Raw genomic sequence first — 142,509 nt, 5'->3', positions numbered from 1 at the left:
CACACCCGGTGAGTGCCGACGCTTCTCTGGCTGATGAACTCAACATCTTCTTTGCGCGCTTTGAGTCGGGAAGCCGACAGCCCGCTGCGCTCCCGGCCGGAGGGGCGGAGACACTCACTGTGACGGAGCGCGACGTGAGGAGGGCGTTTAGACGTGTAAACACCAGGAAAGCGGCTGGACCAGACGGTATTAGTGGACGTGTCCTTAAGACCTGCGCTGACCAGCTGGCACCTGTGTTTACACTGATATTCAACCTCTCACTGAAACTGTGTGTGATTCCCACCTGCTTTAAAAAGTCCATCATAGTCCCTGTCCCAAAGAAACCACACCCCAGCAGCCCCAATGACTTCAGGCCCATAGCGCTCACCTCTGTGGTGATGAAGTGTTTTGAGAGACTCATCAAGACATTCATCACCTCCTCACTGCCCACCACCCTCGACCCACTACAGTTTGCATACCGGCCAGACAGATCCACAGATGACGCCATATCCTTCCTCCTCCACAAGACCCTTTCACACATAGACACTGGTAAGGGGAACTATGTGAGAGTGCTGTTTGTAGATTACAGCTCAGCATTCAACACCATAGTTCCCTCCAGGCTGGTGCATTTTTTTTTTTTTTTTTTTTTTTTTAGCCTGTCATGTCTGGCATCTTTCACAATCGGAATGATGATCCGAATGCACTGATGTACCAAACATATTTGCTTTGACAAGAACAGCTCTATATGTTTCCTATAGGCTCTTCTTGTTAATGTTTGCAATTTTATTTTTATTTATTTATCTTTTTATTTAGTTATTCATGCCAAGTCTGACAGGCAACAAGGAAGGGGCAAGAACAAGAGGTGGGGGGGAGAAAAGGGGGGGGGGGGGGGGGAGAAAAGGAAGAAAGGAGATAGAAAAAAAATAAAAAAAAAATAAAAGGGGTTGATATACTCACACACACACACACACACACACACACACATCCATACACACACCCATATGCACCTACATATACACACACACACAAACACACACACACAAGTTTATTGTTTGTAGTAATGTGTGTGTATGCGCCTTTGTCATGCAATGTATTCGATAATGAGGGCGAGAAACTGCAACCATGCCCCCCGCGATCCAGAGGTAGATAGGGAAGGACCCAGGGGACCCAGGCCATCCACAGCACAGGAGCTCAGAAGACTTGGGGCCACACATCCCGATGGCAACCGCGTACACTCCCCAGAAGAGGAAGGAGGGAGGCTACAGACGGAACCCCCACACTCCAGGGGCTAGAGTCCAGAGAGCCAGAGACGACGGGCAGCCCACCCCCCCCGGCAGGCCGGCACCCCCAGCACGAGCCAGGCATGCGGCCCCCGAGGCCCCAAGCGCCCGAGAGCAGCCCGACACCCGGCAGAGCTCCCCCACGCGCCAAAGAGGCCCAAGCCACCCCCAGGTCACGGCCGCCAAGGGAGCAGGCCAAAAACCATGCCGAGACATCCGGCCACACATCCCGGGACCCACGGGCACCCACACCCCAGGGGCGGCAGTGACGACCAGTGGGGAGCAGCGTGGAGCGGTAGGGAGGGGTAACTCCCACCCTCCGTGTCCCACCGGTGCCAAGGCTTGGCAAGCCACCAACCCAGGCCCAGCTGTCCACACACACACACTCTCACAAGCACGCACGTACACACACACACACACGTACCAGTCATTCCCTCATGTACACAGGCTGGTCTCTAAGCTGCTGGACCTGGGCCTGGGCCCATCCCTGTGCAGGTGGGTTCACAGCTTCCTGACCAGCAGACCACAGGTGGTACGAGTGGGTCACCTCACCTCATCCTCCCTCACCCTCAACACTGGATCCCCCCAAGGCTGTGTGCTCAGCCCTCTGCTGTACTCACTGTACACCCATGACTGCGAGGCCACGTCAGAGTCCAACGTCATCATCAAGTTTGCTGACGACACTGCTGTTGTGGGACTAATCTCTCACAATGAGGAGACAGCCTACAGGAGAGAGGTCTCCCGCCTGGAGAACTGGTGCCAGGAGAACCACCTCCTGCTCAACGTCAGCAAAACAAAGGAACTGATCGTGGACTTCAGCAGGAAGCAGCAGAGGGACTACCATCCACTTGTCATCAGTGGTGCTGAGGTGGAAAGAGTGGACACTTTCAAATACCTGGGAGTGACCATCTCACAGGACCTGTCCTGGACTCATCACATAAACATCACTGTGAAGAAGGCCAGACAGCGTCTCTACCTCCTCAGGCGGCTGAGAGACTTCAAGCTCCCACTCAAGGTGCTCAGGAACTTTTACACCTGCACCATCGAGAGCATCGTGCGTGGGAGCATCACCACCTGGATGGGAAACTGCACCAAGCAGGACTTCATGGCCCTAAAAAGGGTGGTTCGTTCAGCTGAACGGACCATCAGAACCACCCTCCCCAACCTGCAGGACATTTACACCAAGCAGTGCAGGCTGAGGGCCATGAAGATCCTAAAACAGCCCAGCCACCCCGGACACTCTCTCTTCTCCCTGCTCCCATCAGGCCGGCGTTACCGCTGCCTGAGGGCTAAGACTGAAAGGTTGAAGAAGAGTTTTTACCCACAAGCCATCCGTCTGCTCAACTCTGAGCCCTAACTGGACCATTATTGCACAATGTAAATATTATAATTTAAAAAGTGTGTATAGTGTATAGTATATAGAGTATAGTGTATAGTGTGAATTACTTTTTTTATTTTTATTCTTCTTATTTATATGTGTGTGTATATATGGTTGCAGGTACAAAATACATTTCACTGTGCATTGTACTGTGTATAACTGTGCATGTGACAAATAAACACTATCTTATCTTATCTTATCTTAAAAATGAGTGAAAGTACTGATTCTGAGTGAGAGAAATGCAACATGGCAGCATGCACAGACAGGCAGTGGAAGACAGGAAGTCAGTGTAGCACAACAGGCGAGGCGGTAGAGTCAGTAAAAGAGTATAAAAAGCAAAGTTTTGCTAATAACAGGTGGCTAAATCAATCAAATTGAAGCAATGGCAGCTAACATACTGCGCCGTGATGAAAACTGAATTGAATTGAATTAAGACGCCGTCATCTCTTTGGAGTGAGTGTTGTGGAATTTTGGATTTTCACTGCTGTGCAGGAGGTTGGTCTTAACAGTCTCCAAGAATCATGTCCCTAAGACAAGACTGTGTCAGGATATTTCTGACTAATACCTACCTCAAGGGAAGTGACTTTATGTACTTCCCCTTACATTAACCTACATCACGGAACATCATGGGCCTAATCCAGGCCACACCTGTCACTGTCTCAATGTGGTTTCAGTATTTTATGCTCCACTGAAAATTGTCAGCATAATCTATGAGGCCCTGATGGCTGCAGACATGACAGTCTTCCTTCTCACTCTGGCAATGTGGCTGCAAAGAAAGAGGAAGGACGCAGTGGCTACACAAAATTGGTGCCATTGTTCTCTGGTGCCTGGATTGGGCTCAATCCAAGCCGGCATCTGGGGGTCCTGCTCAGTCCGAGCCTTGCCCAGAGTCTCGTCTGGAGCCCGAGGGGCTGGTTCAGTCCGAGCCTGGTCCTGAGGTGTGCCGTTGCATCCTTCCTCGGCCTCCTGTCAGGCCTCATCGCTGCCGCTGGCACTGCGGTCGATCCTCCGATCAGCCTCACTTCCATGAGGCTCCCCAGTCCTTAGGTCTGGCCCCTTGGCCTGGGGCGGCCCCCTGAACCTTTTAGACTGTTTCACCTCTGTTCTGCCCCCCTGTTTTGGACTGTTTTTCCGGCCTTGTGCCGTCACCTTTTGTCCTGGCCCTGTGTTTTTGTTTTGTTTTTTGTTCCGTTCCTTGGCCTTGGTCCTCCTGAACTGTTTGGCCCTTACCCTGCTTTGTCTCCAGTGTTTTGGGGTTATGGATTTTTGACCGGCCTTGTGCTGTTTTTGGACCCTGTTTGGACTCTGGTGCTTTGTTTTTGCTTCAGATTCAGATTTTTACTGCTCTTTGCTGCTGTGCAGGAGGTTGGTCTTAACAGTCTCTAAGAATCACGTCCCTACTACAAGACTGTGTCAGGATATTTCTGACTAATATCTACCAGAGAAGTGACTTTATGTAGTTCCCCCCATATTAATTTACATCACGGAACATCTAATCCCACAGCTATCATTGTGTGGATGATTCTCAATGTGGTTTCAGTATTTTGTGCTCCACTGAAAATTGTCAGCATAATCTATGAGGCCCTGATGGCTGCAGACGTGACAGTCTTCCTTCTCACTCTGGCTGTGTGGCTGCAAAGAAAGAGGAAGGCACCCGTGACACTCGCAGCCAGCGTGCGATCATCTTGACAGAGAATGAACAAAAGGCAGCCAACATCCAAAGAAGAGATTTGAATGACTTCAAGATGCCTGAAAAAATATCTCTGAAGACCACTTAAAGAAATTACAAGAGAGATAAAGTTGAAGAATAAATGTGGTCATGTCATATACAGACTTTCAAGCACTTTAGAATTGTAAAGACTTTTTTGCCTTATTTATTTGTATTCCCATTTGTTACCACTAACACATAAAAATATATCAGATTAATATCAGGTTGGCTGTGGTTCAGGTGGCAGTAGGTCACTTGCTAGTACAAAGATCAGTGTTTTGTGGCTCCTTGAGTTTGCATATTGAAATAAACTGTTTAAAGGCAAAGAGCAAAGCACTGTGTGTTACAAACGGCTATAAAAGGCATATCTCTGTATTCTGACTGCCTTGCTCCTGCATGGGAGTTGTATTCTACATGTATCGTAGATGTCTCTGTAGGAGAGATGGTGTTATAATATTTGGATGCTGTTAATTACTTCTGAGACTTTAGTTTTTGTCTGCACCTCCATTCAGTTAGCTTGTAAAATCCACTTAAAATGACTTTTAAAGGACACTTTGAATAACTCATAGAGACATTAAACCAGGCCTAACAAATACAGAGGCACAGACAATGAATGAATTCAAATGTATCTGTTCTTACCCGTTAATATATACATGTCAGATTGAGTCTTTAACAGTCCTTAAGCTAAACATTTGCTGAACTTGCTTCCCCAAAAATGTAACCAGAAGAGGTTTGTAACTCAAAAACACAAGAAAAGAAAAACACCAGTGAAGTGTGGTGTGTTAGACTCAATGCGCACTCTGTGAAACTACTACAGATAAATAAAGGGTAGCGCCTGCATTTAGCTTTGGAGATAGAAAACAGTCTCAACACAAAAACTGAAACTGAACTTTGAATTAATGGATTCTAAGCACATTATGTCTGCCAACAAACTCAGCTACCTCACCATATCTGTAACACTTGCTGTATTATCGCTTCCTCCCCCCTCTTCCTGCTTGCAGAAGCTCAGTGAGATAATGTGACACTGCAGCATTAGCTACAATTGAGTGGATAGATAAGCACGTCTACCCTCGAGTGAACAACAGATAGACTTAGGTGTAACAATTTGAATGTACCAACGAAGCACGAGGCGGCTCTTCTACTTTTAACAATATTGATATTTTAACTTTGTAAAAATGCTATTACAACCCTAAATACTCCATAGCCTATAAAAGTACTCACTGTGCAGTAAAATTGTCAGACTGTCAAACGTCTTGTATTAACATTACTGCTCCACAAGTGTGTACTTTGCTGCTGTAATGAAATTGAATTGAATGAAATATTATTTATATAGCACCAAATCACAACAAACTGTCGCCTCAAGGCACTTTATATTTTAAGGTAAAGACCCTACAGTAATACAGAGAAAACCCTACAATCAGATGACCTCCTGTGATCAAGTATTTGGTGACAGTGGGAAGGAAAAACTCCCTTTAACAGGAAGAAACCTCCAGCAGAACCAGGCTCAGGGAGGGGCAGTCATCCATCATCTGCCGCGAGCGGTTGGGGATGAGGGGAGGGAGACGGGACAAAAGACACACTGTATGGTAAATGTTTATGGCTAAGCTCACTTGAAGATACTATCCAGTAGTTTGATCTACTACAGTGTGTTTGTAGTATTGCTGTAATGGAGGTTTTGCAGCACAGGGAACTTCTCTTTAGGCCTAAAAGAGGTTTTTTTTTAACATGCACATTTTGATGCTATGGGGTGTAAAAATGCATATTTTGGCAGTACCGTTGCTCCAGATGTCCCAACTTTTCTCAGAGGTGAGGAAGAGAAAAGGTAAGCGCTCCTCACTATAAATAAATTCAGAGAATACTCCATTATTTTACCCTGAATAGATTTGCTGTGTAAGCCTATAAAGAGACTGAACTTATTTGAAACAAGAATGATCAATAGTCTTATTTAAAAATGCAATTTTTTTCAACAGTGTATTTTATTCAGGTTTTTGCATAACACCTGTCACCCATTCAGGTGTGCAGAGATTTTTAATTAGGCCCTTAAATGTCTAATTTGCTTTTTCTTGATGCATCAGAGCATTTGGAGTTTCACTGTTTCACTGGCAAGTACTAAACAACTAGGACAGTCAGAAAAAAGTAAACTACAGATACCTCAAATCTGCACGCCTATCTTGGTAGGCTACTTAACCAAAAGTACTTTGTTGCCTTAATTTCCAAACGCCTTCCCTTAGCCTGGCTTTGAAAAACATTTTTTCTTTGTGCAGAGTACCCTGCCAAATTTCAGTGCATGAGAAGTGACCGTGTGCACCTCCTTATCACTAAAGGAAAATCTCTTCTGAACTAGATATGAAAAATACTAATCAGAAAAACTTAAAGTGTCCTCAAGATATGAACAGTTCCCCGTAAACTGCTGCTAAAGCTCTGACAGCACCCATCATCTTCTGCTGCTGAATGAATGATAAATGAAAAAGGAAGCAAGAAGCTAACTCTCCTGACCACCACAGATGTGTGTAATGGCCATCACTATGCAACCAAGACACTGGAGCTCCACAGCAAGTAAACTACTGCAAGTCATTGATAATTTGATATCAAGTTGGCTGCTGTAACATAATTCTTATATTTAAAAGAAGAAAAGAAAAATACCACCTCTCTAATAAAACAGCTCACAGAGCAAAATGCACATTTCAAAGAGTGTGTAGCTCAAGAAATACTTTTAACCTTCCCGATGCTCTTGTGCAGTAAAGCTGGCATCACCACACCAGGAACATCACTCCAGTTTTAACACTTTGCACAGCCGTGCAGTGGAATGACTGGGTTTGGCCCACAGCTTTCCCTGTTTGAGGGGACTCAGTACTCTTTATGCTTAAAAACTATTCAGACTTAGCTGGTTGGTTTCTCGTATGCTTTAATAGCCTTTATATTTTTAAAAAGGAACAAACTATCACAGCTTCCTCAAACACAATCACAACATCATCAGTCTAATCAATCATCATGCCTCATGTTGTGCTTAAAGAAAGTGCTTACCAACACTTGAGTCAGCAGTACATGATGAGCTCTCCAGCAGCAGCAGCAGCAGCAGCAGGGTGATGGGCACCCGGATGAAGATGCTAAATGCTATAGAAAGTAATAATAATTATAGTGAGTTGATGTTTAATAAAAGAATATCAAGTTCAGAGAATTTTAGGGCTCACCTTTCATGCTGAGCTAAATTAGAGTTGTCTAAAATGTTCTGTCACAGTGTTATTCTGTTCCTATATATTTGAGGAAACAGGGGCAGGCTGCTCTTTTCATAACTTGCCATTGAGACCACTCTGATGAGGTCTCAATGGCTTTATACCATCAATTATCAGGAAGTGGGCGGTAACACGGCGTCCACCACTTCCTACATTTAGTCTTGAGGAGATTTTCACAGAAAACCCTACGACTGCCATGTGAATATTCTTACACGGACTTAGTTGTCAAATTGCTCTGATGATGAGGTTTAAATGCACTTTGTTTGTTTAGTTTTATAAGCAGAAATCCAATCTTCAAAAATTGAACATCACACAAATTATTGCAGTGAAACCAAACCAGGTTGAGACTGAAGGGAAATTTCAAAGTGCTTTATCCCCACCTGCTGGTAAATTAATGTAGCAACACTTGCTGTGAGCAGTTGGATAAATCCAGCATGCATTAATTATGCAAAATCAACACATACTGCATGTACAAACTTAATACCCCGTTAACTTTAATTGCAATGAAGCTTATGAGTCAGGTGGCTTGACTGCAGCTTACTGGTCTTTATTTAATCCGCATAAAACATAATTTGCATTTTTTATTTGTATGAAAGTGTAATTGCATGTATCAAAATATAAATAACCTGCAATAGTTTAATAGCAAAATAATTAATTTATTTATCTTATATAAATATAAACTTTGGTTCATAGTTGTTTTGGAAGCTGAAGCTTGAAGGGTGTTTAATGTAGGAGATATCATCAGGAAGCTGTTTTCTAACAGTGCAGTCACACCAGAGCGTAGTTTGTTCTGAAACTACAATCACACAACAGTCTTTGTGGCATAATGATATCTTAGTGGGCTAAATTTGTATTGTAAGTTTTTACATAAAAAAACAAAACAAAGTTTAATACATTTAATATATTTTTCAATTTTAATCCCAATAACTTAAATAAACTTTTGAAAACAAAGTAGTTTGTTCAAAAAAATATATATATATAATTTCCAAATAGGGGCAGCTGCTAAATTATTTATCAGTTATTTTATTTGTAGTTAGAGGACATGTTTCCTTTTATTTATTGTGATCACTACAGTCATCCAAGAGGTGAAATTATTATAAAGATCTACTGTAAGAGACAATTATTAATCTATTTGTCATTTCTATTGGATATATTTAAGATAAGATAAAACTTTAATGATCCCATGATGGGGAAATTTGTGCATTACAGCAGCTCAGTGCAGAGAAGAAGGATGAAAAAAATAGCATAGAAAACACTATATACATAAAATATATATCAAGTATTGTAAATACATTTTATAGATGTGGTGAGTACTCACATGAGTATAAGTAGTCTGCATATAATTAAGGCAAAGAGTCCGTGTAACCTGACTTTACGCAAGTCTATAAATGTTACTAATATTTTTGGTCATTTGATAATCAAAAATGTATTTTAAAGCTTGAGGAAAATTAAGTCACACACACAAAAAAACTTCACAAAATCGCAGTCCTGGTAATTTTTCTTTAGTGGATGGCCAAAAGCTCTTTGGTCAGTGCCAAAAATATTTTATATGCAGGAAAAAAAAACTTGTGATATTTGGACATAAATGCTGTGTTTACCTTGTAGAAGGCTGAGCTCACCAGTATTAAAATAAGATAGCGACACGACGCCGGTGCAGCCAGGTTTGGAGGGAAAGAAACAAACACAGCTGAGTTTCCATTTTCTGATCTCTGATACCTTCCAGTTGAGATGCTATTTGAGCCAAACCTTTGTGAGACTTTTACCCTTTGAAAGCGCTCCTGTGTAACTTCCTGCATACTGCAGCAATCCTAAAACCAGCCTGCCTGCAGTGTCCTTGTTCAGAGAAGTTCAATCTAGGCAAAAAAATTTAGCTAATCTCTTAAACTTTGCAAATGTCCACAACTGTCACGTCTCTAAAAGAAGTTAAACCAGGTCAGTGTTGTAAAATGATAGCAATGTAAGCAATTTGCTAGCTCGATAACTATGGGCTCTGTAATGCTATGTTATGCTACAGAAATTGTACTGGACATTTTATCCTTTTTCTCAAAAACCTCAGTGAAGTTAAAGAAATTCATTAAATCTTAACACTGAAACCTGTTTCTAATCGCTCTACTTGTAACTATTGCCTGAAAAAAGATGAAAATGTTTGTACAGCATGTTTAACGAGGTGCCGAGATAAAAAAGACAAAATAAATGTATATTTATTTTTAATATTTTATTTCTAGCTGTGGTCCAGGTTTGCTTTAAAAGCGTTACATTGCGATCGCATTAATCGAACTTACTGATTTCATTTGTTGAATCACTGTTCAATCCTGAAAGTCTACTTTAAAATTACCAGAAACAAAATCATTCTAGAAGAAATTCTCTGAAATGACTCTGAACATTGATTTAGACGGTTAATTTATTATTATTATTAAAATTAATTAATGGTCACTGGGGCAGCTGCATTTATAGAATCATCAACTGAATCTCGTGCTTACAAAGTTTGTTGACTTGATAAGGTGTTAAAAACAGGAAGCTAGACTTCTACCATCTTTGCTGGTGCTAAATTCTCCCACAGATTTTAATTTATGATTTTGTGAGTGCCATGTCGCTCTCTTATCATGCCTGATGCAATAAAGAAGTTGACTTCATGAACTGGGTGCAGACTGTGCTGTAAAGGGGGGTGTTGTTGTAATGCAGATGCTTTAATTATTCAAAATATGTCACACATGTTAGATTTCCAGAAATAGATGTTTATAGATTTCATTGCTTTAGATTTTTTTCCCATGTACATCACCACTGCTGTCTGTTCTGTAACCAGAAATAACGCATTGGGGTTTATATGTGAGATAATCAGGAAAACTTTAATCAGCTCCTTCTGCTGCTGTGATGTAGAATTTAAAGCAACTTATTGTTTAGAGGAAATCAGTTCACCTATTGTTTCCAGTTGGTTTTTCACTCGTTGCTGTAGAGTTTAGCAAAACTGAGGATCACTCTTCAGTGAGCGTTCAATGTACCAACCAACCAGCCACCCAGCGTCTGCAGCTTCAAACAGTATTTGGGTCCTATTCTGTTTCCTAGACATGATCGATATGAAGAAGAATGAGACGCATCAGGAACTAATTATCAAATCATTTTTGCCCGCCTTACAAGTGCCTGAAAAGGACCTATCTGCGCAGGTTGCCATGGAGACACTGGCACGGACTGCAGGCTGAGGCTCACCGCTTCCTATAGCATTCCTGGTAATTGAGATCAGATGCTCCTTTGAGTGGAACCTGGACTGGGAGTAACCTGGAAGCATTTATTTTATGGAGAAGATGTTTAGTTAAGCCATGCTCCCGCTCTAAATGAGCCTCAGCCCAGCTCTGGTGATGAATACGATTGGTGAAAGCACTGAAGGCTGGTTCCTGACTTCTTCCTTCCCCTGGTTCGGGTTACAGATTAGCAGACTTCCTGTCCAGTTGTGGAACAAGCCAATCCAGCTGATGGAGAGGCAATAGGCGCATGGGTGAGGGCATCATGCGTTATCGCAGATGGGTTTTCTGACAGTCACACAGCGTGGACCCTTAAAGTATCACCTTATTAGAAGGAGCAGCTGATTGCAAAGGAGGACCAGACCTCCTTTGTAGTCAGCTGGTGGTCCACATTCACACAGTGTCATTACTTAAGTCGTCCAACTGCACTTAAAGCAGCACTGATAATATTTTGTTTATGAACAACAGAGGCTTGAATCTCCTACTGGACCAAATGGGCTGACATTAGCTAGTTTATCTAAATCGTGCTAAACGGACAGGTACCATGATGCGTTACAAAAATTTCTAAAATATTGGTTGCCAGCATCCTGTGAGAGTTAAGTTGGAATAACTGCGTAGACACAAACACAGAAGGCCTGCATATCTGAGTTTGAGGCTCTAGAAGTCCAGAATGAAATAGACTGCCGTGGTTCCAAAATCTGACTGGGATGCCTCCTGGGCACCTTCTGGGTGAGGTGTTCAGGCATGTCCTACCAGGAGGAGGCCCTGGGGTAGACTCAGGACACACTGGAGAGATTACCTCTTGACTGGTCTGGGAACACCTCGGCATTCCTCTGGATGAACTGGAGGAGGTCACTGGGAAGAGGAAGGTCTGGGCTTCTCTGATAAGGATGGATGCACATTAGCATAATGAAACAATGTCCAACTGAAACTGATTTCATCATTTGTGCAGGCTATATTCAAGTGCTCCCTGGAGAAGCTGAAAATTCAGGGCACCACCAAAGTGATAATGATTCATCCCAAAAGAGACATGTTGAAAAGTTTGAATCTGGACTAAAATTACATAACAGGGCTTTTAGTAGGACCATCAGGAAAGGTAGGAAATTTTCTCAGGAGCCACTAGAGACCAAAATAGAGCACAAGAAGAGTAAAGATTAGGTTTACATGTCTATACAGGAATGATAATTTTGCTCTGTGTCTTCTTATAACATGTCATAATAAAGTGATGATGGGAGTGTTGTGTTTTACTCTACTGCTACCAAGTGGCTCAAAATATTTAATACTGCTTTCATGCATTTTTATGTAAAGCTGCTGTGAAATTATCTATTTATATTTCATATATTGTTTCTATATAAGGATTTTACATGCATACACAAAACATATCAACACCATTGCTACCTAATGGTACACAAGATACACATTAATAGCCTGCCTCCCTCTAAAAACACCGCTGTACTCTAGAGATTGTCTCTGGATCAGCATGTTGTCTGGTGAGTACTCTTTAGGCGGTCACACCACTTAGGCCTTTACACTACTTGCTACATATGATCTGAGATCTGTGGGAGGGGCCAGATTTGGAGTCATTCATCAGCTGTCGAGGAGCTGGCACAGTTCACCATAGAAAAACACAGAGTGCCCCCACAGTAATGCAGTCGCTCTGTACTTAGACCACATTTTAAGTGTTTACATTTAGAAGCACACAGTTGAGAAAATAAAGAGTTGGAGGTACACAAAAGGAAAACTGTATGTGTGCAGATTTGCTGCTCCACCAGAAACTATCGCGGTACTGGTAAACGTATTACGTTCCAACAGTGTTTTTGTGTAAACCATGTCATCCCTCGCACTCTCTGCTTTATCAAACTCTGCTGCTCCATATATTGAATTGCAAAGGCTCTGGGGGTTCTGCTTGTGCTCCAAGTTATAGATCCTTTCCAGTACAATTTGCTAACAGCCCCCTTCCTGGCCCACCTTGCACACTTCCCCCTGTTCATCTGAGTGTGAGCATGCCCACTGCCAGTCACCCCCAGTTGACATGGCTCAAATCTGCTGCCCCACACCCAGGGCTGCTGGGATCAGCGGAGCGGCAGGATATTGCAGTCGGCATCAAACCAAACACACAATGCGTCCTGCACAAGTGATCTCCACATTGAGTCTATTTGATGCGACAGCTTAAACACTTGAACTTGGAGCTCACCTTTTGGGGGTGGTGGTGTTGAAGGAGGCTGGGTGGGCTGTGGTGGGGAGTGCATGTGCTGACCTAAAGGGGTTTTCGTGATTAGGAGCTTCGTACACCTCTGATTGCTGCGGGTCACTGCAGGTGAGTACAAGTGGTCGGAAGGAAGTAATTTCCTTCTGGAGCTGGTTACCTGATTGGGTAAGTAGCTGATCTCTGACACTGACCCAAGTCCTCGAACATATCGAGAGCTGAGCTGGAGCCTGATCAGAGGTAAGATAGGAGGTAAATTAATATGTTGTGCTTGTGAAATTGAACCTTCTTTGTATAATTGTCATATTTTTCCTGTTATTTAGCAATCTATGGAATTATTGCGCCTAAAGCAACCTGACTGAACTACATTAAAATACTTTTCTCCTGGTCTTGCTCAATGGGCTGCTTTGTGTCATGAATAGTTGCCAGGGATGAGGGAAAAAACCCTCCAAACTTCCACCACACAGAAGCATGTACACATGTTTGTTATTGCCAGCACAGAAGACAACAAACAACAAAAAAAAATGAAAGCCTTCTGGGAGGTGAGAGGTCAAAGTCACTAAGTGGAGAAGTTGGATAGCGGTCAGAATCATCAAAAGATCAAAAATCCTCAGCATCATGTTAATGGTTAGTCCAGCTTTTTGAAATTTGAAGCCAAAACGTGTTGATATCAATATTGTTTTTGTTTTGTTTTCTTCACAAAATGTAAAAAGGTTCAGCGGAGTGAGAGATAAACAGAGGCTTGGTCTTGACATTTAAACCAAACTTTATCTGTACAATAAGCAGTGTGCCTCTTTACTTTACAAATTTGCTTTCTTTAAAGCAGAATAAATAAGCATTTGTAGCTTCTTGCAGTAGAGTCCACACTAAAGGAAAGTAGATAATTAGTTTTATATTAAGAAATAAATTTAAATCCACAAATAAGTAAAATTTGTTATTTGTAATGAAATCTGCAATAACAATTGTTCCTATTTTTCTCCAGTGCTTGTATATCCTTTTTGAGTTACTAAGATTGATACACATGAGATACTTTAATTACATATAATTACACTATAGTAAATATATAATAGTGTATATAGACACTTTATTAGGCACACCTTGCTAGGTTGGAGCTCCTTTTGCCTTCAGAACTTCATTCATTAAGGTGTTGGAAACTTTCCTCAGAGATTTTGCTCAGCATTGACACAATATCATCACACAGTTGCTGCAGAATTGTTAAATAATGATTTTTAAATAATACTCTGTTGGTTCCAGGAGGTCGAAAGTATCCCCACACCATTATACCACCACCAGCAGCCTGAATCATTGATACAGGGCTGATGGATACATGCTTTCATGCTGTTGACATCAGTTTCTGATCTTACCATCCGAATGTCACAGCAGAAATCGAGACTCATCAGACTAGGCAACAATTTTCCAATCATCTATTGATCAGTTTTGGTGGGCCTGCATCTCCTTTCCTGTTCTTAGTTGACACGAGTGGCACCTGGTGTGATCTGTGGCCTATATGTTTCAAGGTTCGACATGTTGTGCATTCAGAAATGCTCTTCTGCATACCTTTGTTGTAATGAGTGGTTATTTGAGTAACTGTTGATTTCTTATCATCTCAAAGCAGCAGCCATTTTCTCCTGACCTCTGGCATCAGCAAGGCATCCAGAGAACATCTGATCACTGGATATTTTCTCTTTTTTGGACCACTCAACAAACTCAAGAGATGATTGTATGGGAAAATCCCAGTAGCTCAGCAGCTTCTGAAATGGTCCGACCAGCCCGTCAGGCACTAACAACCATGCACAATTCACAGTTACTTAATTTGGCATTTTGATTCTTTGTTTGAACTGTTGAACAGGTCCTCTTGACCATGTCTACATGCCTAAACACAAGCAATTGAACAGGTTTGCCTAATGAAGTGGACAGTGAGTGTATATCATTAATACTATATAAATACACTATATTAAAAGTATGGAATCAATAACATAAATGGATATACAGTACATTAGGGCTGAAAAAGGAGAAACAATTTTCACTGCAGATTTTACTATAAAAAGCAACTTTCGCTTTTTTGTGAATCATGTCAGTTTTGTAGTTGATATTAACTTTTAAAACCCACTGTACACAACCTGCCCTGCACCAATACCCAAGCAAATATTGATACTGAAACTGAATTCACCCTAAAACAATCACAGAGCAAGAGGACCCATCATCATTCATCAGAAACAGACGGTGGTCACACGTGTGAAGGCAAAGCAAACGCATCCAACAAGAGCAGGAAAACAAAAAGCAAAATCATCCTCCAAAAAGTTATATACAAGGAAATAAGCACACAAGAACAGAATCACCACCTTGTTGTGGTGGAGGGGTTTGTGTGTCCCAGTGACCCTAGAGGTTATGTTGTCCCCTAGTAGGGTCTCCTAAAGCAAATTGATCCTGGGTGAAGGGCCAGACAAAGAGCAGTTCAGACTGACTTATGAGTGAAAGTCAAGGGAACAGTTTACCCCGCCTGAAATAGGGTTACTGGGGTCACACCCTGCAGCCAGGCCTAGGGAGGGTGCTCTAGGGAGGGTGTGCTTGAGGGAGAGTGCCTGTTGGGCGGGCCTTAGCTTGTGGGGCCCAACACGGCGCAGGTTGAAGAGGCGACATGGGCATTATTTTCTGTAGGCCTGGTGACTTCATCGTCCTACTGGGAGACCTCAGTGTTCACATAGGGAATGACTTTGGGACTTGGAGGTGTGTGACTGGGAGGCATGGCCTGCCTGATCTGAACCCAAGCAGTGTTCTGTTATTGTACTTCTGCGCGAACCACAGTTTGTCCATAACAAATACAATGTTTGAACATAAGGATGCATGTGGCACCAGGATACTGTAGGTCGCAGGTCAATGATCGATTTTGTAATCATATCATCAGATCTGTGGCCGTATGTTCTGAACACTCAGGTGAAGCGAGGAGCTGAGCTGTCAACTGATCACCACCTGGTGGTGAGCTGGATCAGGTGGCAGGGGACGACGCTGGACAGACCTGGTGATCCTAAACATATAAGTGAGGGTGCACTGGGAATGCCTGGTAGAGGCCCTAGTCCCACCTCCGGCAGAACTTCAACTTCAACAGCATTCTGAGGGAGGTGAAGAAGAGGGGGATGTGTCACCCATCACTGGGGGGCGAGGTCAATGATGTAGTTAAACAACTCCTTGGTGGGACATCCTCTGGGGTGGATGGGATTTGCCCTGAGTCCCTGAAGGCTCTGAATGTTGTAGGGCTAATGTTTTCTCTGCTGCGGGAGTATGGGGTGTCTGGCCTGTTGTTACTTGCCACTCAGTTCCTGCACAACTGCAGCAAGAGCGTAGGCCGCACTGCCGGCAATAAGTTGAACTCATTTCCAGCGGGTACTGGACTCAGCCAGGGCTGCCCCTTGTCACCAATTCTGTTCACAATTTTTCTAGACAGAATTTCTATGTGTAGCCAAGTGGCAGTAGACCTCTGCCTTGGTGGCCTCAGAGTCTCATCTCTGCTTTTCATGAGTGATGTTGTTGGCTTCATCAGGTGGTGGCCTCCAGCTCCCACTGGAGTGTTTCGCAGCTGAGTGTGAGGTATGAGAATTAATACCTCCAAGTCTGAGGCCATGGTCCCCAGCTGGAAGGAGTAACTACTTCAGGCCAGGGATGAGTTGCTGCCCCAAGTGGATGAGTTTAAGTATCTTGGGGTCTTGTTATAAAGTGAGAGGAGAGGAGAGAGAGAGATTGACAGGCAGATTGGGGCTTTGGCTGGGGAGAGGGAGGTCTGGGTCTCTCTGCTTAGGCAGCAGCCTAAGCAGAAGAAGATGGATGGATGGATGGATGGATGGATGGATGGATGGGTTGAAAAGAGACAAGAAAAACACAAGCAATACAAAGATGTGCCTGGATGACTTGATGACCTGGTAATTGAATGAGTACAGGGATATAGACAATGGACAGGGTGTTGGGCTAATTGAACACAGGTGTGAAGGACAGCACAGGTGTGACTAATTGGGATGACGTCTAGAATCACAGAGGAGGGAAAACTACCAGAAACAGGAAGTAAAACACAAAGGCCAATGATAACAAAGCAGGAAATAAATAAAACAGGAACCCAGCATACATTGAGAGGGCCCAACATAAAAAGAAATACCAACACCTGGAACCAATTAAAAATTAACCTCCAATAATTTGGGGGGTAGTTCCCCCTACACTCTATGTGGAGGTTATAACCTTCTTTATGGGATGTGAACAGGCACAGTAGAACATAATGTTTTATATATAATTTGACAATGACCGTATTGCTCCATCAATTCAAGTCAATTCAATTTTATTCATATAGCTTCAAATCACAACAAACAGTCACCTCAAGGTGCTTTATATTATAAGGTAAAGACCCTACAATAATACAGAGAAAACCCAACAGTCAAAACGACCCCCTGTGAGCAAACGTTTGGTGACAGTGGGAAGGAAAAACTCCCTTTTAACAGGAAGAAACCTCCAGCAGAACCAGGCTCAGGGAGGGGGGGGTCATCTGCTGAGAGGGGGCTGAGGGGAGAGAGACAGGACAAAAGACACACTGTGGAAGAGAGACAGAGATTAATAATAACTAATGATTAAATGCAGAGTGAAGTATAAACAGAGTAAATAAGGTGAATGAAAAGAAAGAGTGCATCATGGGAACATCACTGCTGTGTAAGTGGGAAGTCTTAGGCACAGTTTAATTGCCTCTTAATGATATTCACAGCTTGCTGCACAGCCTCCAAGAGGCCAAAAACAACAACAACAACCAAAAAAAGTGCAAGTTTAATTGCTTTTTCATGTGTTCTTTGTAAATGAAATTTTACCACAAACCAATATAAGTTTGGCATAAACTTGAGAAGTGTGTATCTCTGGCTTCTGCCTCTTTTGGTGTGGCAAACCAGTTGCTCAGTGGCTACTGGAGAGTTTGTACTTTTACCTAGCAGAGGAAAAGGCTTTGCTCTCTTTCCTCCCTCCTGTAGTGGAATTGATCAGCTGCTTCCTGTCTGCAAATAAAGCGGCATACTGTAATCCACTTGATAAATATCAAGGAGAATACGGCAATCAGCTGAAAGCAATTTGCATGTCTGTGCTCAAGCCAGCGGCTCGTGATTTTCTCTCCTGTCATCTATCATAGACCACACGCTTGAGCCAAAATACACAATACTCCCAAATTGCTGTCATATGGAGTGCAAGCCCTGAAAAAAGCCCTTCATTTTTCCTTGTCTGTACTTCAAATAAACTTGTATTTGTTAAATAACTGGAGAGGGTTTTTTTCCTCTCCAGTACAACTTTTCAGAGAGAGGGATGGTGTAATGTGCCATTTCCTTTGTTTGTTGAAAGCTTGGCTGCAGGACTGTAATCTAGATGGGTTTGATCTCAGAGTAGACACAGCCTGTTGAACAATGGACACTGCTGGACGTTGAGTCTTTAAACAAAAAGCTGATCTGCAACATTTACTGGCTGGATCTAGCATCGTCTTGGCATTATTTTATTCTTGTATCTTCACATTTTCAGCTGTTTCTCTTTTTGAAAAAAAAAAAATCTTGATGAAATCACAGCGATGGATTTAAACAAACACTTTTTAGCACTGGTCCCCAATTTTCCATTTGCGCTCATTTATCACATTCCAAACGCTGCTCGGCCTCACCAGGAAAGCTTTGCTTGTTTGGTGTGGCAAACCAGGTGCTCACTCGCTACTGGAGGCTTTATAAAGTAATTGGGGGGGGGGGGGGGGGGGGGGGGGGGGGCACTGTTTACATAGGTGACTTCTCGCAGCTGTGTGAAGTAACATTTTTGAGCCAAACCCACCACTGGACTACTGTTCTGACAGACTTGACTTCAGCATCCTTGTCTTTTGACCCAGATGTGGCAACATTTGGAGAAGAGGTTATCAACCACAAGTCATTATCCATTGAGCATTTATTGTATAATCCTCCTTAGAATGATGAAAACTGACAAAATTAACTTAATGCTTTAATAAATTTGACTCAAAATGAGTGACAGAGATCATATCCTTAGCAGGAAAGCATCCTGTTGACTTCTGCAGAACCCAAAGCCTTTTTGCAGTCACTGGTTTTTCTCCCTGTTGCTTCACTTTACATCTACTTGTAATCTTTTATACTGTCTATGGATGAGACCAGTAGCAACGCAGAGACCACGAAAGCTCAATGAAATTCAGCAACTTGTAGCAACACCAAGCAAAGTAACAAAGTAAAGTGGGCAGATCCTGAATTAAACTATCCTCAGCTCTGAGGTGAGTGACTGAAGTAACTACCAGTGATACCTCTGATTGACAATAGATTGTTACCCATGCAACCAAAGCCTGAAATACCTTCTAGTGACCAACTTGTGTGCTACAAAGCAATACCCTGTATGTGGATGAAGCTTTAGAGTGACTTTAAGTACTGCCAAGTGCTGAACAGCCAAAGGGCGAATCTGGCACAGTATAGACTTTAAATCACAAGGCAGGCATTCCCTAAAACATACCCTGCTTAATCAGCTACTGCTGCACTAAATGGGATGTTATGACTGCTGTCGTATTTATGTGTTATCCTAGTGTATGTAACCCCTATGTCTTCTTTCTTTCTTTCTTTTTTTCTTTTTACAAAGGTCAGCATTGTGTGTGTGACAGTGGATATGTGCAGGTGCCTGGCTGTGATTGGTGTGGCCAGGCTACAGCTTACAGATGATTTGCTCCATCCTAAGGTCCACCTTACATAAGGAGCCAAGATGACTGCCATAGAGGATCATTGAGTTCTCCGTCTCCCAAGTGGCCCCAGCAGTGATTGTTTATAACTTCTGTCAGTTCTGTTGTAGTAATGAGTAGAAGTGAAGTGCATTTTCTCTTGGAGCTGTTTTCTCTTGTGTTAGTTCAGGGAGGAACCCTATTGTGTTTTGGTTTGTTTCTTTTGGTTAGATCAGCTTTATTAGAACATCGAGGCAGCTTTATTTGTTATTTTGGCCTTGGCTCACCCAGACACTAATTCATAGTCCTCAGTTTGTAAGACTGTTGATTAATAAACACAACATTTGTTTCGTGTTGTGTCTCAGTCTCCCGAGACAGGATGTCATATGGAACCATAATTTGCTAAATATAAATTATACTGCACTGAAGAAGATTCAAGACTACTTATTGAGTTTGACTTCATAAATCAATTGAGTTATTGTCTCGTAGACATTTATTCATGCCGTTTTGCAGCCAGAGGAAAACCCGCCTGCTGGCCATTAGAAGCAGCATTTTTTTAAGCATATTGGCTTCAGTTTCCAGACAATTTCCACCTTATATAACGAGTCTGTGGTTTCATTGTAACATGGTGATAGTTCGAATGATTGATTTGTCCACTGTCAGGCAAATGAAGATATTCTTCACATTCAAATGGTGGCTCCGCCAGTTATGTCATGAACAATATTTCAGATTGTTTTTTAATCTGTTTTAACAGTGGGAGCAGCAATGGTTACTACTGTCTCCTCACAGCATGAAGGTCCTGGGTTTAAATCCAGTTCTTTGTGTCTCCATTTTTGAGTGGGTTATTTCTAGGTATTCCAGCTTCCGCCCAGAGTCCAAGCATTAGGTTAATTGGTGATTCAAAATTGGCCATAGGTGTGAATGATTGTCTTTCTGTGGTGACCTTTGAACCCTGACTCTCAACCTATGACAGTTGAGACAAGCTCCAGGTCCTGGATAAGCAGAGGTGGATGGATGGATTAATATTTTAACACATGATGTTAATATGTTAAAACTGTTGATGGCTGCTTGCATTTACTGTAATTTTAACAACCATGATTATTAAGCCATTTATAAAAAAAAATATTTTGTTTTTATCCTCAACAGCCATATGAGAATACATAAACTTCACTCCAAAACTTCTCTTTTCAGGTGAGAAATCTGGGGTTTTCTCAGACTTCTGGTGACCGCACTGTGTTGAACTGGTTAGTAAAGCAGATAAATCAGTTTCCAACAACATTTTAAAGACCTGCTCCCATTCAGACTTCGGTTATCTAACAATACTCTCACAGAGTGGCAGAGTTTCTACAGAAACAAGATAAGAACGTGGTGTTGCATTTGGACTCACTCCACCCTTCTCCAAACACTTTAAATTTGTCCGACATGCCAAACAGAGTATCAATCATCCCTGTAATGTGACTTTGTGCTTGTTCTTTGTAACATGCAGATAGCGAAAGAGTCATGAATCCTACTTGCTGCTTTTCGACTGCACCAAGAGTTGGACAAAATCATTAAAAATAGATAATCATCTTCTTCAGAAGACAGAGTACACACGTGTAACTGTGTGATCCAAAAATGTATGTCTTTGTTCTTTCAACAATGGCAAGAGAGATACAGAAGAAGCGATGCAGCAGGTCATGGTCAGTGTCTGTGTTTAGTCTTTAAATTGTGCTGCCAGCAAACTAATTGATCAAATGGATTTGAGACAAAAAGAGCACAACAACAGACTGTGATTTTTCTGGCAGCTGGGCCGTGAGAAAAATGTAGTTAGAAAAATGAAATTTTCCATTCCGTAAAAAATAAAATAAAAAAAGTTTTAATCCTGCTGGTAGGATTCAGACTACCAACTTTCCAACCAGCAGGTGACGTGCTGTGTCCCCGGAGATACAGTCAGGTGAAACAGCACCTGTTATCGCCCGCTGGTCTCCCATCCAGTGCTATCCAGGCCCAACAATGCTTAGCTTCTGAGCTCAGAGGAGATCGGGCGTGATGAGGCTGTAAACTGTTTTGACGGTTTACTAGTACTTGCAGATGTTACATACTCCATCCATCCACTTTCTTCCGCTTATCTGCCTGGGAATGTCTCAGTGTTCCCACAGATGTAGCTGGGGATAGGGAGGTCTGAGCTTCTCTGTTTAGGCTGCTGCCCCCACACCCGGCCGTGGATAAGTGGAAGTAAATAATACATTTTTTCTTAACGATTTTTCTGGTGAAAAGTTCCATGATGACATTACATATCTGTTATTTAATGTACAAATCCGTGTGAAATTACAGACATTTTTTTTGTTTGTCATTACAAACTCAGTGCATCAGATTTCAAATATTTATTTGTATCAATAAACCAGAATTAAACTGTTTCATCTTTAAAATAGACATGATATATTTGTGAGATTGTGTTACTCTTGTGACTGTATTACAGTCCTTTTGCGTGGAAAAATAATGGATTTCCAGTGAAAACAGGGAAAAATCATGTTTATTCACAGGTCATTTTGCATTAAACATCTTAATTCACAGTCTGTTTTGTGATTTTATTGATATTTCACATATTTCAAAATAACAGGAAAATTCTGTAAAATTTATAGAATAAATTCTGTTAAATTACAGTTTTGTTTTGGTTTTTTGTTTTTTGTTTTTTTACAGTGTACCATTTGGGTACTTGTACTCTTTATGAGCATTTATAGCAAAATGTGTAAGTGTGAGAGAGATCAGAGAAAAATCCTGCAGTTCAGTGTATTTCAGATTTTACTCTGCTAAATACATTATACAGGCATAAAATGGATTCATATTAGGTCATTAAACAATCATAACTAAAAGAAATCATAACAAATGAAAAAACTTTATTTCAAATGATCCCTTTAATGTTTTTGACTGTAAAGTGAACGTTTTGCAGAGAAACATATTCAATAAGTAGTTTAGTTTAATCAGATTTCATGGACAGCATAAGCAAACTATCACAAAGCTGCCATCTGATCCTCAGTGAGATGCTGCTGAATCCTGATTGGTGCAAATGAGCGTATGCCCTTTGCGGAAGTCAGACTCGCCCGCTTCAAACCAATGTAAAAAGACCACAGACAAAACTGCAAAAACAAATCTCTCTCATGTGAAATAACCACAGCTGTGTAAGTTTGACAGAAAATATTGTATCCATGTACTTTAGGACTCCAGCGCTCAGACTCTAACTGAGGAAGTAACAAAGAGCTTTGACTCATTCAAAAACCTGCAGTTTTTGAATTGTTGCACATTCAAACTGGAACAAGAAGAAAGACCAGCACTAAAAATGCTCTAAGGCTTGTTTTTTGGGATTGAAATGATCTTTTTACTGACTAATTTCAGATAAATACAAAAAAGTTAAATAGACTGTGTAGGACAATATAAAGAATATCATGTAAGTTGGAAACTGAGAGAAATTATAGCCTACACTGTCCTAAGAAAAAGCTAAGAGAGCATAAGTAAATACTGTGTGGAAAGTGTGGAAAAAAAGATTATTTATGTGCCAAGTGAATGAGAATTGAGTCTTACTTTACTGACTGCAGGCCAGTACGTTACACAAGCATTGTTATTCAGCTATGACAAAGGGACCCGCCTCAGTGGTGGGTGCTTCCCACTGTTCCTCACTTTAAATAAGACTTTGCCCTCATGTGAACCCTGCTGCACATCCACTACAAGTGGACAACAGACGTCATACATTGTTGCCATACCAGCTATGAAACAATCCTCTGGGCCTACTGAGTCTAATGGCTTTAGCATGTGCTGCAGTTTGTTTTTATTGTGGCGGTACGCTGATTTCTTATTGTTTGTACGGTAGCGGTGCTGCGACATCATCACATCCACAAAGCTGCACAGGATGCAACAGGTGACCCATCATCAGATGTTTGCATTGTCGAGAAGTTGACGTGCATTTCAGATCTTCAAGGAGGGAATTCTGTACAGTGAAGGGAAGGAAGAAGAAATGAGAAGTCACATATGTGAAATAAACTTATTGTTCTAACATTCGCTTCCTTTACGCTCTTCTAAGTTTACCTTTAAAAGCCTCTGGACTAATTTCTATGTAAAGGACCAGTGAAAGCTCTTCGGCAGAAATCTAAAGGATGTAACTTTATGGTCACTCCCATGGGCATCGCCGAAATGCCTCTATTCTGCTCCCCTGCAGTCCAACCAATTCGCAGCAGCACAGACCACTAATGTGGTTTCAGGTAGTATTTTTACTAACCATATGATCAAGGATGCAAGCCAAGGTTAGCCAGTGAGCTGCAACATTAGGTGGCAAGCAAATCATGAAATCCCATTATGAAGCCTCAAGATGAGATGAGGCGGGATTCATTTATGAAGCACAAGTCTTTGCCAGTGAGCATATCCTGGAAAATCCTCCTTTCCGACTCTAAAAGTGACCATAATTTACCAAATGGACTTAATATGTTCTACTCATTATGACCTGAAACTAGAGATGAAACTTAACTCATCAGAAACGTTTTTAGAGAGGTCACAGAACATTAGAGCTGAGGACCATTTTCACAAGTACTTCTACTGAGGTTTCTCGTGATGCCATATTGAACGTGATAACGCTACTGGTTGCTAAGGAAAAATCACCGACTAGTTGGCAGTGGCTCCTGGAGGTTTCTGGCTCTCGCTGGATGAAGGAGCTGCACCAAAAATCTCTTCGTGATTTTTTGGTTGCTAGCAGATTTCCACATTTGGCTGGAGTTTTTCATGTTTCTCTGCAAACACTCACTAAGTATTAGCTGAGCAGTAACGACACTTGAAAAAGTGCAATGCAAACTGGAAATGAAGAACCTAGTGACAAAAGCAGTCACAGGAAGATTTATGTCAACAGGATGGGGAATGCACATTTTTTTCTTGGGACAGGTGGATCACTAGTGGAAAAATGGGGGTCAGTGACCGTCTCTAGGCCCATGTGACTGGAATCATTTTCACAGCAACTGCCATCAAAGCAACCATTTGCAACCAGTCAGGAAATACTCGTTTTTCCCTCCCGACTGGTGGTTGCCAGCTGGTCGTGTACTGGTCTTTAAGCCTGTGTGACTGGGGCCTTATTCCCTTGATCCTACATTGACACTATGATTGTCAAATCCAAAATGGTCAGGAATGGTCATTATATTTTCCAGTCCATACCTTCTACACTCAGTGTGTAGTTACATAAAAACAAACAGGAAAAATCTAGGCGAGGCAAAAATTGTCTAATTGTTCTGTGTTCAAAACTTAATAGCTACATACTCATTACAGTTACAGCATTTTTTACTGCAAAAATGAAAAATATAGCTTGTCTTCTTAACAAAGAGACCAAGCTTTTGCATGTAATCCAAAGAGTTAAGGAACAGCAGCTGATTTAATTTAGGTATGCGTTTTCAGGCGTTTTTGTTGATTTTGGAGCAGCCATTTAAGGGGTTAATGTCACGTAGTTGGTGCTCATGATCCTGCAAAACTGCAATGTAACCAGAAGTCTTTCTGTAACCACAGGGGTCACCACCATCTTTTATACTGTGTATGGTTTTATCTAGTAAAGCCCATCTGGCCAAATCACAGGAGGAAACCGGAGCCAGTGTTGTTGGGGCATTCAAACTGGGGATGAAGCTGAGGCTCAAACTGGGGTTCAAACAACTCAGTGATGCTGTTCTTCTGGCTACACTAGCCAGACAAATGATTAGTGATCTAACGTAGAAAAAGACTATCCTGTGCAGATGAGGACAACTAAATAAATCAAACTCTTTTGGCCAAGAGCAATGCAATGCTGGTGTGGTAAGCCAGATAACCATAACTTAGTTTTGGTTTACAGCTGCTGAATAAATGATCATCACTGACGATGCTAGACGTTTCAGAAGAACCAAGCAATTCAACTTTTTTGCAGGATATATGGCTATAGAGAGTCAGGATTTCAATTTTATTCACATGTATGTATGTATAATTTGCTTAATTGTTATGAATTATTGCCTCCTTTGATGCTAGTTTTCAAAAATCCCTTAAGTTGGGTTTTTAAGGTGTAAATAATACTAAATGCAATTTTCTACTTCACAGTAAATGCTTCAGAACATAAAATTGCTTACTGCTTCTCATTTGTAGGATGAAAACTGTCCTTTTAGTTTCTTTTTACCCACCTTCAATCATCCTTCAAATGTCACTACCCTTGAAAAGACCTCGCAGTCATCAGTTGGTCAGAAACTGGTCAAAACCAGCCAAAAAACATGGTCACATCATCACTAAAGGGCCTCTTTCCTCCTACGTCTTGACCAGTCCACTTCCAGGGGACCCTGCTCCATCTGGTAATTACAGTTAGCACGCTGAGCTGCTGAAGTGCATCACACTGACAATACAAACTGAGACAATTGGGGATGCTTTTTAAGTGATCGATAAAAATTGAAAGAGTCACTGATTTCATGGAAACCTTTACGTTTGGTCTCTTTATTCCGTCTCTGAAGGCGTTTGGAGTAAAACCTTTGAGACACGGGAAAATATTCTTGAAGTTGTCACTGTGAAATCTCTAAAAACTGAAAAGGTTGACCACACAACCACATTACCACGAGAGCAGGAAGAAAGAGGAGAACATTTCAAATTTACATTTTCCTCTGAATGCACCCACATGTGAGTCAAACAGAAGCTTCTTTCAAAGATAATATAATTTTATACTGCCATGTATCATGATGACTACTCATAAATTAAATTTACTTATTAGCTCGGCTAATACAATATAAATGTTTTCATCATCATAGTCACAAAACAGGCAAGGCCTTGCTCATCCTCTTTGCAGTCAGGGGACATTAAAATGAACATTGCAGCCATAATTTGTTGCCATTTTTAGCAACATAAGACATGATAGAAATGACTGCTGTTAAACAATTAAGTCTCTTAAGTGTTCCCACAGGGATTCCGACAGAATAAAGTATGTATTCAGTGCTGACTGTCCATTTACCAAACTAAACTTCAGGAAGCTTAAAGGAGAGGTGGAAGAAACCATAAAATTTTGGATTCAGTTCACTTTTGCTAAAGTGAACTTGGTAGAGAATGTGCTTTGCACATTCCTTCATTGTTCAAACATGTGAATACAGTAAGCATAAGAACAGGTATCTGACCAACGGTGCGTTTCAGGCTTTTCCATGATGATTGCAGTGCTGCAGAGTAGCTTAAATTCAAGTATTTTTGTCTGTCATTAAGTTTGATTCAATTACCTCAGAGTTGCTGAGATTCAATCACGTTTTAGTATCTCACAATTTAGTATCTCACCTGCTACCAATAGGACCTGTAACGTTATATTTAATTTTCTATGGATAAAACCCTGATACTTATAAAGTGTGTATCAGAAAAGAAACGTGAGATATTTTAGGGGCTAAAAATGTCAATGCGGGAGACAAACATGGCTGCAAATCAACAGAAACCATCAGTCAGTGATAATAAAAGTCAAGAAAGAGCTGCCTCTCTAGTTTACTAAATAGCACTGTGATGCTGGGAAACATGTCATCAGTACTAAGCTTAAGTGTTGGAAGTCAAACTGTTATTGTAAGGAATGAGGGGCTTTCTCAGCACCAAATTGCAAGGCACTCTAAAGTACTGTGCGGATACTGGATCATTTTCTAAAGCACGATCAGTATCCGTCAGAAGATCCAAACATGACGCGTGTCCACTGAGAGGTAGAAAGGCAGCTTTATCAAAAAAGGATGTTCAAGAAGGAGCCGGAGAATTGCTGCTCTGCAGGGTATTAGTGAAACGTGGTGGGAATAATCAAGTTTGGGCTCTTTTGTTACTCACGGCTTGGACATCTTCACAAAGTCGGCTTCATCACAATCAAGAGGTCTTTTCTACAGCGATATTTTCCACCTTCTGGTTTGCATCACCGCAGAAAAGGATACTAGTGCAAGATAATGTACCCCAAAAGTACAGGACCTCAGAGTTTTATAACAACTACTTGACGAGTAGGAAGCCAGGACAGGAAGTCATTATCACATCATGTTTGTTAGAATATCCCAGAAGAGTTTGGTGTCGACTGATTCTGTCATTCAGGACGAAGAATTTGGGTGCATTTTACTAAAACTGTTTGATGCCCCCTGTTGTATATTTTTATAAAAAGCTTTTAACTTATTCACTTTAGCACTGAACACGCAGTCTCAAGTTTAGACATTTGAAAAGTATGAATAGAAATCTTCTAATTATATGTCTGTTTCCACTCTAAATAGACCTAAACTTTCTTACCTATAATGTGACATTTCCTACAGACTACAGGACCACAAAGAGAAAAAAAATCATACTGAAAAGGCTTGAAACTCATCAACAGTGCAGTGAATGCACTGTTAGTATAAAATTGAAAGTGTTTAAGAGGAGTAAAGAGAAGTTCTATATGCTTGATAATTATCGTTGAACTCTTCACTCTGCAATCAGCTCTGATAATCAGCTCTGATACATGGAAGTGGTCTTAATAAAGTGGCCTCAGATCTGCGACCTTCACAGCCAGATAAAGGAACTCAGTTAATTAGTGGGTGTTTACTTTTTTCATGAATTCGTTCTCTAAATGTGTATTTTCCTGTGAGAAAATAGGGTAAACCTGGGTCTGCTGGTCCAGCGCGCAGCATCACATCCTGTCTGACTGAACTGGGTGTAAACTCTGAGTCGAGGCGGGGAGGAAGAGCAGAACTGGGAGTCTGTTTGGGAGGGTCACTGATTTGTCCTGCAGAGTGAATGAAGTTGGATTATTTTTGCGTTGAAGGCAGAAAAACAGAAGGAAGCGTTGTGAAGAAAAACAATGCTGCACGGAATTATTCGGATAATTTTCCTGTGATGCTTTGGAGAAACTTTCATCGGACGATGTTTTCTCTGCTTTGGGGAGGTTTTCTATGTATGAAGTATATGTTTTTATATCCCCATAGGCCCTCTCGCCTCACTTTAGTGCCTCCAATATTTATACCGTAGCTGGTAATTAACATAATCTTGCATTCGTGTTAATTTCGAGGAATGAAGGACAACACGGAGTCCGGATTGCCACCCAAACGCAGATTTTTTGGCAGTTTATGAATGCAGCCGTAATCACGCAGGGGAGCCTCAAGTACTTAAATGGGTCCATCACGAGAAAGAGACAATCAAGCTCCTTTATGTCTCAAGATCAGCTGCAGTTTCTGCACATTGTCTGTTATGAATAGACCGATCTCAAATTGAGCCTCTTCACTTTGGAGATTTTTCGATTTTCGATTATACAGCTATTGAAATTAGGATGTGCCGCTTTTTTTTCTCTCTCTCTTAGCTTGGTGGCTTGGTTGCCTTTTTTTGATTGACAGATGAAATTGACACTCGGGTTGCCTCTTATCAAGCGAAGCATTTCAATCCAGCGCTAATTGCAGATATAGTGCCATCCTTTCTTTTCACTGCGTTTGATTGCATGGGAATACAGCCTCCTATCGCGCACAAGAGGAATGATCGATCATATATCGTTTTTTTTCTTCTTCTTCTTCTAATTGCATCAAAATTTCTTTTGTTGCCAGGGTTTAAATGCGGGAGAAACTGTAATTCCTTGTTTTGGACCGGATATAGTGTGGGTTGGGGCAGAGATGCGTAATGCGCAGAGCAAGCTCCATCGCTTATCCAAATAGGCAGCCTTCAAGATCCGAAAATGGTGAGTCACAAACATCTGGACGAGTTTGGTTTGCAACCTTTTCATTTCTTTGTCTTTCATTCTCTCTCCCTAAAGTTTTTTTTTTTTTTTTTTTTTTTTTTTTTTTTTGCATAGCGGGATAGTGTTAATTTGGCGGAAGCGCAGGTTTAATTGGAAGGAGACGGAGCTGAGATGGAGCGTAAAGACACCAAAACTCAGTTTAACCACTTTTCTGTGGCGGTTGGAGTTCGGTTATTGCAACAGTTCTGGGCTGAGATTAAAATCTGTGCAATTTTATGTAACTTACAATAGGAAAATACCACAGCGCATGCACAGGTAAATTAACAGTAAATACACAAAGAACTCGATAGCAGTCACTGGAAACCAAATCAGGTTGTTTTGTTTTTTGTTTTTTTTTCATATCGATGTTTTTTCCGGGACTGAATCTTCATGTTGGCACCACGTCTCTGGTTAGGAAATACATATTTTATTGACTTTTTATTCTCAGTAACTCTGCTCTTTAAAATCAGTTTTTAAAAAAAGTCTACAGTGGGTGATCAAACTGTTTTTGAGATAAAAGCGTTTTCTTTTCTTCTCTTTCGTTTCTTTTCGTTTTATTTTGTTTTCTATGCGCAGTCTAAATCGGAGGTGAAGAAGGAGTCCGGGGAGTCCAGCCCGTCGGAGGCCGCGTGTCTCTGCCCTCCTCCGGCGGCCAAGAACCAGTGCGCGAGCTGCGGCATGGAGATCCACGACCGCTACCTGCTGAAGGTGAGAAATAAACCCATAAAACCTACAATGAGACGGAACATCTGTCATCAAATTCCGCCTTAATTTTAATTAAGGCGGAATTTGTTTCTTTGCATCCTGATCCGAAGGAAATTACCGATACTTTAAAAAACAAAAAAGAAAGAATGAAATTCTAGACAAGCCAAAGTGATTTTTATTTTACTTGTTAGGTAGATTTAATTTCTTGTTGAATTTTCTAATTAATTTAGCTATCTGTGTGTGTGTGTGTGTGTGTGTGTGTGTGTGTGTGTGTGTGTGTGTGTGTGTGTGTGTGTGTGTGTGTGTGTGTGTGTGTGAATCTGCTCAGGTCAACAACCTGAACTGGCACCTGGGCTGTTTGGAGTGCTCGGTGTGCAGAGCGTCTCTGCGCCAGCACAGCAGCTGCTACGTTAAAAACAAAGAAATCTACTGTAAACTCGATTATTTCAGGTAAGACCTCTGATGTTCTACACCGACTGTAATTTTATTTTTACAAGCGTTTCTTCATACATATTTCTCAGTCGAACTGGTTGTGGTATATTATTATTATTACTATTATTATTATTATTTGACAGCTTGTTCGACGCTTAAAAATGCAAAATCCTGATATTTAATCGGACACGAACCACCGCGGAACTCAATGGAGTCACAGTACTAAAATATATTGAAGGCCTGAATGAATAATTATTAATTATTAGCTATCCTTTAAATGTGGTTTACCTTAAATCTGGTAATTACGGTAGAATAACGTAGTCATAATGTAAATTTACAAAAATGTAGGTCGCTTTTTTTCCAAATTGATTTAATTGATTCAGAAAAATAAAATGCGATGTTTCACATTTAACTAAGACTATCCTAAAATGCATTTGATTAAACAACACTGGGCAAAAATAAAATAAAATAAAATAATTTAATCTACCAAATTATGTTGATAACGATATTTTCTCTTGCATTTTTTGCAGCCCCCTCCTGTCTTTTTCATATTAATAGAAATCTACAGATTCAGACTCATTGTGCATCTACATATCATTAATAATTTTGGGGAAAAACACAGCAAAACAATGTTTTAAAAAGCTGAAGGGGTGAAGTGTTTTTTTTTTCCCCTAAATTTTTTTAATCTAATCTTTTATTTAACAGATTAGAAAAACATGCCATAAAATATTATTCCATCTATGTGATAAATTATTGCACCTAAATCGATTTATTCCTAGTTATTTTTACAGCTCATTGATCTTTGCTCTCCAAGCTGATCTTTGGCCTCAACACGATTTGGCTTCAGAGTCATAAATGAGAAAATAGAGAATGAATCACGAGTAAAAAAATGTTTTTGAAACGACTTCTCGGGCTGTGATTCTGTGTGCTCGCTCTCATCAAACCTAATCACCAAAAGCCTCCAGAGAAAACAGCTTGATTACCAGCCAGCTGCCCTAAATGTCCCTCTTCATTTCAGTTAGTTTTGGCTGTTTGATTAATTGCAAATTTGATAGAAAATTAGCAAAAACGTGCAATGTTAACAGCCTTATTAGCAAATTTTTTCTGATAGAGGGGACCGTTATTATTTTTGATTTAAACTTCTTTTTATTGTTTTTTTGTTAATAAAAAAAAAGTGTAATCCTCTTGAGATGTAGCAGTCTGTTTGCTGAAAGAGAAAGAGGACCCTCATTATCTCAGTTTATCTTACACTCACATATTCCTCAATCCAGTTACTACAAACTCAGTGAGTCACAGCCCGAGGAGGACGTTTAGTTTCCAGTGGTGGGAGGAATGTCTCCACCTCACTTTTCACTTTTCACGGTTCCAGTTTTCCAAAATCTCCCCGGCTTTTCTTTCTGCACCAGAAATGTTGATACACTCAGTGAGATCACACTGAATCATTGCTTTTGTCCGGGGTTTTACCTTCTCAAGGCTACATGCAGACTGTATGTGGTAGACAAACAATCTGCAGCGTGTGTGCAGTGTTTAATTACCCCACACAGAGATGCCAGATCACACTGAGATAAGTCAGGTTCAAAAACTAAAGCTTTACTGAGAGCAGATGATGCAAGACTGCATCAGTAACAAGACTCCTCTGCACATATGTTTCACAAAACAGTAAAACTAATTATTTCATGTTTTTCTCTTCTGTTCAGTCAACTATTTTATTTATTTATTTTAATGTGTGTAAATAAAATGAAGCAAATCTAGAATAGAATTTGGTTGGACATTAGAACATCCCTTCTTAAGCCCTGTAACTTGCAGCCTTCACCTGCTTGTGTCTCTTTTCTTCACAGTAGGTTCGGCACTAAGTGTGCCCAGTGTGGCCGACAGGTGTACGCCAGTGACTGGGTGCGGCGGGCTCGTGGCAGCGTGTACCACCTGGCCTGTTTTGCCTGTTTCTCCTGCAAGAGGCAGCTGTCGACCGGGGAGGAGTTCGGCCTGGTGGAGGGCCGGGTGCTCTGCCGCAGCCACTACGACATCATGCTGGACAACCTGCGCAGAGCTGCAGAGAACGGTAACCCAACCAGTGAAAGCTAATCTCACACATAGTGACGATGAATGTGTGATGAGGCTGGATCACCAGACAAAACCTGTGATGGAAAAACATGCCATTATGTCAGAAGTCCAAATTTATGATGACTGATTAATGACTTTTAGAGGGAAAATGCCAAAACTTCACTGATGCCCACGTCTCAATAGTAAAAATATGTTTTTTTTTTATGGCTTTTATTTATGTTAAACCTCATCATCATTGATCCCACTGTGGAACAAGACCACAAAGGTCTTCAGGGTGTTAATTCCTCATGGCAACATGGCAGACATTCTGCTTCAGCAGTGCACATTTCTAACATACATGTGATTAATCAAATAATGTGGAGCAAACTGAGGGGGCCTTTGAGGCCCCTGTGCTGTTAACACCTCGCTTGTTTTGTAGTCCAGCCTCAGCCTGAGCCCCAGTAACAGAAGGAACACAATATTTTGGCCACTCACGCTCTAAAGCGCTTTTTCTTAAGTTTCCCTCGAGCCACAGATCTGTTCTGTATTCAGCCATTTTTTTAAACAGTGATGTCATGCAAATAATCAGCTAGAAGGAACTTTTTGTCTTTTGTTTATTTGTGGATGCATCATATCTGGTATGAAATGGTTGAATTGCTTTTGCTTTACTTTGACCATCTAAATTTCCGTCCCTGATGTTTGTTAACTTGTTGGATTAAAATTAAGTTGCAAGGATCTGAAAAAAGAGAGAGTTCAGTGTTTAACGGAGCCCGGAAAGGAGGAGGTTTTTGGGGGAGACTTTCACCTTTTCATCCTTTACAACAACAACAACAGTTTTCCTGCATTTCAAACATATCCCATAATGCTGTAAATACTGCGGATAGTGCGGCTGCTGGCGAGAAAACATTTTAATTATGTTACTGAGTCAATCTTCCATTTTGTCACACAGATTTTTGTGTAACTTCACAGTCTGATGGCTGAATTTTAATTAGTGACTGTTGTGTCTGTCTTCAGGCACAGGACTGACTCTGGAAGGAGCGCTGCCTTCTGATCAGGACTGCCAACCAAAACCAGCCAAAAGGGCGCGGACATCCTTCACTGCTGAGCAGCTCCAGGTAGACTCCGTTCTGATGTGTGTGTGTGTGTGTGTGTGTGTGTGTGTGTGTGTGTGTGTGTGTGTGTGTGTGTGTGTGTGTGTGTGTGTGTGCGCACGCACAGCAAAATGTTACATGCTGTTTCATTCCGTGTGTGTGTGTGTGTGTTTGTGTGGTTTTGTGTCCTCACAGGTGATGCAGACTCAGTTTGCTCAGGACAACAACCCTGACGCTCAGACGCTGCAGAAACTGGCTGAAATGACAGGACTGAGCAGACGAGTCATACAGGTAGGTGATGATCAAGCATAGTGATGTGATACTATGTTACAAGTTCTACGCTATATGAAATCACACCCAAAAAAATTCCTTATGAAATATTAGCATGGTGGAAAAGAACAGAAATTCATGTCTTAGCTCCAGAAAGTTAGCTTAATCTGGACTCCTTTTGGGATCATAAAACTGCAGGATCACAGAAACAGTAGATTATTATGTTTATGTAGTATCTAAAGTTTCAGAAGGGTGAGCCCATTAAAACATCACACCAGGCTGGAATAATGTCTGAGAGGCTCCTATTCCACAACACTTTTTTTATTCCAGTTTGCTCAGATGATGCTTTGCCTTCCCATGATGTCATTTCCTTCTGAATTTGAAATATTTTAAGGATTTTTAGATAGATTTGGAGAACTTTTTTTCTTTTCTGGTCATCGTTACCCTGTAAAAACGCAACCCCTCAAGGAATCCCTCCATTTAAACTCACTGACCACACACACAATTAGCATTGTTGCATTTCACAATGAGGTGAGTTTCAACACTAACACCATTGAGCTGCTGGCTAAAACCCTTTCACATCAAACTGGAGTTATCTCCCTTTTTGGTGAGGAGAGTCTGAACCCAGATCTTGCTCTGTGTTGTTGTAGAGTTTGAATGTAGCTGCCCTACTTTCTGCGTGATCACATCGTCAATAATATTTTTCATAGGTTTGGTTTCAGAACTGCCGGGCGCGACACAAAAAGCAGCCGCCTCAGAGCAGCTTCTCTCAGAGCGCTCCGCTGTCCAGGATGCCCCCGTCGCTGCCGGAAGATATCCACTATTCATCGTTTAGCAGCCCAGACCGGCCACACCTGCTGGCCCTGCACGGATACCTAGACAGTAAGTGTCAAGTCTTTGCTGCCTGGTATTTGACATTTTTTTATCATCTCGCTCTTTTACATCATAAACTATGCGGTGATGGAAGTGAATTTACTCAAGTGCAGCAAGTACGAGTAAAGAGACGACTTCACTTCACAAAGTTTTCACTTTTAGTTTGTTTTTTCTTACTTCCTGTATCACCAACAATAGTGCAGGAATAGTAGGTGATAATAATTACAGGACAGAAAATGTTTGTGGCTCCATATTATAGTGATTTACACATTCGCCTAATGCACAAAAGACACTTGGTTTGAGACCTGGAGAAGACACAAAGCCCTTTGGGGTTGTGCCAAGCAGGGCAAAAATAAATAAATAAAAACTGACGTGCCAGTGTGGTTGTGTGGTGGTTAACAATGTTGCCTCGCAGCGAGAAGGTCTAGGTTCAGATCCACCTTGGCCCGGGCTTTTCTGTGTGGAGTTTGCATGTTCTCCCCGTGTCTGCATCGGTTCTCTCCGGGTCTTCCAGTTTTCTCCCACAATCCAAAGACATGCAGTTTCTGGGGTTCAGTTAACTGGTGCCCATAGGTGTGAATGGTTCGCCCTGTGACACAGTGTACGAACATGGAAATGTGAAGGAGGGATTCCTCCTCCGGCGTTTTTTTTTTTTCCTCGTCAGAGTTTTTGTCTTCATTTGTGGCAACAAAACACAAAAAGCATTTTTCAGTCTTTGAGTCACTGGTGGTAAATGCTTGTTGCGCTCACTCTACTTAAACATTTACTGGAAACACAAAATTTAAAGTTGCTATAAAAATTTTGAGTAGAGCAAATTTTCTGTTCAAGCAGGAAAAAAACAGTGGAATAATATGTGGCTTACACTAATGTTTATAACATTTTGTACTAGAAAATAAGTTAAGACAGAAAATTGTGGTGGCTTTTAATAGTGCAATACTGCAAATCTTTGTGATGACAAAGTAATAAAACACTGAGTACTCCATAAAAAACAAGGAACCAAATTCTGGGGGCTTCAAATGACTGAATATGTAATTTGTTATTATTAAATTATGTGTAGAACTTAAACTGAACATAAAAAATGGTTATAAAACTTTACAAACTGCTCCCAAAATGACTTAACATTAAAAAAACAAAAAAGACACTCACATGACATGTTTGTTTCAAGTAAAAGAAGTTTCTACGCGATTTTGAAATTTCTATATATTTGTGTATGTACAGCGAAGGAAACATACAGCCATAATGAGAAAAAAATGTTTCGAAATCATAATCAATATGAGTGTAAAAAATAAATGCCAAAACTAGCTTTTGAAGAAAATGTAAAATATTTGTTCATGAAGCAGCATCGTGGTCTCAGCCTGCTGGGAGGAGAACCGGCCCAGGCTCTTCAGACTGACCACATCACAAATTTACAGGTGGAGTTTGTTTGTTTGTAGGTTGTGCTGAATATTGGTGTTGAAAGCATCCACTTTACGCTGTGTAGGTATCAGTGAGTATTTTACTGGTGCCAAGTTCATACAGCGAAGTTCCACTTTTATAAAGCCGCTGTGATAAAATGTTACCAAATGGTTTAAGTACGTGGTGTGTTTTGTGGATTTGAAGACCCTTTAAGTCAATATTTTGTGATCTCAATAAAGATTACCTGTCTTGAGTTTGAAACATGCACTTGTGGCTTTAGTAATACACACTCTGAGCCTCCTTATTTTTATGTTTTATGTGTTTGTGTCACTCACACTGCTTCACAAACTCATGTTGTTTCTCTGTTTCTTTCTTTGTGCAGCTCATCCCTTCTCTGTCCTCGCTGCCCCGGGCCACCTGACCCACCCGTCCATCTCTTTACCGCAGCTTCCCATCAGCCGCTGACCTCCTGCATCTACTTTTCTATCGTCACCACTCTGATAATGTTTTTGGAGGGAGAAAAAAAAAATCCTTTGGGACGCCCTGTCAACAATCTGCTCCATTTGGAAGTTAAGTCCTCCGGTGGACCTCGTTTTCTAATCAGTCGGGTTCTTCGTTGTGAGACTGCTGAGCTAAACTGTGGTGGTGCCTCTAGGCTAACACGGGAGTTACTTTTTAATTTTGCCTTTATATTTTTTATAAAGCTGAAGACCACTTTTATTTTATTTTCCTTCTTTTTTTTTTCATGGGACACAAAACATTACATCAGGTCGAGATCGGTTTTCGCTTTCATACAAAGCATTTTCATTTGTCCAGGGTGAGCTTACAGAAAAGAAGAAAAGAGGAGTTGTAGCAGTATTACAGTAAAACCTCAGCTTTTTTTTTTACATTTTGTACTGGTGATGAGCACATTTGCAGCATTACTGTTGTTTGTTGTCGTATTGTTGTCAAAAAATGGAAACTCTTATTTATTCAGAGCAAAACTTCACTTTTAAAAATGCACTTTTGAATGTGTCTTGAAATGGAAAAAATTCAGTGACTGTACATTGTAAATACGGCCATGGTTTAATAAAATGTATCAGATGTACCCTTATGAAGGTTTTAGTGTCTGAATCATAGACGATCAGGCTGACTTAAAGAGCAAGGAGCCGGGTTTATGTGTGTGAGTGTGTGTGTGGTTCAAACTGTAACGTTTTCTCAAAGATGGAGTAGAAAAACGTGACGCTGTACGAGGACGCTATTTTTACACTCAAAACCACTAAATCAGAGGCTAAGTACCTGAAGTAACCTGTTATTGAGAGCAATATCCCGCGACAAACCTGCACATCAGCTTCAATTCACTTGCTGTATTTTACAGGAAATGTGATCAATCGTACTGAGAAAACAATTACAGGCATTTTCACTCAAAGCGTGGCCATCGACCAGGCAGTTTGTTGGCTTTTATGAGTTCTTTTAGCACAGATTATCTACAGCTGTTACACTGATTGACAGCACTTAAGGTGCTGTGATGGCAAAGACTGAATGGGATACCTTGAGTTAAAGGATATTGTTATGTGCGTATTTTCCAAACCAGATCAATGTGGGGCCTTTTTAACACTAAGTCTTCTGAGAGTGCAGCACCTGTGCAATTTCCCATTCCTCTTCAAGAAGATAATGTCTCCTTGAACAAACCAACTAAGAGATCCTGTTTGTGACCAAGTGACCAGCATGTGGTTAAACAAGTGGGTGCTTGTAGGTTTGCTTGAGATTTTTCATCATATTAAGCCCAATTTTTGATGTGGTTTGGAGAAACAGATATATTTAGGATGGAATAAGTTTTAAAGATTTGCACAGATCAAACTGAGCTGGTTGTTTACAGTCTGGGACCAAAGTGAAAAGCTACTTTTTGTACACAAAAATGATCCATTTAAATGATTTAAGGGTGTAAATAATTGTTTGTTTAGGCTGCTATCTATGTGTTTTGCTTTTTTTTCTTTTCTTGTGGAATTAAAGACCTATTTGCACAAAAATGCAGCAACAGTGGGATCATCTGCACTGACATACTTTCCACTGACTGCAGGAAAGTCCATTTGACCCAGTGCTGCCTGCACATAAACACACACACCAATGGTTCTTTAATATTCCTCAGATTCATTTAAAGATGCCCCATATGTTGACTGGGCCAGGTGTGTTTGAATGTCTCTATAGGCTGATTTTAATCTATATGTGAGTCCTTAGGAGGGAGTGTGTGCTGTATTATGTGAGGACTCTTGTTCTTTCCTAAACTTTACGCTTAAATCAAACTTTCCTCTAATCAATCGCTTTCAATCAGTTCAATCCAGGAGGAAACCTGTGCACTAAAAAAGACGCTGCTCCTTGTGAAATCTCAGAACAAAAGCTGTCTTCATGCTGAGCAGAGATGATTATCAGGCTGACACAGTTTGGGCCACCTGCCAGCACTACACTGTAAAAACGCACATTTCTTCCCCTCTCAGATGCGAGTGCTTAAGGCAGCGCTTAGGCATGTCTCTCTCCATGCACAAGCATCCCCGAACGTTAAAGCCGACCCATTTTTGTCATGCTGTCATGCGTCCGCCTCAGTGATTGACAGCCTCAAGTGGTTGCAGATGAAAGCGGGCCCCCCATGCTAATGAATAGGCCCCTGATTGCAGAGCCGCTCGCTCGCTGAATTACAGCGTCGGCCGCCTAATGAGCAGATACACTGCAGTGCCCCTCGTCTCCACGTATTCACATTTCTCTTCTTCACGCTGATGAGCTCTCCTCTGCACAACAGTCAACAAAACCTCTGTGGAAGATTGCAACATGAGCCATCTTCATCAGCACCCTCCTCCTGCTCGAGTTTTTTTTTCAGACTCTGCCATATGCTGGCAGGGTCTTAGAATTTTTTTTTTTTTTATGAGCCAGTTTTCCTGCTTCACTGGATGATATTATTTGATTGTACTGAAGACGCTATGCAAAGTTACTGAATGGCTGATGAGCGTGATAATAGCTCAGTTCGAACACTTGAAGCTTGATGGGGGTTATTTTATCATTTTGTTGTTTTTTTACAATATACTAAAAGAAATATGTCATGACGTGCGGCTACTTTGAGGAAAATACAGTGGTGTACAGCCAAAATGGTTTTGAAATAAATGTAGTCAAACTGTTAATTTTAGGTCACAAGAAACTGAAAATGATGCTTTAAATTGTTGGTTTTCATGGTGTGCTGCGAAGTCAGTAAGTCAGTTCTTAATTGAAACCAGAAACAACTAAAATACATTTCAGTCCCCGAATTTTAGCAAAAAATGGCCCACATGAGGGTAAATGGCCACTCTTCCTGAACTATTGATTCAGTTTCAGTGAAACTGTGCTGAACTGAAACTGAAGTATGAAAATGAATTGTCAGATTTCAAATTGTATCTCTATTTGACCTTTTGACCTTGAATTTGACTTTCAGAAAATCTGTAAAGTTACATTTTCAAGCATATTAAAATATTTCACAAAACAACCTGCACCAGCGAAATGACACCGTACATCTGTCCAATGTCTTGTTACCAAAAATATCTAATCAGTCAATCACATGGCAGCAGCTCAATGCACACATGATCAAGGTGACCTGCTGAAGTTCAAACTGAGCATCAGAATGGGGAAGAAAGGTGATTTAAGCGACTTTAAATGTGGCATGGTTGTTGGTGCCAGACGGTTTGGTCTGGGTATTTCAGAATCTGCTGATCTGCTGGGACTTTCCTGCACAACCATCTCTAGAGTTTACAGAGAGTGGTCCAAAAAAAGAGAAAATATCCAGTGAGCAGCGGTTCTCTGGGTGTAAATAATGCCAGAGGTCAGAGGAGAACGGACAGGCTGCTTCTTCTGTATTCTGCATCCTAAATGCACAAAGGAGCGTTACCGCAGATCCTTCCTCCCAGCAGCTGTAAGACTTTATAATCATCACTGCTCCCAACAAAAACCACAATAACCTACACATTGTAGGATAATATATAATATACTGTAAATAGTCCGGCCTGTTAAGGTTCAACACACAGGCACATCATGTACATTGTATATAGTGTTATTATTAGTAGTATTAAGGTTAATCTTGTTTGTTGATTTTATATATATATATATTCTTTTCTTAATAGTGTAAATTATTATATTTTTATTTATATTTATAATAACTGCGGCTGCTGTTATACCCAAATTTCCCCTCTGTGGGACAATAAAGGCTGTTTCTTCTTCTTCTTCTTCTTCTGATGCTCAGTTTGAACTTCAGCAGGTCATCTTGATCATGTCTGCATTGGGTTGCTGCCATGTGATAGGAAGGCAACAGTAACTCAAATAACCACACATTACATCCCCTCGGGATGTGGTGGAATGGGAGATTTGCATCATGGATGTGCAGCCAACCAATCTACAACAACTGTGTGATGGTATTATGTCAATATGGAGCAAAATCTCTGAGGAATGTTTCCAGCACCTTGTTGAATCTGTGCCACAAAGAATTAAGATAGTTCTGAAGGCAAACTCGGATCCAACCTGGTGCTGGCAAGGTGTAACTAATGAAGTGGCTGGTGAGTATAAAACCTTTGGATTTCTTCTATTGGTGTCCTACACTGTTAAATAATGAAATAAGTTTGGTTTGTGCCGACATCCATAGGCAGGTCAAGTGATGAAACATATGTATGTCACAATATTCTGGGTAACTGATGAAACTGACTTTTCTCTATATTACAGCATCTCCTTGATCCAACACCTTGATCCAGATTGGCAGGCTGGGTTCTAGATGAATTCAGTACAGTTTTTTTGTAAATTGGGGTAGAGTAATCCTGCTATGCATTCATATAAATTAATCTCTATATGGGCTTTTTCTGATTTTGTGTAATGAAGGAAGGTGAAATATTATTATATAAAGTAACCATTAACAGCAGAGAAGACATGAGTAAACACTTCACAGCACATTTGATCTCTGAAGCAGACATGTTGTGAATTTTTTTTTTTGCTTAGACTTAGTGCCACCCATGCTATGCAGCATACTGGGCAGCAAGCAGTCTCCAATGATCACAATCGTATGCAAGAACCTTGTTGAAGCTTGCATTGTGTGTTCAGGACTTTCGGATGTTGTATGAATGTTCTTTGTCAGGTGTTCCTGGGACATCTGCTTGGTCTTTTGGCACCAGGAGGCATCCAGCACATTGCTGTCTTTGGGATCCTTGTGTTGTTTAAACAGAGGATGTGACCAGCCAGTCGAAGTCTTTGGCGAGAGGCGTTGTTGTGGAGTTTGACTGCGCCACTATTTCAGAGCACTTCCTCATTTGTAATATGGTCAGTGTAATGGATCTTTAGGATTTGGAAAAGCCATCTCTGCTGTAAAACGTCGAGCTTGTTGTTAATGCTCACTGATGTTTTCCAGGTCTTGTTGGCATAGATGGCTGTTGGGACCACGATGGAATTGAGTTTGATCTTCAGAGAGATGGATGGGGAGGACCAGAGCTTGTTCACCATCTGAAATACCATCACTGCCTTTCCAGTGCAGCACTTGACACTAGGGTTTAAGCCCGGGATCCGGGATTCCCGGGAAATGCGATCAGAACCATTTCCCGTTTCCCGGGAAACGTAAGACGGGAAACCGGGAAAAAAGTCGCACACGTCGATTTGTTGTCATACGGTAACATTGATGGGGTGATGAGTCAACAGTACTTACGGTATTGCGGTAACTCAGCAGAAGCGAGGCGCATACAGGCAATGATGTCTACGAACAGTTTTGTGTGGGGGCATTTTACAAAAATAGATAATGACAGCGCCAAATGTATGTTGTGTGACCGAGTCGTCAAATGTTCTGGTGGATCAACAAGCGGACTACGCAGACATTTAGAGTCCAAACATGACAAACACGAAGAAAGGCCATCATGTTCAAAATGTGCTAAAATGCTGGATGGCTACTTTAGCCGAGTTAGCAGCAAGTCTCTTGAAGAAATACTAGCGGAGATGGCAGCTTTCGATGGATTCTCCTTTAATAGTATGGCGAAATGTGAGTATCTGAGATCAGCACTCAAGAGGGATGGCTACACTCTCCCAAAGAATCCCACAGAAATCTCCAAGCAGGATAGAGTGTTTGCGAACGAGGAGAAAATTAAACTGGCCGAAATGTTCCAAGACATGGTGAAGAAAGGGTTGCGTTTTTCGTTGACCATTGACGAATACACTTCTTCCCAACATAAGCGGTACATGAGCATAAATGTGCACGGTGCGCAAACTTACTGGAATTTAGGTGTCATACATGTCCGTGGAACAATGCCAGCAGAAAAAGTGAAAGCATTGGTTGACGATCAGCTTCAATGTTTCAAGCTTGACATGAACCAACACATTGTGTGCTGCACTACGGATGGAGCATCAGTGATGGTGAAGTTTGGGAGACTGGTGCTGCCGGAATTACAGCTGTGCTATGCCCACGCAGTTCACCTGGCTGTCACAGATGTGCTCTACCACCGTGCCACCTCTGATGGAGAGAGCAAACCAAGTGAAGAAGAGGAGGAGAGCAGTGAAGACTCTGATGACGAGTTAGCTGTGTGCGAGGATGGGTATCGGTCAGTGAGAGAGGACATGTACAGGAGCGTGGAGCGAGTGCGTAAAATTGCGAGGCACTTCCACAAATCCCCAGTCAGCAACGGCAAGCTGAGGGAATGTGTCAAACAAGACCAGGGGAAAGAGTTGGCACTCATCTTGGATTGTCGCACCAGATGGAACAGTTTGGCTGACATGCTGGACCGCTACATTGCACTACACAGACCAGTGACGAAGACCCTCGTTGATATCAACAATGCACTAATCATCACCAACGAAGAGCTTGCACTCATTCAGCAACTCAGCTCCTGCTTAAAGCCGGTGAAGATGGGAGTCGAATCGCTTTGTAACCGTGACACCACCCTCGTTAAAGCTGATGGGATTTTCATCTTCATGATTGACCAGTTGACAAAGCAGGACACCCCCCTGAGCCTTGAAATGGGGCATATGACCAGGAAGAATCCTGGAAGAAGAGAGCCAGCTGTCCGCTGGCTCAATAGGCACCCCGACCTCCCACACCCCAGCACAGGGCAGGGGGAGGTGAGCCCGGGGCCGCGGTGACAGCATCCCGGAGCACTGCAGCACCCGAGGTTGGCGCCCTCGCCCCCACTGCAGAGGGCGGCCCGCTCCTCCTAGATGCCCATTCACTCAACAATAGACACAAACAGGCGACAGGACATACTGGCCTGGGCATGGAAATGCAGTGCCCAGTCCCCCCCAACCACCCCACCGCGGCCCCATCCCCCACCCCACCCCCCTGCAATGCAGGCACCCCAGGGCCCCAAAAGCGTAGACCGGACATCCCGACGTCAGGCCAACCCACCCCACCCGGCGGCGCGGCCGGGACAGCAGAGGCCCCCCCCGCGCCAGGGGGGGCCCACCAGGAGCCGGCGCGGCCCCAGTGCCGGGGCCCCAGACCCCAGCCCCCAAGCCATACAGGGAAGACCAGCCAACCGACCGAGGGCCGGCACCACCCCCCCAAGCACCCCGCCCACACCCCAGGACCGAAGGCAGCACCATCCAAGCCCCCACCACCATCAACCAGGACAGGCACACAGACATCACCAGAAGGTCGCCCCAGGACCCCAGTCTCAGGAGGCTACCAGCTACCCAGGCCCCCGGAGTCCATTTTCTATCTGCGGCCAATTTGTCACTAAACTCCGAAATCGCTTAAGCGCAGAATCTCTCGATGCTCTCTGCTTCTTAAAAGCACACTTTCAGAAAAAAAAGAAAGCTTCCGAATGTTAAAGTTAAGGAAATATTGACAGAAGGGTTCGTTTAATGCGAAAGCATTACTTTTCATTTCAGGCACGTTCAGCCTCCGTTTCAAGCGTTTTAATACACAGTTGTACTTTTTTCCTCTTTAATTTGTTGTTAATTTTATATTATTATATATTGTTATCTTGCATTATATAGCCTATAATATATGCCTGAACAATAAAGAAATATCTGTTTAACTTCAAGTGTTTCTTTTCCTCGTTTGCAGCCACTTACTAACAATCATGAATTAGAATACGGGCCTAATGTGTGAAGAAGGTCTCATGAAATAGATTACTTAAACATATTTCGCTTTTAAAATGGAGTTGAGTAAAATATCTACAATATCAAAATAGGTTAAGCCAGACACAGGCTACAGAAGGCCTAATTAAAATAAAAATAAATAAAACCCACTTTTTCCCGGGATTCCCGGGAAATTGCTCGTCTTTTCCCGGGATTTGATTCATGCCATTTTCGGGAAAAATATTAAACCCTACTTGACACCAACCTATGCGTTTCTGTCTCGGGAGAGCATGCTACAGAGGTAGGTGAATCTCTCCATTTCCTCCAGTTTTTACTGCCCAATGAAAATTCTCTGTGCTTGGTCTATGATGCTGACGTCCATGATCTTTGACTTCTCAGAGCTGAAGCCAATTTTTCCAGCTTCTCTTTCCAGGTCGGTTGTCATGCTGCAGATTCAGCTTGTTTTTCTCAAGGAGGACAATGTCATCTACAAAATACAAGTCATCAAGACAGTCTTGGTCAGACCAATGGATGCCAACCCCAATGTGTGCGGCAACATGCCCCATGATGAAATGAATGAAGATGGAAGGGACAATGCACAGTCAGAGGATCAGCCAAAGGGATTTGCAATGGATGATGTCAAAAGCTTTTTTTTGAAGTTGATGAGCTTGATGGGTATTGGTACATGACGCACTGTTTAATGATGTTTCATAAAACAAAGATCTGTTCTGCGCACGATAGGCCGCTTCAGAACCTGGCTTGTTAATCTCGCAGATGTTGGTTGAGGGCACTTTGCAGACATCACAGAAGGACAATGGGCAACGCCTTCCCAGGTGTAGAGAGGAGGCTGATGCCTTTCCAGTTGGTATAACTTGGTATATCTTTGGCTTTTTTGTTCCATTTCAGCTGGTGATGTGGCCTGGTCTTGTTTGAGCTTGGTGACTTTCCTATCATCAAGCAGCTTCCAAGATCTCTCTTAGCTCCATTGCTCCTTCCGTCCTCCTCAGCATTGTTCAATGCCACTCTGAGCGTCACTCTTCCATGGTGGAGTCTCTGAAGCCAGAATCTCCAAGGAGAGCAAAACAGTTGCACAGTTCTAATGCGGCAGCCAGCGACAGTTGAGTCCTTGAGCTTCTTAGCTGCAAATGGTCTCTTTTGTATGTGCTGCTTTTGAATAAAGATCTTAAGTTTGTCTTCTGCCTTGACTAGATGATCAGAGCCATTGTTTGCTTTCTTGTTTGCCTTTGCGTTGCGAAGGGATGGTCTCCACTTTTGGCTGATGCAAGCAAAGCTGATCTTGTTAAATGTGTTCCTGTCTGGTGATCAACAAGTTGTTTTATGGATTCATCGTTGCTGAAAGTATGTATTTCTAATGGACAAGCCTTTCAATGAAAGACACTAAAGGTTTGCCATTTTCACTGACGTGTGCTGAGGACTCATGGGCTCCTATCATGGCCTCGAGTCTCAGACAATCCCTGACCAGCTGGGCATTGAAGATGCCGGTGAAGACCTTAAAGTCGTGGTTGGGAATGTCTTTGAAGACATCCTAGACTGGCTCATGGAAGTTGTCCTTGGATGCATTTTCTGCAGTGCCCATTGGTGTGTAAACTTGCACAACCGTTGTTTTGGTGTGTCTGTAGCCAAGGCGGGCTGTAATGATTCAATCGTTTATGGGTTTCCATCCGATAAGCGCTCTCATGCTCAAGACAAGACCAACTCCATGTTCATGCCATTCCTTGTGATGTGTACAAGATCGTCCTGCCGTCACTGTTACTGCGGCCACTTCCTCTCCACTTGACTTCCCTGACCCCAAGGCTATCAAGCCTATACTCATCAAAGACCTTGAGCAGTTGTGCTAGTTGACCACCAATGTTTGAACATTCCAAGCCCCAATTCTTGTGATGTTCTTGGCAGAGAATATTGCTTCCTTTGGGTACTGGACACCTTTGCCATTTTCCTCCAGTACTGTCATGCAACTTGAAGCTGAATTCCTGCCACACTGATCAGAATCTCTTATTTCACTTGCTGTTTCTTTAGCTGTTGGGTTTTCACAGGGACAGGTTGCTGGCCTGATGCCCAACTCTCTGCCTTTTTCCTTCGGGTTTGGGACCAGCAATGGTGGAGTATAACATTTTTTAGCCCATATATAAGTTCAGAAAGGCTTTGTTTGTGTATACTGCAACAAGGCCAATTATAAGAGCATGTGAGAATATGGCTGTTTATTTGTTTGTTTGTCTTTGCTTCTTTGAACCCTTCTGCTGAGTTAGAAATAACTTCAGATTCTCAGTGCTTGTTAATTTTGCACAACTTGCTCAGTCATGTATGCCAAATATTTCATGTTTTTATATCTTTTTTTAAATAGACCAATCATGTAATTATTCACTCCATCCCAGAAGAAGGAAATATTTTTTTATCCGGTCAGAGTTACAATGAGCAAGGGGTTGTTTTTCTGGCACCCCTTATTCTGGAAGTTCAGTGCAATCCAATCCATTTTTTCCCAGACAATCTAGTGTGACTCACAGCTGATGTCCATCTACAGCTTGGAACAGTAAGAGACTCTCCCGGTTAAACCATCAGTACAGCATATTATAAGATCATTTTGGCTTCATTAAATCAGACATATTTCTCATTAAGGCTGCTACTGTGGTTCTATAGGTCATACAAACTTTGCTTCTACCTCTCCACTGTTCAGATCTGGGGTAATGAGGAGATGTATCACAGAGCTGAGCATTCATAAAACTTGAATCTTAAATTAAGCAGTTTTAAACCTTTGTTTTTCATTGTGACACAATCTAAAGCAGACGGTTCCTCACTTGCAAACATTTGACAGGATCTCGGTCCATCTGACATGATGCCGTCAAACAGTTGCTGCAGATTTGATGTGAAAGATGATTCTCACCATTCAAATCAAACATGAATCTCCTGTTTCACCACAACCCAAAGGTTACCAGGTTGAGATCTGGTTATTGTGGAGACCATTTGAGCAGCTTGAGGTCATTGTCATGTTCAAGAAACCAGTTTGAGATGATTTGAGAACCCGGCACATTATCCTGGTTGAAGCAGCCATCAGAAGATGGGTGCACTGTGGTCATGAAGGGATGGACGTGGTCAGCAAAAATACTCAGGTAGACTGTGGCATTTAAACGATGCTCAGTTGGGACTAAGGGATCCAAAGTATGCCAAGAAAATATCCCCCACACCATTACACCACAGTCAGCCACAACTACTGATACAAGGCAGAATGGATCCATGCTTTAATGTTATTTACACCAAATTCTGACCCTACCATCTTAATGTTATAGCAGAAATCAAAACTCACCAGACCAGGCAATGTTTTTCCAACCTTTTATCGTGCAGTTTTGTTGAGCTCCTGTGAACTGTAGCCTCAGTTTCCCGTTCTTAGCTGACATGAGTGAAGTGGCACCCGGTGTGGTGTTTTGCTGCAGAAGGCTTTTTTGGTTGCTTGTCTGTTTTTTGTTGTTGTTTTTTACTTAATATGTTTATTTATTTTGAATCAGGTATTATTTTACTGTATTATTTTATATTCAGTTGTTTTGTTAATGAAGCTGTAAGAAAAAACAGGCTGGCTAGTTGCTGCACTGCTAACATTGATTATGTGCTGTCATTACTGCCACAGTGGTAAGGATAAAATGAAAGGATTGATTTTAGTCACATTTGTCTAAAATCAATGAGAAGTTGTTTAAAAATTTACTGTCAATGTTTAGCTGTAAACTTTGGGATAACTGCCTTTACAGGCATTTAGGAGCCCTAATATAGTTTCAGAATGTATTTAGGATACTTAGGAAAGTATTTAGATTAGCTTTTATTTACCTGGAACCAGGGCTGCTCAGTTACAGTAAAAAAAAAAAAATAATAATCTGACCTTCAAAACATGCGCTATTGAACTTCCAAGAAAGAAAAGAGGAAAAAATCCTTTTTAATCTCAATTATCTTATTTCATAATTGTTGGAAACCATAATTGTGACTGAATTTTACTTTTGAATAATTTCAAAGCCCTATCTGTAACCTTTTCTTAGCTTTCAGATCTGAGTATACTTCTTTTTCTTTCTCTTATTTTCTTTTTTCATGTTTTCCAGTCCTCCAGCTGTCAACCCAATGGCAACATCCACAGTGAGTTTCCCCAACAAAGCAGCTGTTTATTTGCAAAAGCCTCACTTCTAAATTTAATGTCATAATCCATCAACAATCTCAGTTCTTCTCAGTCTAAGGGGCTAAATTTGTTCCACAAAACTGGACTATCTGAGGCTTCAGGGCTGGACCACGTCGGCAAACAGCACAATTGTTGACACTAAATGAGTGAGCATTTTTTGGTGCAACGTCCTTTCTTCAGGAAAACAAGACCACAGTGAATTTACTTTATGGCTTAGGGTGTTTTGTTTAAATATAGATATTGCACAGGCCTGCCATTTAACCCTGGTTATAAAAGCTCTGCACAACTTGATTTGGTATCATGTTTCCAAAATAAGTCAAAACAAAGCAAAAGGAATTTATTTGGCTTTGGATTTCAGGCCTTTGCACAGTGTGCTGTAGAAATTCACGGAAATAAACAAAGACCCCTTTTTCGTGTGTAAACTAGGACTCTTACAGTAGCACATGAGAGCAGGGGGCCTGACGAAAGGCAAGGAAATAGCTGAAACTTATGATTCACTTCACCCAGGCTGACGGCCAACCGCGCACTATGCAAAAATAAACACAGGACTCCACAGCAGGTTCCCAGATAGTGTTTAGTTTGGGAAATGACAACTGCTTTTGAAACATCACTGCACTTAAGTTTGATTTATAAGAAGCTGGAGCAGAATCTGAATCAATCTCCCAAGGCATGCTGAAGGCTGCGATGCCTTTGTGCTGCACGTCATGTGTAGATGGCTGCACTAAAGCACACCTGAAGACTGAGAATGATGGGAAATTACTGCATTTCACCCTCAAAAATGACGAACTAGCTGAAATGAGCTGATTCTGTATACTTTCTAGCCTCCTCTCATCTCAAAGACACATTCAGATGATTCTGATTGTCCTGTAATGGACTCCTGGTCAGACATTAAATACATAGAAAATAAAGAAGTCACTGCAGTATTACACTGTATTACAGGTAAGATCTAAATGTTTTTATCTCTGCACTCCATGTGAGTCATGTGGAGAATAGCTGCTGCTGATGGATGTTCAAATGTCATTATTAGAGCAGTGATTCCCAAAGTGCGGGCTGAAGACCTCTAGTGGACCACGAAGGTACTGCAAGAAGTCATTTTAAGCTCATGTGATGATCAGAGTTGTGATAATTTTGGTGGATCTCATTCAATTTTCAGATTTTGAAATGGGCCATAGTGATCAGTGGTTCTAAGGTTGTCTATGCTAAACCTTTGATCATATAAAGGCCGCAACCTGCATCAGAGCCTGAATGATTTATCTGCTACTGTGCAAAAGTTTTGAGCCACCCCTCACTTCTTTAGATTTTGCTATTAAAATGGGAAATAGGGGCAGTAATGTATTAAAACATGTGCAAAAATACATGGAAATACACTATACAAGGTCAGAACAGAGTTGTTACAATTCTAATAAGCTTGAAAGTCAATATTTCATATGACCACCTTTATCAACACTTTCTCCAGGCTTCTTGAAGGATATTCAAAACTTTTTTTGGATGTTGGCTGCTTTTCATTTTGTTCTTTGTTAACAGGATCCCACACTGCTTCAACAATGTGGAGATTTTGGCTCTGGGGAGGCCAGTCCATGTCTGATAGTGTTCTATTGTGTGTCTTTCTATCCAGATACACACACTGCCAATGCTTTTACTGCATTGGCAGTGTGGAGTCATTGCTGACAAATGAAGCTGTTGCCAATCAGATGCTTTCCAGATGGTATTACATGGTGGACCTGACTCTTTTCATAATTTCATCAATTTTGATAAGATCCCCAAAACCACTGGCTGAAATGATGCAGCCCCAACCCATGACAGAGCCTCCACCCAGTTTTACAGATGACTGTAGACACTCACTGTTGCACCTCTCTGATCTGAACACAAAATTTCAAATTTGGATAGATTGCTCCATACGACCTGCTGTTGTGACACGCTGGCGTACCTCAGCCTTTTTCTCCCTGTTTGTCTTCTTTCAAGGCCAGATGCTTCTCTCACATCCTGAATCAGGTTTGGATTTGTTCCTATTTCTTTAGGACATGATTTTCAGATATTTTCAGCTGCTGTAGATAGTTTTTTTTTTTTTTTTTTTTAAGCCTGCCACTTCTTCTTTTGTCCTCTATTTGTCAAATTTCCCCCATTTTTTTTTTAAGGAAGCACTGAACAGCATGCCGAGATGCCAAGTTTGCAGCTATTAGCGCTTTGGGAATCACCTGTCAAACTGTGTTATCGTTGACTTTTTTTAATATAGATTCAACAAAAGAAATGAGAACAAATGATGTGTTTGGTAACAGGCTGCTAGTTACAAAGTGCCTAAAGATAGAACTGTTTTTTATGTGTAGGTAGACACAACACTGCATCATCTGTGAGTTAGGCACCTTCTTTATGCTTGAATGATTCATGGGTCGGTGTTGAGTGGCTTAACAAACAAAAACGATTCCTCTGAAAATGGTCAAGTACAAGGACAAGGAGTTTTTCATCTTGCTGTAGATATATATTTATATCTGTATATAGTTTCAAATCTTTATACAATGTCTGTAGAATAATTTCATCATTCAGGCATCTTCTATCTTTTAGCATTAAAAGTTCTGCGCTGTAGTATGTGTTTTCAGCCACATGGTGGCGGTGCATCCTCATTATAGATTGCTTTTGTCCTTATGAGAGTCAGTTTTATGGATTCTTTTGCCATTGTGTGACTGGAACAAAGATCCCACACAGATATGAGAAAGATATGAAAAAAATCTGCATTTATGTATTTATGTAGCACATACTGTATGCATCCAGTGGTCTTGCATTAGGATGGAGACACAGTGATGGAGACACTGTTGTCCTGCTGTTAATACCACCTTTAGTTTACTTTAATTATCCATTTTCTGGTTCATTGTGGGCTGTGTTATACAGCTTTAAGCCATTAGTGTTACTGTGTCTGCAGCCTGTGGAAGCAGACAGGTGATAGGTGGCTTTTATATTCAGATTGGAAACAACACAAAAGAAAGTTTCCATCGTGACCTGTCCCAGAATGTAACTGGCCAATGCAGAAGTGAGCTCAGTGGAGGTGAGTGCAGTGAGATGTAATCGATACAGCACTAAATCAGGTCAGCGTCACTGAGAGTTGTGATCTGATTAGGATAATAAAGCACAAAGAAATCGAAAGTCATACATGTTTTCAAAGTAGCAGCAGAGGATTATACACGCTAAGACAGAACTACAGAGTGTGCGTGTGTGTGTGTGTGTGTGTGTGTGTGTGTGTGTGTGTGTGTGTGTGTGTGTGTGTGTGTGTGTGTGTGTGTGTGTGTGTGTGTGTGTGTGTGTGTGTGTACATTTAAGCCAGGTTTCCAGTTCAGCCAGACCTACGCCCTGCACTTCTTTGTGCATTTCTCAGGGGTCTTCCCTTTCTTTTCATTCTGTCTTCATTGTTCCCACTTCCTCTCGTTTCTCTCCAACCTGCCTGGCCGTCCTCAGGTGAAGCTGCCTTCTCACATCTCTCTGAATGCATTGTGTCTGCCCTCAATACAGCCACTGTGGAAAGAGACGATCAGATGAAAATCTGAGGAGGCTATTGTGAGGATATATATAGCAGTAAACACAAAATTGTGTGCTGTGTAGGACTGATTTCTTCTTATGTAGTATTATTATTAGTATTATGGAGAAAATAAAACTTTTTTTCCCAACAAACATTGCATTACATTACTTTTTTTTTTTTGGGGGGGGGGGGGGGGGGTAACCTCCGGCCAGGTGAATTTCCTTAAAAGAAACACTGATTTAGTTTTACTCATATGCACCTCTGATTTTTTTTCCAACTCCTCCATAAGGTGTCATGTTGCATCCTCTTCTTTGTTGCTCTGGGATTGGTTACAAGAGTGGCTCCTCCCCGGCAAGGGCAGCTGATCCTCTGCAGCCGGACTCACCTGTGAAAGCTGCTCCAGCAACAACAGTCACCCTTACCATCAGCGGTAAAACCCTGACCAGAAGAACGAGGAGAAACCTGCTGAACAACTGAGCTCCAGGTAAGAACTGATTAGGTCTTTCTCCTCTGTTCCAATTACTTATCAAAGTAGCTGAATAAGGGAAAAAGTTTTCACAAAGAAGATTTCAATTTCCCAGAGCCTTGAAATCTACTAGATCCTGATTCTTCTTAAATAACTCACTGACAAGGAAAGAATAACATTACTTTGTATCCCTGATTCAGTGTCTTTTTGCTACATCTCTGACAATCGTTTGGTGGAAGGCAGTCATAAAACTTCTCATTCTAAGTTTTTGTTTTGGCTCATGCATTAATCTATAATATTCTTTGAAGAATATTAAAGATTAATTACAGACTTTAGATATGAGAGTGTGCCGTGACTTTTAGCCTTTTCAGAGCATTCTGGTGTCTTTGTCGTTCTCTTTGACACAAAGAATAGTATAATATATAAAAAAACAAACTTGTAGCTTCATGACACCACTGATAACTGATAATTGTCTGTGCAGTGGACGCCATGGCCTCCGCCCTCTCTGTGCGCTCGGTGCGTCAGCTCTCCTTCTCCAACATCTCTGTGAGGGACAGTGGACGCAGCATCCGCGCCAAACCCTCTATCTCCAATCTTTCCCCCATCGGCACACTGTCTCTGTCGCGCTCCCTCTCTGTGGGCAATGGCCTCAACGTGCTGGGCTCCAGCCTCTCCTTCAACGGCCTCAGTGTCGGCGTCAATGAGAAGGAGACCATGCAGGGCTTGAACGACCGCCTGGCCAACTACCTGGACAAGGTGCGGTCGCTGGAGAAGTCCAATGCCGAACTGGAGACGAAGATCAAGCATCTCATGCTGGAGACAGCTCCAAAAAGCCACGACATAGAGGGGATGATGGCACAGGCCCACGCCATCGGTCAGGAGGTCAGTGTCCAGTGGTGTCCAGACCTTAGAGTTCACTTCAAGATTTTCTCACAGGGAACATTTGACTGCAGGGATTTATGTCTTAGACTCTTGCTTTGACATGTTCAGTTCAGTCTAGACATAATGTTAAGAAGAGTTTATGTAGTCTTAATCTTCTTGTCTCGAGACATTTTTTTTTTTTTGCCTTTTGTGTTTGTGCCTGACAGATTGTTGTGAATTCTCTCATTTTAAGCAAAAATTCTCTTGTGCTTCAAGTGTAATCAATATCATATGTAGCCATAAAATAAAGAAAGAGTAAACACATTATAATAACTACACATGATTTTATCCCGCTGTGCATTGTGTTCTTCCACTCAGGTGAGAAAGAAGACGCTGGAGAACGCCCGTATCATGTTGGAGATTGATAATGCCAAGCTGGCGGCTGATGACTTCAGGGTCAAGTGAGTGTCACACTGAGGTTTTTTTTTTCCTTGGTTATGAGTGTTCACACGGGAGTGCCAGACTGCAAAACTGTGTGAATAAAAGACCTTTCTGTCAGACTGCAAACCAAGAGCTCCGTTCCCACGGTGCTCAGGCACCAAACAACGGACACGTCAGTCAGTGGTAGAGGTGCGGGCCGGAAAGATAATCGTCCCCTTCCGGAGATTCACCAGTCGGCAAGGTAAAGCTGAAGGTGGTCACGAAATACCCGCTGCTGGTGTTTTTCACAGTGTGTTGATGGTATGTTCTGTGGCCTGATGTGAAGGAGAAATACTTCAGCTGACAGTGATCCATGGTGTTTACAGCAAAGTGAGTGTGGACCTTAGTAGCGCAGAGCTTTGCAGGAGTTTGCATGCTATTTTTCACATTTGTGTGTCCATTCTGAGAACCAAATTAACAGAGGAGACACTGATTAGCTCCAGCTGCCTGTATCAGGACATCTGTCAATCAAAGTGTCCCCAATATCAGGATGGATGAATTATTAAAAAAAAAAAAAAAAACAATCACCTCCAATGAGTTGTCTTAAAGAGGGAAACTATTCATTGATGTCAAAACTTTTTTGGCTGTAAAAATGGTTTTTAATGCTGTAAAGTTGAGCATTTAATATAGGAGTTTATGGGAATTGAGTCAGGAGCTAGTGGCCACCTGAGGTACCAACCTGGAAGTGCCAGATCTGCTACTTGGTTCTTTATGCAGAAGCAGGAACATTTTTGATCTACACATGCAGAAAGACTGCATTAAATGAGCTGTGTTATTTCCAGATATCGTCATATGACTGTACACAAAAGGTACCAACCTGCGCTTATAATGCACTTCTGTTGATGACCACAAATTAAGCTGAACTTTGGGGAATATGGGAAGAATCAGGTTGGGATATTTTGTCACAGAAGTCTCACATAGCAGGAACAAATCAGCTTCAGACACGTTCTGTGCAGTTTATATGAGGGTATTACCTGGATGAGGTGGGAAGGAGGTAGCACACTTGCTCATGGTGAATGCATTACAATATTAGCTGTTGTAGTGCTCTCAACACTGATGGCATAATTCACTTTTGTATACATGTCCGGTTATGGTTAGGTTGTTTGTTCACCGTCTTTAATGTTGTGATTCATGTAATGGTCGCGGTCTCTTTAAGAGTCCCGATGACGTTTTTTTGCTGTTGGTGTTTTTTGGCTAGCTTTTTTCCTGTGTTAATAAACACGACTCACAGAGTCTTAAAGTGAGAAGTTACCCGTTCGTTTTTCCACGCAAGGTTAACTTCCACACTGGTGACCCCGACGTTTGTTACTGGACGTATCCAGATCACCATGACCGCCAACGCTGTGTCTCTCAAGCTACCCGAATTCTGGGAATCGTCTGCTTCAGCCTGGTTTGCTCAGACTGAGGCACAGTTTACCTTGCGCCAGATAACCGCCGACGAAACTAAATACTACTACGTGGTATCGGCCCTGGGCAGTTCTACGGCATCGAGAGTGGTGAGCCTTCTTACTCACCCTCCTCCAACAAGAAAGTATGAAACTCTGAAGGAATACTTACTGCAAACATTCGGACTGTCCGACGCCGAGAGGGCCAATAGGCTTTTTTCTCTTCAAGGGCTCGGTGACAGCAAGCCCTCGGAGCTCATGGACCGCATGCTCGATCTGCTCGGTGACAATAAGCCGGATTTCCTTTTCGTCCACCTTTTCCTGCGCCAACTGCCTGCCTACGTGAGAGCCGCTTTAGCCAACACTGTCAGCACTGATTGCAGAGAACTGGCTGCGGAAGCCGACAAGTGCTTCCTGGCTAGTCAGCAGCCTTGCGCGGCTGCCTCCCTCCCTGCCGGTGATTTCTCCGAAGTACGGAATGATCACACGCTCGTCGCAGCAGCAGCCCCGCGTCGGCAGCCGTCTTCCGGTTTGTGCTACTACCATGCCAGGTTTGGCTCCAAGGCCAAACGATGCCGCTCTCCCTGCAGCTTCAGCGGGGTGGGAAACGCCAAGGCCGGCGCTTGTTAGTGGCCGTGAGCGTCGGCCATGCCAGCAGGCTGCCCTTCATCCACGACTCCATTTCCGGCCGGCGTTTCCTCTGCGACACAGGGGCGCAGCGCAGTCTCCTGCCTGCTTCACAAGTGGACGTTGTAGCTGACACCCACGGCCCCCCCATGGAAGCCGCTAATGGCAGCCCCATCCGTACGTACGGCACAAGACATGTTGAACTGTGTTTTGGGGGGCAACGCTTTGGCTGGGACTTTGTGACTGCCAAAGTCGCTGTTCCCCTCTTAGGGGCAGATTTTTTGTGTGCATATGGGCTGTTGGTGGACGTTAAAAATCAGCGCTTGATCAACGCCGTTACCTTCTGCTCTTATGCATGCACGCTCGGAGCCTCTGACGCAGTACACCTCTCCAGCCTGCTCTCTGTCACGGACAGTTTCCAGCATCTGCTTGCTGAGTTTCCAGCACTCACACAGCCCACCTTCTCCTCTTCCACAGCCAAGCACGGTGTCGAGCATCACATTGACACCACTGGCCCGCCTGTATACGCTCGTGCTCGGCGCCTCGAGCCAAGCAAGCTTGCCGTGGCCAAGGCGGAGTTCGAGTCCATGGAGCGTATGGGGATTGTTCGACGCTCCAACAGCCCTTGGGCCTCCCCCCTTCACCTCGTCCCTAAACCCGGAGGGGGCTGGCGTCCTTGCGGGGACTACCGACGGCTCAACGACGCGACAACGCCTGACCGCTACCCAGTGCCACACATCCAGGATTTTTCAGCGCACCTGGCCGGTACGGTCATTTTTTCAAAGGTGGACCTGATCAGAGGATACCATCAGGTGCCCGTACACCCTCTCGACATCCCAAAAACAGCTGTAATCACACCGTTTGGATTATTTGAATTCCTGCGCACACCATTCGGCCTCAAGAATGCTGCTCAGACTTTCCAGCGGCTCATGGACTCTGTGCTACGAGATCTCCCTTTCCTGTTTGTGTACCTGGATGACATCCTGGTGGCCAGTTCATCACCTTCAGAGCACCTTGTGCACCTTTGCACTTTGTTCGAGCGGCTGACCGAGCACGGGCTCATCATCAATCCAGCCAAGTGCGAGTTTGGCCTGTCCACCATAGACTTTCTGGGGCACAGAGTCACGAAGGATGGGGTCGTTCCTCTTCCGTCAAAAGTCGAGGCCATCACCACTTTTCCACGCCCAGTCACTGTCAAAGCCCTGCAGGAGTTTCTAGGCATGGTTAATTTCTACCACCGTTTTCTCCCTGGGGCCGCCCAAACCATGCGACCCTTGTACGAGGCCCTGAAAGGCAGCACACCCAGACAGCCTGTGGGCTGGAGCCCGGAAAGAGACAAGGCTTTTGTCGACGCTAAGTCAGCCTTGGCTAAGGCCGCCATGTTGGCCCATCCAGCCTCCTCCGCCCCAATCGCACTTACCACGGATGCCTCGGACTACGCAGTCGGTGCGGTTTACGAACAGTGGGTGGGTGATGCTTGGCAGCCCCTTGCCTTTTTCAGCAGGCAGTTGCGCCCCAGCGAACGGAAGTATAGCACCTTCGACCGGGAGCTCCTTGGTGTATACCTCGCCATCCGACACTTTCGTTCGCTGCTGGAGGGATGCCAGTTCACCGTTTTTGTGGACCACAAGCCTTTGACTTTCGCCATGTCCAAAGTCACTCAGCCATGGTCCGGCAGGCAGCAACGGCAGCTGACTTACATTTCGGAATTCACAACGGACATTGCACACCTTTCCGGAAAGAACAACCATGTCGCAGACTGCCTCTCCCGTGCTATCGCAGGGGCGGTGCACCTCGGTTTGGACTACGGCAGCATGGCAGCTGACCAGGCCACAGACACGGAAGTGCAGGCTTGCCGTTCATCCAATACTGGGCTGCGCCTGCAAGATGTGACATTCGACGAGGCTGGCACCACTCTGCTTTGCGACATTTCCATGGGCCCTCCTAGGCCTGTGGTGCCTGCGAAATGGAGGCGACCCGTTTTTGATGCCATCCACGGCCTCTCGCACCCTGGAACCAAGGCCTCACAACGGCTGGTGGCAGCCAAGTTTGTGTGGCATGGACTTAAAAAGGACGTGGGGGACTGGGCAAACACCTGTGTGGCATGCCAACGTGCCAAAGTACACCGCCACACTAAAGCGCCACTGGAACAGTTTCGAGTGCCGGAACGGCGATTCGACCACGTCAACATCGACCTAGTCGGCCCACTTCCACCCTCGCAGGGTTACACCCATGTGCTCACTATGGTCGACAGGACCACACGGTGGGCGGAGGCTGTCCCTCTATCATCCATAACATCAGCGGATGTGGCACGGGCATTTATTGGCACCTGGGTGTCCCGTTTTGGCACCCCTTCAGACATTTCCTCAGACCGTGGTGTTCAGTTTACCTCTGAACTTTGGAACTCTGTTGCAGCGAGCTTGGGGGTTAAACTCCACCGCACCACGGCCTACCACCCCCAGAGTAATGGCCTCTGTGAACGTTTTCACAGGTCGATGAAAGCCTCCTTGCGGGCCAGCCTGACGGGCAGTTCCTGGGCGGACAAACTCCCATGGGTCATGCTGGGCATCAGGACAGCACCTAAGGAAGACCTCCAGGCCTCCTCCGCGGAGCTGGTCTATGGCCAGCCGCTGCGGGTCCCTGGGGATTTCGTCCCCAGCACCACGACCCCTTGGTCAGCTGCACTCCAGCGCTCCAGCCTGTTGGACAATGCCAGACGGTTTGCTCCACTTCCTACTTCCTGCCATGGTTTGCCGAACTCTCACGTCCCCAGGGGCCTGCAGTCTACTGGCTACGTTTTCATTCGAGTAGATGGTCGCTGCGGACCCCTCCGGCCGCCTTATGAGGGCCCCTTCCGTGTTGTGGGCACTGGAGAAAAGCACTTTGTGGTGGACGTGGGGGGCAAAGCGGAGACTATATCCGTGGACCGCCTTAAACCAGCTCACCTAGATCCGGCTGGGCCGGTTGAGTTGGCGCTGCCCCCAAAACGAGGTCGGCCCCTGACTAGGCCCCCTTTTCCTGTTCCGCCTGCCCCTCAACCATGCCGCAGCAGAGCCCCTCAGCCAGCCGCTGAGGACGCGGTTCTGCCTCCTCCCGTTCGGCGGAGCCGTGCCGGGCGTTTGCTTCGCCCACCACGCCGTTGATGTTTTCTTCTTCAGGTTTTCTGTTGTAGTGAATTCTGGGGGGGCATGTGTAGTGCTCTCAACACTGATGGCATAATTCACTTTTGTATACATGTCCGGTTATGGTTAGGTTGTTTGTTCACTGTCTTTAATGTTGTGATTCATGTAATGGTCGCGGTCTCTTTAAGAGTCCCGATGACGTTTTTTTGCTGTTGGTGTTTTTTGGCTAGCTTTTTTCCTGTGTTAATAAACACGACTCACGGAGTCTTAAAGTGAGAAGTTTCCCGTTTGTTTTTCCATGCAAGGTTAACTTCCACACTGTGTTATTTTCATATCTGTGCAATTCAACACCACACTGACACTGTAATAAGGAACTGGCAGATTAAAGATAACCCTCTGCAAATTACCCACACCCACCCCACCAGTTTTCTATCAGGTGTATGGTTCTGTTCTTTTAATTTTTACTCTTTTTTTAGTCATTGTGAATAAATGTGTGTTTTTAATGACTTACTCGGCTGACTTGCTGCCCCATCTTGTGATACAAATTGATATTTCAATAAATTGCTTCAGCACAACACCTGGGTCTTTGATTTTTGTCATATTCTGTCCAGTCTGACTACATTTACATTCTCTGCGTGAAAGCTGATTTATTTGATTTAATTTAGTCCTTCAGCCTCTTCGTTTTTATCTGCAGATATGAGGCGGAGGCCACCCTCTGCCAGTCAGTAGAGAGGGACTGTCAGGCTCTGAGGAGAGCAAAGTCCGACCACGACCAGATCATCTCCACTCTGCGAGGAGACCTAGACAGCCTGAAGGAAGAGCTTTACTTCCTCAAGAAAAATCACGAGGAGGTGAGACTGCTCACAAATTAATCGGATTAATCAGTGTTTACTTATCAGTGAAATTAGTTTAGTTCTGATCATCTTCACCTTTCAAATGAAACAGGTTCATATAAAACCAGATCAGTTTGTTTCCACCACAAGCTTTAAACAGTGTTCAGTGTCTGAAACACGATCGTGTTGAGCACAGCGACACACCCTTCATCTTTGTAACCAGAAGGCTTCAAGATAGCAGGATCACGCCAATGTACACAAAGAAGGAACCAGCAACAGAGTCTGTGTGTGTTTAGACACACAGGTGTGGTGTGCAGGATGTAGAGTTGAAGGTCATTTGCATGTTGTTTCAAAATGTATAAAATTAGATTGACTGTAATTATAGTGTTATAATAATTAAAGTCCAACACAGCTAATTTTTCTCATAGCCAGAATTTAAAAAGACAAAAAATTGTTGCAGCAATTAATAACTGCAAAAGAAAAGAAGGAAGGAACCCCAAGGTGTGTTTGATGCAGGCACCGTTTTATCTGCTTTATAAATGTCACATAAATATCTCAAATGAATGTCTTAGACACTGGTTTGTAACAGATGCGAGGTGCATGTGATAAACTCAGCCGGGGGTGATGCTCTTTAAGGGAGCAATTTGGCTTTTCCTTGAGGCGTCACATGTTGCAAATACAAATTTTACAAGTAAAGATTTAAAACGCAGTGAAGAACATAGGGAAGAGCTGTTAAGTTCAGTTTCTGTGTTAGAAACATTGATCTGATTTTATGGCATCAGTGCTGCACATATAGCAGACATTATTATGCAGCTACTTAACAGTGATGGAGACAGAAGTGGGGGTTTTTGTCCATGTTGTGCATCAATTCAGCAGCTATTGGAAGTTCACTGCTTCATGGAAGCTGCCTCACAATGTGTGCAAAAGTTTTCACTAAAAACACGCAGCTGCAAAACTAATCTGACAAAGTACATTCGCGTTTTAACTGAATCTAACCTACTTCTGCTGCACTGACAGGCTAGCTTGTTAAAAGCCAAGAGCAAATTAAGCAAAGTGAATGATGTTAATGTTTGTTTACCTGCTCTCATGCTGGTGGCGTGAGAAAAGCTTTGCTCAACAGGCTTTTTCTGCACGAGCTAAACTGAATGTCAGGCTTTTTTCTAAATTACAACACTCACACCGGTCCCTAAACATCACAGTTCACAAGCTTAAGTCATCAGAGGCACACTCAGACCTGTCAGAGGTTAGAAATGATAAACTGTAAACAATATTAGTGGTTTTCTTCTGAAATATCAGTCCTGTGTATTAAAAGCACTTTAACTTATGAATTTGACTTCACATTTTACTTCAGGGCAACTTTGGAGCGCATGAAAAATGTTACTGAAAAAGTTAAATTCACAAAATGAAACTTTAATTTTTCATTTGCAACTATTATTTGATGGAAAGATGAAAAACTGTGAATCTGTTGCTGTTATCTGGCTACAGCGGATGAAATCTGCTTTTACTGTACCCATCGAACACAGAGTCTGTGTCTATCTCTCTGAAACAGGGATCGTTTGTATGCTACTGTAACCACTGATTTCAAATGCTAAACAATCAGCTGATGTTGCAGAAAACTGTTGGGCTACTGCTGTAAGTGCAGTCCATGTTGTCTTGTTAGTGTGCTATATTTAAGCTATGTTGCAAGTTAAGTATACAAGTAAGATAATGATAAATACCAGCTGTGTGTTTCCATCAAAACATTTCTGTTAACCAGGATTTACAGTACAGTACATGTACAGTAAGATGCTGCACCCTTAAATTGTTTTTCTTCTGTCCCTTCTTTGATTTACTGCAGGAAATGTGCTCCCTGAAGGCCCGGCTGGCCAATGAGCAGGTGAATGTGGAGGTGGATGCAGCTCAGGGTCCTGACCTGGGGGCCATCTTGGCTGAACTCAGGGTCCAATATGAAGGCATCACTCGCAAGAACAAGGAGGAGGCGGAGGCCTGGTACCTAAAGAAGGTCCGTCACTGCATGAAGCAGCTCCTGCTCTTCTGTCTTCTCTTCACTATAAATAAATATCTGTACTCTTCCATCTATCCAATATTGTCAGAATTAGTAAACATCCTGTCTCAGGGTGATGCTGAAAAACGACTCCATGTAATTATTAAATTGTTCTGGAAGCTCCCTGAAAAACCCTTAGCTCGTCTAAAACACTGCAGCGAGTACAATAGAGATAATATGTCTCACTTATTTGTTCACTGGCTTCCTGTTAAATACACAGTTTAATGTCAAAGCTTTCTTTTTCACATAGAAAGTCTTGAACTTGTTGAGTATCCTTAAAGACCTCAGTATATCATATTATCCCATCAGAGCACTTCACTCTCAGACTGCAGACTTACTTGTGGTTCCCAGAGATTTTAAAAGCAGAGCCTTCAGCCATCAGGACCCTCTCCTGTGGAGCCAGATCCCAGCTTGAGTTCAGCAGACAGTCTCTCTACTTTTACAATTAGGATTCAAACTTTCCTTTATGATAAAACTTATAGTTGGAGCTGGACGACATCAAGTACTTATCCTCCCATCACCCCTTTTTGCTCATCATGCATTTTTATGGTACTACATTAATTTTTGCCCCTTTTCTCTTTCCCTTCACCCCCCAACCCTCTCCTCCCCCCAGCCAGCTGGAGCAGACCCTGGTTCTGCTCATGGCCTCTTCCTGTTAAAAGGAAATTCTTCCTCCCCACTGTTTCCAAGTGCTTGCTCATAGTGTGTCATCTGATTTTTGGGGTTCTCTATCTAACTCTATCTAGTTGTAGGGTCTCTACCTTACAATAGAAAGCACCTTGAAATGACTGTTGTGGTAAACTGTTTTGAATATTTTTTATTATTATTATTTTGTGTGTTTACAGTTAGAGGCAGTGCAGTCAGAGGTCAAAGAAAGCAATGAAGCTCTGCGTTGCGCCCAAAGTGAGCTCAGTGAGAGGCGACGTTTTCTGCAGGCTCTGGAGGTCGAGCTCGACAACCTTCGTAAACAGGTACAGTACAGCTCGTGCACATGCATGTGAATTATTTCCTTTTGCACCTCCTTGCCATCTTCAGCTTCGAGGTTTCCGTGAGATCGAGACATTAGAAAGCCCGTTAGATGGCGCATCTATGACCGGTCCTCCCCCGCATCGCACACATGTCAGGACCAGCTGTAGGTAACAGCTGCCTTCTTTTTGTCAGCAAAGACCTGCTACTTTATAGAGATACAATGTACACGGCAAATTCATAATGCTTCTATAATCAATCAGCGTGACAAGACGTAAAAAGCCGGTGTTTTGTCTGTGTCTCCACTGCATGTGAACGCAGATCAAACAGCATACAGAGATGTAGCTCTCAGACTTTTGTGCAGCCTGATCGCACAGTCGATGCAGACATATTATTGTGCTGACAGGTAAACTGCTCAACGGGTAAACTTACAAAGCAGCACTGGGTGGTAAAATCATTTGACTGATTGTCTGACAGCGGTGGCATTCTGCATGGTGCTTGCGAACAGTGAGAGTTAATCCCGATGCTTTAAATTTCACCCTCATCGTATTTACCTTCATCCTTAATGTTCCTGCTGTTGCCTGAAGACTTAATTACATTTTAGAGGAGCGGTGTCAGGCTTTTAAAGTTACACCTTTATATTTTCTCCCCAAATTAAGACTGCCATACAACGTTTTGTGAACCCAAGATGGAGTATTTCCTTCTTTATGCTTAGATTGGTTCGCTTTAATCTCCTGAACATTTGCTTGTTGGTGTTGAGAATCCTTTTACAGCATTATTTCTTCCTTCTGATAGTCGCTGCCCCTCAGCACACTGATCATGAGAACACTGATCATTTCATTTGGCTGTCTGGAAAATTGCAAATAAGCATTTTTAATAAACTTTAAAAATGCTTATTTTTGTTTTGTCTTTTAATGTTACACTTAAGCTCAGGGGTAGGGCGGTGCCAACGTAGATAAAGTAAAGAAAGGACCACATATCAGATAACTGACTTGAAACATGGTTAAAGTTTGCAAAGACAATATCAAAATCCACCTAAATGCATTATTTAAATTACCACAGCAAATCAGCCACGAAGCAGTAGGCCATAAATACATGAATGAACGAGAACTTGACTGGCGTGCACAGAGTCCTGACCTCAACTCAACAAAACGCCTTTGGGATGAATTAGAGCGGAGACTGAGCCAGGCCTTCTCAGCCTACATCAGTGTCTGACCTCACAAATGCGCTTCTGGAAAAATGGTCAGAAATTCCCACAAATCTTGTGGAAAGCCTTCCCAGAAAATTTGATGCGGTTATAGCTGCGAAGGGTTGACCGACATTATATTAAAACCTATGAATTAAGAATGGGATGTCACTCAACTTCGTGTGTGTGTGTGCGTGAAGGTCGATGAGATGAATACTTGTGGTGACACAGTGCATCTTCTATGGCTGTTCATCACCAGTATGTTGTGTTTCCAGGTCAGCGTGTTGGAGGGAAACCTTGGAGAAACGGGACATAAGTACTCCGTGGAGATGGATCGTCTTCAAGCCATTCTGACGCAACTGGAGGATGAGCTGTCACAGCTGCGTCTGGACATGCAGCGCAACAAGACCGACTACGAGCAGCTGCTGCGTGTCAAGCAGAACCTGGAAATGGAAATTGCCACCTACAGGAGGCTGCTGGAAGGAGAGGAAGTGTAAGCAAGTAAAATGAAAAGGGAACCTCAAGGATACACAGTTTTATAACAACAGCCTTTCCAGGATTGAGTCAAATGATTTTTTTCTTTGAGTATTATGAAAAAACAAGTGACTCGTACTTTCTGCTACACAGAAGGCATTTGTGTATTTATTTAGACTTCATATTAATGGACTGGTTAATAATTAACACCTTATATCTTTATTTGTTATTTGCTTTTGTACATGTGTTGTATGGATTAAACTTTGGACAGTTAAAGCTAAACTAGAAGCATCTGTGGTTTCATATTCAGCTCTGAATAACAGGTGAACTGTTGCTAAGGTGTAAAAATGATGCTATCCAAAAAAGAAAGTGAGAGAAAGAATAGATGCAATAAAGAAGCAGACAAAAAAAATTAATAAGAGTAAACTCAATTTCCCACAAAGTAGAACTGTATTTATATCAAATATTGACTGAACCTGGTTTCTGCTTTGTTGCCACTGATTATGATCTGATATCATTTTATCCTACAGGGTGAAAGAAACTCCACCTCCACCTCCTAAAAGTAAGTTCAGATTGTTCCATGATTGTTAGTAAATCTCTTGCAGAGAAGGAAAACTACTTGAACCTTCTGTTTATGAGCTCATGTGGGGCTGCAGGTCACAAAGACTGGTTCCCTCAGTCTGAGCGTGTCATCTGTAAGTTTAGGTTGGCTAACGGGGTCTAACAGGTTTCCAGCTCAGCACATGCTTATTCGGTAGCTTGTAGCGTAGTGCTGCATGGACAAATAACTGGAGGTTGAAGCCCTTTTGATGATGAAATGCATCATCACTCAGAACCTCTCATTTTCACCCACAATAAACAACAAACCCAGATTAAAAAAGAAGGCGTACTCATCAGCAGTCTCAGCTCTCTGCATGCAGGTATGACCCAGGCCACAGAATCTATACGCCTGAATATGGTGAGCCTGGAAATTGTGGCCCATCCTTTGGTGTGCTCTGGGCACAGAAAGTTTGAAAATCACTGCTGTATGGTATTTAGTGTCTTACCAGAGGCCAGAATCCATTATCGCTCCAAGGATCCCATGTTTCTATTTAAAGTCTGTATGAAGCATAGAACGGAGGGCTGTTGTCTTTTCTTTCTGCTACAGTCGTTTATGTTGTTCTCATAAAGCTGGTTATGTGTAGTCATATTACATCCCTCCAGTAGGCCAACAATCCAGAAAAATCAGATCCTTTCCTTAGTTATTCCGACTCAATACCCACTCATGATCATAAAAACCAAAATAGCACACAGTAAATCATGACTCACTCAGTCACAGCTGGAATTCCTTTTCTAGAGTGCAGCTTCAGTATAAACTACTTCTGCAGGTGTTGCACTGTTAATGATGCTTTTGTGGCTCCAGATTGGAAACGTTAATGTGACTAATCCTGGTTAACTCCTGTGTTACAGAAGACCCCGACGTGAGGACCAGGAAGATTGTGAAGGTCGTCACTCAGACAATGATCAATGGCAAAGTGGTTGATGAGTCCAGTGAGGTGGAGCAGATCGAGGAACGCAAAAAATGAAATTATTGTCCTTTTTATTTACTCTTTACAGTGTCTGAAGTAGGGCGGCAACAATATCAGATTTTCACTAAATGATAATCTTGGTCAAAAGAATTCACAGTAATGGCATTATTGTGACATCTTAAAAAGAAAGAAAAAAATATTTGTTTATGCAGTTTGTGCTTTGAGGAAAATTGCATTCAAAATACATATAAGAAGTTTGAGACACAAAGGCAAGAAAATTAAGAATTACAGTAATTTACAACATAATCACACGTATTGTTAACAAAACACCAACTGTGACCCTAACTCTGTGTTCTGAAGACATATAAAAATAACTTCTTTGATGCATATTACTTAATTACTTTTTTTTTTTGTCCCATCCAGTAATTTGGAAAAGAACAAAAATGGCAGATTTTTCTAGCACAGAGTGAAGATTAGGATCATCACCAGTGAGGACGCACATATTTGATGAATCTTAAATATTGCAGTTATTGTCAGCATCAGTACACTGAAACAGCCAGATTCATGTTGGAAATGTACTGAAATGAAATGAAAGTTCAGCCTGACTAAAAATTTATAACAGCTTCTGGATCTGCTTCACTCTGCAGGTTAGAAAGTTCAGGACTTCACTGTGATGTTCACTGTTGTGCTTTTCAGACAGCCGTTAGATAAAATCTTATTTTCCTAAAATTCCTTTGAAATTTTAAACCTGTTTTCATTGCAAATCAAATTCTTGCCACTATTTTATAAAATAGCATTTCATTATTAACATATTCTAGTTCTGCAGTCTGAGAAATGATTATTTAGGAGCTGATTCTGTAAATAAAATGCATAAAAAATGTTATTTTTCAGTATCATGAATATTTTTATGCATGCAAGAGACTGTATTTAAACGGTAAGGGTATCTCTAGTTTATGAAACTATGCTTGTTTAGTATTTGAATAAAATGCATCATAACTCAACATCAGGTCACGAAGTAATCATTAAAAGTTTAAGAGATTATGTTTCCACAATGCCAAAAATGGAAAAAGGAGTTTGCAAACAATCAATCAAATAATTCTCTTTAAGAATAAAAGTGAGAACCTGCCAGCTGGCACTTAATTTGCTGTAAAATTTGACCTTAAGGTCCACTTTTTGTCTTTTCACCTTGTTAAACAATCTCTTCCTTTCATACATGAGTTTTCTCAAATTATATCAAAATGTGAAACTTCCAGAAAAAAAACTGAACATAGATTTTTGTGGTTTTCAGCATTAAAAATGAGGTTTCATATAAGTGAAAATACAAATATTTCCTTTAATATTTACTGGAGAATTATAATTAATTATTTGTCCTAACTGTATCAGTAATGCTCTTGATAAACTGAATGTATCAACTCTGTTATGTTTGTTGTGTGAGAGTTTGGCTGTGAAATACTACTGGGAGTATTACGAACTTTTAATATCCAAATAAACACACCAAAGTGGCTGCACAGTGCCAGTAAAACTCCATGTTTAAAATGTGTTTTCTGTTCGGGTTTTATTTCAAACAGAAACTCTGACAGAAACTCAGAGAACAAAAACAAAGAAATGAGATTCTGCACCAACAGGGCAGAAACTACCAAACCTGAATACAGCAGTGTCGGGTGTCTGTGTGAGTCTGCTCAGGTGTTTAATGTGGGTTGCTGTGACGGTGTAAAAGCAGGTCAGATGTCAAAGAGGCAACAGTCAAAATACAACAGCTAAAAATCCCGTCAGGGTTTTTTTTTCTCTCTGTGTGAGATTTGTGAAAAAGATATTTGGGCGTCTGCTCTGAGGATTCGTTTGTTTTTTTTATTATTATTATGAAACATTTTCCTTTTTTTTTCCTTTGTGAAAACCATGTCCCATTAAACCTGATCCTGCCCCGAGCGACAAAGTGCTCTGTGTGCAGTCGGGCTGCCCTTTGGGGATTTCAGCCACTGAAAGTTTTGTGTCTGATCGCTGAAGCTTTTGGTCAGTGAGGATTTTCTCAGAGGTGTTTGTGTTGGTGAGGGTTGAGGTTTCATTTAAATATTTAAAAAATGCGTCCTGTTATAATAACTCTACACAGCATGGGAACACTGAGGAGCCCCTGCCACAACAAACATGCAATATACACAACTGCCCTGCAATAACATGGCACCTGCACAACATTTAATGGATATGTAACAAAGATAATAAAACAGTATGGTTACAATGATGGTAAATATGATTAGTTTACTGCGTGGTAGGAGGAAATAACAATGTCTTACAATGTCTTAACAATGTCTTAATGTCTCTTAAAGGAGTTAGGTGGACCAAACCACTGTGAGTTACATGAAGCGGAGTCCGTCTTTCAAAAATGAAAAATGTATTGTTTCCCATCTAAAATGCAACCAATAGCTTTTACAGCATTAAATTACATATAACTGCATACAGTGATTACTGAGGAGGAAAGTACTGTTTTCTACAGAAGAAAAACAGTACTGTTTGCACTCACATGTCAACAAAATTTTTCCTGGAGACCGGTGCCTTTCCTGGACCGTGCTTTGGATTTAATCTGAAAACTTAAGACAGTGTTTAAGACAGTACTGAACGATAAGACCTGGCTTACTGCACTTCAATCATTTTTGTTATTTTTGCAGTCTGCCTGAGCTTTGCTTGGACATGAACTGCAGAGACTCAAAGTGCTTAAATGGCTCTGTTGTGGCCAAGAACTCTGTGGACTGAGTAAGCCTCCCTCAGCTGCAGTATAAGTCTCTGTCTTCTTGTTTTTCCCTGACTTAATAAATAGCGAGCGTTATGGCATTTAATCCGCACAGACTGCACTGGCCTCTAAACTGAAAGGCAGGATGGGAAAACAGTCGGTGTGGGTTTAGTGTGGATGTATTAAATGGTATTCAGTGCAGATCACTGAAGAGGTCCCCAGGATGCAGCATGAGTAAAACTGAGGAACAGCTACCATCCCTTAAAGCTCCCCAGACTGAAAATGAAAGCATGGATTTTATTGAGTGCTCCATGTTCTGAAAGGTGGTGTCCAAGGAGTTATGGACATAAATATTGATCCAGGCTGGTCCTCAGGTTTCCCCATGCCACATGTATATTACGTTATTTTTAATTACACTTTTGGATAGACCAGTTTTTTGGGATAAGCTGTATAGAGATTTTCTTCTGCTGCTCTATGATGGTGGGATTGTTCTTGGAGTCAAGTAAATGGAAATGCACTGCTTGTTCTTTTAAAAAAAATCAATGGGTGTGATTGTTGCAGTCTGTTTGGCATCATCACCAAATTCCTCTTCTCCCAAACCTCCTGAGAGTGGGAGTCATCTATTTATTCAGTATTGGGAGCATTCTCAGTGTCAGTAATTAATAGCATCTCTCCTAAAACCTTCATACAGCCTTGACAGTGTTGTGGTGTTGTAGAGGCACCCTCTTGGACTCCACCCGATCTATTTATTTTGGCTCTATGTTTTCTTCTTCTCCGCACTGTCTGAGCATCACAGATCATCCTCACCAAGTAAGGAATTAAACCATGAGCAATTAAACTTTGTTTTTCAGTGTAAGGTTGTGTAAATCCTTCTTTCTGTCACTGGTTGTATGCCTCTCATTTTATTTCCTAACTTAGTGATAACAGTAGCCAGAGGAGGAGGAAAAATGAACTCAACTAATCTGAAAACCCTCAAATTACAGTGTAATTAAAGGACTGCATGGACCTGAACAGGTTGGAGCACAAAAGTTAAATAAAAGCATGGATACATCATAAAATGACTGCATAAATAGTTGAATCAGCAAGTAAAGTAATAGTAAAGTAAAGTAGTAAATAAAAAGTGAATAAGTAGTTGAAATAGCTACCTAAAAGTTAGCTAATAGATTTAATAAACAGTTGAAATATTGCATCAAACAATGAGTTAATTAATAATTAGCTATCTGAATTAAATCTCAAAGAAAATAGTAAGCTGAAAATAGACTAGAAATGCTTAAAACAGTTATAATTTATAAAAGGGCTAAAGAGTTATAATATGTTGTATAAATTGCTGAAAAAGCTGAAAGTCATGGATAAATGTTCAAATCTGTATCAATGAGTAAAGTCGCTCAGACTAAACTGAGCTAAACACAGACAGTTTTGACTGGATGAAAATTTTTTTTAGCAACATCTTCAACATAAAAATAAAACATTAAATTAGAGTTTAAGAACACAGCTGAATAAGGAGGGTGTTTCTGATGAATGAAGGCCTGTGTCGAGTTCAGCCGCTGTCCTGACCTCTGTCCTGACCTCTGACCTCTGCAGCTCCTGATGCTCTCGTCCCCTCTCACATCTGTATGAAGTCTCACAGTCTTGTGTCTGACTTGTGCAGGCAGCTCTTCACCATGTGGAGCCACGTTACATAAAACACAACCTACTCTAGGTCAAAACTGCAGAAAGCTGTGCTATTCTAATAGTTCATTTTCCATAATTATTAATACAGTTGACTCTAACCAGAAATTATTTGCATACTCACTCCTTGCATTAAGGTTGTAATTTAAGATCTATTTATATTGTATGTTTGTTGTCGTGGGGACTTTAACCACGTCTCCCTGTCCTCCACTCTCCCCACCTTCACCCAGTATGTCACCTGCCACACCAGGAATACCAACACACTGGATCTACTGTATGCCAACATCAAGGAGGCATACAGCTCATCACCTCTGCCTCCCCTGGGGGGCTCAGATCACAACCTGGTTCATCTCCAGCCTGTGTACAAACCCTTGGTACACAGAGAACCAGTTGTGACACACACAGTGAAGAAATGGTCTGAGGAGACTGAAGAAGCTCTGAGAGACTGCTTTAGCTCCACTGTGTGGGAAGAGCTTTGTGCCCCTCATGGGGAGGACATCGACAGCATCACGGACTGCATCACTGATTACATCAATTTCTGCGTGGAAAACACTGTGCCCACCAGGAGGGTACGGTGTTTTTCAAACAACAAACCCTGGATCAACTCTGAAATAAAGGCTCTCCTGAAGGAGAAGAAGAGAGCCTTTAGATCAGGAAATAAGGAGGAGCTGAGAGCCGTGCAGAAGGATCTGAGAAGGAAAATCAGGGATGGAAAAAACATCTACAGGAAGAAGATGGAGGACCAGCTACAGCAGAGCAACATCAGTGGGGTTTGGAGGAGTTTGAACTCAATTTCAGGCCACAAACCAAGCCCTAGGGTTGTGGGAGACTTAGAGTGGGTGAACAACCTGAACCAGTTCTTTAACAGGTTTGACCAGCCACCCACCCCTCCCCCAGCCCAGTCCCCCCTGCTGTCAGCCCCACCATCTTTAATGACTGCCAACCTTTCTTCTTCTTGGGACCTCACACCTCTCAGCTCTCAGCCATCACCCACCCCCTTCACTTCTGAGGACTCCATCTCACAACCCCCATCCCCCACCTCCATCTTGTCCCTCTCAACTCATCATGTGAGGAAGGAGCTACGTAAGATCAAGGTGCGAAAGGCTGCTGGTCCAGACGGCATCAGCTCCAGGCTCCTGAGGTGCTGCGCAGATCAGCTGTGTGGCATCATGGGATACATGTTCAACCTGAGCTTGAAGCTGGGGAAAGTACCACAACTGTGGAAGACCTCCTGTGTGGTACCGGTACCAAAGACCAAACATCCAAAGGATCTTAGCAGCTACAGGCCGGTAGCCCTGACATCGCATCTAATGAAGACCCTCGAGAGGCTGGTCCTCAACCATCTACGCCTCATGGTGTCGTCTTCGTTGGACCCGCTGCAGTTCGCCTACCGGCCTGGCATCGGGGTGGATGACGCCATCATCTACCTCCTGCACCGAGCGCTGACCCACCTGGAGAAGCCTGGAAGCACTGTGAGGATCATGTTCTTTGATTTCTCCAGTGCTTTTAACACCATCCAGCCAGGACTTCTGAGAGACAAGCTGGAACTGTCAGGAGTGGACCACCACATCTCCGAGTGGATACTGGACTACCTCACTGACCGCCCACAGTACGTGAGGACACAGGGCTGTGTCTCTGACAGGCTGGTCTGCAGTACGGGGGCCCCACAGGGAACTGTGCTGGCACCGTTCCTCTTCACCCTCTACACTGCAGACTTCTCCATCAACTCCCCACGCTGCCATCTGCAGAAGTTCTCTGACGACTCTGCCATAGTTGGCCTCATCACAGGTGAGGATGACTCAGAGTACAGACAGTGGACTCAGGACTTTGTGGACTGGTGCCAGCGGAACCACCTCCTGATCAACGCCGCTAAAACCAAGGAGCTGGTGGTGGATTTCCGCAGGCGCAGACCCACCACACGGACACCGGTGAACATCCAGGGAGTGGACATTGAGATAGTGGACTCTTATAAGTACCTGGGTGTTCACCTAAACAATAAACTGGACTGGACTCATAACACTGATGCGCTCTACAGGAAGGGTCAGAGCAGACTCTACCTGCTGAGAAGGCTGAGGTCTTTTGGAGTGCAGGGGACACTCCTGAAGACCTTCTATGACTCTGTGGTGGCATCAGCCATCTTCTATGCAGCAGTATGTTGGAGCAGCAGCTTGTCTACAGCTGAGAGGAAGAGGATAGACAAGCTCATCAGGAAAGCCAGCTCTGTCCTAGGATGTCCTCTCGACTCAGTGCAGGTGGTGGGAGACAGAAGGACTCTGACCAAAATAACATCACTGATGGACAAGGTCTCTCATCCCATGCATGAAACTGTTGCTGAGCTGGAGAGCTCCTTCAGTGACAGACTGCTGCATCCTAAATGCACAAAGGAGCGTTACCGCAGATCCTTCCTCCCAGCAGCTGTAAGACTTTATAACCATCACTGCCCCCAATAAAAACCACAATAGCCTACACAATGTAGGATAATATATAATATACTGTAAATAGTCCGGCCTGTTAAGGTTCAACACACAGGCACATCATGTACATTGTATATAGTGTTATTATTATTAGTAGTATTAAGGTTAATATTGTTTGTTGATTTTATATATATTCTTTTCTTAATAGTGTGAATTATTATATCTTTATTTATATTTATAATAACTGCGGCTGCTGTTACACCCAAATTTCCCCTCTGTGGGACAATAAAGGCTGTTTCTTCTTCTTCTTCTTCTTCCTTATATGTAAGATTAGAGAGTATGAATCACACACAGTTTATTCTGTGAGTACCTCAGTGTTTTTAAAGGCAGTGATCCTGAAAATGAGAAAACCATCAGGTCACATTTGGAGCAGTTTCATGTCAGTGTAAATTTACTGCAGGTTTTCACTCCAGTGTGAAAACGCACATCACCAGTCTCAGTTTCTTAAAGCGGAGGCTGTAAAAATGCAGGTTTTTTGTCACCTCGATGAGAAACTAGTGAACATCAAACTTAGCTCTAAGTATTTATTAATTTCCAGTCCGTCCAATCAGGTTACACAGAAGATTTATGAGCTCACAGGGGAGACGGCACAAAGAAAAATCTCTCCACGCCCATTTTTGTTCCCAGATGAAAAAAAATCCTCCTTTTTTTTTTTTTTTTTTTTTTTTTTTTTTTGTTTAACTGACAATAAAACTTTTTACCTTTTCTGTAAAACTGGAAACAAAATGAAATTATTTTTGTGACTTTAACAAGAGAAAACTTCATCATCACATGTTTGTTTCTGACAATCTGAGGGCTTTTTGGTAGTGGTGACTGGTGAAGGGTGCCCTCTTGTGGTTAACTTACAAATTATGATTCTTACAAGTTTGGTGTGTACTGCGAACATACAGAAAGTACAGCACAAAGATTTAAAATATCATGTCACAGTTGACCTCTGACCTCTCCTTCAAGGTCAGTAGATTGAGCTGAAGGTCAAAGTGATAATACTGCTATATAGAGCTATTTATTACTAAAACTATGTTTCTTACTGCCATGACAGCATATAGGCTCATAGGGAATGATTTATGAGGATTCTAAATATCATGTTACTTTGGACCTCTGACCTCTTCTTCAAGGTCAAACAAGGTCAAACTTTCATAAAATGTCTTTTATCTTTAAAACTGCTTAAAATTCTGCTGCCTTTTTTTTTTTTTTTTTGCATTGGAAACATTTAGGAAATTATACTGGCAAATAGGTATTCTAAATATCACCTTATAGTTTGCATCCACATATGACCTCACTTTTTTTTCACACCTGCCTTTTGTGTTTTATCTTTAAAGAAAGTATTGTCAAGACAAGAAGCTTGTCAGTAATATACTTAGTCAGAAATATACTGTAGCATAAAGATATAAGTTTGAGTTATTCATGTTCAGTTATTTACAAATCAATACCTATTATCATTAGTTACTCCCACATTGTTTGTGTAATCAAAGTAAATATCTGTCATGCTACCCTTATCTAATTTTTACTGCACTACAAACTTCTTAATGTATGTTTAAAAAGGACAAAGAAAAATACAAGATAAAATACAAATCTTCATCTAAAATACAAAGTTGCTGTCCAGAGAGTGAGCTGCCTTGGAGGAGGTTTGTGCTCTTGAACTGCATCTTATTATTACTATTATTGCGCCCAAAAATTTTGCATGACAAATTACAACCCTGTTTTCCCGTAATTAAACATAAATATAATTTAAACCGGAGTAAACCCACGCAAACACGGGGAGAGCATGCAAACGCCACACAGACAGGCGCCATTCAAAGTGGAAAATAATCCAGACGTTCTTGCTGTGAGGCAATGGTGCCAGGCCACCCCCACGCTGCCCTATATAAATATCTAAAAGCAAAAAACAAAATAAAACAAAAAAGAATGATTATTTTGCTTCATACACTTTATGGCGCAAACAGGCTTTTCAAAGGCATATTGAAATGTCTCAGAGCGCATGCGTGAGTGTTTCAGCGTTTCTAATTAGTCTTTAATCCACGGGTTTCTGGAAGAGCACACGTAGGCTGCCATGACAGACTGCTACGTCCGCTGTTCGGTTTTATACTTCCGGTTACCCAAAGTTAGAGCCAGAGTTAATGACAAAATTCGGTTACTTTGTGCTGTAACAGGCGGCTTTATTAGTTGGAACATGAGCTGTTCTGTAAATTTGTTCTTTTCCCCCAAATTATACTACCCAGTTGCACATCCTATTACTGTATTTTATTTTCCTTATGTTTTAAGTTTTCCTTTAATGTACAGCCTTTTATTTTTTTTACGTTATTTTATTTATAGTGTGACACTACAGCATACAGCCTACACAAAGCTTAAACAATGCCTGCCTTCATGTAAACACGTAGCAGTTAGCAAGATGACAGCTGCGTGTCTCCCCGATCACAGCCTTCGGCCAGTCCAGTGTTTCTGTTTCAGTGATCTGAACACTCTGATATCCAGATCAGTGATATACCTTCCACAGAATAGCTGCCGCATCACTACATGATTTCCCTAATTCGCGATACAGGAACAGCTGACTCTCTCCACCACTCAACTTTCTCTTAGCATGATGCTAAGCGCTTAGCTTGGCCGATGCCCTGGCTCGGCTCTACAGCTGCTTTAAGGAAAACAACGTTGCCTTGTTTGTTCAGCATTACTTTATTGATTTTATTGCTTTGAAGGTAATCTGGTGCTCTTATAATTACGTGATTCCCCGCCATCAACACCTTAGGAAAAAAAACAAGGTAACTGATAATGTCGATGTAGCTGACTTCAGGCCATAATTTCATGTCATTTACACAAGTGATGGTGAGGCACTGTTACCTCGCTGCTTTTTAAAACATCCTTGCAATATATCCACCTCCGATGTGGTACCATTTAGGTCAGGTAAAAGAAACTGCAGTGTTAAAATGTTTAAATGAAAGGTAAGTGTGTAAGCCCGCAACCGTAAACAACAGCGCAAACGGAAGTAAACTACCGATTTCCGCTAGGAATTATGGGTAGTGGCGCGAAGTCAGGAATACTGTGGATAGATGATACCTTACAGCAGAGCAGGATTAAAACGCAATAAATTTAATCCCATCATGTAAGTTTGATATTAGCCAACACACATGTTATTATTTACATTCTATTTGTCTTTTTTGTTTAGTTTTGAAGCTTTAATTTCGGACTTGACCACTTTACCTTAAAACTTAGCTACAGTACGATACTAGCTAGCTAAACAAGCTAATAAACTGAACGATTTGTTTGTGGCGCAGTTACTTTATTAACTTAGGTAACGTTATCTGTTTAGAGTGATGGAACTCTAAGTTAGTCTGGTGTATGATACGTGTTACCTGAAATTCTGCTTTTTGGTGTTTATTTTTTTATTGTTTACAGGCCAGAAAAGGACAGGCGGGCCCAGACTGAAGTCTTTCCTGCTGTCAGATATAAAGCGTTCGATTATGTTTTTGAGGTGAGTTTTTTCATTTTACGTCAAGTATCTCATTAAAAGCTTGTTGTTCTGATTCTTCGTGTTTATTTCAGGCCAGCACCAGTATGAAGGTCACGATGAACCTGCTGGCTCTGCCAGCACCTTACATGACTGGTACCGGTGACCTGTACCCCCACAGTGGAAAGCTACCTGAAGACACCTACAGGACACCGTGGGTCAGAGGTATACTAAAAATAAAACTTTTATGGTTACAGATTTTGGTTAAAATGCAGGTCCATCCTAAACACATTTGAGAACACATGTACAGGTGTCCCAAAACTTTAGTGCCAAATGCTTTGTGTGCATTTGTATGTGTTGTGTTTTGATGTGTACTCTCTTGGTGCATCCTGCCTTATTCAGATGTTTCTGTGGGATGTATTGATGCAGAAGCACAAAAGTTTGATGTGTTTTGCAATATTTGGTTTGTGAGAGATATTTAATGTTTTGATGGCTTGATGAAGGTTATGTAGTCAGTGCGTAGAGCAGAGGTATCAGACTCATTTTATATCGTGGGCCACTTACTGTATAGCCTACTGGACATTTGTAGTAGGTCTCCCGTCTCCTTCACCTCACCCCCAACCAGTCACAACAGATGACTGCCCCTCCCTGAGCCTGGTTCTGCTGGAGGTTTCTTCCTGTTAAAAGGGAGTTTCTCCTTCCCACTGTCACAAAGTGCTGCTCTTAGAGGGTTGTCTGATTGGAAGGGTTTTCTCTGGTTATTTTAGGGTCTTTACCTTTCAATGTAAAACACCTTGAGGTGACTGCTTGTTGTGATTTGGTGCTATATTAAAAAATCTGAGTTGAATTGGTCCGCTGGCCTTATGTTTGACACCCCTGGAGTACAGAAAAGAAATGGGCAGTAGTTTGAAAGATGGTGATTAAGCAGTCATGAAAACCAATATTAATATGCTGCTATGTAAAACTTTAAAGATAATCTTGACTTTTAGCATGTTCTCTGCCTTCTTTCTTCTTCTGCCTGCCATATGAGTTAATTTGTTCATATATTAAATTTTTTGACAGGACAGGTTATCTCCACCTGCAGACTCAGTGTTGGTGGGTCTGTACTCGATGATCTGAGAGGAAAAAAACAACCAGTAAATTCACCTGAAAGGTTCTTTCCCTTTAAAACACAATTTATTCATTGAATTTGGTATTTGTGGAGATATTTGATAAATTATGTTGCATTTCAGATTTGATGTGAAAGACAGTGTGGAGGTGATACCCAGCTCTAATCCTGACTCACTGCAGGATTTAGATGAAGATTTGTATGTTTGCCTTTTAAAAGACTCACAGACCGACGGTCCATGTCAGGAATCGTTTTTTAAGTGGACACCTGACGAGATCACGCTGCAGGATAAGAGCGAAGGTGACTCATTTCATCTATAGTACAGTAAAGATGCGAGTCTGATCTTCTTAAAGAAAAACAGTCATGCTTAATAAAACATGTTTGTGTTCTGTGAAAGACCTCCTCTTGTCAGAAGAGCTCATTGCAGTCAATCACCTGGCAGAGTTTAAGAGACATTTACCCACGCTGACCATCATGTTGTCCAGATTGAGGACACTTGCTGTAGCTGAGCCTCTGCTGAGCTCATCGGGAGACACCATCTCAGAAAACAACATGTTCAGGTGCATTTTGAGACCTGCAAATAAACATTTCTGCATTTATGGCCCCGTTTAACCGTGGTGTTAAACCTGTTGGATTGCAGCTGTTTTGAGGACTGCACATGTTATGAAAAACTTCCAGAGGTGGACGCCAGCGATGTTCAGACGTGTGCAGACATTCAAGAGGAGTTTGTTAAAGAGCCACTCGTGAAGGGAGAGGTAATTAACCCTTATCAACATGACATTATTTAGCTGCTTTATTGATTGTTGATACATTTTTCCTCTGTAGTTGTTGCTGTTGCCTGCTGTAGTGGATGTTTGTCAGCTGACCACAGAAAACTGCACAGCGTTTTCAAGCATCTGCAGTCGTGCGAATGTTTGCACCGAGCTGATGGATGAGGAGGTTCCAGTCCTAGATGTGCTGCAAAAAGGTGAAGAAGACCAAAATCCTTTAAGATGAAATAAAAATATAAATAAAATCATCACAGAAGGATAAACTTGTACATTTGTCTTTTCTTCGGCTTCTCTTTCAAATCCTTCAGTGGAGATTTCCAAGTTTGATGTACCTGAAGAATCCAAGATGAATGGAGGTGTGATTGAGTCAGAATTTGCAGGTACAGAGAGCTTGGATAAAACCTTTTAGTTAATTATTCAATAGAGAAATCTACAGAGCCTGCATCAGAAATCAAAATATTTCTCTTCCACTGTTGGAGCAGTTACAGTGTCTAGTTGTCTTTTGATGTAAGAATATAAGCCTCAGCGTGCTGTGTCTTTAAGGATGTGATGCGCTTCCAGCCAAAATGGAGCTGGAGTCGACTCTGACCCCGACTCCCCTGAAGAGACAAACTCACATCTGTCCGTCCACCTCTGAACTCCAGAAGGAAGAGCTGTCTCCTTGTTGCAGAATGTGAGGCCCTTTTTCCACTGACACGGTGCCGGTGTCAAGTGCTCGAAGCGCTCGGCGCTTTTTCCACCACGAACTGACCTGGTTCTCAGCTGAAAAATGGGTTCCAGACCAGCACCGTAAACTAGCTGGTCTGGAACCAAGAGCGCGTGTCACAAGCAGCAGAAGGGCGTGACTGCCAAGTTTTCTACCGCTATTTCGCTGCGTGGTGTGTATTACACGAGAAAAGCCATGCAATTTTCACTGCCGTGAGTTAGGTTGGGCTGAACTTGCTGCTTTGCGTCAGTTCATCACAGATAAAAGTGCGAATCTTTGTCGTCTTGCTTGTGATCGCTGTCTGTGTTTACCTCTGTGCCGCACACAGATGCTGCGGTAGTTTTGTTTGGACAGTAAAATATGATCGCAGCACAAGAAATAAAGTTTGCAAAAGGGGAGCGTGTTCTCCCACGTTTGTGCCCTTCCGTTTACCAGACGAGGACCCGCCCACACTCATACGTGAAGGATCAGCTCACTAAGTGCGGTGGAAACGCAGGCTCGTTCTTAAGCAGTTTGACGGTCAGCACGGGCACCTTTTCAGTGGAAACGTGGTGTGAGTGCTGTCAGGTCAAGCTGCCAATGAAACAGTTTCCTGATTAATTTTTTGTTTATTTTCACTCATTTCAGACTAAGTGAAAGTACAGATTATATACGGATAGCGATACCACCTTTAAATCATCGCGCTGGATTTCAGTTTAAAGATTTAAATCCTCACCTGCTACAGCATGATGAGAAGATATGTTTGATGCCTGTTTCATTGTACTTGGAGAAGCTTTTGAAACAATAACAACTGTTGTGTAGATCTTTGGTGTCACCAAGAGCTCAGAAAGAGATGAAGGTGGCACTTTGGAAGGCAGAGAAGCACCCGGCCTTTGTGGTGGGCTTTCTGTTATCAGGTAACTTTGCAACGAAAAGAACACTCCACACATTTTCCACATTACCTTCGGTTTACTCATCATTAATTAACAATACAGAGGTGCCAAAGCTGGCACTGGCTCTTCAGAAAGTGCTTTGTTCACTGTGACAGTTTTTTATTAAAGTGATTTTGAGGGAATCAGCAGAGTGAACAATGATGAAATACAGAAGTGATATTTTATGAAATATACAAGAAATATCAACCATTGAGTTAAAAGCATACGAGTACCCAATTTGGTGTGCATCTACTGCAGCACTTCTGAGTATGAAGTTTCAGGGCTTTAAAACTCATTGAAGTGCTGCAGTGATTGAAAGGCTGCTGCAAGATTTTGGAGACCACCAGATGTCACTGTGGGTCCCAAAACCTCATGTGTCTTTATCCATCCATCTACTGAAAGCATTTCTGATGGGTTTGCAGCTCTAACTGGAGCCTTAATTTGGATGTAGACTTGAAACCTGTGTTTACCAGGTGGCACGAGTCAAATCAAATAAAAGTTGCTGTCATGGAAATTTTGAAATGAGGTGTTTTTGTGTCTTGATTGGACTTAGTGATTTTTACTTCTGTGCCACTGGATTTACTACTGAACATTTTGGTGGAGACAGATTTATACTCACATTTAAAATCATTGTTTAATTTGGCGTTTTCTTTATCTTGTAAATTTTTTTTGTTGAAAACTTTAAATTTTTGAGTTGAGTCCCACATTTGAATGGTTTGCATGACTCTGTGTTAAATGAAGCTTTAATCCATCACATTTAGAAATACGTGAACTGTGTCACTAAATTCCTGTATTTCCTACAGAGCCTCAAATTTATGAGTCAGCTGTTGACTTCCAGCCTCTGTGGGAAGCCTTAAAAGTTACCAAATTGGAGAAAGAAAGTTTTATCAGCACTGCTGACAGACTGGAGATGGGAGTCCTGCAGTTATCTTTGAGCTGCTGCTCTGAGTTCACAGAGAGCTTGAAGTCTGAGTTTCCCTCCACCAGAGAGGAAACGGTGGAAGATTTCAGCAAACTGCCACCTGAACACGTGGAGGGTGAGTGGTTTTGGTTTTTACAGAGTGAGGACCATCGGGACAGTGGTGCCTGTGTATAGTAGATGTTCCAGCTAGCCGAGAGACAAAATGTCTTCACATGTACAGGAAACCCCACAGCAGACTCTGCTGGGTTTCCTGGTCAGACATGCCTGTAACACCTAGGATGCCTTGTGGATGCCACTTGTTTAGATGCCAGAACCACCTCTGCTTTTCCTCTTTTTGATGCAAAGCAGTAGTCGCCCCCAGGTGGGGCTCAGACCCCTCTGTCAATTACCACTTTGTGGTGGTTAGTGGTTTGCATGCCAAAGGGCTGTCCAGCATTGTTGGGGGCCATGGTAAGGTCTCTCGTGGATGAGTGTGATTTTTGAATACCCCTATAAAAAAAAGATAAAGGAACTATGTCAGCTCACCTGCAGCTGGTTTATATCCCTCTCTATCACAGGCCTTACCTGTCTCTCTTTAAAATATCCATCAGGTTGAGCAGAAATGCCTGCCCACCCCCTACAAGTAAAGGGTTCATTTTTTTTGTTCTAGTTATTTTTTTAAGCATAAGTGCATCAACTATTGATACTACAGTTTTGCAAATGTAAAGAATCAACATATTTGACCTTTGGACTGATGGTCAAACAACACAAAGCAGCTGTAATAACTAAAAATATGGATGTGGTCAGCGGAAGGCTTCTTCCTTGGTGGCCTCAGAGTCTCATCTCTGCTTTTTGCAGATGATGCGGTTCTGTTGGCTTCATCAGGGGGGGGCCTCCAGCTCGCAGTGGAACGGTTCGCAGCCGAGTGTGAAACGGCTGGCATGAGAATCAGCACCTCTAAGTCTGAGGCCATGGTCCTCAGCCAGAAAAGGGTGGAGTGCCATCTCCGGCTCAGGAACGAGTTCTTGCCTCAAGTGGAGGAGTTTAAGTATCTCGGGGTCTTGTTCACGAGTGATGGGAGAAGGGAGCGGGAGATCGACAGGCGGATCGGGGCTGCTTCTGCAGTGATGCGGACGCTGCACCGGTCCGTCGTGGTGAAGAGGGAGCTTAGCGTAAAAGCGAAGCTCTCGATTTACCGGTCGATCTACGTTCCTACCCTCACCTATGGTCACGAGCTTTGGGTAGTGACCGAAAGAATAAGATCGCGAATACAAGCGGCAGAAATGAGTTTCCTTCGAAGGGTGGCTGGCCTCTCCCTTAGAGATAAGGTGAGGAGTGCGGCCATCCGGGAGGGGCTCAGAGTAGAGCCGCTGCTCCTCCACATCGAAAGGAGCCAGTTGAGGTGGCTTGGGCATCTGATTAGGATGCCTCCTGGCCGCCTCCTGGGTGAGGTGTTCCGGGCATGTCCCACCGGGAAGAGGCCCCGTGGCAGACCCAGGACACGCTGGAGAGATTATGTATCTCGGCTGGCCTGGGAACGCCTTGGGGTCCCTCCGGATGAGCTGGAGGAGGTGGCTGGGGAAAGGGAAGCCTGGGCTTCTCTGCTTAGGCTTCTGCCCCCGCGACCCGGCCCCGGATAAGCGGAAGAAAATGGATGGATGGATGGATGGATGGATGGATGCGGTCAGCGGTAAAGGAAAGGAAAGTCACAGCTGAAGTGTGTATAGTCTGAGGTTTTTTGTGCTTTGTTGTGTACATCATCAAATGAGATTGTTCCTACAGATTTTTGACAGTTTTTCTTCTTCTCTGGTTTCAGTTGACTCCATTCTAATAAAGCCCACAACTGAAGCTCTTCTCCAAAAGGAAACTGCTGTTGATTCATCTCTGAACGTCTCCCAGAAGCCTGCGCTCAGCACGGTGAATAAGGACGTGAAACCAGCTGCTGCCATCAGCGCCAAAGATGTCATTGGTGACAAGATGTTCTCAGAAGCTGCAGCCTGTTCTTCAGCTCATAAGAAAGTCACCAACAGAGAAGGAAATGACTATAATATAGAGCTGAGTGCCCACATTTCTGAGCAAGCTGTCCCCTCCACACTAAATACCAGAGATGGTCACAGAGGTTTGCTGTTTACAAGACATCCACCAGAGCTGGACCTCGACCCCCTGGCCACCTTCATGATGCTGAGGTCTCAGCAGATCGCTCCCATTACTGCACCACCTCAGAGCCCAGCCAGCACTGCAGGTAAATGAAGGGTCATAACCAAAATCTACACAGGAACATCCAAGCAAACAATTTCCTTTCTTCAGCTAATCTTTTAATCCAGATACATTCATAAACTTTTGATCACTAATTCAAGATGACATTTTTTTTAATCAAAGAGGACGTTGTTTCAAAGAAGGCTCTAGAGATCTCAGGTAAGCAGATCATTTTTTTTTTATAGTTAAGAGCCTCAGAAGATCCAGAGCGTTAACCCTAGTCCTGGACTACTTTTGTTACGACTGTAAATGTGTGGCTGGAAAAACAAATTTAATCTAATGAAGAAGTACATTACCTCAGCTCATCCTTTTATTTATCAGCGCCTGAGGTGAACCAACAAACACCATCGTCACAGCTGCAGCCTTCTCTGGTGCAGAATCAAACACTGGATGCGAGGCCAGCCAACACGAATGCTGCGTCTTCCAGAAATGCTTCCAGAGAGGAAAAACCCGCTGCTCCGTGGACGGGTCAACTCCTTGGAAAACCACAGCAGAGACAGGAAAGCCAAGTAGTTAAGGTCAAAGCTACAGGTGCGGCACACGTTATCAGGTGGAAAACTAAACTAACAAATAGCTGCAACTTTCTTTCCCATTTGAATCTTTCAGTCAAGTAATTTTACACTTTTTTGTCCTTAAATTCTTTAAACGGTTGCTTCTTTTTTATATACATGTATACAGTAGATTAGACTGATAAATTTATTATTAGAGGTGATTATATGGAGACCTGAAAACATTTGTCAATAATACAAAAACTTCAAAAGGAGGAAAAAATTTGAGTTTTGTTACACTGCACACATCACTGCAAGTACTGATTGTATCATGTTACTTTTTTTTAATGCAGCGCTTCTGTTTTGAAGTCAAGTTGCTTGAGTGCATTTCTCATTGACCAAACTGTAGTCGGGCGGAGGAGGAAAGGATGATGGTTCGGATGTTTTTTTAAAATTAGTTATTTAAACCTCGTGCAGACAGCCAGCAGCGAGCCTACTGTGAGCTCCTGGCCTTCGCTCAGCCTTGTCTGAGCTCTGCCAGACAGCTGGGGCTCAACTTCCCGGGGTGTGAAGACTTCAGCTGCTTGGCACCAGACCAAACTCACTTCCTCCTCAAACAACAGGAGAGGGCGCTCTGCAGGACCCCAGCACAGACTGCAGAACTGATCAAAGGTAGGAAATGACATATTAATGTTTTCATTTGCATATTGTTGGGTTAAGCTATTAAACCTACATTTGAAGGAAGTAAATTATCTACTCCCTCTCCCACTGTGTTGCAGATCAGGAAGTGCTTTTCAACCAGGTGGCTCTGATCCATGTGCTGGTGACATTTAAGGAGATGCTGCTGAAGTGCGACCTCAGTACGGGTCTGGGTCAGTATGAACTGCTGTCATACCAGCAGACAAACTTTATTAAGTTAGTTTAAAATGTTAAAGCTGGACGGTTAAGTCAAAGTAAATTTCATGATGATGCTGGTTTTATTATAGTATATTTTCTGTTTTTGTGAAAGCGATGTCCATGTCGAGCCAGTGAAAGACAGCCGGGGCAAAATACAGAAATATCTCCTGTAAATATTCCAGACAGAAGTTACGCAATCAGTTGGGATCCCATCACTCAAAACAAGAAGCTGGGATTTCTGAGGCCTTAACTTTAGTTTCAGTGTTTACATCAAGCTTTAAATTAAACAGACACCGTATTGTGAGATTTACAGTGTTCTCTTCATGAACAACAGAGTACCTGACGAAGGCAGCTGAGGCGTGTGCAGAGCAGAGTCTGCAGCAGCTGCTGAAGAGGCTGCACATCATCCTCTACCTCAGTCAGAAGAACCAAGAGCCCAGCCTCAAACTGCAGAAGCTGCAGCAGCTGGTGGCTGAGTGGCTGAACAGCAGGAAAGGGCAGAACACCTCAGATAAAGTCAGTGTTTGAAACAAGAGATAAAATACACTGTGTGTGTGTGTGTGTGTGTGTGTGTGTGTGTGTGTGTGTGTGTGTGTGTGTGTGTGTGTGTGTGTGTCATCAGTCCTATTATTCTATCAGCTAAGTTGTAGCTGGAAGTCATAAATGTTTCTGTGAAAAACACTCAATAAGTGCTCCGTTTATTTGTCTGTGCAGATTCTTATCATCGTATCAGTTGACTCTGATGGCAGCAGATTAACAATAATCAGCAGCTTGAACCAGGTTACAGGTGAGCAGCACACTGACCAGGTCAGTCATCACATTATCAGCAGCACTAAAAAAAAAAAATAGAGCACTGTGGAAGAAAGGGTTGCTAAATTAAAACAACATTCAAAGAAAAATAAAGCAAACAGATGACTTCAAACAGTTAATTGTATTTGTGTTTTTTGTTGTTTGAGGTGCAGCTGCAGTTTGTCCAGAGCAGGATGAGAAAAAGCTGAACGGTGCCGCTGTAGTCAGCAGGTAAAATCATTTGTTCATCTAAACTGTCGAGCAGATTTCAAGATGTATAGAATTTTGATAGCTAGAAGGAAAGAGAGCTGGTTAATAAAGTTTGAGGTTATTAACATTTAAAAATAGATTTCTTTTTTAATGATCAACTTCTTATGAGGATTCGCCAACAAGTTCTTCAGGTTATTTGTTACAGGTTTTTTTGTTGGTACTGTTTGAGCTGCCTCAGGAGGGCGTTTCTGAAAAGACTTAGAGGAGTGTTTTCAGTTCCAAAGGGCAGCAGAGCACGTGTTGGCACCAAGACTTTTGACCAGGAGTCGTGTGTGACACCACTTTTAAGATTTATCTTTTGCTCACTGTTTAGTTTGGATTTCACTCACATCCTGGTTTGTGCTCAAATATGTTAAAACATATATTAGAAGAGCCTATTGAAAATATTGAGATATATGTTGAGTGTATAATTCTTTTCTGTTTGTTTTTAGTCCAGATCACAGCCTAATTTCAGCAAATTACTTATAAATCACAACCAGAATATGGCATTATTTTATATTCTGGCAATAACAAAATGTATACATGTAATAGCTGTTTATAGTGATCTTCAGTTTAGGGGTCATTCGTCACGCTGTCTGAATAAGTATGACTAAACATGCTGTTCTCACACTCTGTCCTGTTCCCAGTGTGCCTGACAGTGTGTGTGTGGTGGTGTATGAACAGGATATTGGCCCCAACTTCCCCTGGACCTGTTTCTCTCTGGTGGTTGAGTACGACCATCCAGGCCAGTCTCCGTGGTCTGCGATCTGTAGGGAGAGGAGCATCAGCCACCTAACGTTCAACACCAGCGTCTGTGCTGCTGGTCAGCTGCCACCACATTCAACTTATTGATATTATTGAAGATATTTTTGTTTAGATCCTGTTAAATGTGCTTGTTTTCCTAAAGAGAATACCTTGTGGTGTCTGGAGGACAATGTGCCATACGTGTTATTCGTGACGGAGGGGCTTCTTAACTGTCCGCTGCTGCTGCAAACACTCGAGTCAGGGTGAGTTCAAATGAGCAAAAACACCTGCAGTCCAATAACAAGTTAAATGACCAACCAGCATCAGGATAATTTTTACATGATTTGAGTAGGTCAAAGTCCACAAGTCTTTGTGCTCAGGCCAATACTTTGAATGCAAATTTAAGTGTGAGTGAAGTCATTCATCCTACATTTATGTTCCTCTCCTCTCCTCTCCTCTCCTCTCCTCTCCTCTCCTCTCCTCTCCTCTCCTCTCCTCTCCTCTCCTCTCCTCTCCTCTCCTCTCCTCTCCTCTCCTCTCCTCTCCTCTCCTCTCCTCTCCTCTCCTCTCCTCTCCTCTCCTCTCTGCCAAAAAAGCATCAGCTTTTGGGGGACACTTGGGTCTGTTACTGGGGTATCAAATTAAAGTAGAAATAGGTAAGGAAAGCCAACATTCACATTTTAGTATATATAATTTTTATTTCTTTTTATAATCATATAGCACATCACAGATTTTACTCGTGTCATGTACGCAGGCAACATATTTTCCACTTCTGCTGCATCACTTTTGACATTTTAACAGTTAATTATGAGCCTGACAGCTAAAAGTCAATCAGTCAATATTCTGCCTCTGCCTTGTATGGATTATCCTTACCTTCAGACAGCAGAGGTCATTTTTTGATCACGTTTCTTCCTCCCAGCGATGGTGAGCTGCTGTTTAGCTGTGCGGTGAAACGTGTCTGTCGCAGGTTCAATGTGACGGTGCTGGAGAGGAGCCACTCTCCTTCCCTGCAGATGCTCGGGGGGATCCACAACTACACGGTGATCACAGTGGATGAAAGCACCGCCATTGTCATTCAGGTACCAGGAAACACAGAAGCAGGAACCTAACTGATATAATATAGAGATGTTAATGTAAATCTAATGACAGTAGACTCAATGAATATGGAAAAAGAAAAAAGTTTTCTTTAGACATTTCAGTGTAACATTTCAGTTATTTTGTAGCATTATGTAACTTTCATTTCGGTGATCACTGGACTTTAAAATGACTTTTACAGAATCACTATACAACTCTGATTTAAAAACAGAAAACCATGTCTCTTATAATACCTCTATGGCTGAACGTTTCCCCCAACCCCCACCTGTTTTTCAAAAAATTTTTAATAAATACAGGTTATTATGCACTGATTTTAGTGGTTCGCCTACTTGTGATTAATTTGTACATGGTACGTGAACATAGTGCACTACCCCCCCAGAATAAAGGTCTTTCTAACCTGAACCCTAAAATAAGTGTTATCCTTCAGGCAGCCTTCAGAGGGAGGTTTGGCTACATCAGCCTCACTCCCAGAGTCTCAAAGTCAGATCAGTCCGCATGAAGCCAGACACACGTACACACTTAGTTGCTGTGAGGGTGGATTTCCTCGTGTTTTTTGTCCCGCCAGCTGTAATGAGCTTCTTGAGTATTGTGTTGAAATGCTGAACAATAAACTCTGCAACAACTTTAAGAAAAACGTACATACTTTTACTGACACTGACTCTGTGTGTGTGTGTGTGTGTGTGTGTGTGTGTGTGTGTGTGTGTGTGTGTGTGTGTGTGTGTGTGTGTGTAGCAGCAGGATGAACTGTGTCACGAGCGAGCCAGTGAGGGGCTGGTGATGAGGCTGACTGCTCTCTCTCTTCAGTACAGCTTGTGCTGGCTCATTCTCCACTGCCCAGACAGTCAGGGAGGAGGGTGGGTGTCCACATACACTTCATCTTACAGCCTCTCATGGAGAGTGTATTTAATCTTAAACCAAGTATTGACCCTAAAACCTCCTAAAATCTGATGATTTCATCTTCCAAAGTGAGGCAGGTCCTGATTTATGTCTGCTAAACATTAGTACCATACACAAAGGCTCACTCTGGATTGTGTCTCTGCAGATTTTCCAGTGAAGCCTTCAACAACTTGGTGTTGGTCTATTCATCTCTGGTGCTGTTCAGCATGAAGTCTGAGGATCTGGATGTGAAGGTATAACATAAATGTTACTCCTGCCTGTAACTGATCTTTCATTTGTTTGTTTTACCCAATCTTTTCAATTTCTAAAGAAATGCTGAGCACATCCTTTAGTTATCCATAAAATGCTGGCAAAGGTATAAATGGCTGAACTGATGTTTGGTCTTCATGTTCTCTCAGTTCTACTTTGGGGTCTATTTCCATTTACATGAAAATAGAAGCCTAAGAAGAAAGACTATTTCATTTTAAATCAAATGAATGAGGTTTCTGGATGAATATTTCAAACAAAAAGACTAAAAGTTTTGAAAAAATGAACAATGGGATCTAGTCATTTCTGAACTCTGTTCTGCAGGTGCTGATAGTGTCGGATCTTTTGGAAATAGCAAAGTCCATCAGTCGGATTTGCTTCCACCGCCTGATGTCCAGTGACAGAGAGCCTCTCAGCTTCCTGAATAGAGACTGGCTGACTGTGATGCCCTCACAGGTGAGCCTCGAATCCCAAAACCAAAGCCATTCGTAGAGAAAAATGTAGAATAATTCACATCCGTTCAGTGGTGAACTAAAGCAGTGTTTCGACTCCATTCTTAATAAGGGCATGTTTGTATTTTTTAGCTGTGACTAATTAAAGGAATCCATTTGTACTCCTAAAGGATAGCTGGACGGACATTTAGAAAGTGAGCCTTCAGTTCTGTTTTCATATTTCTACGGTCACACTACAGAAACTAGTGGTTGGAGACCAAAACACAACCAAAATGATTGACTGTGTGCACAATAATTAAGAGGTTTACCCTTTTATTTGGAGGGGAAAGCGAAATGTCAAAAAAGTAACTTAAAGGGCCAAATTGTATGTTATTTTTCACATCAATTCACGGACCAGAAGTAGGGGGCAGGGCCAGGAGTTTGACACCCCTGCTATAGACAAAGTTGCTCTGATTCTGATTTGTCATTGTTTATTTCTTTTGCTTCCACCAGGAAGAAAAGAGCTTGTCACAGTTCCCTGGCATCAACCCTCTGGTTGGACAGCTGATGCTGAGCAGAGCTCCATCCTTCCAGTGGCTCCTGGCGGCCTCTCTGTCTCAGCTCAAGGAGCTGCTCCCTGAGGTGCCACATAAAGTGCTCAAGGTGATCAGACGCAGTAAATATTCTTATTTTATTATTATTCTAGACTGAAGGGAAAGTACTGTTCAGTTACCCCAGTACTGCACTCCTACTTTAAGCTGGATCAGTGTCGCTCTATCAGAGTTCTTTAAAAATTATTTTTAAAATTATTTCAAGAGATATGCATATTTCTATAACAGCTGTGCATTTTCTACCATTTTGAGGTGTGATCAGAGTTCAGAAACTTTGATTGTTCACAAACGTAGTAAGGCACAGTCCTACACGTGGCACAGGTGTGAACCGTTCATGGTTACACATGCTACAGGTGCACCAGTGGATCTCACATCTGGCATCACAGGCAATGAGCCAGAGAACAAACATTGTAAGCATAGAGCGCTAACATGGAAGTGCCTTAGACCTGCTTTCATTATTGGCCAGCAGAGGGCAACACCTCTGGTTGCAAAGGGGAGGTGTGGCTCCACTTCCTATCTCTGTTGCGAGTCAGGCTAAAGTAAATGTAGAATGAATGACTATCCGTGTGGCTATAAAAGAGCATCTGTGGCTGCATTAATTTCATATGCATGTCAGTCTGCCAAATTTTATCTTCTGTGAGGAAAAAGTAATTGGGATTTTTTTTTTCCCCCCTTCTCTTCCGGGTTTAGCTGTTCAGTGACACCACCTCCCTGTATCCGCTGGCAGCAGATCCAAAATACCCTCAGACCTTTACCACTGAAATAACCCAACAAAGCGGCCCACAGACCAATACTGATGAATATGAAAGCATGAAGTCCCCCCATCCAGACCTGCTCTGTAGCAACCAGAATACCACCTTCCTGTTCGGAGTCACGGATGCAGAGGAGAGCTTCTTTAAACAAGACCCGACACTCCAGGATGGCAATTCAGATTTCAGACTTGACCTGAGTGATTCTGTTGGCAGCCCAGATGTTTATTTCCAGGGAAGCTGGACCACGAGTGATCCACGGAAAGAGGACGGGAAGCTTTCTGGCTGGAGGAGCCTACCCGGGGTGGTGGGGAGGGTTGTTGAAAGATCAGTCAATGAGTGGACGCACAGGGCTCCACCAAACGATTACACCTTGTCTTTACACCCTGCTGACACTCCGTTCAAACTGGACTCCACCTTCAGTTCCAGTCCCATCCTCCAGAAACCAGCCAGCACCCAAATGTCCACATACCCTACACTCTACAATGACCTTTATCCTCCCAGCCAGCACAGTTTGAGCCCACCTACAGGTGTCATGTGGGGTCGAGGTCCAATTGGTAGCACCTGCTTCTCCAAGGATGGAGGGATGACATCATTTTCAGTGAACTACAGCTACAGATGCTGGACAGGACGGGAGAGGAAGAGAAGTGCAGAGACGGCAGGCTTGGCTGGATCAGGTGGGGTGGTTCAGTTTTCTCACATGACATCATGTGCACATTGCTCACAATTTTGAACATGATACAACTTGTTGACACAACCTTTGACACTTTTACTCACATGTTGTTTACGTACAAATTATTGCTGGTGTTTAGTTCGGCTGTTTCGAAGAAAAAGTCGAGCTAGCGTCACGGCGGCTTCGGCGTCTGTTCCACAGAAACTTGAACGTTGGCCATAACTCAAGAACGATGTGACCTAAAGTGTTCAAATTCACACCATAGATGCATCTACTTAAACTCTGAGAGTTCAAATCTCTGCAACCTTGACCTCAAGCTAAAGGTTAGAGGTCAAGTTTTCTGAAAATCTTGTGAATGCAATAACTCAGGGTGTTCAAATTCATGCCATAGATGCATACTATTCAAACTAGCTCATCCTCCATCGGGGTCAAACACTTTGACCCTGGTGCTCTCGTTTGGTTGTTTTGGTCTACGGTCGCCTGTAGTCTTTATGGAAAACGCCAACAACTCTGAGTGGTAATAAAACTGTGAAAAATGCAATGCAAACTCTAGACCATTCACATTCAGAGTAAAAGTTGAGCCTCAGTGCTGCAGGCAACATGTTTCAAAAAGGTGCAGCTTTTACTTTGAAGGAAAATGTAGTTTAAACAGTTAACATGGCGGTTAGTGAGCACATAACTACAGCTCCACATGCTGAACACACGTTTCCATCCACAACATTTTCAATAACAGCAAAATGCACAATATAAAAAGTACAATCAAAACAACAAACATTAAAGTTGTTGCTTAAACAGAAGTAGCCACAGTTTGCATTCCTTTCTTTTTACAAAGAATAAAGTTTAAGAAAGAGGCCCACAGAAAATAAAAAACTTACCTGATTTAAATCTGGCGTGTGCCAAAACTGATTTTCATTTCTGGGAAGTAGACAAAGTCGCAGGGGGGCGACACATTCGGTGAGGAGAGAGGTTGGAGCATTTTCATACATTCATGGTGCTGTGAGGTGAGACCATCAGGAGTTCTGCTGTGACGTCCTGAGCTGTCTGAGGAAGAACATTCAGCAGAAAACACCTGAGTAATTTTCACTCTCCAGATTTGCCTCTTTGATTCTTTACCACTTGAAATAAAAATGAATAAATAAATTAAGTCGAAGAGTCACAGTTTTGACACACTAGAAGATCCGAACACAGAGGCACAAGTTTACGTGAACATAACAGGACGTCTGTGGAGTGAAGTAAAAAATACCCGCCACGCTGATGTCAGCCAAATTTAAACCGTCTAAGGTTTTTGAATTTTAGAGGCCTTTAGATTTGAACACAGTGAGTAATTGTATAATTCCATCTCATTTAACAGCACCTGAATGGACATGTAGCATTTCACTTATCTGTGACAGGGTTTGTGGTTGGAAATGCACGTTATAATCTCCTCCTTCTGTTTTTCTTGTTAGACGTTGCTCTAGATTTGGATGGAAATGTGGTTTATTTGTTGCTCTGCTTTTTGTTTTGTTTTTTTGCAGTGTTGACACCACTGAAGAAGGAGGGGCGGCTGAGCTATGAGAGGGTGCCCGGCAGAAGTGATGGGCAGACCAGACTGAAATTATTTTAGGCAAGAATGGGGGAGAAAAAAAAACATGTAATCTTAAAGTTTAGGCATGTTTAGCCTGCAGTGTTTTATTCAGATTACATTTTAGTTTCCTGACAAAAACATCTAAATTTTAGATGTTTATTCCATAAATAATTGTACTTCTGTGAGTTCATTTTTGTTATCAAAAACGCTATTAGTTAAAAAGAATTAATTGCATTAAAGTTCAAAAACAAAATCATTTGAATTGTTTATTTCAGTGTAAAAAAACAAAACAAAAAAAAACTGCTGTTCAAATGTGTTTTTACATTATTTCATATTTATTAAACTTTTAAGCAGTTTTACAGGACAAGCTGTGATTTTATTTGTAATTGATTAAAAATCTGAATTTGCTGGTATTTTCTTTTTAAGTGTCCCACCCCCTGAAATTCTTCTTGTTAAGCTGGTATAAAAATAGACAATGAATACTTGTAATAACATGGTCACATTTTTAATTAATTATTGCCTTAAATCTGCTTACAACTGCATTATGATGTGCTATAAATGATTATATGTGTAAATACTGCAAAGTAATAATGAGAAGGTGTTGGCAGGTTCTTCTTACAAAATAAGCCCAAACATAATTATAACTGTCTGCTCCACAACCCCCACCCCCCCATACTGAGGATGCTCAATTGAAGGAAAACAAATTGTGATTTAGGGTTGGAGGAGTGGGATGGCGGGTGTTTCCCAGCTAACCTGATAAAGTCTCATTTTAGCGGCTCCAATGATGGGGCTTCTTTCTTTATATATATAATTTAGTGAAGCAATCCCCTTATCGTGCTCTCTCAGCGTGTGGAGAGAGTGCTTATCTTCACGAGCCAGCAGAGTGAAGCCAGCTCCCTCCGGAATGATCCCCAGACAAAGACGACCCCGGGGACATCGACTCCAAGCCTCCCTGCCTCTGGACAGCCATATCAAGCACTGACTACCACCATCAATAACCCACCACTTTTTTTTTTTTTTTAAAACACATCTCCCTCTCTCTACATGTCTGTCTGTCTCCCTGGCTGCTGCCTCCTTAGAAGCAGTGGGCAAACAAAGATTTTTTTTTTTTTTAATGGCACAGGAACAAAAGCAGTCAGCAGGGTGGTTAAAGTAGTCCCTCTATGAAGGCGAAGCAAACAGTAGCCTAATGGCGCAGTAATGGTCCCTGACTACACTGGAGACCTGGGCTGAATGGGACAGGAGAGATATTGTGGGAACAAACAGGCTGTTTAAACCAAAGCATCCTTTAGTCTGGCTGCTGTTTTTGGCTTCAGCTGTAAAGGTCACGCTGTTATCTTTAATCACAGCCTGCAATTAACAGTCACCTGTGTGTTTCCTCTCCTAAAGACGAGCTGGAGCCCCGGCAGAGGCACCTTTATGGTTAGATAGTGATTATAGATAAGAGAGGGAAAAACAACTAAGATGTGTGATTGCTTTTGGGCACAAAAAAACAACACCTCAAAATGCTGAGTAGAAGGAAAAAGCCACAATTGTCACAAAAGAAATCTGTTCTAATCATTCACATGCTAAGCAGAAAATTATTTGGAGTTTGAGTGTTTGATACGCCAAATTTATTTAGTTTGTAGTTTTTCTCCTGTTGGTTTATGTTTTAATATCAACTTTATTAGCACATTAGTCTTGGAGATTATATCCTCTTACACTGATTTAAAAAAAAAATCCTCTACATAAGAAGTGGATTTTTGCACAGGACTGTTATGTTAATTTATTTAATATTTTTTTTTTTTTAGGCAAAGTCATTTTTGGATGGATCCACACACCCTCTGTCTTAGTCATGAAAAATCTGAAGTGGTCCAGCCTTGGACGTTTGCCTCCTTGTAATATAATAACTGTAATGAAAACTCGGCTCATCAATCTAGCAACCCTCTGCACTCATGGTGTCACAGTTTTGCTAACACAGTATTTCATATAAATAAACATTTTTGTTTATTTACATAAAAATCTCATTACAAACAAACAGGGAACATTTGGGTGTGACCAGCACAGAACACAAAGTAATAACACTGACTGAATGTTAGTTTGTATCAGACAAACTTTTTAAAGTGACGATGGTGCCATAAACCAGAGGTCCCCAACCCCCGGGCCGTGGACCGGTACCGGGCTGTGGGACATTTGGTACCGGGCCGCACATAAAGAATAAATAACTTAAATTATTTCCGTTTTACTTATTATCTGCGCCTAAACTATATTTTATTTTGAAAAATGGGCGGATTCGCTCCGTTACTTCCCTCCATGACTTCCTCTTGACGTGTCAAGACGTTTCTGCTCACATGATACGTCACCGCTAAAATTAAACCCAGAAGCTTCAGGCCTGTCTAACGAAATCGGTTGGTTGACCTACATAACGCTTCTTTAAATTTTTGAGTGCTCAACAAGAGTAGAAAAGCGCTATGTAAGAACTAGTCCATTTACCATTTTTATTTATCAACACCGAGGATAGCAGTGAGGTAGACCCAGCCATCAAACTGACTCTCCAGCGCTTGACACCGCGGCTCTGCAGCCACGCTCCATGTGAAATCGGCCGAACCCAGTCAAACCAGAAGCCAGCAAAAATGAGTATCAGAGAAACAAGCTCAGGGGGCTTACACTGATTCAGTGTTATGGTGAGTTGTATTTTTCATGCGCTTTATACAGTAAAAATCACCTAAGTCGAAGTCGCACAAATCGGGTTTTCGCTCTAGTTGGATGGCATCTGCAGGTCCTGATTTTTCCTAACATTAATTCCAATAAAATCATCACATAAATCCGTCGGATATTCACCTACCTCGGATGAAAAATCTGGTCCCATTGTAATAAATTTCCAGTTAAATGTGATCGCATAAACTGGATGAGTTTAGCGCTAAAACCCTCCTCAGCTCCTGTCCGCCCACTTCCATGCATCGGCTCGTTCGTGCACAACTACACACACACTAACAACGCCTGGAAATTGTTTTAGTGTTTATATCAGTTCATTTCACCGGGGACAATCGTGCCAAGTGTAAGCTACAAACTTGCACTTAGGAGTAAAATTTCAGATTATAAAATTTGCAGAAGCAAATTCATAGATGAAGCAGAAGCCATTGCAGCGAAATTCGATAATAGACCCCAAACTGGGCCATTTGAATCCGACTGAGGTGATTTCTACTGTATTTGTTTTTGCGGTGTATCTTATTTTGAAGGCATGTTTTACCATGGCTCTAACAGCTGACCAGGGAGCGCTGTGGGCAGAGAGCCTGTTATTCATGTTGAGGCGGGATGTTACGAGAACGCTGCTGATAGAGTTGCATACGAATACAAAGTGGATTCCCGTTTTTTATTATTATACGTAGAAAATATCACACTTGGTTATGGTCATATCATTTATTTTGACGTATTTATTCGCCACACCTTAAAAGCCGGTCCGTGGAAATATTTTCTAACACTAAACCGGTCCGCGGCTCAAAAAAGGTTGGGGACCACTGCCATAAACGATAACCAGAATCCAACTGTGAATGTGGTGTCAGTCCCTGTTTTCCAGGGTTTTTGTGCCACAGAAACAGACCTTTGCAGATGGACTGGTTCACATGCAGTCTGCACATTCTCCTCCTTTATGGTGCTGAGTAAAAGCAGGACATCATCTAACCTCCAAAATGGGAGGTAGCCCCGCAGCTCAGGCTCATTTCACTGTCCAACAGTCCAGGATGAGGCAAAGCCATTTTGGTCTACTCCTGAAAAGAGATATGCAAATCCACTGATGCTAAAGTAGCACAATATATATTTATTAACTAAATAAACTGTGCAGTGACTTCTGTCTTTGGGTTTCTGTTTTCTCTTCTTGTCACAACCCCCTGCAAACACAAAATGCATGCACACCCCTCGGTTTATTTGACGAGTTTGTCCTCATTCTGCTTCCAACCTGGATGATGAATTACAGCAGGTACAGTCGGCACCTGGCCATCAAACCGCCACACAGAGAAGTGTGTCTGCAGACCTGGAGTGGAGGCTGGACGGAGGCAGCGAGTAGCGGCGCCTGGCCTGCAGGTGCAGCCTCTTGGACGTGCAGCAGGGCTCATGAATGCCCGATTCAGAAAACGGCCCCCATCGGGCCTGTTCTCCAGGCCCGAGGCTAATCCCAGCCCCTAATCGGATTATGTAAATTCCTACTCCACACAGAGACTTTTATGGAAGGCTGCGTCTTTGAAACAACACTTGAAGGGTGTAAAAAGAACAGTGACAAATGGTTAAACTAGATGTGTTTTTCTGTCTGAACGGAGGTTGAAAGTGGGAGGCAGAGAAGGGGGCAGATAGGGGAGTGAGGAGTGGCTGCAGAGAGGTGAGTCAGACGCTGTGCTCTCCGTGTTTCCTCTCTAATTTATGTGTGGCCCCTTGGAATGGCTCAACAAGATTACCATAGTCATCACAAAACCCATATTGTTCAACTGTCAATCTGGATATGGTATTTTTACCTTTTGTGGCCCAATCAGGCCAGATTCAAAGCAGAGCAGCCACTGATATCAAGGTCTTTTCCTCGGTGGAGGGGACGGTGGGTTGTCCATGCCTAATGTCAGAGAAGCAGAAAGGAATAAGTGTCCACAGCAGTAAGAGAAGGATCAGAGAGATGAACGTCTCAGTTTCACTTCAATAGGAATTTATTTGTCACCTTTAGCGCTAACCTTCAAGGATTAAATGACAAATGAATCATAAAAGCAGCGCAAATAGTCATTTAAAAGGCTGTTAAATAATAAAAGCTGCAGAAAGCCCCCCCCCCCCCCACCCCCCCAAAAAAAAAAAATAAAAATAAAACACACACAAATGATTTAAACTTGGGTGCAGCAGCAACATAAACGCGCACACACTCGTTCTAAGTGACAGAAAAGGAGGAGGCATGTGTTTTAACAATCACACCAACCTCACACAATGCACGCAGCAACTCCACGACAGCACACGTCACACAATGGGGCTGCGCTGCTATAAAAATGTGGGATGCGAGCACGCGGCATTCTCACCCCTCCCTCCCTCGTCCTCTCCTCTCCTCCCGCTCATTAGGAGCTCAGGGAGCATGAGAAGACGCATCTAAGTGGACCTTCACACCGGTCTCCTGGACACGTCGATGACCAGCGGAGGGTAGCTCTGCCTCTGAGATTTCTGCGCATTTCCACACACACAGGTACAGGTGAGAAACTTGTTTTATTCTGAAGGATTTTTCCCTCCTCTGAGGCCACATGTTTGCACTTTGGTGTAGTAGATATTTAATGTAATAAGCAGTGAATTGCTGTAGATATTTGTTTTTAAAAGATTAAGTGCAGAAACGTTTAATAAATTGTTTATAATGTAATCTAAGATACATCTGTTAAAGATTTAAAGGCTGTAATTGCTTATAAATGCTAAATACTGCAGAAGAAGTCCAAAAACACTGGAATATCCCTTTAACCATGAAGGTTGCTTATTGCAGAAAAAAGCAGCAAATTAATAAATAAATTCTGATAAATGCTTTTGTAGGATTCTATAAATAATTTAAAATAATTTGTAATTTTTGTGAAAAAATGGGTCAGTTTTCCCTCCTCACGCTGCCTCGACCTTCCTCCTTTCACTCTACTCAGCATCAGCACTGTGACTGATGATTTCATTTATTTTAGAGCTTTTAGGTCCATCGTGCCTATTTTGCATCTGGGCTGGGAATAAAAAAATCCCAAGATATAAAGTTTTAGTGTCATACCTTTAGGATGAGAACACCTTGGAATTAAAAAGCTAGACTTGACTAATCATGTGTCACTTGTTGCAGCTGAGCATCATGACCAGAAAGGTGTTCACCAACACGAGGGAGCGCTGGCGCCAGCACAATGTCAACACTGCCTTCGCCGAGCTCCGCAAGCTCATTCCCACCCATCCTCCGGAGAAGAAGCTGAGCAAGAATGAGATCCTGCGCCTGGCCATGCGCTACATCAACTTCCTCGTCCAGCTGCTGGAGAGCCAGAGCGGCCAGCCGGCTGGCCACTCCCCCACCGCCCTGCTCACCTTTCTCAGAGGAAACATGGAGCAGCTGCACTCCCCTCCGCACCCCTGGGCCCTGACCAGTGACACCGAGGCTCCGTCACCCGGATCCAGCTGCGACAGCTCGGAGGCCTGGTAGAGCCGCAGCTGCCCGTTTGAGAGACGAAACTCTGGAGTGAACTTCTGGACCCTTTTTTTTCCAGAGTTTCAACACTGATCTTTCCTCTGTAAAGACTGTTGTGTCCCTGCATTCAGTGCAGAATGTGTGATATTCAAACGTGGCTGAAATATGAGCACCGCGTCTGTGTTGAATTTATGAAATATGATTTGCAGGTGAAATTGATTTATGTTCTGCATGGATGTGTAAAACCTGGATGTACTATTCCCCTCGTGTCTTTATGTTAATATTCCTTGTTGCTGGCCTGCCTGGAACTAATTTAGTTTTGCAGTAACGGGCTGTTTTGCCAATGAGGAAAATGGAGGGGATTAAGGAATTTCTCATTTCGAGCAATAGATTACACAAGGCATTTGAATAGATAATGGTTCAGCCAAGACTGCAAATCATCTCAAAATAACCAAGGGCACTTTTTTCTCCCCAGTCGACATGCTGCCCTCCCTCCCCGAGAAGACTACATGTGACCTCTCTTTTCAATTATCAAGGTTACGCGACTTCACAAAAGTCGATCCTAAGAAAGCTTTTCCCCTCTTTCTGATCCCTTTCACACGACGACATCAGTATTTGTTACTGTTTGGATTGGATTTGGGCAAAATTGACATCCCTCTCTCAGTATTTATACACAAATACCTTCACTGGGTTTTCACTGGGTTATTTTTGTAAAATACGCATGTCATATAGCCAAAGATAATAAGTTGATTGTTAAGAGTGTGCCAATTATCTCCTTATACCTCTTTTGTAAGTTATTTTGGTTTGTTTGTGAATATATAGCATGTTATTTATTTGAACTATTTATTTAATAAATGATTTGTTACCTTCTGAATTGTTTAGTGAAACAATTACTCGTAAAATTAGTGTTTTAGAGACCATGGTAAACAAATTTTGAGCCAGATGGACTCTATCAATTCAATCAGTTACATTTTATCATATGAACTTATTTTTAAAGGATCTGCATCAGTTTCAGGCTGATATTTACTCTGGACCCTGAACTGAAATCTATGGGATCATTTAGTAACAGCACAGAGGCTGTTTGAAGTGGGGAACAAACTATTTTTAATATCAGATTTTAATGTTTTTAATGTCCTGGTGACCACTGACATTAATGTTTATTTAAATAATGCAACAAAATAACTGTCCAGACTTTCCTTCTTAAGTTTATCCACACTCTTAGCTGAAGAAATCCAACTTTTATCCATATTTTTTCTAAGCGTTCATTGACACTATTAGCAATAATTTAACTGTATACTTTTAGCTTGTAAATTCCATCTTTCTATTAATTTTACTTTGCCCCCCAAAGACATTTGTACCTGTTTGGGAATCATTGTTCTAAACTGTTAGCATGCACACTTTTGAAAATACGGCAAAAATGACAGAATTTCTAATAATATCTATCTATTTATCTATATATATATATATATATATATATATATATATATATATATATATATATATATATAGATAGATAGATAGATAGATAGATAAGATTGTTAAAGGTCTTTACAATATAAAGCAGCTTTACACAGTTGTTGTGTACAGAACAAAAATGAATTGAATGCATCATAAATAGTGTCATACAGAGTGGAATTGTTGAGTTATTTCTCACTGAGTCAGATACAGCTCAGAGCGGCGCTGCGGCCTCTTTGTTCTTGCTCAATAAGCTCAGAAACAGTTGTTTTCAGCAGCCCCGTGATGACCGCGTGGACACAAAACTGACCTCTGACCAGAGGCCTGAGGGATGAGGGACAAGCGCTTAACTTGCAACCTCTGAGGTCAGCGGTCGCTCTGAAGTCAAACACCATTGAGCTGACCAGTCCAAATGGAGGGTTGTTTTTTTTTTAAGCACTTAAACTTTTCTGCTACATGACGTTTTAAACAGCTCTAAAGTAAAAATAATAAACAGGAATTACTTCAAATATCTATTCCAAATATCAATATAAACGCTAAACAAATGTTACCGTGCGTTTAGCAGTGTTATATCTTAATGCCGTGAAAATTCAAATCAACTGTGTAGTCTATAAAAGCTTAAATTAAGTCATTAGTGTAAAAGAGATAAAGTATAAAATGTCCTTTTAATGATTCAAAGTGACATCTTCAGATATTTTGTTGGACCAACAGTCTAAGAGGAACATTAAATCTACAGCACTATAAAAGCAGGAAGTCCTCACATTACAAACTGTTACCAGTAAATAATTAGGCCTTTTCTTGCATTATCAGAACAGTTGCTGATCAATTTTCTTTCAGTCAACAAGCACATTAATGGATTATTTGCTCCAGCTCTAGGTACAATACCAACAGTGTTGGCAGCCGTTTAAACTGAGGTCAGACATTTACATGTCTAATCGCCTACTGTGACAACAGAAAATGGGCCCCGTTTTAAAGCAAGAGGCAGCAACTAACTGAGCTGCAGAGTAAACACGGAGTTGGTTTAAGGCGCTTTCGCCCCGGCTGTTAAACTCCGGCTAATGGTGTGTAAACGGCACAGAGGCCAGCTGGACACACTGACTGCAGGCCTGTGGGAAGTGACAGGTGACTCTTTGTAATGCTGCGGTAATGCTAAATTAATCATACGGTACTTTCAGAATGACAAATATTACCAAGTGATCTGACTCATCCATAACTTCTGGTAAAATGAGACAAGATTAAAACAACAGGGTCCTCCTTTGTCAGCGGAACATGAAATTCACCCTAATGTTCAATAAGTTAATCATTTGACGCTGGAGCAAGGCGTGTGAAACCTTCTGCACACACGCTGCATTTTGCTGAAACACCTTATTTACAGAAAACGCCCAACAACAGTGTGAGCATAACTCTGACCTCAACTTTCCACAAGGATTATGAAACCATGCACTGAGAAACAATAATAAATCTGTACGCTTCTCATTCCCTTCACCAAGTATATTTGCCTGACTGACTATTCTCTTCCAAGTATGTGGGCAATCGTCTATTGAGAGCACATTTCCTTATCAGCGTCTAGCACACTGTCTGAATCCGTTATCACAATGGGCCAGATCAGTGCAGGCAGCCCCTCGCTCTCCCGGCTGAGGCGCCCATGAAAAAGAATTTCTGGAGTTGGGTGCCAACCGATAGGCCCTGAGCTCTTTATCCCCTTAAAGCCAATTCACACTCTGCATGTTTAAATATCTCAGCTCAACCCCTGCCCTCCCACTCCCATCATACACTCGAACCCCTCCTCCTCCTCCTGCACCTTCCTCTTGCTCTCTCACCATTTCGGGTCCAAGCGTAGATTTTTGCCGCTGTCGACCTGCAGCATGGGTGTGTGGGTGGGTGGGATGCAGGTGCAGGGCTGGTTGGATAGTGAGAGAGGAGGGGAGTCTTCCATTGTTGGGCTGGACAGCACCCTCTCTCCTCTGGAGCACCCTCTGATGGGGGAGCCCACTGACAATCACACATCCTAATCTGATTATGCAAATGCCTACTTCAAAAAGCAATGTGCTGTAACCCCTTACCCTGTGGTGGGAAGACAGAGCGAGGAAGGAGGAAGGAAGGAAGGAAAGGAAGCAGCAGGATTGTAGAGAGGAAACGGTAGATTGTTGAATTCCAGAGAAAATTAAATATGAGGGCAAAAAGCACAGTTAGCAGCTCAGTGATTCTGCTGGTTGATCATTAGTTTCTGTCACACATCCACTGCACCATCAGGGGAGGTCTAAGGTTGAAAACACTGGCACACTGAATGGCCAATGACTGCCTCAACGGGGCATTGAATCCAATATTCAAATGCTTATTGTTTTTCCAGACGCTCTTGAATGCAGCGTCAAAAGGAATCTACAATGTTAATGAGGGGGACAAAGTACCCAGAGTTAAGATTTACACGCCCAAACAGTCAGCGGTGACATTTCCCAAGAACAACAACGATTCCTGAAGGCATGGCTGACAACTCCTCTGACCCCTCTCTCCCCAGCAGGTTTCTGAAATCAGCTGCCCCTTTCTACTCCTAGATATCGCTCTACTATGAGTCTATAAAATGTTAGGAGAGTTGTACTTATACACTGCAGTACCTTCAGCTAAATGCTAATGGTATAATGTTCAACATCTTAGTGTATCATGTTTGCATGAGTGCATTTGCTGCTTTTCCAAATGTAGAGCAGACGCATGTGAATATTGTCAGACCTCAAAGTATTTGGTCATAAACCAACACTGGAACTCAAACTTGATATAAGGATCAGTTCATGAAATTTTGTTTGTGCAGACAAAAATAAAACTCCATCCATTTATTTTCTTAACTACTTATGAATCTTGGGGCCAGTAGTCTGGAACCTCTCCCAGCTGACAGCAGGGAACAACTTGGACAGGTCACAGGCCGTGACGAGGTTCATTTCGAGACACTAGTTACCTAACATGCCAGAGCACCTGGAGAAAACCTAAACTAGGCATCCAACATTTTCCCAGTTCAGATGCAAAACGTTTGCCTTCAGTAACTGAGTCAGGACTGGGCCAACATCCCATGCAAAGGCTGCATATTGTGGGTGGATCTCTAATTCAAACCCAGAATCTTCTTGCTAAAACAGTGCTAACTTCTGCACCACTATGGTGCAAAGAGAGGGAAGTTTACACTTGCAAATAACTAAAGTTACAGCGATATCTCCCATAACTGTCGAGGGATTTCACTCAGCACCCCAAATGTCAATCTTGTGGTATTTCTGAAGGACAAAGTCTCACTTATTAAAAAAGTGCAATGTTCTCCCTACAGGCAGCTGGCTGAGGATCTGAAAATGGAGTCAGGCAATGCACAAAGCCATCAGGAAGCCATGAGATGGTTTGGACAGGTGCATGCATTTTGATTACCAGTTTCCCCTTGTGCAAACCTCGTACATTGGTTAATTTTCTCTAAGCTGTTGCTCTATAATGTTAGATTTGTTGTGATTTGGCACTGTATAATTAAAATTGTATTTAATTGAATAAACTCCTCTGTGAATTGCCACCTTATCACAGTAAAAGGGTTTGTGTGTCCCAATGATCCCTAGAGCTATGTTGTCTGGTGGGGTTTTACCAATGGTAGGGTCACCCAAGGCAAATTGGTCCTGGGTGAGGGGCCAGACAGAGCGATTCCAATGACCCCTATGGAAGAGACATCAATGGAACAGTTTACCCTGCCCAGGATAGAGTTACTGGAGCTCAAGGGAGTGCGCCTGATGGCCAGGCCTTAGCCCATGAGGCCCGGCCAGACGCAGCCCAAAGAGTAGACATGGGTCCACCCTCCTGTAGGCCTACCATCTGCAAGGGGCATCGGAGGGGTCGGGTGCAATGTGTGTTGGGCGAAGGCCCTGGCGAACTGATTCTCGGCTATCAATGCTGGCTATTGAGATATGGAACGTCACCTCTCTGTTGGGGAAAGAGCCTGAGCTAGTGCGGGAAGTTGAGAGATACTGCCTAAACAAAGCTGGGCTCACCTCAATGCATGGCCTGGGCTCTGGAACCAGTCTCCTGGAAAAGGGCTGGACTCCGTTCCAGTCTGGAGTTTTATTTCTGATTCCTAAACGAAAATCCGTTGGCCGCAAAATACACAGACCAAGGTGGTTGGTGCCTGTCATAGTGGTAGTCCCCGAACCAGATGGACGACACTGGAGATAAAAAGGACCATCAAGGTGAAAAAAGAGAAAGAGTCCTATCAGGCTAGGTTAGCTTGTGGGACTTCAGAAGCAGGTGATTGGTTACCAGCAGGTCTGGGGGAAATACAGCTCAGGTGGTGGCTGAAGCAAAAACTCGGGTGTGGGAGGAGTTTGGTGAGGCCATGGAAAAAGACATTCAGACTGCCTTGAAGCGATTCTGGCAAACCATCAGCCGACTCAACTATATGCTGCTATAGTTGAGTGGTGGAAGGAACACTTCCAGGACCTCCTTAATCCCACTGACACGCCTTCTGTAGTAGAAGCAGGGTTTGGGGATGAGGGGGACGACTCGGCCATCACTGGGGGTGGAGTCACTGAGGTAGGTAAACTCCTCCAGATCTCCACATGATGTTGCAGAGACAATCCTACAACATCCAGAGCCTTCCGAAACTCAGGTGAATTTCATCCACCCCAGGGGCCCTGCCACCAAGGAATTGTTTAAGTATCTCGGGGGCCTTGTTCACAAGTGATGGGAGATGGAAGCAGGAGACTGACAGTGGCCGATGTGATGCAGACGCTGCACCAGTCTGTCTGCTCATGCTCACTTTGGGTAGTGACTGAAAGAATGACATTGTGGATACGAGCGGCAGAAATGAGCTTCATCTGAAGGGTGGCTGACCTCTTCCTTAGAGATACGATGAAGAGTGCAGTCATTCAGGAGGGGCTCAGAGTAGAGCTGCTCCTCCACATCAGAAAGAGCCAGTCGAGGTGATTTGGGCATCTTACTAGGATGCCTCCTGGGCGCCTCTTGAGGGTCAGCTTGTGATGGGGGCCCAGATGATGGGGTGATGTAGTCACCACCATAACGTGGAGCAGCTGCAGTAAACAGGAAGATATCTGAAGCTTTTCTTACTGGTCACACCCTTTTAGGAAACATAACACTTCACTTTCTTGCTTATGTGTTGATTTTCACTTCCTGCAAAAGCACTGCAGTGATTTACAACTCAACTAAAATTCCACTACTCTTTTAATTAATAGTGAGGAGAGAGTGGGCATCCCTGCCTACTCCCCCCTGTGCAATGTGAAACTTTGTGAGGTTAGTCCATTGGTGATAACGGTGGCTGAAGGGGTGCTCTAAAGAATCTTGATCCATCTAATAAATAACTTTCTGAAGCCCAGTCTCTCTAACATAGCAAACAGGAAAGCCCCATTCACAGTATCAAATGCATTGTCTGCATCTAGAGTTACTATGATAGTTTTTGTTTTTGTAGAGATGAAAAGTGAGTTAAGTTAAACAGTCTGTGTGCATTGCTGCATGTGTGTCTATCTTTGATAAAAACAGTTTGATCTCGGTGGATTATTATGGAATCCATGACTTTTTCCATTTCATGAACCAGAGCCTTGCTTATCATTTTTATGTCTACAGAGATGACAGAGATATGATGATAAGTTAAAGGTTGGATCTTTGATTTTAGACTACACTGTCAAATTCTGGATCTTTGAGAAAAGAAATGTTGAAATGCCATTTCTGAGGACTAATTATATTCTATTTAAAATGTTAAAAGGGCATGGCCACTAATAGTGATGGGATGTATCCTTGGTTCTAAAATATTTGAAATAACCAATTTACTTGTAAGAAAGTAATCGATGAGAGAGTGTGACTGATGAGCTTGTGAGAAAAATCAGTATCTTTAGTATTTGGATGTTGTAGTTGCCAAATGTCACAGAGCCCAAGCTCACTCATGAAATGTTTAACTTTTTCTGAGCATTCTAGGATATGTTGGTCACTTATGTTGGTTTGGAAGATTTGAAATAGAGGAAAAAAATGTTTAAAAAAAAAGATGGATTATCTGCATTTGGGCCACAAACATTGCCAATACTTACTGGGCTATTTTTAATCAAAATGTTTACAATGATAACACATTCTTCAGGATCTACAATAGTAGAGTTGTGGTTAAATGAAATATTTTTATCAATTAAATTGCAAACACATCTTTGTCTTGTTTTGTAGTGTGCTTAAAATAACTAAATTATGATAATTCTAATTTATAATGATCAGTTTTTGATGTTTTCTTACAAGAGACATATATCAGCTTGAAGTTTGGCCAGATGATTAAAAACCTCCCTTTTCTTTGCCTGAGTACTGCTTCCACAGATATTGCATGTTACAAAGGAGGATGGTGAAACGGTTTGCTATTATGCAACATTGATAGGGAGATTATATCCATCAGAGGGTGAGATGGTGCATATTTATTTTTAGGTGCGCTTGGGAATGCAGTGTGTTGGTGTGGTGGAAAAACAAATAAACACAAAGACAGGTGGTCAGAAGCGCTCAGTGATTCATTTCTATGCAGAAAAGCCAGGATTTAGGTCCTTAACCTGATATAGACGGCCGTCTAATTTATGTATATGAGACATTTTCATCTTGGAAAATTTGTCCATCGTTGTAGAACTTTTCTAGGATGGATGGCTTTCTTTCCCTCTTTTATGTATTGTTTGCGGACTGATACGACTTTGTTTTGTGTGTGTGTGTGTGTGTGTGTGTGTGTGTGTGTGTGTGTGTGTGTGTGTGTGTGTGTGTGTGTGTGTGTGTGTGTGTGTGTGTGTGTGTGTGTGTGTGTGTGTGTGTGTTGTATCAAGCCTATTTCCTACTTCTTATCAACAAAGTCCTGGAGGTGTCGCTGGTGAAAGTTCCGGGCTGCTCGGTGAATCGTTAAACTGGTAGTTTTAAATTTCTTCTTGTCTTCGTTCTTGGTACAAATCCGGTTAAAACAGGCGTCGATGAAGTCTTCCCATTCGTTCAGCTTGGCGGATGGTGTAGATTCCAGGATTTAGAAGAGAGAGTAGTTTTGTGAATTTTCTAAGTAGGTCAGAAGTTTTGTTTACTTTTTAGGTAGTGTATGTCGCCATGTTGAATCTCGCACTAAGTCTCGCGAGAGTTGCGTTCACGGGCACGTTTTCCTTTGATTTCCACAAGTTCCAAAATTGAAACATTCAAACGCGACCGACTTTTGCAACTGCCCACGTGGACTAGCCAAGTTCCTTCTGGAGAGAAGTTCTGCTTTATTTCCTCCTGACTGCCAGTGGCGGTAACAGTGTGGATGTGTCTCCTCGCAGGTTCCGATCTTATATAAACAGAGCCACGCATGGGCGTATCACCTGGTAACCTGCATATTGTCTCTTTGATCTTCTACCTGTCGGCCTGGCATAATTGCTCCATACTCCGTGATCTATATCCTGTTGCAGGTCCAAGGTAAGCGCACTCGTTTGTTGGTTTGTCAGCCTACCTGCGACTTTGTGTTGTTTATTTGTTTTTTTGGGGGGGGAGCAGGAGGGGGGTGGGTGTACAAACATTCAGGTGTCACAGTAAGATGCCACACAAATTATTTGTGTTCAATTCCCGCCATGCTTGTTTTCCTTCTGTGTGTGTACGTGCTCCCTGCCACGCTGAGAGCATGTGCTCGCTCTGGCCAATAGCAACGCGGCACCTTCACATTTAAGGTCGCGCGGGATTGGTCAAAGTGCGGACATAAAGAAACATGTGATTTATACATTAAATAATTAGAAATTATCGCGCATTTTTTAGATATGCCTATCACACGTGCCAATATCGCGATGACGATATTTTTTCGATATATCGTGCAGCCCTAGTACCAATCATAGATTTTATTGAAACTGTGGAGAAATAAGTTAAAGGTGCGATCAACATTAGATATATTTTTGAAGATTGTCAGCATTTTACTTATTAACACAAGGTAAAATAAATGAAATACAATTTTCTAACAGATGCTGTCTTGATTATCTTGCACAAACCTCCTGCATTAAGCAGTTGTTCTATAATGTTAGTTGTCTGACCATGCAAATCAATTTCAGTTCAACCTACTTGTTCAGATTTACTGAAATCCTCCTGCTGTCCAAGCATGAAAAACTAACTTCAGATGTTTCATCCATCAGGTCACCCTAAGACTAGAGCTTTCATCGCTCATGGGGGAACAAATGGGATTTATGAAGCCATCTACCACAGTGTTCCCATGGTGGGCATCCCCATGTTTGCTGACCAGCCAGACAACATGATCCATATGAAGGCTAAAGGAGCTGCAGTTATTCTCAACTTGAACTTCATGACAACTGAGGATCTTAGAGACGCGATCACCACCGTCATCAATGACAAATCGTAAGTTCTTTGAACTCTCCGCACTTTGGATTAGGCACCGAAAACATAGACTGTACATAAAAGATGGATGTAGGCTTGGAGCATGAAAAGTGAGACCATACAGATGTACCTTAAACGTGCATTCTTTCCAATCTCCAGCAGGGGGACACTCCTCTGGCTTCAAATTACATTCTACAGAAGTCAATAGGATAACAAGCCTACAGAGGAGTGTGCTACAAAGTCAAGAGTAATGGCAGCACAATATTGATTTGGTAAATGATGGTCACATTAACATAAAACAGATGATGAAACATGGTACGCTTTGGGCTGTGCCCAACTTGTGATTGACACGTCATTGAATGTGCAGTGCCGTTAGGTTCTCAGTCAGAGCCACGCTCAAGTTGAATCAAATTGAATGCCTTTATTGTCATTGTATGTGACACCTTGTTAGAAAAATGATCAAAGTCCAGGAACACACACACTCAGAATAATGAAAGATTTATTTATGTGCACGAGAGCTTTTACATTTAGTGAGACAATGCAAAATGGCTCCTTGGAGCAGTGTCTCAAGCCGTCTTTTATAGGTGCATTTCCAACAAAATATGATAAGAGTTGCCTCTGCAGTTCTCACGGCCTTGGAAATGAAATGATAACACCGCCTTCTGACTTTACTTCTGACTTTACTTCTGACATCCAACACAATATTCACGATTGTAAGTGTATTCATACACTTATCAGCTGTATAGACAGGTGCGAGAAGAACAGAGGTGGGAAGTAACGAAGTACAAATACTTCGTTACTGTACTTAAGTAGATTTTTTAGGTATCTGTACTTTACTTGAGTATTTATTTTTCTGAGTACTTTTTACTTTTACTCCCTACATTTTTACACAAGTATCGGTACTTTCTACTTCTTACATTTTCAAAACAGACTCGTTACTTTTTAACACGTCAGGGAGAAGTTTGCGTTTTCGGTCAGTGCGCCGTCAGTCATCAAGCGATCTGAGCCGGAGGAACATATAAGAGACAATCGTACTGGCGTATCCTCCATCACCGGGGCTTATCGGGTACAAAGGGATTAAATACACAAACCCATGTAATTAATGTCTCATTTATAGCGCTATAATCAGGGGTCACAGCGGGCCGGACCGAATCCGTAAGTTGTGCTCGCGGCACATAAACAACTTAGCTAGCGCTACTGAAGAGGAGCGAGCGTGAAGAGAGTAACGTGTGGCAGGTAAATGCAACGTTTTTAAATGCTCAACAAATATCAGCAAACACACAAAGTGTGTGCAGTTTGTCACACAGTGTGTCTGCTAGCTAAAAGAAGAGCTGCTGCATTTCAGGGAGAGAAAAGAGAGAGAAGTTCACTCAGAGATGGAGAAAGAGGACAGGAGAGGAAGAAGAGAGGTTAGAATTAAAGGTAAGGACTGGAAAATAAACTGAAGTATGCTGACTTTGTGTTATTCAAAGATTGTATGAAAATACTGCAGTTTAGTACGTAATAAGCAGGTTATCTTGTTGTACTGTATTTACAGTAAAGCTCTGTGTTGGACTGGAGCACAGTGTTTGTGTTCATGGTCAGAGTTACAGGTTACATCAGTGCAGCAGAGATGAGTTTGAATCAAAGCTGCTGATGCTGAGATTCATTCACTGAATCCAACATTTCTACAGCCTGTATGCTGTCAGTGTAGGGGATGGAGATCAGCTCAGAGAGCTGTGAAATACTGGGTTATATCTTTGTGAATTCAGTTCATCCACACAGAGCAGTAAACCTCAGAGCAGCAGCAACAGGTCAGCTGATCACAGCCTGCACACCAACATCATTTACTGCTGCTCACAATAGAAAGCTGTGATTCTTCTCCCCATGCAGAGACACTACAGCTGATCTTAGGGTTCCTCCACCTTCTGAATCCCACTGTAACCCCTGAGTATCCTCATGTTTGTGTTTAGGTGGAGACACAGTCACCCTCTACTATGGAGGACACAGAGAACAGAGCTGTGTTTAAATTCCCTTTCACAGTTTGTGATTCAAGCTGAGTACATTCATTAGAATTAAAATTTAGATGGAATAACGTTTGTGTTCTCATGTATTATTTTATATATTACAATAATATATAATAAGGTTCAGTTAGCTTTACACAAAAATAGCAGGTAGAAACGTCCTCCAAAGAGCTACTTTTACTTTCTTACTTTGAGTAAATTTCAGAGCCTGTACTTTTTTACTTTTACTTAAGTAAAGAAGTTGAACCAGTACTTCGACTTTTACCAAAGTATTTTTTAACACAAGTACTTGTACTTCTACTTAAGTACAGAATGTCAGTACTTTTGCCACCTCTGGAGAAGAAGCCAATAACAATAATGAAACAAACATGCTGTAAGTGATTATCTTTTCAGGTCTGTTGCTGTTCCCCGGAATACTGTGTTCCTTTCATCGAGGTCAGCACCCAAGAGTGAGTTACACATTCTTTCAGGCAAACAACCTGACGCAGCATGTGACTAAGAGTTTCTAAAACAGAGGTCAAGCAAGATGACTACAAACACTCATATACTTTTTCCAACACACCTGCACCAACATTTATCTCTCTTGAACGAAAGCTGCATCTAATAACTTAGGGGTCATTTGCAATTATCAACATTTTCCAAAGTGTACAAAGAGTACTCTTTTTCAGACCCCCCCCCCCCCCCCCAAAAAAAAAGTGTACAAAGAAAATGTTGATCTCTTTTCATGACATTTAATTTCACCTGGTTCTTTGGTATTTTAATGTAATAGGAAGCATTACAAACACCTCCTGGTGTTGAAAAATTCTGTAGATCTTGGTATCAAATATACTCTTTCCTATCTATTAAAACATTGTATTTTTGCAGTAATAAAAATCCATCCATCCATTCTCTTCCACTTATCCTTTTCAGGGTCGCAGGAGGGCTGGAGCCTATCCCAGCTGTAACAGGACAAGAAGCAGGGTACACCCTGTAACAGATATGTTAACAGATATACCTATATTAGAATTTATATGGTGTAACAAACTGATTTGAAGGTGAATGTGCACTGCACTGCATGTACGCAAAATGTACATGCTGTACACTGTACACAGTGGCAGTGGAGTGATTTGTCATCTGAATAGCCGGTCTTGTGCCAAAAAGTGATTTCCAGTATTTGCCAAAAAAAATTATTGCTGGTATTAATATTGTTGTAAATGACTCGTTGGCCTATAATCTGTCAAGCATATCTCAAACATTATCTCTTATGAATGATATCAATTAATTTTGAGCAATAAAGAACATTTCTGTCACATGGTAAAAGCTGCAGTCAGTTTTTGGCAGCACCGGTGGCCAGTGTTGCCTTTTCAGGACACTCCCTAGCAAATTTTTATCCAAAAAGCGACTAGCAACAAATTTAGTGACTTTTTCAGTGACATCAGCGACTTTTGGGGAGTTTTGGAGATATGCCGGTGTTGTGCCAAAAAGTGATCGTCTGCCAAAAAGGGATTTCCGGTATTTGCCAAGAAAATGATTTGTTGTATTTAAATTGCTGTTGATGAATTTTTAGCCTAAAATCTGTGAAACATGTGTCAAACATATATCTCATGAATGATATGTCATTTTGAGCGAGACACAACACTCCTCTCACAAGGAGATACGAAAGTCACTTTGCCAAGAAGTGGCAAACTGACTTTCATATATTCTTTATTATTGAAGGTAAAAACTATCAGGAGAAAATGTCTTTTCTCCTGAGAGATCTGGCCAAGAGGGCTGCAGAAATTACAACAAATATAACATTACAGTTCTATAAAGAGTTGCTAAAAGGGACTGGATTGATTACAATGCAGAGTCATAAATATATTTGTAAAAACTAATTTCTTCATTTTATATATAAGCCCTTCATAAATCCTGTGCAACACAGTCTATTTACCGATATAACCAAAGATAATACATTCAAAAAAAAAAAAAAAATCAGAAATCACTTTTTAGTTCAACACCAGAAAACCTGAAAGCTGTCGCCATGTTTTGTGTACATACAGTGCCCTTCGTACGCTATGGCATCGCCCGGACCTCGCTTTGACACCGAGGGAGACACTCCACCCCCCCCGGACCTCGATTCGTCCTTTTAGCGACTTTTGAAACAGCCAACAGCGAGGTTTCTTACACAAAAGTTGGCAACAGTGCTGGCCACCGATCACCAGATTATGCACAAATATACGGGCCCCAGCATAGATGAAAACATGCTGGGAACATGTAGAATTAATGTACATACCTTCTGAATAAAATCCATTTTTGTCAATCTGTTTGGCCTATATGCATACTGATATGGATCTAAGGTGAGTGGTAGTGTAGATTTGATGTGGCTCAAACAAAGCACTTTGTTATAATGTGTGTGAATGCAACCAGTCTGTAGTCATTCGGTGAGGTGGTGTTGTTCTGCTTAGGCACTGGGATGACAATAACAATTCAAATATCTATTTTTTTAACCCATATATCCATTTACAGGTACAAAGAAAATGCTATGCGGCTGTCCAGCATCCATCACGACAGACCCATGAGTGCTCTGGATGAGGCAGTTTTCTGGATTGAGTTCACCGTCAGAAACAAAGGGGCCAAGCACTTGAGGGTCCAGGCCCACGAGCTCACCTGGTACCAGTATCACAGCCTCGATGTCCTGGGCTTCCTCCTCACCTTAGCTCTACTCCTCATATTCACCTTCACCAAGACCTGCAGTTTCTGCTGGCACAGGTGCTGTGGCAGGAAAGGAAAGTCAAAAAGGAAGGCTGAATAACAGACCGAACTGAAACAGGTGCTTTGAGGTCTGGACTGCAATGTAAAGCAGGAGGTTATGGTCATTACACCGTCCGTCTGCTCGTCTATCCGTGAGGTTTGATCTTTCCGGTCTGTAGACTCCAAACCACCAGGAGCAGAGCCATGAAATCTGACATGTGTTCTTTACTCTTCAAAGATGTGCAACACGATAATTGCTGTATCAGCATGAAGGATTTAATGCTGCTAATGGTGTGATAATATACGCTAATTATACGAAGCCTCTTTCTCATGCCTGATTGGCTTAGCCTACTCATGTGGTGATTTTGTGCTGTGTGATTAGCTATACCTACTTGACCATTATTGATTGGAATGAAGAAAGTGGAGATTCCCCATATCTAGCAGCTGACCTCAGTCACTGAACAGTTGGCAGAGAGTGAGAAACTGGGGAATCCAGTCTGTTTAAAGTAACATCAGTTTTAGCCTGCAGCCTTATTGATTAACCTGTGATGCCAACTTCTGATTGGCTGAGCATTGTCTAACATGTTGGTCATGAATGACTCATGGTCATAAATAGTACAGACTATGACTCTTCATTGAGCAAAATTAAAGCCATACCTACTCTTCCAATATATTCAGCTGTTGGCTTGTGAGGGGGGCCCAGACAATGGGGGAAAGACCACCCACGTATTCACCACTATCCTATGGAGCAGCTGCAGTAAACAGGAAGATATCTGAATCTTTTCTTAGTGGTCACATCCTGGATTTTCACTTTAAATCCTGCAGAAGGGCTGTAGTGAATTAAAACTAAACTAAAATTCTGCTACTTATAAAATTCTGTTTATAAATAAACTTATCACAAAAAGTAAGGAAATTTGTGTGTTGATCCCATGGAAAAACTTCCCAAATCTTCTTTGCGAATGCCAAACTTACTCTGCTGATTGCTGGAAGAGGAATGGGATGCGATCCCACAACAGTGTGTGACCAGCATGAGGAGGAGGTGTCAGGGTGTTGTGGCTGTGTATGGTTCTTCCACATGCTGCTGAGTTTTGGTTCTTCAGACTTTAATCATGGTATAAGTTTGTAAAGGTGACAGTTTTGTAGCAACTTTAAAACCTTTCTGATGCCATTTAAAGCGAGTGCTAGTAAAACCTGAAGAGAGATAAAGGGAGTATTTTCCTCCTTGTAGTCACCACGTGCTGCTCATCTGTCTGATTACTGGGTTTCTCTCAGTGTCCATACCTGTTGTGAATTTAAAGAATGTGAAATAATTGCAATTTTTCTAGGCTATGCTGTTGAATACTGGTGTGTAATAAAGACAAAAGCATCAAAGAAAAGGTCTTAGAGGGGAGATTATGTTCACAGCGCCATCTTCAAATGTGACTTGCTCTGTGTTACAAACCTTTCAAAAATATCCAGGTGGTTTCATATCAGTCACGTGTATCAGAGTCCAGCAAGGATCTGCTGACACTGACAGATGTGAAAGCAGCTGTGCCTTAAAAGAAGCTGAGAAGTCACCACCTTGAGTAAAAAAGTCTGTTTCCAGCCTGTGTGAAGTCAGAATGGTGTCAATGCTTATGAAGCTCAACAAGGTGTCTTGAACCTCACATCCTCCTCACTAATACCTGAAGGTCACACAGGCTATAAACAGAGCTGCACTGGTATCAGTTCCTTCATTTTATCATCCTCGTCATATTTGTTGACTCCACCATCTTGCAAATATTGGCAAAACTTTAAACTTTCATCCCTGCGCTATCAGATCTCAAATGGGGAAACAGTTTGAATCCTAACAATCCTGACTCTCACTCACATTTCAGTGGGATGCAAGGAAACAGTTGCACAGGCACCCATAACTTCCTCAGATTGTGTAACAGCACCCCAGCCTATACAGGTGAATCTTTGTTGTGCATTACTTCACTCTGTCTCTGCTCAACTGACAATTACAACCTCGAGCTCTGACATCTTTCTTAGTGGATTTCTCATACAGGTCAGAAATCAGTCTTGTTTTTCCATGATGTCAACTTTGCTGCCATTACCTTTTAACCCACTGTGAAATGATCAATCCAGGACAAAAAGAAATGATTCAGCGTTGATCTTTATCTAGTTAATAATTATCCGTCAAGGATACTTTTACAAAAGGATCGGGCTACAGCTGGTTTACCTGCTGACATTCAGACACCATGGAGCTGCGTGTCTCTGCCTGCGTCCTGCTGGTACTCTGTGTGGCATGGAGTGCAAACGGAGGGAACATTTTGGTGTGGTACACTGAAGGCAGCCACTGGATAAACATGAAGCCTGTTCTGGAGACGCTGGTCGACAGGGGACACCAGGTGACTGTACTGGCCCCGAGCACCTCATTGTACATGAACACCAATGAACCCTCCCGCTTTCACTATGAGCTCTTCAACGTCTCTTTCTCAATGGAGGCCATGGAGAAGGCTCTAGAAGCGTTCCTCCGTTTCTCCATCTATGAGCTTAATCACATGAACTATTTGCAGCACTACATCAGATTAATTGAAATGAAGAACAAAAACCTGCAGTTTTCTATGCAGTATTTGCACGGTGTGGTGAAATCAGACGTCATCATGAAGAAGCTGAAAGAGGGGAATTACGACCTCCTCTTGGCTGACCCCATCTACCCCGGCAGTGACTTGGTAGCAGATATTTTGGGCGTCCCGCTCGTCTTCTCCTTGCGCTTCTCCTTAGCTAATAACTGGGAGAGGCATTGTGGTCAGATGCCTGCTCCACCATCCTTTGTGCCCGGTGCTATGAGCAAACTCACAGATAAGATGGACTTCTCAGAAAGAGTGTGGAACACTCTCTTCTATGCTCTGCAAGACATCATGATTGATCACTTTCTTTGGAAAGTAGTAGATCGATATTACTCTGAAGTCAAAGGTGAGCAATTAGACATGAAACACTGGCTAAAATGTTTTAAGCCTGCTAATGATGTAAATGCAATATTTTCATAACTCATCAAATCTGATTAAGAAAATGTGTTTTTCATAGAATATTAGTGATACTTTGATATCCATTACTTATGCATTGCAACAGGAGCTCCCAGCAGTGCCTGTGAGATGATGGGTAAAGCAGACATCTGGTTAATTCGAACCTACTGGGATTATGAATTCCCTCGTCCTTTCCTCCCCAACTTCAAATTTGTTGGTGGGCTCCACTGCAGACCTGCTAAACCTTTACCAGAGGTAATGACTGTTGTTACTATTACAACCTGAGTAATCATTTCACCACAGAGTATTCCTGACTTGAACACTGAGGTCATCAAAATGTTGAACCAAGATGGAAAAAACAGCTGCTTGGCTGGCAGTGAGATCATGATAACCTTCTTGCAGGATATGGATGAATTTGTGCAGAGTTCTGGAGATGATGGCATTGTGGTCTTCACTTTGGGATCCATGATCAACAACATCACCAAGGAGAAGGCCAACATGATAGCCTCAGCCCTCGCTCAGATCCCACAAAAGGTCAGAGGATAAACTGAAATCAACTTATATAACCCCTGATAGTGTGGAGCAGTTTTTCATGTTTCAGTTGCAGAGTGCTTTACCTCTGACCTCCAGAAATGAATGACTATTTCTTAATGACATTTCACACTGTAAACATTTCACTCTGAAGGTGCGTTGTGGCAATCAGCTGCCTCCATTTTCACATCCACAGCCAGGGGATCTTTGTAGATTTTAAATCACCATTTGATAATGTCTCTGGTGAAGGTTGTATAGGATAAGTGATGATAAGTGAATCCAGATAATGGAAAGATATCCTGAGTATGTCGAACTCGCCTCCTAGTATAGGGTCCAGGACTCAGAAGTTAGGCACATATACACACATACCAGTGGAAGACAGGTAGAATACAGGTGACCAAAAAGGCAAACTGCAGGTTTTTCCTAATGTTTTATTTAAAGTGGAAATGTGAGTATACTGCAAAAAAAACCAAAAAAAAAAAAAAAACACATAATCTTAGAAATCTTATACTGTTTGTAGGTGCTGTGGAGATATAGAGGAGAAAAGCCAGAAACATTGGGGGTCAACACTAGAATATATGACTGGATCCCTCAGAATGACCTCCTGGGTAAGAAAAGTTGGTACCAAAAATTTTCTTAAAACTTTGGTGAAGCAAGCTAAAGGTGCAATCAACACTAAATGTATTTTTGAAGGCTGAGCATTTTATTTATTAACACAAGGTAAAATGGATGAAATACAATTTTCTAACAGATGCTATCTCGATTACCAATTGCACCTTGTGCTAATTTCCGACTTTGGTTAGTTAATTTTTGTCTAAGCTGCTGCTTTACGATGTTATTTCTTTAAATGTGAAAATCAATTTTAGCTCAGCCGACTTGTTCAGATTTACTGAAGTCCTCCTTCTGTCCAAGTGTGAAAAACTAACTTCAGATGTTTCATCCATCAGGTCACCCTAAGACTAGAGCTTTCATCACTCATGGGGGAACAAATGGGATTTATGAAGCCATCTACCACGGTGTTCCCATGGTGGGCATCCCCATGTTCGGTGACCAGCCGGACAACATGATCCATATGAAGGCTAAAGGAGCTGCAGTTTTTCTTCACTTGAACTTCATGACAACTGAGGATCTTAGAGACGCGATCACCACTGTCATCAATGACAAATCGTAAGTTCTTTGAACTCTCCACACTTTGGATTAGGCACTGAGAACATAGACTGTACATATAAAATGGATGTAGGCTGAATATAAAAAGTGAGACCATACAGATGTACCTTAAACGTGCATTTCTAATCTCCAGCAGGAGTACACTCCTCTGGCTGCAAATTACATTCTGTAGAAGTCAACAGGATAACAGCCCTACAGAGGAGTGTGCTATGAAGAAAGAGCAAGCTATGTCAAGCTTTCTGTGTCATAAAAATGGCTCTGTGTTCCCCTGGCTAAAGTGTTCAGAGTGTTGGTTTAAAACTATAGATTCACTGCTAGGGGAATATGTTTTATAAGGGCATGCTGCTAAACCATACCTTACTAAAACCACTGACTAAAATGCCGCATTGCCACAGAATGTGCATGCATTCATTTGGTGATGCAGAAAGTGTCTAACTGTCGCTCTGCTGTGATGCTTCTAATCTGCTGCTAAGGCTACGTTCACACTGCAGCCTGAAGTGACCCAATTCTGTTTTTTTGTGAAATCAGATTTTTTTTTTTTTTTTGCATGGTCGTTCACATTTCCAAATACATGCGACTTGTATGTGATCTGTGTGTGAACTGCAAACAAACCTACAAGTGTCCCGCATGAGCAGTAGAGGACGGAAAAACATCACACTTAGTGAGCATGCTCAGTGTTTGCAGAAGTAAGTTTGTTTTTTTTCCCACTTCCACGTAGCAGGACACAGAATAGTGACGTTTGCCGAGTATCAATGACATGCAGGTCGGATGAAGGCAACCTGGCCGTACAGACACAGGTCGCATTTGAAAAGATCAGATATGTATCGGATTTAGGACCACATATCCAAGTGGCCTGGGTCCATCCATCCATCCATTTTCTTCCGCTTATCCGGGGCCGGGTCGCGGGGGCAGGAGCCTAAGCAGAGAAGCCCAGGCTTCCCTCTCCCCAGCCACCTCCTCTAGCTCATCCGGGGGGACCCCAAGACGTTCCCAGGCCAGCCGAGAGATATAATCTCTCCAGCGTGTCCTGGGTCTGCCGCGGGGCCTCCTCCCGGTGGGACATGCCCGGAACACCTCACCCAAGAGGCGGCCAGGAGGCATCCTAATCAGATGCCCGAGCCACCTCAACTGGCTCCTTTCGATGTGGAGGAGCAGCGGCTCTACTCTGAGCCCCTCCCGGATAGCTGCACTCCTTACCCTATCTCTAATGGAGAGACCAGCCACCCTTCGAAGGAAACTCATTTCTGCCGCTTGTATTCGCGATCTTATTCTTTCGGTCACTACCCAAAGCTCGTGACCATAGGTGAGGGTAGGAACGTAGATCGACCAGTAAATCGAGAGCTTCGCTTTTACACACTTTTACACTTTTTACACTCTTCACCACGACAGACCGGTGCAGCATCCGCATTACTGCAGAAGCAGCCCCGATCCGTCTGTCGATCTCCCGCTCCCTTCTCCCATCACTCGTGAACAAGACCCCGAGATACTTGAACTCCTCCACTTGGGGCAAGAACTCATTCCTGAGCCGGAGAGGGTACTCCACCCTTTTCCGGCTGAGGACCATGGCCTCAGACTTAGAGGTGCTGATTCTCATGCCGGCCGCTTCACACTCGGCTGCGAACCGTTCCACTGCGAGCTGGAGGCCACCCCCTGATGAAGCCAACAGGACCGCATCATCTGCAAAAAGCAGAGATGAGACTCTGAGGCCACCAAGGAAGAAGCCTTCCGCCACCTGGCTACGCCTAGAAATTCTGTCCATAAAAGTTATGAACAGAATCGGTGACAAAGGGCAGCCCTGGCGGAGTCCAACACCCACAGGAAATGAATCCGACTTATTACCGGCTATACGGACCAAGCTCTCACTGCGGTTGTACAGAGACTGAATGGCCCGCAACAATGGGCCAGACACTCCATACTCCTGCAGGACCTCCCAGAGGATACCCCGAGGGACACGGTCGAATGCCTTCTCCAAGTCCACAAAGCACATGTAGACTGGTTGGGCAAACTCCCATGCGCACTCGAATATCTTTGAGAGGATAAAGAGCTGGTCCAGCGTTCCGCGACCAGGACGAAAATGGCATTGTTCCTCCTGGATCTGAGGTTCGACTAACAGACGGACCCTCCTTTCCAGCACCCTGGCATAGACCTTACCGGGGAGGCTGAGGAGTGTGATCCCTCGAAAGTTGGAGCACACCCTCCGGTCTCCCTTCTTAAAGATGGGGACCACCACCCCGGTCTGCCAATCCAGTGGCACTGCCCCAGATCTCCACACGATATTGCAGAGGCGTGTCAACCAAGACAGCCCTACAACATCCAGAGCCTTCAGGAACTCAGGGCGAATCTCGTCCACCCCAGGGGCCCTGCCACCAAGGAGTTGTTTAACTGCCTCAGTGACCTCACCCCCAGTGATGGCCAGGTCATCCCCCTCGTCCCCAGACTCTGCTTCCACTACAGAAGGCGTGTCAGTGGGATTCAGGAGGTCCTCGAAGTATTCCTTCCACCACCCGACTATAGCCTCAGTTGAGGTCAGCAGCACCCCACCCGCACTATAAACCGTGTGAGTGGAGCACTGCTTTCCCCTCCTGAGTCGCCTGACGGTTTGCCAGAATCGCTTCGATGCCGTCTGAAAGTCTTGTTCCATAGCCTCACCGAACTCCTCCCACACCCGAGTTTTTGCGTCGGCCACTGCCCGAGCTGCGTTCCGCTTGGCCTGTCGATACCTGTCAGCTGCCTCCGGAGTCCCACAGGCTAACCAAGCCCGATAGGACTCTTTCTTCAGCTTGATGGCTCCCTTCACCTCCGGTGACCACCATCTGGTTCGGGGGTTACCACCACGACAGGCACCAACCACCTTGCAGCCACAGCTCTGAGCAGCACCCTCAACAATGGAGGTGCGGAACATGGTCCATTCGGACTCAATGTCCTCAGCCTCCCTCGGAATGCTGTCGAAGTTCTGCCGGAGGTGGGAGTTGAAGATCTCCCGGACTGGGGCTTCTGCCAGGCGTTCCCAGCACACCCTCACAATACGTTTAGGTGTGCCAGGTCTGTCCAGCATCTTCCCACGCCACCTGATCCAACTCACCACCAGGTGGTGATCAGTTGACAGCTCAGCTCCTCTCTTCACCCGAGTGTCCAGAACATACGGCCGCAGATCTGATGATACAATTACAAAATCGATCATCGACCTGCGACCTAGGGTGTCCTGGTGCCATGTGCACTTATGGACATCCTTATGTTCGAACATGGTGTTTGTTATGGACAAACTGTGGTTTGCACAGAAGTCCAATAACAAAACACCATTCGGGTTCAGATCGGGCAGGCCGTTCCTCCCAATCACGCCCCTCCAGGTCTCACTGTCATTGCCCATGTGAGCATTGAAGTCTCCCAGCAAGACTATGGGGTCACCAGATGGAGCACTCTCCAGTACCCCGCCCAGTGACTCCAAAAAGGGTGGGTACTCTGAACTGTCATTCGGCGCATAAGCGCAAACAACAGTCAGGACCCGTTCCCCGGCCCGAAGGCGCAGGGAAACTACCCTCTCGTCCACCGGTGAAAACTCCGACGTACAAGCAGCAAGCCGGGGGGATACAAGAATACCCATCCCAGCTCGCCGCCTCTCACCGAGGGCAACTCCAGACTGGAACAAAGTCCAGCCCTTCTCCAGGAGACTGGTTCCAGAGCCCAGGCCATGCGTCGAGGTGAGCCCAACTATATCTAGCTGGTATCTCTCAACCTCATGCACTAGCTCAGGCTCCTTCCCCACCAGAGAGGTGACATTCCATGTCCCAATAGCCAGTCTTGATAGCCGAGGATCGGTCCGCCAGGGCCTCCGCCCTAGGCCACCGCCCGACACACACTGCACCCGACCCCTATGACACCTCCTGCGGGTGGTGGGCCTACAGGAGGGCGGGCCCATGTAACCTCTTTGGGCTGCGCCCGGCCGAGCACCACGGGCTAATGCCTGGCCACCAGACGCTCTCCCTCGAGCTCCTTCCCCAGGCCTGGCTCCAGGGTGGGGCCCCAGTAACCCTATCCCGGGCAGGGTAAACTGTTCCCTTGCTTTTATAGACATAGGGGTCTTCTGAACCGCTCTTTGTCTGGACCCTCACCCAGGACCAATTTGCCATGGGAGACCCTACCAGGGGGACAAGCCCCCGGACAACATAGCTCCTGGGATCACTGGGACACACAAACCCCTCCACCACGATAAGGTGGCGATTCACGGAGGTCACATTTGAAAAAAAATCAGATCTGTACAGATCATGGAACGCCTCCTCTCTGGTGGGTAAGAAGCTTGAGCTAGCGGAATGGGTCCTGACTGTTTGCACTTGTGTATTAAATGAAAGCTCAGAGTACCCAGGCTTCTTGGAGTTGTCACGCGGCGTGCTTAAGGGTGCTTCATCCGGTGATTCAATCGTCCCACATGGAGACCTCAATAAACATGGGCATGGACAGTGAAACCTGGAGGGGTGTGACTGGGAAGAATGACCTGCCTGATTCTAACCCAAGTGGTGTTCTGTTATTAGACTTCTGTGCAGTTTGTCCATAACAAAGACGATGTTCGAGCATAAGGTTGTCCATAAGTACGCATGGCACCAGGACACCCTAGGTTGTAGGTCAATAATCAATACTGTAGTTGTATCATCGCATCTGCGGCCGTATCTTCTGGACACACGGGTGAAGAACAGGTTGTAGGGATGTCTTGCTTGACACACCTGTAAGAGCCATATACAACTTAGTGGTGTTATGGTGAACTTACGGTGTTGCATGTTTATGCCTGGGATTACGGTAGGCACGTAGGTCATGTGGGAGGTGTTTGGTTAATGGGTAGGAAATATAATCACCTGGTTAGCTGTGTGTTGGCATGGAGTATCGGTGAGTAGGGAGAATGTATTTTTGTTGACTGCTTTCTAAGCACTTTCTTCACGCTTTCTATGTGCTTATCAACGCCTTGCTTTGTATGGAGTGCCATGAAGTAGCCTGCATATGCTTGGGCTTGACTGCTGTGTGGATGATTGGAACATGCAAATAAACAACGTGAAGTGCAATGTGGGAACTGAATTGTTTGTGATTAACCAAGAGCGAGTCAGCGGTGCAGTACTCCCTGCTCAATAGTGTAGGGGCAAATGGTGGTGGAGTCGCTACACATCAACACCTCTTCAAAATCTTCTGGAGATTTGGGGTGCTGCATCTGGATTGGCAGACTGGAGTGGTGGTCCCCATCTTTAACAAAGGGGACTGGAGGGTGTGCTCCAGTTGTCGGGGGAATCAAACTCTTAAGTGGGTGATTTTAACATCCATGTAGATCAGGGGTGTCAAACTTAATCACAGGACAGGCCAAAACTGAAGAGATAGTCTGAGTCATGGGCCGAACAGGATTATGAATTTGAATGGCCAGAATACAGCAACTTTTTCCTCAACAAATTAAATAAAATATAAAATTATATTTTTCTTCAAAAATCACATCAGGAAAAATGAATATATTTCAAACTGATGAAAATTTGCAAGTTTTTCTGGAAAAAACGCTGCATAAACTGCGCAGTGTGTCGAGTTTCTCAGCAAAAAGCACAGCTGCAAACACAGCGGTGGAGACACGTGTAATCACGCGGCCCCATCTCCGAAGTTGCAGGGACGCATTAAGATGCTTCATGAGAAAAGCTGACTCACGAACTGATCCTTTGCGTATGACTGTGTGCGGGTCCTCATCTGGACATGGAAGCTGAGGGGCACAAAAATGGCATCACTGAGCTCCTGGACAGTCAACACGCTGCTGTGCTGCGAACATATTTTACGGTCCAAACAAAAGTACTGCAGCATCTGTGTGCGGCACAGAGGTAAACACAGACAGCAATTGCAAGCAGGATAACAACGAGCAATCCGGTTCCCTACACCCGACTGTAGGGTCTGAGGCCCAGAGCCCCACTGTACTCAAGGCCAGCACCCCCACCCACACTGCAGACAAACATGACACCAACACACCCACACACAAACACCCATCCACACACAAAAGACAACAAACATCACACACACACACACACACACACACACACACACACACACATACACACACACTAGTCCCCCCTGGCAAACCGCCACTCCCTCATCTGAGCAGATTAGGAGTATAAAGATTTAGAAATTCTGTTACCCATAGAGGGATTTCTGAGTTCAGACAACAAATTAAGTCTTGCCTGTATGCTGGACCTCAATTGATGATCTTCAAGAAATTTACTGTTGCTGAAGTTCTTGAAATGAAATAAAGGTTATATCTTGAATAACATGTTCTAGATTATTTATTCCTTTCTCTTGCCATGCTGAAAAATTTTGTACTTTTTTCTGACATATATCTGGATTGTTCCAAATGGGTGTCAGTTTACATGGGATAAGTGTAGACTAAAGCCAAAATACTTGAGACAGAATACCGAAAGCAGTTTGAAATGCTTAAAACACTAGAAAATGCCATAAAACCAGACCTATGGTAATGGATTAGAAAGGACATATTACAGGTACATTATTCAAGAATGCTATTATTATGCATCTAAGACTTAGATGCATAATAATAGCTCTATAATCTTATATCCTAAGATCTTACAGCTGATAACTGATACTGGAAGAGTGGTTGATGACAGTTGTCTTCAGTTGCACTATTTGTTGCTCTACAGTTTAAATATCGAGCTGTTATATAGTATGAAAAGATGCAATTCAAAACCCCCTTTTTAAACCCATATATCCATTCACAGGTACAAAGAAAATGCTATGAGGCTGTCCAGCATCCACCACGACAGACCCATGAGTGCTCTGGATGAGGCGGTTTTCTGGATTGAGTTCACCGTCAGAAACAAAGGGGCCAAGCACTTGAGGGTCCAGGCCCACGAGCTCACCTGGTACCAGTATCACAGCCTCGATGTCCTGGGCTTCCTCCTCACCTTAGCTCTACTCCTCATATTCACCTTCATCAAGACCTGCAGTTTCTGCTGGCACAGGTGCTGTGGCAGGAAGGGAAAGCCAAAAAGGAAGGCTGAATAACAGACCGAACTGAAACATGTGCTTTGAGTTCTGGGCTGGAGCCAGCATTTCTCACCTACATGAAACTTTCCTTCATATATATATGGTGAAATATCCATTGTCTGCTCTTGTATGTATCACAACTAATTACTTTAATTGTTTGATAGATGTGCCAATTTACATAACTGCACCTGATGTAATCTGACATTAAAAATTAAATGTTTATTGGCTTTTGTGAGTTAAAAACACAAAAAATAAAAACACACACACGGAGGAAATTCATTCTATGCTTTTATCTGAGTAATATCCATGGGAGGTCACCCCTTTAGGTCATCTTAGCGCTACATGCCATAAGCATTTAAACAGATGTGGAAGAAAGGCTCCAAGTCTAATTTTTACACGCAGAAATCATATTAAGAGAAATCAAGTGACAAAAACAAACAGCCCTCCGTGTCCTGACAGTTTCCCACAAACTGATACATTTGGATGGCAACATTTAATATGTTTGAAAATTTTACTGTATGATGATGATTCATTTTTTTTGATCAATTCACATTTAACTGTAGATGCTTGTCTATAAGCACCCACCACTCTGTGAATGATCCTTCTGAGGTAATCAGCTGTGAGCTTGCTGAGTGTCAGCTTGTGAGGGGGGCCCAGACGATGGGGAAAGACCACCGACGTATCCACCACCATCCTGTGGAGCAGCTGCAGTAAACAGAAAGATATCTGCAGCTTTTCGTACAGGTCACACCCTTTTAGGGGACATTTCACTTTCTTGGTTAGGTGTTGATTTTAAAATCCTGCAAGAGTAATAATGCACTGACTTAAAACAGATACTGCAAAATTCTACAACATATGAAATTTTGTGTTTATAAATAAACTTAGCATAAAAAGAAAGGAAATTTGTGTTTGGTTGCTTATTTCATTGTTATAATGATGCTTCTTGGCAATAAATCTTATATTGTTGGAATACCTGTTTATATCTCCTTAAATGGTGCCTCATTGATGGAAAATGCATTTGTAGGTTGAGCAGCAGAGCTGAGTTTGTGTCGCGTCCATCAAAAAGTTACCAAACCTTCTCTGCCAATGCCAAAGAGCTTACTCTGCTACAGACTCTTGTATGGTGATTATTGGATTCGATGAATGCTGGTTGAAGAATGGATGTCATCCCACAGCAGTGTGTGACCAGCATGAGGAGGAGGTGCCAGGGTGTCATGGCTGTGTATGGTTCTTCCGCATGCTACTGGGACTCCCGTTTGTCAAATTGCCAGTAGATCTTGTTTCTTCAGACTTATAATCATGGTATAAGTTTGTAAAGGTGATAGGTTTTACTTGCATCAGAAAGTTTGTAAATTTAGAGAACCATTTCATATTGATAAATTCTTAAATTAGTATGAAACATCAACTTTGAAGTAATTTAAAAGTCTTATGAAATTAGAGATGGTCATTTACACAAAGTGTTTAAAAATCTTTAAGAGGTTAATCTGAAGGGAGTATTTTCCTCCTCACAATCACCATGTGCTGCTTATCCTTCTGATTATTGGGTTTCTCTCAGTGTCCATACCTGTTGGGATTTTTTCTAAAAGTGAATTTAAAAGTCACATGTGTATCATAATTGTAATATTTATATGAAGCTCGACAGGGTCTCTCTGGTCTAAAATAAAACAAAACTTCACAATCTTTCTAATATGCATTATGAAAAACATTGAACTTTCATCCCTGGAGATACAAAACTGTCAAATCTCAAATAGGGAAACAGTTTTGTTTGAATCCTATCAATCCTGACTCACATTTCAGTCATATGCAGGGAAAAACTTGAAAAAGCACCCATAACTTCCTCAGATTATATAACAGCACCACAGCCTGTACAGGTGGAATAATCCTCATTTTGTATTACTTCACTTTGCCTCTCCTTAACAGATACAACCTCACGCTCTGACATCTTTTTAATTTCTTAGTGGATTTCTCATACAGGTTACAAATCAGTCTTGTTTTTCTAGTGATGTCAACTTTGCTGCCATTACCTTTTAACCCACTGTGAAATGATCAGTGCAGCACAAAGAGAAATGAGTCAGAATACAGCTTTATGTAGTTCATAATTATCTTTCCAGGATACTTTTACAAAAGGATCGGGCTACAGCTGGTTTACCTGCTGACATTCAGACACCATGGAGCTGCGTGTCTCTGCCTGCGTCCTGCTGGTACTCTGTGTGGCATGGAGTGCAAACGGAGGGAACATTTTGGTGTGGTACACTGAAGGCAGCCACTGGATAAACATGAAGCCTGTTCTGGAGACGCTGGTCGACAGGGGACACCAGGTGACTGTACTGGCCCCGAGCACGTCATTGTACATGAACACCAACGAACCCTCCCACTTTCGCTATGAGCCCTTCAACGTCTCTTTCTCAATAGAGGCCATGGAGGAGGTTCTAGAAGAGTTCTTCCAATTCGCCATGTATGAGATGGATCACATGAACTATTTGCAGTACTTCATCAAAGTCTTGAGATACTGAAAACTGACTTGAAGTTTTCTATGCAGTATTTGGACGGTGTGGTGAAATCAGATGTCATCATGAAGAAGCTGAAAGAGGGAAATTACGACCTCCTCTTGGCTGACCCCATCTACCCCGGCAGTGACTTGGTAGCAGATATTTTGGGCATCCCGCTCGTCTTCTCCTTGCGCTTCTCCTTAGCTCATAACTGGGAGAGGCATTGTGGTCAGATGCCTGCTCCACCATCCTTTGTGCCCGGTGCTATGAGCAAACTCACAGATAAGATGGACATCTCAGAAAGGGTGTGGAACACTCTCTTCTACGCTCTGCAAGACATCGTGATTGATCACATTTTTTGGAAAGTAGTAGATCGATATTACTCTGAAGTCAAAGGTGAGCAATTAGACATGAAACACTGGCTAAAATGTTTTAAGCCTGCTAATGACGTAAATGCAATATTTTCATAACTCATCAAATCTATTTAAGAAAATGTGTTTTTCACAGAATTTTAGTGATACTTTGATATCCATTACTTATGCATTGCAACAGGAGCTCCCAGCAGTGCCTGTGAGATGATGGGTAAAGCAGACATCTGGTTAATCCGAACCTACTGGGATTATGAATTCCCCCGTCCTTTCCTCCCCAACTTCAAATTTGTTGGTGGGCTCCACTGCAGACCTGCTAAACCTTTACCAGAGGTAATGACTGTTATTACTATTACAACCTGAGTAATCATTTCACCACAGAGTATTCCTGACTTGAACACTGAGGTCACCAAATGTTGACCAAAGATGGAAAAACAGCTGCTTGGCTGGCAGTGAGATCATGATAACCTTCTTGCAGGATATGGATGAATTTGTGCAGAGTTCTGGAGATGATGGCATTGTGGTCTTCACTTTGGGATCCATGATCAACAACATCACCAAAGAGAAGGCCAACATGATAGCCTCAGCCCTCGCTCAGATCCCACAAAAGGTCAGAGGATAAACTGCAATCAACTTCTATAACCCCTGATAGTGTGGAGCAGTTTTTCATGTCCCTGAGTCCCTGAACCTTATTTTGTTTAAATTTCAGATTCAAATACACTCCTCAAAATAAATAAATTCAAGGATCACTTAAAAAAACAAATCAAAACCAAAACAAAACAAAAAACAACAAGAACAGTTTAACAAGTGGAGGCCACTGACATTTTTTTGTCTCAACTATTCTTAATGCAGCTGTTCGCACCAACCATGTAATTTTGCAGGACTTGTGTTTTTTGTTTGATCAAGCTTGATTTTTTTCAATTTTTCACACACAAATGAACCAATCTGACCAATCAGACTCCTGCTTTTGGCAACAAGTGCACACAAACAGTGTATCACAAAAGTGAGTACACCCCTCACATTCTGCAGATATTTAAGTATATCTTTTCATGGGACAACACTGACAAAATGACACTTTGATACAATGAAAAATAGTCTGTGTGCAGCTTATATAACAGTGTAAATTTATTCTTCCCTCAAAATAACTCAATATACAGCCATTAATGTCTAAACCAGTGGCAACAAAAGCGAGTACACCCCTTAGTGAAAGTTCCTGAAGTGTCAATATTTTGTGTGGCCACCATTATTTTCCAGAACTGTCTTAACTCTCCTGGGCATGGAGTTTACCAGAGCTTCACAGGTTCCCACTGGAATGCTTTTCCACTCCTCCATGATGACATCACAGAGCTGGCAGATATTCGAGACTTTGCACTCCTCCACCTTCCGCTTGAACACTGCCCTGCGACCCAGTTTCTGGAGGGAGGGGATCATGCTCTGCTTCATTATTTCACAGTACATACTGGAGTTTATGTGTCCCTCAATGAAATGTAACTCCCCAACACCTGCTGCACTCATGCAGCCCCAGTACTTAAATTCAGAGACCAGCCAGAATCTCATACATTTGAATCAAATTAATGCACAAATAGTTGCTGCGGGATGGCAATTTAACTGCACAGGCAATCTGCAACTTTTCTTTTGTATTCTGGTTGTGTTCCTATATAATCGACTGGCAACCTGCTGAGTCAAGTCTTCTATTGTAAACAGATGCATTGCAGTGCAGACTGACTCTTGATTGTAATGTTTTGGCAATCTGTCCACATTTATGAATTAAATGGCAACTATTTAGTGATTGCAGTCAGTCAGACCACAATTATTTGGAGACAGGTTGTGTACCAGCAGGTGGCCTTACAATCAAAAGTGGTCACCCAGAGGCTGGGGGCATTGCATGCTCCTTTAGTTTGTCACCTGCTCACATGCCCACTGTATATAGTGAGTGAGCGTGTGTGTGTGAGTGTTTTACATCCAGTGTGCCAGCCAGTGTGTATATATATATGTGTGTATATATAAATGTGGGATGAAAGAAAACACACACTCTTATAGAGGGACTATGATACTACCCCACATCCAGCACCTTTGGGTGCTTCACCAGGCTTCACTGGAAATTAAAAATTTAAAGGCAGAGTTTAAGATGTTGCAGTGGGGGAATGAGGATATATTTTCTGGAGCACAAGTCTTCCAGATGTTTGGGCACTACACTGACACTGACAAACTGACACTGACACTGGTCGCCTTGGTGGCGCTGTCACTTGGTGTTGGCTCTCACTGCGGTATTGTATCACTTCCTGTTCCTGTTTCGGAGCACAGTGTTTTGCTGTCTGTTAGCTGTTATATCTGTATAACTAGATTTATCTGGATAATAACATATTTTAGTGTAATCTTCACCTACTTTAAATAGCATACTCTTTGCTGAATCACCTGTATTCACATTACTCACTTTATTTGTTTTTAGAAATTCGCTAGCTTAGCTCAGCTAGTAGCTTAGCCCTTAGCCGACTCACTACCAGCATGGCTTCTTCTCCTGTCTCTCCTGCACTTTCCTGCTCTGGGTGTCACATGTTTAGTTACTCCTCGGCCTCCTTTAGCAGTAACGGTACTTGTAATAAATGTAGTCTGTTTGTAGCTCTGGAGGCCAGGCTTTCTGAATTGGAGACTCGGCTCCGCACCCTGGAAAATCCTACATCTAGCCAGGCCCCTGTAGCGGGTGCGGACCGTGGTAGCTTAGCCGCCGTTAGCTCCCCCCCCAGCAGATCCCGAGCAGCAGGGAAAACAGGCCGGCTGGGTGACGGTGAGGAGGAAGCGTAGTCCTAAGCAGAAGCCCCGGGTACACCACCAACCTGTTCACGTCTCTAACCGTTTTTCTCCACTCGGCGACACACCCGCCGAGGAACAAACTCTGGTTATTGGTGACTCTGTTTTGAGAAACGTGAAGCTAGAGACACCGGCGGCCATAGTCAAATGTCTTCCAGGGGCCAGAGCAGGCGACATTCATGGAAATTTGAAACTGCTGGCTAAGGCTAATCGTAGATTTGGTAAGATCGTTATTCACGTCGGCAGTAATGACACCCGGTTACGCCAATCGGAGGTCACTAAAATTAATATTGACTCGGTGTGTAACTTTGCAAAAACGATGTCGGACTCTGTAGTTTTCTCTGGGCCCCTCCCCAATCAGACCAGGAGCGACATGTTTAGCCGCATGTTCTCCTTGAATCGCTGGCTGTCTGAGTGGTGTCCAAAAAATGACGTGGGCTTCATAGATAATTGGCAAAGTTTCTGGGGAAAACCTGGTCTTGTTAGGAGAGACGGCATCCATCCCACTTTGGATGGAGCAGCTCTCATTTCTAGAAATCTGGCCAAATTTATTAACCCTCCTAAAAACTGACTACCCAGGGTTGAGACCAGGAAGCAGAGTTGCAGTCTTACACGCCTCTCTGCAGCTTCTCTCCTCCTGCCATCCCCCCAAAACCCCATCCCCATAGAGTCGGTGCCTGCTCCCAGACCACCAAAAACCAAAGCTAAAATCAGCAAAAAGCTATTTAAGCATAAAAATTCAAAAACAATTAAAGCCGCAAGCGGCGTTTTACGGCCCTCGCTGCGTGCGCGACCGCCAAACCCAGCGCGAGCCGCAAGTGAGCCCCCGCGAACCCCCAGCGTGCCACCTACGAGCTCCGCAAATCTCCAGCCAGCCACCTGCGAGCCCCGCAAACCCCACTGCATGCCGCCTGAGAGCCGCTGCTCCTGCAACCTGCGACCTGCCTTCCCTGCGAACAACGTGCCCTGCAAACAGCCTGCAACCCACCTGCGAGCCACCTGAGATCCCCCTTCAAGCTGTCAGAGAGCCACCTGTTCTGCCAAATGTAATCCCCACTGGCAAAAGATGAAAATCTTGGCAAGGATGGACATGATAACACCGTTGAATCTATCTATTTGACTGTGGCGAAGTTTTCTACCGTTTTTCATGCATTTCAGAAAACCTAAATGTGATTCCCACCATCTAATGCTTTTGTTCCATCTGTAGGGGGCACTAGTGCACTTGTTGCTCTGAATCCACAAATCTAAATGAAGTCTTGTACAGTACATAAGGGAAAGGAAAATGCAAGCAAAGTGCAGGAAGAGTGCGTGAGTGATTGCGCAATACGTGTGACAAGGTTGTGGTTTCTCCATAATGATGTCATCTTGACATTGGGGTGGTGGTCACGGCTGCAGCGTGCAAAATAGGGCATAGGTCTGATTGACTTTTCTGATCAGGAGTATCTGACGAACATGTAAAAAAATTTTCATGCATTTCAAAGAAACCAATGCGGTGGACCTCCATACAAAATTTCAGTTTCTTCTGCAGGGGGCGCTATTGCAGCAATCGCCATTGTTTCTCCACTTATGGATTCAGTGTAGGTGTGTTCATAAATTATTCCATTTTGGGGCAGATCGGGCAAAGCACGTGCGATTGATGACAGGAAAGAGTACGGGAATTTTTGGTCAAACGACCGCCAAAGTCAGGGGCCTCATGTGACAAGCCCGTTGAATTGAATACGAAGCCTTCGATAACTTTGGATGCCCTATGTCTCTAGATGATGCAGAGGCATTTTGGTGTTAGCGCGTCAAATGCCCTAGGAGAAGTTCGAGCAAATATGAGGTGTCCAACAGTGCAAAATTGGCAAAAACAGAATTTCAAGCCAAGCTAGCGGATTTCCTGTGGGAATGTGGGCATGGGTCTCATTGACTTTTTTGATCGTGCTGGGGTACAGAATGTTTGTCTCGAATTGCATGCATGTCTGAGAAAGTAAATTGTTGGCTCCCCATATAAACGCAACGCACATTTGCGGTGTGGTGGCGCCTGTGGCGTGCAAAATTGGGCATAGGTCTGATTGCCTTTTCTGACCAGGAGGATCAGAAGATTGTGTAAAAAAATTGTCATGCATACCAGAGAAACTAATTTTGTGGACCCCCATACAAATTTTCATTTTGTTCTGTAGGGGGCGCTATGGCATCAATCGACGTGGTTTCTGCACTTATGGATTCAGTGTAGGTGTGTTCATAAATGATTCCATTTTGGGGCAGATCGGGCAAAGCATGTGCGATTGATGGCAGGAAAGAAGACCGGAATTTTTGGTCAAACGAAGGCCAACTTCAGGGGCCTAGTGTGACAAGACCATTGAATTGAATACGAAGCCTTCGATAACTTTAGATGCCCTATGTCTCTAAATGATGCTGAGCCGTTTTGGTGTTTGTGGGTCAAATGCTGTAGGAGAAGTTCGCGCAAATACAAGGTGAGCGAAATTGCTGACTCGGCGAAAGCCAAATTTCAAGTCAACCTGGTGGATTTCCTGTGGGTCATGGAGGGGTGCCTCAAGAGGATTTATTGTTTGCCCAGACATGCTCTATGTGTGACGAGAATTTCATGACTCTAGGGCAAACTTGAATTTGGCCTCTCCCATAAGGGCACCGAAAAATGAAATTTCCAGGGGGCGCTGTGGAGCCGTGTTTTGGAGTTAGTTTGTGGCGACATTAAAATACGTAATTTTTCGCCAGACCTGACCACCATGCAAAAAATGGTGACTTTTCGTGCACATTCAGGGGGTCAAATTTGGGTTCAAAGAGAGAGAAAGTATAATAATAATAAAGAAAAATAATAATAAAGAATAATGGAGAATTCGAGCAAAAACAATTAGGCGTTTTCCCAGTCACCCCGACGCATACCTTTTCGGAAACGTCTCGACCTGACCCACGTCCCTATGAGGTCAGGGGTCACTGGCGACCGCGTCCCATGCGACCGTGGGGATTTTAACGCATTTTGGGGTATGTGGCATAGTGAATCCAATAGGCTCCTCGCCGAGACTTCGTCGGCTCGGGCCTAATAAATAATACAGCTTCATCAACTGCACCAAAGAATAAAACAATTAAATGTGGATTGTTAAACATTAGGTCTCTCTCTTCCAAGTCCCTATTAGTAAATGATTTAATAATTGATCAACGTATTGATTTATTCTGCCTTACAGAAACCTGGTTACAGCAGGATGAATATGTTAGTTTAAATGAATCAACACCCCCGAGTCACAGTAACTGTCAGAATGCTCGAAGCACAGGTCGAGGAGGAGGATTAGCTGCAATCTTCAATTCCAGCTTATTAATTAATCAGAGACCCAGACAAAGTTTTCATTCTTTTGAAAGCCTGACTCTTAGTCTTGTCCATCCTAATTGGGAAAATCAAAAACCTGTTTTATTTGTTATTATCTATCGTCCACCTGGTCCCTACTCAGAGTTTCTGTCTGATTTCTCAGACTTTTTATCTGATTTAGTGCTCAGTTCAGATAAAATAATTATAGTGGGTGATTTTAACATCCATGTAGATGCTGAGAATGACAGCCTCAACACTGCATTTAATCTATTGTTAGATTCAATTGGCTTCTCTCAAAATGTAAAGGAGCCCACCCACCACTTTAATCATACTCTGGATCTTGTCCTAACATATGGCATAGAAACTGAAGACTTAACAGTATTCCTTGAAAGCCCCCTCCTGTCTGATCATTTTTTAGTAACATTTACATTTACTTTAATGGATTACACAGCAGTGGGGAATAAGTTTAATTACAGTAGAAGTCTTTCTGAAAGTGCTGTAACTAAGTTTAAGGATCTAATTCCTTCATTATTGTGCTCTTCAGTGCCATGTGCCAACACAGTGCAGAGCAGCTACCTAAACTCTGCTCCCAGTGAGGTCGATTATCTCGTCAATAGTTTTACATCCTCACTGCGTATAACTTTGGATACTGTGGCTCCTCTGAAAAGGAAAGCTTCAAATCAGAAGTGCCTGACTCCGTGGTATAATTCACAAACGCACAGCTTAAAGCAGATAACCCGAAAGCTGGAGAGGGAATGGCGTCTCACTAAATTAGAAGATGCTCATTTAGCCTGGAAAAAGAGTTTGTTGCTCTATAAAAAAGCCCTCCGTAAAGCTAGGACATCTTACTATTCATCATTAATTGAAGAAAATAAGAACAACCCCAGGTTTGTTTTCAGCACTGTAGCCAGGCTGACAAAGAGTCAGAGCTCTGTAGAGCCGAGTATTCCTTTCACGTTAACTAGTAGTGACTTCATGGATTTCTTTACAAATAAAATTTTAGATATTAGAGAAAAAATTACTCATAACCATCTCAAAGATTTATCTTCATGTTCGACTGCTTTCAGCACTGCTGGTATTTGTTTAGACTCTTTAGCTCCGGTTGATCTTTCAGAGTTAACTTCAATAGTTACTTCCTCCAAACCAGCAACATGTTTATTAGATCCCATTCCTACTAGACTGTTCGAAGAAGTCTTTCCAATTATTGATGCTTCTATCCTAAAAATGATCAATCTGTCTTTATTAGTTGGCTATGTACCACAGACCTTCAAGGTGGCTGTAATTAAACCGCTACTTAAAAAGCCATCACTTGACCCAGCTGTCTTAGCTAATTATAGGCCAATCTCCAACCTTCCTTTTCTCTCAAAGACTCTTGAAAGAGTAGTTGTAAAACAGCTAACTGATCATCTGCAGAGGAACGGTTTATTTGAAGGGTTTCAGTCAGGTTTCAGAATTCATCACAGTACAGAAACAGCATTAGTGAAGGTTACAAATGATCTTCTTACAGCCTCTGACAGTGGACTCATCTCTGTTCTTGTCCTGTTGGACCTCAGTGCAGCTTTGATACTGTTGACCATAGCATTTTATTACAGAGATTAGAGCTTGCTATAGGTATTAAAGGTACTGCACTGCAGTGGTTTTAATCATATTTATCTCATAGACTCCAATTTGTTCATGTAAATGGGGAGTCTTCTTCACACACTAAGGTTAATTATGGAGTTCCACAGGGTTCTGTGCTAGGACCAATTTTATTTACATTATACATGCTTCCCTTAGGCAGTATTATTAGAAAGCACTGCATCAATTTTCATTGTTATGCAGATGATACTCAGCTTTACCTATCAATGAAGCCAGATGACACACATCAATTAATTAAACTGCAGGAATGTCTTAAAGACATTAAGGCCTGGATGACCTTTAATTTCCTGCTTCTAAATTCAGATCAAACTGAAATTCTTGTACTCGGCCCCACAAATCTTAGAAACATGGTGTCTAACCAGATACTTACTCTGGATGGCATTACTTTGGCCTCCAGTAACACTGTGAGAAATCTTGGAGTCATTTTTGACCAGGATATGTCCTTCAATGCACATATTAAACAAATATGTAGGACCGCTTTTTTGCATTTGCGCAATATTTCTAAAATTAGAAACATCCTTTCTCAGAGTGATGCTGAAAAGCTAATTCATGCATTTATTACTTCTAGGCTGGATTATTGTAATTCATTATTATCAGGCTGTCCTAAAAGCTCCCTGAAAAGCCTTCAGCTGATCCAAAATGCTGCAGCTAGAGTACTGACAGGGACTAGAAAGAGAGAGCAGATTTCTCCCATATTGGCTTCTCTTCATTGGCTCCCTGTTAAATCTAGAATAGAATTTAAAATTCTTCTCCTCACATACAAGGTCTTGAATAATCAGGCACCATCTTATCTCAAAGACCTCATAGTACCATATCACCCCAACAGAGCACTTCTCTCTCAGACTGCTGGCTTACTTGTGGTTCCTCGGATACTTAAGAGTAGAATGGGAGGCAGAGCCTTCAGCTTTCAGGCGCCTCTTCTGTGGAACCAGCTCCCAGCTTGGATTCAGGAGACAGACACCCTCTCTATTTTTAAGATTAGGCTTAAAACTTTCCTTTATGATAAAGCTTATAGTTAGGGCTGGATCAGGTGACCCTGAACCATCCCTTAGTTATGCTGCTATAGGCCTAGTCTGCTGGGGGGTTCACATAATGCACTGTTTCTTCTCATTCACCTTATTTGCTTTGTTTATACTCCACTCTGCATTTAATCATTAATTGATATTAATCTCTGGCTCTCTTCCACAGCATGTCTTTCTCTCCCCTCAGGCCCCCCTCATCAGATGACCCCCCCTCCCTGAGCCTGGTTCTGCTGGAGGTTTCTTCCTGTTAAAGGGAGTTTTTCCTTTCCACTGTCACCAAGTGCTGCTCATAGGGGGTCGTTTTGACTGTTGGGTTTTCTCTGTATTATTGTAGGGTCTTTACCCACAATACAAAGCGCCTTGAGGCGACAGTTTGTTGTGATTTGGCACTATATAAATAAAATTGAATTGAATTGAACTGAACATCTCAGGATTGTTAAGAGGCTCATTTCTCAACAACAAACTTACTGAGGGTCAGCGAACACGACTTCTCTTTTCCCGGGCCGAGCAGTAGTTGTCGGGCCGCGCACCTCACACTCTGCCCCTCGGACAGCACGGAGCGGTTCTGGGGTGGGATAAACTCCCAACCAGGTGCAGGTGAACTGGATATGAGAGGGGTCCTGTGTCAGGGCCCACAAGCACTCAGGGTGTCTGTCTGAGACATCTAAGAAGAAAAAAAATAAAAACATCAGTAATGAACATGATTAAAAATGTATGTAGCCACGATTCCTATTTGTTCAGGGGAGGATTTTAAAAAACAAACTCTTTGATCCACCAGTGAAGAGACTAATTTAGTCCAAAGTTTTCTTGTTACAGATGGTAATTGCTTAACTCCATGCCTGCTCCACAACATGTAAACTTGCTTCCCCTCTGAAGAGGTGCCTTAGAGACCACAGCTATTAAGCTCTGCACCTGTAAAAGACAGGAGGCCGAGCTGGAGGTGGCAGAGTTAAAGATGCTGAGATTCTTGTTGAGGGTAACCAGGATGGACCGGGTTAAAGAGGAGCACATCAGAGGGACGGCTCACACGGAGCAGTGTGGAGACAAAGTTGGAGAGGCGAGACTGAGATGGTTTGGATGTGTGCAGAAGTGGAATAGTGGGCAGAAGGAAAAGAGGAAGGAGGACATTCAGTGGGGTGGTGTGACAGGAGGAGGATGCTGGGAATAGTGTGAGACGGAGGCAGATGATCCACTGTGGGATCCCCTAAAGGGAGCAGCCAAAAGAAGACGACCTATTTCTGATGATTTCCCACTAATTACTAAATGTTCTGGTGGAAACTGGAAGCACAGCAGTGTTTATGAAGCACCTGCTGACAATAAAGGCTTCTGATTCTGATTCACAGGCTGAAAGCTGAACAAGCTTCTCAGACTCTACCGTACATATACGACATACAACGAGTGAGTTTTACACAGTTCAGTATTAAAACAAAGAATATTTAAAAACTATAATGATAATAAACTGTTTAGAGTTTGACCTACTTTTTCCCACCTGAACAAACCACTTACACAAACTTTTAGTTACTGAACAACTGCAAAGAAAGACGTCCACACAAAAGTCATCAATAATCAGCACTACTTTGTTTTCTGTGAAGAAATACACTATTCAGTACCAGTTATGAACAGGTAGGAAAAAGAGAAAGCTTTTAATTTAATTATAATATAAAGCCAAGTAAATAATAATTTATTATGAATTTATCAATGGAAATTTCTTCCTTCAAACGCAGCACAAAAAGCTGTTTGTTGATCATTTGCATGTTGTTGAGCACAGACTGTAATAATTTGCTTACACGGACATAATACATCAGGCTGTGTCTCTGCTGTCCATGCATTCATAGATCGATTATGCTCAAAGAAATTTAGGAAAATATCTGAACTTATTTTGGAATATTCATGCTCACAGCTTTATCATGTTGAAACGTCGGCTGCAGGAAGTGAGCAAAAAGCACAGAAAAAGTTGTGCGTCAAGAATTCAGGAAGTCCATTCCACAACTTCCTCACCTTAATAATACATTATAACCATAATAATAATAATAATAATAATAATGTTTTTTTAACAGAAGCCACAAAGATAAAATCATTGCCACGTCACACTTAATCGTTGCATTCACAGCATGAGTGCAGCTTCAGGGTGGCGTTTTGGCCTTTTTTGGTTCCTTTCGCCTCCTCTCGGCTGACGGTGGGTCATGACTCAGCTTTTTTCTGCCCATCAGCACAGCTCTGAATATCCTCCCTCAGTCTTTGCTCGCCCGCTATCATTTTCTCATTTGTGGTGCAGCAGGAGGTTACATGTTTATTTAATGTGGTCACATCATTTAAGAGTTAAATATGTTTTTATGCTCAGACAGCAGTTTCACCGATAAAACTGGGAATAAAAGGATATTTCATTCAGCTGAATCTCTGGGTGGAAACTAAATGTTCCCTATAAACCTTCAACACTGTAATCAGCCTCTTTTTGTGGATTCCACCTTAAGTTTGGAAAACTTGAATTATTTTGTTTTTTTCACTTGGGCTCGGTATCAGATCCTAACAAAAATACTTATTAAAAATGACAAATAACAAATGTTTGCTACATTTTTATATTTTTGCTGCTGTTACACTGAATTTCCCCTTTGCAGGACAATAAAGGCTGTTTCTATTTCTTCATTTAAGTGATATAACCCATTAATTATTCAGAAACCAGGTTTCAGTGATGCTTACAGCACCCAGGATCAGCTGCACTCCGCTCTGCAGCAAAACTGTCACATGCGATCCTTTTAGGTAGGTGTAAGCCATATGTTTGTGCATCTGTAAAAATGATCACTTTAATACCAGTCACAGCAGCTGTTTGTGATACTCACAGTACACCAGCAGCTCTGTGCTCTTAGAGACGGTCTGATTTGAGACGGGGTTGTGGGCCATGCAGCTGTAAACTCCTTGAGCGCTGGCCTGAATGTTTTCTATCCTGAAGTCCAGCCAGGATCCAGAGCCTGAAAGCAGCGAGTCGTTGCTTGACGAGTCGCCTCTGAAGGCCCAGGTCAGCTGCTGGGATGGGTGAGAGGAGCGCAAGCAGTTTAAAGTAAGTGATGAGCCCCGAGACGTGAAGAGGGTCCCATTGGGCAGTGCAGTGGCAGGACTGATGGATGTAGACACATTTTCTGATCCACCTGAAATAAATATGTACAGTGCATTAACACTTAGTGGGACCTCATTCAGAGTAACTTTCTAATGTATGAGATAAATTACTTTAAAAATGTATTACTGTAAATGATGTAAGCAACATTAAAGTCATATTTGGAGAAGAAAAATGTTTTTGCACTGTAACATTCATCACACATACAGTTTAATTATCCATCTGATCTGATATTCATCAAAGTATGACCACAGCGTGTCTCCGGTTTATAAAACACAATGTTCTCCAGCTGATTTCTGATTTGCTTTGATTTGAGTTACTTTGTAGCACATTTATTTACTTTGATGTTTCAGGTTAACGGCTTGCTGCAGGAAAAAGTTTCTGCTGTGCTTCAGCGTGCAGCCTGCAGACACGGTGACCCACCAATATGATGCTCCTTCCATCACGTTTCTGTGGGATGATGCTTTCATGCTGGGGCCCCGGACACAGTTCTGAAAGTTCTTTCCCAAACAATTCAACCTCATTCAGTCCATAAAACATTTTCCCTGCAGCAAAGTGGAGCATTAAGGTTCTCTCAGGCAAACTTCAGACATGCTGCAGTGGCTTCTTCTGATGTCCTGCTACAGCAGAACAGCCCATCAGATCTTAGTTTCAGTAAGTGTAAGAAAATTAAAATGAAAGGGTCTGTTTCACACAGAAGCTCTTGTGCATTCTTGAGTTATGAATCCACCGCACCCCTTTTCTTAAACCACTGTACACACCCATCCCTAACAGTCCAAAGTCACTCCTCAGAAGGCTCTGGGAGGAGAGTTTTGCCGAAAAGAAATGCAAATAAAAACACTTTGAAGCTCAACAAGTAGTCGTGTTAAATAGAGCACAGCGTGATGATGATCGAGCAGCCTGATGTCCCACCGTGAGTCCATCTAGTGAACTTAGATGTTAACCAGCTCCTATTACTGCTTAAGTCTCCAAATGTTATTCTTGTTGAGTCATTTTACAGACAGTTTTTCTAGCTGTGGCCACACAGATAACTAAAGTCTTTATAGTCACACCTGTCCATCTTCTTATCCTCTCATCCAATGCAGGGTCACAGGGGTGCTGGAGCCCACTCCATCTGTCACAGGGTACATCCACACATCGTGAATGGGTGCCTGTCTCTAACCCTTACATTCACACCTATGGCCAATTTATAATAACTAATTAACCTGTATGCGTGTCTTAGGACTGTGTGAGGAAGCCAGAGTGCTCTGAGAGAAGCGTGCGGGCAAAAGGAGGGCTTGCGCAAGCTACACAAGTCACGTGTTGTTAAGCAGCGGCCTGTGTGTTAAGTTGATGAACCAGTTTGCGCTTTCTAGAAATGTAATGAAGAACGCCGGTAAGCAGCACCCACATCAGCTCAATATAACGGAGTCATTCTAAATTAGCGTACACACTTACTGCTTACTCGAAGCTGAAAACCTGCCTGGAAGGACTTGCTGCCAGGTAGTGTGGCGTTGCACAGGTAACTCCCCTCATCTTCAGGTATCACCTGCTGAATGTTCAAACTCCCGTTCTGCAGCACGGTGAGGCGCGGTGCGGAGGATGAAGAGTTGATTTCATGTCCATTTTTGAGCCATTTCGTTAATAACGGCGTTCCTTCACCTCCTGTGTCACACGGAAGTAGAACGATGTCACCCGGTGAGGCTGACAGAGCTGTTTCGGTTGAGCCAGAACCCGAAACTCTCGCTGTAACGAGATGAGAGGAAAAAAAAAAACGATGAAATCTGGGGTTTCACACTCACCTGTATTTTCTGCGTTGATCCAGACTCACCTGTTGCTGATATCCACAGCTGCAGAAGCGCTAAAGTTGCCACTATCTTCATGATAACTTCCCTACATCGCTGTAATGTTCTTGTCTTATTTATAATAAAAGAGCTTGAAGAACATTGGGCTAGCTTCAGCTAGCCATTTATTAAAAGACTCAGACTTGACATGTAACATGAACTGCCATCTTAACTCTTTGTCTTCTTCTCCACACCTCCTACGTGGGCTCTCGTACAACACTGACACCTGCTGGTGACACCTTAGTTAACACTTATCATTACAATCGCCTTCATTAATGAGTGAACAGTTGAGCTTGTAGGTCAAACCTGTCTGACTAGTCCACCTGCGGGAGCGCGTCGGTGACACACGGCGACACACCGGGCACCAGTCTGCCCATTATACCCCACAGCACACCGGCTCCAGTGCCAGGAGGCAGCAGCGCTCTGTCAGTATGATTCACCAAAATCTGGTCGCGGTGCTCCGTTTACAGGAGCGTGCCAAGCCGGAAACTTTGCCAGGATATAAACCACACCTTAAGCTCACCTTCTTAAAGGTACAGTAGCACATTTTGTTTTCATAATAAATCAGCTCTCTTTTATGACCGTTTCTCTTTTTTAACAATACAAAAAACAAAACACAATCAGAACAAGAATTTACCTTTAACCTGATGGCCAGGCTGCTAATGTAACCCACTGACATCAGAAATAAGGGGAAGGACAAAACAAGCATAGAAATGTAAGCATCAAATCATATCACATTCTGTATTTTTCAGAAGGAAAATCAGATGGATCTATAAAAACACTATGCAGCCTAAAATATTGGTTTACAGTCTAGAACTTATTAATGGACCAAGGACAATTTTTTATAAATGAAATAAATAATTAAACTTTAACAAAGTTTCTTTTTGTAATTATCCTCTACAAAGTGTAACTACAATTTTTAATCACTGCTGAGGAGCACTTTACTTTTTGAACGTTTGATATTTCATGTTTTGGACATAAAGTCAAAGCACTTGTTTCTTCCCTCTCTGTAACTTCACAGGGTTAAACACTAGAATTTACAAAAAAAAAAAAGTACCTTTAGCAGATCGTCTAGTAGGTTTGCTGTTCTCAGCCATCATAACTGGACTCACAACAGCTAGTTTATGTAAAAACAATCCCAGCTTTTTATTTTACATAGTGCTTCTAATTCTGGTACCACTGTCTGGTGCAGCTGTAATATTATACAGACTAAAATAACAACGTAATTACATTCATGAGTTTGCATAAGGACACTAAAAAAATAAAAGTTTCAGAGTGTCAGAGATGCAGACAATCTCATTAACCAACCATCTCACTTTTACTCCAGCATGCTGGAATGATGCCTGGGAGGAGAGGGGGTGATGCAGCTTTCATT

The 142,509-nt window shown here is 42.6% G+C and overlaps 7 protein-coding genes, 2 long non-coding RNA genes and 1 pseudogene across 22 annotated transcripts in view; 6 read left to right on the top strand and 4 right to left on the bottom strand.

The window, feature by feature from the left end:
* The window catches only part of ptgs1 (prostaglandin-endoperoxide synthase 1), a 20,819-nt gene extending 13,152 nt beyond the window's left edge, over positions 1-7,667 (bottom strand). Inside the window, exons 1-2 of the mRNA XM_030737346.1 lie at positions 7,537-7,667; positions 7,370-7,459 (exon numbers count right to left, since the gene is read on the bottom strand). Coding sequence (XP_030593206.1) covers positions 7,370-7,459; positions 7,537-7,543 — 97 coding nt within the window. The 5' untranslated portion in view covers positions 7,544-7,667. The remainder of the gene's footprint in view (positions 1-7,369; positions 7,460-7,536) is intronic.
* A 20,739-nt stretch (positions 7,668-28,406) lies between these two features.
* Positions 28,407-37,267, top strand: lhx6b (LIM homeobox 6b). Of its 3 annotated transcripts, none has more exons than XM_030737863.1 (9): positions 28,407-28,595; positions 29,236-29,366; positions 29,982-30,113; positions 30,439-30,560; positions 32,384-32,601; positions 33,597-33,697; positions 33,869-33,964; positions 34,654-34,825; positions 36,594-37,267. In XM_030737863.1, the coding sequence occupies exons 2-9, from the start codon at positions 29,364-29,366 to the stop codon at positions 36,674-36,676; spliced, it is 927 nt and encodes a 308-aa protein (XP_030593723.1). In that variant the 5' UTR covers positions 28,407-28,595; positions 29,236-29,363; the 3' UTR covers positions 36,677-37,267. The 3 variants fall into 3 exon arrangements, with proteins under 3 accessions (XP_030593723.1, XP_030593720.1, XP_030593722.1); XM_030737860.1 differs by having other exon boundaries at positions 32,381-32,601; XM_030737862.1 differs by lacking the exon at positions 28,407-28,595 and having other exon boundaries at positions 28,906-29,366; positions 32,381-32,601.
* A 15,047-nt stretch (positions 37,268-52,314) lies between these two features.
* Positions 52,315-67,382, top strand: krt1-c5 (keratin, type 1, gene c5). 2 transcript variants are annotated; one of them, XM_030737565.1, is made up of 9 exons: positions 52,315-52,408; positions 52,872-53,272; positions 53,630-53,712; positions 59,539-59,716; positions 61,536-61,700; positions 62,588-62,713; positions 64,170-64,387; positions 64,899-64,930; positions 65,818-67,382. In XM_030737565.1, the coding sequence occupies exons 2-9, from the start codon at positions 52,880-52,882 to the stop codon at positions 65,931-65,933; spliced, it is 1,311 nt and encodes a 436-aa protein (XP_030593425.1). In that variant the 5' UTR covers positions 52,315-52,408; positions 52,872-52,879; the 3' UTR covers positions 65,934-67,382. The 2 variants fall into 2 exon arrangements, with proteins under 2 accessions (XP_030593425.1, XP_030593426.1); XM_030737566.1 differs by having other exon boundaries at positions 59,560-59,716; positions 65,818-65,933.
* Positions 67,383-75,745: 8,363 nt separating this feature from the next.
* Positions 75,746-92,577, top strand: shoc1 (shortage in chiasmata 1). Of its 8 annotated transcripts, none has more exons than XM_030737276.1 (29): positions 75,746-75,837; positions 76,131-76,206; positions 76,278-76,407; positions 77,245-77,335; positions 77,415-77,590; positions 77,688-77,850; positions 77,931-78,045; positions 78,116-78,257; positions 78,348-78,440; positions 78,604-78,733; positions 79,568-79,662; positions 80,481-80,714; positions 82,395-82,820; positions 82,958-82,993; positions 83,156-83,365; positions 83,800-83,994; positions 84,102-84,194; positions 84,554-84,735; positions 84,934-85,006; positions 85,176-85,239; positions 85,905-86,080; positions 86,165-86,264; positions 86,969-87,080; positions 87,832-87,950; positions 88,139-88,226; positions 88,564-88,695; positions 89,184-89,333; positions 89,972-90,707; positions 92,218-92,577. In XM_030737276.1, the coding sequence occupies exons 1-29, from the start codon at positions 75,785-75,787 to the stop codon at positions 92,304-92,306; spliced, it is 4,479 nt and encodes a 1,492-aa protein (XP_030593136.1). In that variant the 5' UTR covers positions 75,746-75,784; the 3' UTR covers positions 92,307-92,577. The 8 variants fall into 8 exon arrangements, with proteins under 8 accessions (XP_030593136.1, XP_030593130.1, XP_030593132.1 ...); XM_030737270.1 differs by having other exon boundaries at positions 86,921-87,080; XM_030737272.1 differs by having other exon boundaries at positions 85,182-85,239; positions 86,921-87,080; positions 87,829-87,950; positions 92,218-92,576.
* Positions 85,613-86,458, bottom strand: LOC115785553 (uncharacterized). Its single transcript, XR_004020372.1, has 3 exons — positions 86,432-86,458; positions 86,172-86,288; positions 85,613-86,024 (listed from the first exon to the last, which is right to left on the bottom strand). It is a non-coding gene; the product is annotated as an uncharacterized LOC115785553 (long non-coding RNA).
* On the bottom strand, positions 86,540-96,838 carry LOC115785552 (uncharacterized). Its single transcript, XR_004020371.1, has 5 exons — positions 96,752-96,838; positions 95,848-96,013; positions 91,579-91,744; positions 86,875-87,034; positions 86,540-86,629 (listed from the first exon to the last, which is right to left on the bottom strand). It is a non-coding gene; the product is annotated as an uncharacterized LOC115785552 (long non-coding RNA).
* A 454-nt stretch (positions 96,839-97,292) lies between these two features.
* On the top strand, positions 97,293-99,221 carry LOC115785551 (T-cell acute lymphocytic leukemia protein 2-like). Of its 2 annotated transcripts, none has more exons than XM_030737279.1 (2): positions 97,293-97,452; positions 98,068-99,221. In XM_030737279.1, exon 2 carries the CDS (start codon positions 98,077-98,079, stop codon positions 98,413-98,415), a length of 339 nt encoding a protein of 112 aa, XP_030593139.1. In that variant the 5' UTR covers positions 97,293-97,452; positions 98,068-98,076; the 3' UTR covers positions 98,416-99,221. The 2 variants fall into 2 exon arrangements, with proteins under 2 accessions (XP_030593139.1, XP_030593138.1); XM_030737278.1 differs by having other exon boundaries at positions 97,293-97,458.
* A 15,842-nt stretch (positions 99,222-115,063) lies between these two features.
* LOC115785590 (UDP-glucuronosyltransferase 2A1-like) lies at positions 115,064-124,676 on the top strand. 3 transcript variants are annotated; one of them, XM_030737336.1, is made up of 6 exons: positions 115,064-115,736; positions 115,977-116,125; positions 116,273-116,404; positions 116,922-117,009; positions 117,349-117,568; positions 124,306-124,676. In XM_030737336.1, the coding sequence occupies exons 1-6, from the start codon at positions 115,103-115,105 to the stop codon at positions 124,589-124,591; spliced, it is 1,509 nt and encodes a 502-aa protein (XP_030593196.1). In that variant the 5' UTR covers positions 115,064-115,102; the 3' UTR covers positions 124,592-124,676. The 3 variants fall into 3 exon arrangements, with proteins under 3 accessions (XP_030593196.1, XP_030593195.1, XP_030593198.1); XM_030737335.1 differs by having other exon boundaries at positions 115,064-115,820; XM_030737338.1 differs by lacking the exon at positions 116,273-116,404 and having other exon boundaries at positions 115,064-115,820.
* A 2,026-nt stretch (positions 124,677-126,702) lies between these two features.
* On the top strand, positions 126,703-128,052 carry LOC115786113 (UDP-glucuronosyltransferase 2A3-like; annotated as a pseudogene).
* A 599-nt stretch (positions 128,053-128,651) lies between these two features.
* Positions 128,652-141,338, bottom strand: LOC115786112 (V-set and immunoglobulin domain-containing protein 10-like). Its single transcript, XM_030738156.1, has 6 exons — positions 141,122-141,338; positions 140,749-141,036; positions 139,040-139,345; positions 136,671-136,866; positions 135,055-135,108; positions 128,652-128,889 (listed from the first exon to the last, which is right to left on the bottom strand). The coding sequence occupies exons 1-6, from the start codon at positions 141,171-141,173 to the stop codon at positions 128,652-128,654; spliced, it is 1,134 nt and encodes a 377-aa protein (XP_030594016.1). The 5' UTR covers positions 141,174-141,338.
* Positions 141,339-142,509: the final 1,171 nt, after the last annotated feature.

Source organism: Archocentrus centrarchus, chromosome 9 (genome assembly GCF_007364275.1).
Source record: "Archocentrus centrarchus isolate MPI-CPG fArcCen1 chromosome 9, fArcCen1, whole genome shotgun sequence".
NCBI classification, from domain to species: domain Eukaryota; kingdom Metazoa; phylum Chordata; class Actinopteri; order Cichliformes; family Cichlidae; genus Archocentrus; species Archocentrus centrarchus.
The sequence above is the reverse complement of the archived record's forward strand: the minus strand, read 5'-3'. Positions and strand labels throughout refer to the sequence as shown.

Coding starts and splice junctions, on each gene's coding strand:
- lhx6b (XM_030737860.1), top strand. Junction 30,561..32,380: donor TGTAAACTCGATTATTTCAG/GTAAGACCTCTG, acceptor TTTTCTTCACAG/TAGGTTCGGCACTAAGTGTG. Junction 34,826..36,593: donor CCTGCACGGATACCTAGACA/GTAAGTGTCAAG, acceptor TTCTTTGTGCAG/CTCATCCCTTCTCTGTCCTC.
- krt1-c5 (XM_030737565.1), top strand. CDS start 52,880: ATGGCCTCCGCCCTCTCTGTGCGCTCGGTGCGTCAGCTCTCCTTCTCC. Junction 53,273..53,629: donor CCCACGCCATCGGTCAGGAG/GTCAGTGTCCAG, acceptor TCTTCCACTCAG/GTGAGAAAGAAGACGCTGGA. Junction 64,931..65,817: donor TCCACCTCCACCTCCTAAAA/GTAAGTTCAGAT, acceptor CCTGTGTTACAG/AAGACCCCGACGTGAGGACC.
- shoc1 (XM_030737269.1), top strand. CDS start 75,785: ATGATACCTTACAGCAGAGCAGGATTAAAACGCAATAAATTTAATCCC. Junction 83,366..83,799: donor AGTTAAGGTCAAAGCTACAG/GTGCGGCACACG, acceptor AACCTCGTGCAG/ACAGCCAGCAGCGAGCCTAC. Junction 87,081..87,828: donor GCACCGCCATTGTCATTCAG/GTACCAGGAAAC, acceptor GTGTGTGTGTAG/CAGCAGGATGAACTGTGTCA.
- LOC115785551 (XM_030737279.1), top strand. CDS start 98,077: ATGACCAGAAAGGTGTTCACCAACACGAGGGAGCGCTGGCGCCAGCAC.
- LOC115785590 (XM_030737335.1), top strand. CDS start 115,103: ATGGAGCTGCGTGTCTCTGCCTGCGTCCTGCTGGTACTCTGTGTGGCA. Junction 115,821..115,976: donor ATATTACTCTGAAGTCAAAG/GTGAGCAATTAG, acceptor GCATTGCAACAG/GAGCTCCCAGCAGTGCCTGT. Junction 116,126..116,272: donor CTGCTAAACCTTTACCAGAG/GTAATGACTGTT, acceptor ACCTTCTTGCAG/GATATGGATGAATTTGTGCA.
- LOC115786112 (XM_030738156.1), bottom strand. CDS start 141,173: ATGAAGATAGTGGCAACTTTAGCGCTTCTGCAGCTGTGGATATCAGCA. Junction 139,346..140,748: donor TTTTCAGCTTCGAGTAAGCA/GTAAGTGTGTAC, acceptor TATTTATTTCAG/GTGGATCAGAAAATGTGTCT. Junction 135,109..136,670: donor GTCGTGTTCGCTGACCCTCA/GTAAGTTTGTTG, acceptor TATGGTCAACAG/TATCAAAGCTGCACTGAGGT.